This window comes from Lissotriton vulgaris, chromosome 11 (assembly GCF_964263255.1).
Source record: "Lissotriton vulgaris chromosome 11, aLisVul1.2, whole genome shotgun sequence".
NCBI classification, from domain to species: Eukaryota; Metazoa; Chordata; class Amphibia; order Caudata; family Salamandridae; genus Lissotriton; species Lissotriton vulgaris.
Genome location: NC_141699.1, coordinates 925,448,245 through 925,592,423, shown reverse-complemented (window position 1 = coordinate 925,592,423; position 144,179 = coordinate 925,448,245).

Sequence of the window (144,179 nt, the reverse complement as noted above, 5' to 3'; positions counted from 1 at the left end):
AAAAGCGGCAATCTCAAAATTGTAACCTAAAATCTGACTTTACCAATAAAGAGGATTTTAATTGCAGTTCCTCAAACACCAACAACAAAACTGTACCTGTTCCCAATTACAAGTTGGCACTTAATACATGTGGTAAAGCAACCCAATGTTATCTTCTGGGAGAAGCAGGCCTCACAGTAGTGAAAAACGAATTTAGGAGTTTTTCACTAGCAGAACAAACAAACCTTAAAATTACATGTCCAACCATTTAAGTACAATGCACCCTGCGCTACTGGCTACCTTGGGGCTACCTTAGGGGTGACATATAATGAAAGTGGAGTTTAAGACTTGGCAAAGGACTCATATTGCCAAATCAAATGGACAGTTTAAAGATGCATACAGGCTGCAATGGCAAGCCTGGGACAGGTTTTAAGAAGCTACGTAAGTGGGTGGCACAATACATGCTACAGGACCACTAGCAGCATTTAATTTACAATTCCAGGGTATATGGGATACCACTTTATTATGGACTTATAAGTAAATTTAATATGCCAATCAGGTGTAAGCCAATGTTATCATGTTTTAGGGAGTGAGCACAAGCATTTTAACACTCGTTAGCAGCGCTAAAGTGCACAGAATCCCAAGTCCAACAATAACGTATTTAGCACAAATAAGAGTTTGGGGGTGACCCTACAGAGAGGACAGGGTCCAAAACTGTCCTATTGGCTTGCAAATACAGTAATAAAGGATCAAAAACAAAACAAAGGACCTGGTAGTTTAAACCTTTAAGGGTCGTCAATCCTCTGATTTCCTAAGTCAAACATTTTTCAACCATTAACTTGAATGTCTGTATTTATGAAACACCTTTACTGATTCAGAAAAGTGTATTTGACTCTGTAAATTGGTGTAGAAATGTATTATGAATTGCTATTTGTAAGGGGCATACTGTGGGAGTCCCTTTCAAATTGCAATTCAAACCAAGATATATCAATGGATTGCACTGTAATTATGATTGCAAACTATTGATCCATTACTGACTCCCAAATTGGGGTGGTAACTGATTTAAGAAAGGGGAGGGTCTGATTTGGACCCCTTCTCAATCAATCAATCAATCAAAGCATTTATATAGCGCACTACTCACCCAGAGGGTCTCAAGGCGCTGGGGGAGGGGGGTCCGCTACTGCTCGAACAGCCAGGTCTTGAGTAGCTTCCTGAAGGCGAGGTGGTCCTGGGTCAGGCGGAGGTGGGTCGGGAGGGAGTTCCATGTCTTGGCGGCGAGGTAGGAGAAGGACCGTCCCCCTGTGGTGGCTCTTCGGATGCGGGGGACGGCGGCGAGGGCGTGGCCGGTCGATCGAAGCTGGCGTTTGGGAGCGTAGAAGTTGAGGCGGCTGTTGAGGTATCCTGGGCCTTGGTTGTGTAGGGCTTTGTGTGCGTGGTTGAGGAGTCGGAAGGTGATTCTCTTGTTGACCGGGAGCCAGTGCAGGTCTCTCAGGTGTCCAGAGATGTGGCTGCGATGGGGGATGTCCAGGATGAGTCGTGCTGAGGCGTTCTGGATCCGCTGGAGTCTCTTCTGGAGTTTGGCGGTGGTTCCGGCATAGAGGGAGTTGCCGTAGTCGAGACGGCTGGTGACGAGGGCCTGGGTGACCGTCTTCCTGGTCTCGGTGGGGATCCACCGGAAGATCGTACGTAGCATGCGCAGGATGTTGAAGCACGACGAGGAGACGGCGTTGACTTGTCTGGTCATGGAGAGGGAGGAGTCCAGGATGAAGCCCAGGTTGCGTGCGTGGTCTGTTGGTTTGGGTGCGCTGCCTAGGGCGTGGGGCCACCAGGAGTCGTCCCAGGCGGAGGGTGGGGATCCCAGGATGAGGACTTCCGTCTTGTCCGAGTTCAGTTTCAGGCGGCTGTTCTTCATCCATTCGGCTACCTCTTTCATCCCTTCGTGAAGGTTGGCTCTGGCGGTGGCGGGGTCGTTGGTGAGGGAGAGAATCAGCTGGGTGTCATCGGCGTAGGAGATGATGTTGAGGTTGTGCTGGCGTGCGATGTCTGCGAGGGGGCTCATGTAGACGTTGAAGAGGGTTGGACTGAGCGAGGAGCCTTGAGGAATGCCGCAGAAGACTTCGGTGGCTTCAGATCTGAACGGGGGGAGGCGGACTCTCTGTGTCCTTCCGGCGAGGAAGGAGATGATCCACTCCAGTGCCTTCTCCTGGATTCCGACGTTGCTGAGTTGCTGCACTAGTGTACGGTGGCAGACAGTGTCGAAGGCCGCGGAGAGGTCTAGGAGGATGAGGGCTGCTGTTTCTCCATTGTCAAGCAGTGCTCGGATGTCATCGGTGGCTGCGATCAGGGCTGTCTCGGTGCTGTGGTTGGCCCGGAAGCCAGACTGCGAGAGGTCGAGGGATTCGTTCGTCTCGAGGAAGGCGGCCAGCTGCTTGTTGACGGTCTTCTCGATGACTTTTGCAGGAAACGGGAGCAGCGAGATGGGGCGGTAGTTCTTGAGGTCGGTGGGGTCGGCTGATGGCTTCTTTAGTAGAGCGCTGAGTTTGGCGTGCTTCCAGCTCTCCGGGAAGGTAGCGGTGTCGAAGGAGGTGTTGATGATGTCCCGCAGGTGGGGTGCGATGACAGCGTCGGCCTTGTTGAAGACGTGGTGAGGGCAGGGGTCGGTAGGAGATCCGGAGTGGATGGAGTTCATCGTGCGGACGGTGTCTTCGGTGCCGATCGGGGTCCAGGCGCGGAGGGTGGTGTGGGGGGCGGTAGTTCGATCGTGGCGTGCGTCGGTTGAGTGCTGAAGCTGTTGTGTATGTCTGCGATCTTGTTGTGGAAGTAGGAGGCGAGGGAGTTGCAGAGGTCTTGTGAAGGGGTGATGTCGTTGTTTCCGGGGCTGGGGTTGGAGAGCTCTTTAACGATGTTGAAGAGTTCCTTGCTGTTGTGTGCGTTGTTGTCCAGTCGTTCATTGAATGCGGTTTTCTTGGTGGCGTGGATGAGTTGGTGGTGTTTTCAGGTGGCGAGCTTGAGGGCAGTCATGTTGTCCGGTGTTGGGTCTCTGCGCCATGTTCTCTCGAGGGCTCGGCAGTTCTTCTTGGAGCTCTTGAGTTCGTCGGTGAACCATGGGGCTTTCATGCTACCGGGTCTGCTAGGTGGGGTCTTCAGAGGGGCGAAGTCGTCTGCGCAGTTGCTGATCCACTTCGTGAGGTTGGTGGCCGCCTGGCTTGGGTTCGTTGCGCTGGTGGGAGGGTTCATGCTCAGTGAGGTCGCGAGCTGGTCGGCTGTGATCTTGTTCCAGCTTCTGCGTGCAACCTGTTGCTGGTGGTGGTGGATCGTGGTCCTTCTGAAGCTGAAGTGGACGCAGCTGTGGTCCGTCCAGTGGAGTCCGGTGGCGTGGCTGAAGGCGAAGCCAAATTTCCTCAATGGGTTTTTTGAAGAACTGGGAGGGAGAACCCTCTGATCTTAGCCTTCCTAGAGTTCATAGATGTCCTCTCTGAAAGAATATATGGAAGTTATTCAGTCCCCGCTAGGCAAAACCCTGTGTATCAAATATTGTATTGGGATCATGTCCCTTCATTCTGTCACTGCCAAATGGCAGCAACCCTCCACTGACCTTTTCTTGACTTGCCCATTCTGCCTGAGGTAAAAGCATGCATTGACCATGTTGTATTGTTCTGCCCATATTACCATGCCCACAGGAGGAAATGGATATTGCTGCTGTCCTGCAACATGGAGACTAGATACTTTAGGACAGCTGCCAAGGTTCTTAAATCAAACACAGCACCTTCAATTGTATTTGCTGTTTCCCGTTCCTGTCATATATGTGGAGATGTTGGCAGAAAAGCATAGTGTCCTGAATGTTGTTTTGGCATTGCGCGGATGTGCCATTTGGCCAGGTCTGGTGGACTACAATGCAGCTAATGTTTTTAGGTGGAGTCTGGGCAGTGCATGAGCTGCTCGGCGAGCCATGCTTGTATTAAGCTAGGGATTTGAAACCCGACGACTCTCCGCCCATATTTTTCATTGGCTTGTGTTGTTGTCCTTTGTAAATGCTGGCTTCTGATTTCCTCATCGCCTTGTTAGACCCTCCTTAGTACCGCCTTGTCTTCATTTGAAACTTCCCATAGCGTCTTTTGCGACGCCGTATGTTTTAATTGGTCTGTAAGCACCATTTTCCTCAAAAGGTTCGCCCAACTGCAGGCAAAACTTGATTTCCTTACATTCAGCACGCCATACACACGTTCTCTTTCCAAGCAGCCGGACACTGGCGGCCGCTACTTTGCAATGCCATAGGTCTCGCATTTACAAGAGTCTGAGCTATTGGCATTTTAAATGGCAATAGCCTAAACTCTCGCAAATCCGAGACCTATGGCATTGCAAATATTTTTTTTATTGTCAAAGCCCCATGCCACACTTTTAAGTACATGAAGGCTGTGCCCCTTTCTTTAGAGGAACCACGTTTAAGGAAAGGTGCCTGGCAGCTATTAGAGTGAAACTGCATCATGGGGGCTTTTACAAAAAAAGCATTCGTTTGACGAACAATTTTTTTGTAAATTCCTCCATGCTGCGGTTTCACTTCAATAACGGCCGCACACCTTTTGTTTGACACAGCTTTTTTCAAGAAAGGGGTGCAGCCTTCATGCACGTGAAAGTGCTGCATGGGGGCTTTAACAACAACAAAAATATTTTTAATGCCCTATGTCTCGCATTTGTGAGAGTTTAAGCTGTTGGACCTAAATACTTGTTACTCTTGTAATCAAGCTTATGTATTATGAATGTCTTGTTCATTTCTCAATTTAGACCTGGACTTTTAGCAGTGTGTGTATATTTTGTGTGTTTTAAGAAACGATTTTTTAAAGTTTAGAATGCTTTATTGAAGTTATATGGAGAAACAAATGTAAAACATACAACAATATTCAAACAATACAATTCATATCTCATTACTTTATTCACTGTGCTTAAGAAACTATTTTAATCATGGCCAATGTTTCCATGTCACCAGTTATGCTGCTACTTATGGATCACATTTTTATATGATTATTTTCTTGACCATTTTAATGCCTTACTGTATTGACATGTCCATCCCTATGTGCTTTCATGGCATAATTAATTGCCAAATAATGATAAAAATAATATCACTAGAACTGGTATCAATACATTTTGAATACAGCTCAGTTGTCTGGCCCAGCTGTCTGGCCAGACCTAAAATCGTTCCTTGCCTGCGTAAACAAAATGAGACATAAAGGGTTTTACAAATAACATTGGTAGACTTGAAGTACAGTGACTGCAATTAGTAAATGTTATGCTCAGCAATAAAATAAACCCTTTCTCCACCCAAATTGGATTGAGGATATTTAGTATGATGCTGTCCTGTGAAGTATGCACCTGGCTACATTTTAATGGACACAGTTCTACCTAATGTTGCCTAAATTCTTAGCTTGTTATGAGGATATCTACTTGTAGAAAATGCAGTGTGTTTCTCATAACCTGGGTGTAAAATGGAACCTGACTGTGTGTATAATGAACATCTCCATTGGGGAGACTCACAAGGCGTGACTTTGCTTGATTATGAGCTTAGGAACACAACAGGGACTTGTAATCAAATGTGGTGAGGGTTTCACGAAAAAGAAGAGGCGAGTCAGACATGAACAGGGATCAGAACTGTTTAGTACCAAGGCTATAGATAGAATGCTGCTTCATTCAGGAATGAGTGAATAAGCGCAACCTTCTTTTGAATGTCACCTCTAGTAAGGACAATGAAGATGTGGATATGCAAAAAAAAAATAGGTCCAGTGCATGCTTCACTTGATTGAGATGTGAATGACGCAGCTGTGATTGGCTCACAAGAATAGTAAGCATTAGCAAAGTTAACAGATGAGCCTAGGATTTTTTTATGTATTTTATTTTTTAATAAGACACTAGGGGACTTATTTAGAAGCCCCTTGCACCTCTGGTGCGTCACTTTTACCCATATTAACAGTGACGCACCAGCAGGGCAATGGGCTTGTAAACAAGACCCCAACATTTTAAAAGTAAAAAAAAATAAACGTTTCGCCATTTAAAGATAGTGTGCATATGTTTACAAAAAATCCTTACACCCACGCCCCACAGGAGCACTAGGCAGACAACCTCTGCTATGCACATAGTTTGACTGTGCTCAGTCAGTATTGCTGCCACGGCTGGCTGTTAGCCTGGCCACATGCACAAGCCCTCCTTTCAGGCAAACCTTGCTATGCAAGAGCTTCTTCCGTGTTTAGCCATGGTTAGCCACAGGCCCTGCTAGTTCAAAGGAGGGTGCACGAAAAAACTATTTGAGGCGAGGCAAGCCAAGGGAAACAAACTATAAAAGAAACAGAAGTTGCCTGCTCCACTAGTTTCCTGCGGTATACCTCCTGAATTTAAAATTAAACACCCCAAGTTCCACTCAAACTAAAAATTGTATATCAACATCACATATGAATTCAATCAAACCCTATTCAATCAAACACACACAAACAACAGACCATAATCATGCACTTAATCATAGTTTGATTCATTGCCTACTTAATTGTTTACAATATAGTTCGTTTATATGTCCCAATATAAGGTTTTGATTTTGTTATGAGTCCCTACGGATTGGGGGCAAAGCAAAATAAAGTTTGATTATAAAATATTACATCATAAACATAGTTTGCTACATGTTCTATAGTCATCTTTCTTGGTTCAAAATTCATTAACCGCAGCGCTGGCGCGTGTATCGGTGAACACCATCACATTCTTCAGGGCGCAAAAGGAGCCAACCAAAATAGAAAAACTGGGCGATACCTTGGAAGGGAGAAACGGATGGGCAATCCTCAAAAGACAAACATTCTACATAACCAGAAGGGTTAAATTTATAAAAAAAAATAATTGTACAACTACAGGACATATATGGACGTCATCACCAAAGTGCCGGTGCCACATACCTACCTCCAAATCTCAAGAGAGAGATGGCAGGAAAACCCAGGGTAGTTGACAGGTGACATGTCAGGCAGAGCACACACAGGCAAATTCATTGTTATTTAAAGTGAATCATGCAACAGATCGTAAAAAGGTTATTGCCCCAGAGCATATCATTCATTAAAAAAAGGATTTTTGCGTTTCGTCGCCATAGAAATTTTATTAACCCAACCTCAGTGTCATGGAAGAATAAATGGAGGCACGCGACAGTTGCCTCTGGTGTGGCAATGCTTTCTGATGAGAGAGTGAGCGAGAAGAATACATGAATAAACTGAAATATAAAGGGGAGTAGCCGACTCACAATACTAAGTTCAGTGACAATCCGAGTCGCTTACCAGAGAGGGCCCAAAGGAATAAAACTGATAGCTCGGTTTCTGATACAGAATGGGAGAAAATCGTCCTGCGTGCGCCAGAGAAAGTGAAACCAGTACTAACTTAAAAAGTTGTTTAATCCGGGGGGTGCAGTCCTCTAAGTAATGATGAGCGCTATAGAGAAAGAAACCACAGAAGGCTAATATATTTGGGTACTCATTAAAGTCGAACACTAATCTAAAAGGTTAAAAACACTTAGGAGGGAACGTACACCCACAGAAAACAAGGAAGGTAGGTAATAAACATAATAGCCCACCCGGTGGTAAGAGCTAAGAGAAGACGTGCATAAATACACAAAATAAGGAGGGTAATAAACCTACTGCCACACAGCGATATTGCCTCTCCAGGCCAGGAAGTCAAGTGGTACCAAATACATGTGTATAGGCCTTTAGTGCGCGGCTGCTAGTGCGCATACCATTACTTCGCAAGCGTTACTCCCCTTGCAATGTTACAGCGCGTATCATTAGTACGCAAGTTGTTACATCGCAATCGTTGTTACAAAGCATGCTTTGTAATGGTATGCACTATCCACATCGTTGTTTGGAAGCCGCTTTCGTTAACAAAAACGACGTACACATCTGACATCGCTGGAAGCCGTAGAAGAGAGGAACCATGCAGGAGAAAGAGGTAAGTGTCTTTTTTTGGGTTGTGCAGGGGTAGTCTTTTATGTTGCACGGTTGTGTTTGAGTAGTGTAGAGTAGTGTATTTGAATTTAGGGTAGTGTCGGGGGTCATGAAGGTTAGTGTTGGGGAGTAGTGATGTGGTGTTTTCGTAGTGTAGGGTAGTGTTTTAGGGATTAGGGAAGTGCCGGAGGTCATGCAGGGTAGTGTTTCAGTGTCGGGACCGGACTGGGGGTAGGGGCAGGGTCGTGCTGGGGGTAGTGTTTTAGGCTTTAGGATAGTGTTGTGGTGTTAGTGTAGTGTAGGGTGGTGTTTTAGGGTTTAGGGTAGTGTTGGGTGTCGTGCAGGGTAGTGTTTGAGTGTACGGACAGGAGACAGGACTGGGGGTTGGGGGAGGTTTGTACAGGGTGTAGTGTTTTAGGGTATAGGGTAGTGTTGTGGTGTGTGTGTAGTGTAGGGTAGTGTTTTAGGGTTTAGGGTAGTGTTGGGGTGTTGTGCAGGGTAGTGCTGTAGTGTAGGGAGCAGACTGGGGGAAGGGTGAGGGTCGAGCAGGGGGTAGTGTTTTAGGGTTTAGGGTAGTGGTGTGGTGTTTGTATAGTGTAGGGTAGTGTTTTATGGTTTAGGGTAGTGTCGGGGGGTTGTGAAGTGTAGTGTTAGAGTGTAGGGTACAGGAAGGGGGAAGGTCATGTAGGGGGTAGGGTATTAGGGTTTAGGGAATAAGATAATCATAAAATATTCAAAAAGGGTACAAAAAGCCCAAAGTGTATAAAACTTACTACATATGTCTAGGTCGAATTTAAGGTACAATCCTGCCAAATAGACCCATAGGGAAGACAAGTGTCATAAGGCACATGGAATATAGGAGAAAACTGAAAATTCTGAAAATAATGAACATAATAGTCCAAACTTTTGACAACCGCTTGTTTTTTGTGTTTTGTGTGTGTTTGATTGAATGGGAAATAATTGAATTCATATGTGCTGTTGATACACAATTTTTGGTATGAGCGGAACTTGGGGTGGCCAATTTTCTGTCCATGTTATGTGATGTACCTCATGTTTTCGATTAATATGAACAGTTTATATTGAAATATATAAAGATACATGAGTTACATGATATAAGGAAAAAAAATAATCTTTATACAACAAAAAGGTATGTTTGTAATAAATAGTTTCTATGAATGCTTTTCGTTTGAGAATATTTCATTGTGTTAAATTAGGAGGTATGAAACAAGTGGTTGGCAAATTCTGTTTCTTTTATAATATGGCCGAAGAACCTGGGGGCATATTACCAAGCAATAGCGATAATTATCGCTATTGCTTGGCTAGAGACAAAAATTTACCGCTGAGCTGCGGCGATTTTTATCGCAAATGCGATAAAAATCGGCCGCAATTCATGAATATCGCTGGAAAGTCCGCGATATTCATGCATTACCGAGCTAATGCTCTTAGCCATGTTATCCACCTCCCATTGGATAACATGGCTAAGAACTGCTCAGGGCAGGTGTTAGCTTTTGGAGATATTCGTGCTTAGCGCGAATATCTCCAAAAGTTTGTAATAGGAGATAGCGATGTTAGCGACTGTTTCCAGTCGCTAACATCTTGGCACGCCCACTTTGCATGTCATTAGTGATAAATATCACTGACATGCAAAGTGAGGCCCAAGATGGTCGCTATCTCCTACTAGCTGTCGCTAACTGGTGTTAGCGACAGCTAGGTAATAGGGAGATCATTTTATCTCCGCTTTCTTGGCTTTTAAAGCAAAAAAAGCGGAGATAAACCCCCTTGATAATATGCCCCTCGGTCTCTTTCCCACCATTTAACTTTGCTCCCTGTCTGATCTGAATGAATCCTCACATTCCTTCAAAGGGTTAAGTTAGTTAACTGTGCTCCAAATTCCATGCAGATTCATCAAACAGTACTAATGGCATGAGTGACTTAGACTTTTATTGCACCCACATTCATCTTTGCTCCCCATGATCAATCTGCTGAAAACATGAGATACCAACAGCAAACTAAATATGCTAAATGCCTGCCAAATTTCATGCATACTCTTCAAATGGTGCTACATTTATTAGCAAATGAACATACTTTCAACAACCCTTTAAAGTGTCCGATCTTGATAAATCTTTATGAAACACCTCAGAGGAAGTTAAAAACATGTTCTACAAATTTCTTGCAAATACATCGAACCATATCAAAGTTATTAGCAAATCAAACATATGTTGATCCCCATATTTAACTGTCTAGGATCTGCACAAAACCTGAAATAACTACAGTGTGTTTAACTTGCTAACTGCCTGTCCCATTACATGCAGATTCATCAAACAGTACAAAAGCTATTAGCAAATTAATATTGCGTTGCCTCCTTTTAACTTTTCACCACCTTTAGGAATTGAAATAGAACATGACACCACGATGCAAAACCATGTATATAACCTTCTGTCAAGTGTGAACCATGCTTTCGTTCTCTCGCAGAGTTTTAAGCCAGGGATTAGCACAGTACCATTCATGCTGGTCCCTCTCGTTTTTTGCATAATTTATGCAGCAGACTAAGCCGGAAAGGGCATTGTTTTGACTCATACTGGTTGCTCCCTTGAGTCTGGACAAATGTATATGTCTCTGATGAGCTCTAATAAGAGTGAATCATATGTATCAAGGGTTCCTTATATTAACCCCTTTGATGCGTGTGACAAGGTCAGCTCGTCATGAGCGTTACCTGCGCTGTGCGTGTGACGAGTTGACCTTGTCACGTAACGCAGGATTTTTAAATAAAATTTCAGGTTGACGTGGAGGATATTTCACCAGCCCACAACTGTAATATTGTGCCAAAAATGGTAAAAGGCTTTTTGTCATTTTTTAGCTCTGCGTGGACGACACTTGCTATACCAATACTTACATATTTTGATGTTAAACTGCCAAAAGGATTTGCCACTTTCTAGCTCAATGCGGATGGCATCATGCTAAGGCTATGTTTAAAAGTCTGCTAAAAAAATACACATTTTAGGTGAGCAAAATTTAGAGCGTTGGTATTGTTGTAGATTGCCCAATATAAAAGAGGTGCTCTCCACTTAAAACATGGGAACTATCCAGATTCCTCTTCTATTTTTTTGTGTAATTTATGCACAACATTACGTCTGAAAAGTAATTGTTTTTGCTTCCTTGTGTGTGGACCAAGCAATGACTCTCTGACAAACTCTAATAAGAGTAAAACACATGTATCAGGGACTTCTTTTATTATTTCCAGGTTGGCTTGGATGGTACTTTACAAATCCAAAGCTGTAATACTGTGCCTGGAATGGTAAAAGTGTTTTTTAATTTTTCATCAAGGGCACATTTGCATTTTCTAATTCTGTGGTTAAAGATAATACTGTATAAATGGCAAAAGGCATTGTCACTTTCTAACTCTGGTGGATGGCTCTATGCAAATCCTATGCTTAAAAAGTAATTTTTGCATGCGCAAACACACACACATGCATGCATGCATGCACACAAAGACACACACACACGAGCACACACACACACATATTACACTGAAAGTTGCAAGAATAACAGACACTAGGCAGTTTAGAAAGAACACAGCAGGAATTAGAATCCTACATGCCCAGAAGAATCACCCTAAGAACTGAAAGGACTGCATTCCTTATGCCGAAATGTCAAGGGCAAAAATAAGTTGCAGTATGGGATATAGAAGGAAAAAGGAAATTATCAATGAAAAATTATTTCAGAGAGGGTGTTTGATTTGGGTGTCTCCAGTTGGCAGAGGTAGGTACCTTTGACCAAATAGGGATCCTTGGGTCCAGTCAGGGTACGGGAGTACACTCCTAAAATAACCCCTGCTCACCCCCTTGGTAGCTTCACATGAGCAGACAGGCTTATATCAGAGGCAGGGTGTAAAACATTTGTGAACACACACAGTAACCCAGTGACTACACTACAGATGGACACTACACAAGTTGTAGTATAAAAATAAGAATGTTTATATAGACTTAACACAAGACCACAAACGACAAGAATCTACAATACTGTACTTTAAAAATAGTAGAAATAGCTTAGTTCTCTTTAGATGTAAAATGCGACACTTTGAGTTCAACATACCTTTAGATGCATAACGCTATACAACAAAAGTGTTGCAGGGAAGGTGATGTGCTGGTTCCTTACACGCAAGAATGGTGATGCATCGGGACCCTACTGCTGCATAGGGGATGTGTTGGTTCTTTTCCACGTGGGGAGGTGATGCCTCAGTGTCTTACTGCGCTTCCATAGCGATGCAACCAGCAGTGCCTTAATGCGATGAAGATCCAGTGCAATGAAACAAAATGACATCTTCTTCTTGATGCAACACGATGAGTGCACATCCGACAGCAGTGTGGCGACTCAATGAATCTTCTGATCTGTGACAGGCCCTGCGACATGCTTCTCTGGTGATGCGAGGCACTTCGGGTGATGCGATGGCGACAGCCGCAGCGGCTGCATGCTTCTCCAGTGATGTGACGGTGTCTGCAGCGATGGCGTTTGCTGCGACGGCGACACTCTTCTACGGTTATGCAACGACAACGGGTGCAGTGGCAACAGGCTTCTTCGTCTTCCAGCTCCCAGCGACAAGCAGTATCTCAGAAGGCCCAGCTCAACAGTAGGCACTTCAATTCCCAGCAAGGGAAGGCAGGGGAGCTCGATGATGTAGTCTGTTGTCCCTTAGACTTCAGCAGGTGGCAATCTCTATCTCAAGCCCTTGGAGATCCTTTACAAGTTGATTTGAAAGTAGCACAAAGTCCTTTCTCCTTTCTTTGGCAGTCAGGCAACTACTGCAGGCCAATCCCCCAAACAGTACTCAGCTTAGGGATAGTCTACTCCTCTGTTTCTCTGGTTTCTCTCCTCAGCAAAGGTTCTTCTTGTTTCCCAAAAGTGATCTAAAGTTCTTGGTTCTGGGTCCCAATATTTATACTAGCAAATCCTTTGTCCTCTGAAGGCAGAGGGTCCTATACCCAGTCCAAACCAGTTCTGCGCAGTCCTGGAGCAATTTGTTGACAAGACTCCTTCTTTCCTTTGAGAGTGTGGGCCAGTGACATCAGACACACACCAGGAGGTGGAGCCAGCATTGTGGAAGGCAGGCACAACCCTATTCAGGTCCCAGGTGCAACTCCTCCCACCCATCTACATGCAGGTAGCACTATTCAGCTCTGTGCTGACTCACCCTGTCTCCTGGAATCCCCCTAGCCCCTGTCATTCAAACTCCAGACAAGAAATACACAACCTAGCATAGGCAGGCTTGGACAGTTAGGAAAATACCTACTTTCTAAAAGAGGTATTTTCAAACACAGAATGTTAAAACCAACTCAACTAAAAGATGTATTTTATCATTCTGAGTTCAGGCATAATAAACTCGAATTTCCACTCAGTTCCCTGAGTCAGTTAGGTTTATAAGATGTTATAATAAAACTCCCCATTCTGGCCTATAGGGAACAGAGAGCCTTGCAATAGTGAAAAACGAAAATGGCTGTAATTCACTATTAGGAAATGCCACACACATCAGGGCATGTCCTACCTTTTACCTACAATGCACCCTGCCCATGGGCCTACCATAGGGGTGACCAATATGCAGAAAAGAGAAGGTTTAGGGACTGGCAAGTGGGTGCACTTGCCCAGTCAACATGGCAGTACCAGACTGCACACAGGCTCTGTGATGGCATACCTGAGACACACTTTACAGGCTGCTTCTGTGGGTGGCAGAACCAGTGCTGCAAGCCCACCTGCAGCATTTGATTTACAAGCCCTGGGCACAAACAGTGCCCTGTACTAGGGTCTGACAAGTAAACTAAACAAGCCAATCATGGAGTCACTAATCCATACATCAATTTACAATAGAGAGAGCATATGCACTTTAGCACTGATCAGTAGTGGTAAAGTGCACAGAGTCATACAACAGCCAACAACGGGTCAGAAAAAAATACAGGAGGAAGGGAAACGGTTCAGGGATGACCCTGCAAAAAGGGCCAAATTCAACAGAGGGAATTCCAGAAAAACATTAAATATAACAGCCAAAAATGCAGAAATAACATTCGGAATGAGCTATATTTTACTAGAACTAGAACTATGATTCATGACTGTAGGCTATAAGGTCTCTGAGAAGGTCTTAAATACACTTGTCCACAAACATGGCTGCAATAAATGTAATAAATGCAATGCAAGCCAATCAAGCAGAAATTAACAATATTTCAGGAAGGACAATGAACAAACTGTGGATTATTAGGAAACATCTAGGTTGGGATTCTGCTAATTGTGTTTACATTCCGACGTGTACATGCCCCTTCATCTACATTGTGAATATGTTTTCCCTGGTGAGAAAGAGAATAATGGAACATTTGAGAGTTATTAAAAGAGTAAATATTTCTTATTCAGTTGCTAGATACATTGAGGAGACTCAGTGAGGCAAAATTACAGAATCACATTTTATTTTGTAATTGAATGGATTGGAACATTAACAAGAGGAGGGTATCCAAAAAATGATGTGGTAAATAGACTCTAAGTACATTTTAAGCACCAACATGAGATACACTTTAGCACTGATCAGTAGTGGTAAGGTGCCCAGAGTCATACAACAGCCAACAACAGGTCAGAAAAAATACCGGAGGAAGGCAAAAAAGTTCAGGGATGACCGTGCAAAAAAGGCCAAGTTCAACAGGAGGGTTTCCAAAAAATGATGTGGTAAATAGACTCTAAGTAGTCAGTCAGTCAGTCAATTAGCTTTATTTCGATAAAAAAATATCTTAAAAGCATTACAAGAGAAAACAGTAAAACACCATAATTTTTAAAAACATTGGCTAAGAATTTGGATAAAAAGCTTTCCAATAAATTAGATAAAAATGGTCGTAATACATGACCGCAATTAAACAATGATTTTTAGCCTCTTAAGTTTGATTGACCATGCCTAACCCAAATATTTAGCCATACCACAGACAAACAGCGGACGGGTATCAGACATTAGTATCCGTAAAGCGTCTTTGTAGTGTCTGGTAGCCAGCCCTCTACATAATAGTTTTAACCACATAGATCTTGGAGCTTTTTAGGCCGGGCATTCAAATAAAAAGTGGGCAATGGACTCCACTCTGGATGTACAAAATATTCAAAAAGGAGTGGTTTGCCCCGGAATTTTCCAACGGGCCGACAGTTCTCTTAAGGGAAGAAGACCCACCCTAAACCTGAAGTACAGGGCTCTATCAAAGGGCTTTGAAATCAAGTCCAGGTAGGGTTCATATAAAGGTACCTCCTTAGTTTGAGGAACTCCATAGTGGTACTGCATTCCTTGGGATTGGAATTTGATTTGTTGACTACCCACTGTCAGTATATAGTCTTGAGGGCAGCTTTCACGAGGGCACATCTGGAAGACCAAGCGTCTGCAAGACCCAAATCGCCAAGCAGAGTTTTGACATTGCTAAGCCACCTTATTTTGGACCAGCCCGGCATACCCAGTATTTCTGACAGTCTTTCTGCATAACTAGCAAGTTCAGGCAAACTCCATAGGCGAGCCCATAATAGTAGCGGTCGGAGATGGGCCTGGTTAAATCAATAAAGGCGAGATAGAGACTGCCCCTGCCTAGCACTACCACCTTCCAGTATATGAGCATTAGTGTAAAGACCTGCTCAATGGTGCCCGTGCCTGTCCTAAACCCTGCTTGGAACTCCGAGAGGATGTTATTTTCAACCTCCCACTGGAGCACTCTCCCTAGAATCACCTTCCCAGCAACCTTCTGAGTAGAATCTATAAGGCGTATAGGCCGGTAATTTGCTGGGTCCTCCCGACAGCCCTTTGTAAAAATCGGGACGACCTCAGCCCCCTTCCAGGAATCCGGGATCGCCATGCCATCAAGATTAAAGTTGAGCAAAGATGAAATGAGCATTCCCCATTCCTTGAGATTCAGGCGAAGCAAGTCCCCCGGTATCACATCAGGGCCAGCTGCCTTATTTGGCACTGAGGATTTGATCACATCTTCCACCTCCCTAGCTGTAAAGTGAATGGCCGCACTCTCACCAGAGTTGCCCAAAAATGGTAATGGAAGCAACCCTAGCCCATCATTTGTATTGGTAGAATAGAGGAGGGAGAAGTGATCAAACCATGTTTGCCCAGTGATGTTACACGTAATGAGGCTGCTGTCAGGCCTATCCCTAGTCCTAATCAGATTCCAGAAGCCTCAGGGGCCCCTCCCTGCTCTGGCCACCTACACTAAGTACATTTTAAGCACCAACATGAGATACACTTTGGATTTAAATTTGGGAGCGAAACTAGGCAACCTTATGGGCTGAAGCTGCAACAATATATGAGAAACATTAACAAGACAAAGTAAGATGTGCTTTGCTTGAAATGATAAAGTCAAATATGAACATTTATACGATGTATTCAACTCAAAGCACTTAGAGTTCACAGATGTCATACACAGCTGAGAACAATCACATAGCTGTTAGCTGACAGTGTGTATGGCCACGAGCTGAATTGTCAACTGTCTATTATTAGTACATGTGAAAATCCATCATAATCCATGCTCCAATTATGATGAAAGCATAGATTCAATGGATGAAACAAATAATTTGGATAACTACTCATATACCCACTGGTGTGAAACAGAGTAGAGCATGAGTTGATACGTAGACCGCATCAATACAGATAGTAGTTACCCACTTGAGTTAGACATCACTTTGAATGAAATGGAATATGGGCTCCGTTTGCTTCCCAAGCTTTTGCTTTGTATATTGGTTAACTTCTTCACTCAAAAGTCAAAAGAAGAAATTGAGTAATAAACATTAAAATGTTTAGCTAACCTAATCTAATGAAGCAAAGGAAACAACCACCCAATAGAAGATCAACTACACGAAAGGGGGATCCCCATATTGGAAGAGTGCCTGTGGGGAAAACAAACAACTTTATCTAAAAAGCTACTAAACGATCTAACAAACCTGGGCCTCATTTCGATAAATGGCCGATCTCCGGCGGATCGACCCCAAGCTGAAACCTTCCACAATTTCAACTCAAGCACACCTTTCTATCTTACTCACTTTTCCCATTAGTACAAGATTTTAAAATTGGCACATCTGACTGTAGCGATCATCTCCCGCAAGAACTGACACTGATGGCACAGGGGACAGCACTAACAACTCCAACTGATATGCAAAATTTAAGGCTCACGGCAAAGTGCAAAAGAATCCAATGCAAAATAAGCGATCCAGAAAAACTCGCGAAAGATGCTAAGATCTGCTGGGAAAGTGCTAAGCCATGCAATGACAACAATATAACCGCCTGGGAAACCTTTCTGAAAACTTTTGGTCTAGCTAACTCAAAGAGCAATTTCTCACAAGAAATCTATGCACCAATGAGGCAAAAAGATCAACATGTCAGGCTGACGAGTAATCTAAAAACTCAGCCTCAGACACCCCAAACCTCCAAATTAATGCAAATAAAAACAGCAATTAATAGAACACTCCGCGGTCTGCGGAAAAACGGGAGTGACGAAAACCTACTGACCAAATTGCGGTCATTAAAAGCCAACAAGAATAAGATCTTGTGGCGAAAAAAACAGAACTCCACAGACAAAATATGGGTGAAATTGCTTTACGATGCAAGAAGCAACAACAGCGCGTGATTCTGGAGCACCGTTAACAAAATTGAGAATCCTGAAGCCCCTGGAATAAACTCCCACATCACGGAGGAGACCTGGGTAAAACATCTAACCAATCACTTTAACAATGAAACGGAGAATATAATACAAAACCCAGAGATCTGGGAGAAGAAAACGAAGGGCCAAAAGCAACCAGCCGAGGAGACCAACTTCCCAGGCTCAACAACACAGATTAAGGGGAGAATCGCGAAAGGCCAGAAAGAGGGAGCCTCGGGGCCAAACGGAATTCCCCCCACCCTCTACAAACAAGATCCAATTACTGGGCCGAGAAAATGCTCCCAATTTTCATGAAAATCTGGGTGGCCGAACAAATCCCCAGCTCTTGGATGGGATCAATTATCGCCCTGATCCATAAAAAAGGCAACAGGAGCGAAGCAAAAAATGATAGTCTCATAGCCCTTATTGACATAGATGTCAAATATTTTTTGGGGCTCTTACTAGAAGAACTAACTGCTTGGGCATCAAAGAAAAACTTAATCCCCATTAACCAGACTGGGTTCCAAAAAACACAGGGACTACAACAACATTTTGGCCCTCTCCCTGCTAATAGACTCTACAATTCAACACAAAAAAACAGCTATATGTCTGTTTCATTGACTATTCAGCTGCATTCGACAGCATAGACAGAAGAAAACTTTGGGCTAAGCTCTCAAGCTGGGACCCCGACCCCAAACTGTTGAACCTACTGATCTTATTGCATACAGAAACCTGGATCCAAATAAAATTGGGGGAAGGTAACTGTCTATCAAGAAAAATAACTACCACAAAAGGTCTGAAGCAGGGGTGCGTTCTCACACCGACCTTGTTCAACCTTTTTATGTCCCATCTCTCCAATGATCTCGATAAATGCAATCATCACGCCCCAAAGCTAGGGGGCCTCACTTTGTCAAACCTGTTGTACGCGGATGATTTAATACTAATAGGCCAAACCCCCGTTGGCCTTCAACATCTCATTAACACAATGAGCAATTTCTCTGAAAAGAACGGATTAAGCATACATTTGGAGAAATCAAAGGCAATGATATTAAATCAAAAATCTAAAAAGCCGCACCCACAATAGCTCCTGCGAGGTCAGAAGATGGAAACAGTCAAAGAATATAAATATTTAGGCATAATTTTTGACTCAAAAGGCTCGTTCAAACAACAAAAAATGGCAATTAAGGCCAGAGGGATATCCCTGGCAATTGCTCTAAAGAACATTAAGAACAAAATAGCGGGACCAAATCTAATCCCTCTGTTAACCGTTCTACAAGCAAGACTACTGCATCGATAACCTATGGTAGCGAATGTTTGAGAGGGAGAGACAAACCCACATTAGACAAAGCAGTAGCAAAATCAATGCGAATACTCTTCAGTCTCCCACCGTACACCTCGCCAGCTCAACTAAGGCTAGAGTTCGGCCTACAGAAACACTAAATAGCACGTAAGGGTACTTACGCAAAATGCTGTCACAAAGTAAAGACTTTTGAGACAGGCACCCTGAACACTTACCTATGGAGAGAGCTGGAAAGGAACATGAACAGCCCTGCAATGGTCTATCTTCAAGCAGCAATAAGCACCCTTGCACTAAAAGACCTTTGGGATACAAGCTGCACACACAAATGCTTCAAACGGCTTGTTAACAAAACTGTGAAGTATCAATCCCTGGAAGAAGACGATGCAGCACTAACCAGTAGGACTCATGGGTGGTTCGTGACTCAGAGCTACACCAGGCCCCAACCACAGGCCTATCTAGGTACTGGCTTCTCAAGGGCGGTGAAGGAATCCTTCTTGCAGTTGAGAATGGGGGTAATTCCATCAAAAGATCATCTTCCCCCATGGAAACGCTTGGAATCCAATACAAAGTGCAGACTCTGCGAAGATCCAAAAGAGGACGTTTTGCACCTGTTATGCAGCTGCAAAGCGTGGAGAAGTGTGGCTCACTGGTTAGAGCAGGCAGACCCTGAAGCAGTGGTCAGACCTGGGACCAGGGTTCAATTCCCGACGCGGCAGGTTCTTGACCTCAAAATGTCCACGGACTCGATAATTCTCGCTTCGGTGCCTGACCTAACCATGGGGTTCACACTCTGCAACTCTGGGCATTAAGCTTGCTTAATCTCCACAACGGCCCCCCGCGGCGGGATGCCTGGCTTTCACCTTGGGGATGCCCTGTAGGGGCTATCTCACAGGGAAAAGCCAGGACGGGTTACCAAGGCAAGCGTTTAGAGACCCCTGGGTGATAAGCGCTATATAAATCCAACATACAATACAATACAATACAATAACTCAGCTGTGGAACCAAAGACGTTTGCGAACCCGTCGACAGGCATTGTTGGCATGCTTTAATGGGGAGGACATTCAATTAGCCTGCAGACTCGTTCGCTTCATGAAACTAGCAAATACCGCATTAAACCCAGCCGTTAGCCCATGATCTGGAATAAATATGACCTGCGAAAAACCCTTACATGAAAAAAACCTTCATTTGCGAATGTTTGACAGTGTCCTTTTATTTCCCGCTACAGCAAGCAAAGAAATCACACACAGACAGTGCCTTACAGGAATCCTTGTGCTTTTAATTCCTCTTTATTTAAAGATAGCACAAGATTCTTTTTGCACATATTTATTTACAAATTTATCAACATCGCTAAATCTTGAAATGCTTTTATATGAATGTGACTGTAATGAAATGTATTCCTTTTATCCTTTGCTATTTTATGTGCTTTGCAAAAGTGCTCAAGACAAGCAACTTTTATACCAAATGCAAAGATTTTTATTAATCATGCAATAAAGAATTACTTACTTACTAATCTAATGAAGGGAAAACTAATTGTGAAACATAGCTTGCATGAGAATGGCTGTCTAATGATATGGTGGTTAGACTTTCATTATTGTCCAATAAGGTTGAAATAAGAAACTATATTAATTTTTTCAAAAGTAAAAAATAGCCATGCTCTGCCAGTAATTAAATGTGTATTTATGATATATAATTAGATTGTTTACACTCATGATCTATGATGAATGCACAAGTTTGTCTTATGTGTCTATTTTATGCTAAATATTTCTTTCTTATATTTATTTATTTTTTATTTTTAGCACAGCAACCTATCCCAAAAAAACATACACATATTATCTGAGACACATAAAAACTTCCCAACACAATATCAAATGAAATGACATAAAGAAACAAAACAGCAAGAAGGAAATGACGTCTACAGCAAGCACATTACATTATTAATGCATCATTACTCTTCCTTATTCATACCTTTTCAGAAGAGAAAGAAAAAACAAAGGAAAACCCCAAGCTATCTGCTGAAACAGTTATTACTGTTGGTTTTCCTTCCATCTATAAATGGGCCCACAAATGCGTTTGCCAAGCAATCTCCTTTTTTCCCCTTTCTCTCATAGATCACCTTTTCAAGATTGAATATAGACAGCAACCTGGCAAAACATTGTGGAAACATTGGAGCTGCTTAATCCAGCCAGGCTGTAGCAATACAGATGCGCATACTGACATAGCTACAAGGAGGAAACATTTAAATGAATCTTGCCTGTCTTCGTTATTTATCCCCAGCAGAATTATAGTTGGAGTAAGACAGACTTTAATTTCTAATGTTCTATCCAAAAATAATTCAATTGCATTCCTCAAAGTTTGCAATTGAGGACATGATGCAAACATATGTATTATCTCAGTGTCCATACTGTCACACCGAGGACATCTAGTTCCAATCTGCCCCCCCCCCCCCCATTCTACAATCCTTGCTGGAGTATAATACAGGAGAAGATTGTTTTATACTGCTGAGCTTGAAGCCCTGCAGAAAGGAGAACGGTTTGGCCTAATTCTAAAGGAGCTTTAAAGCTTCCATGATCCACGCCAAACTTATCTACCCATTTCTTCCCGTATTTTTGCAAGATCATCATATATAAAGAAAGCTCAGCGTATATCCTCCGAATAGTACAATCTTCCCCTTCTCTAATAACATCCAAAATTGTGTTTTTACTAAATCCGCATGGCCCCCCTTTTTCCCACCTATAAAACTGCAAATTTGAAGATACTTAAAGATGTTTCTTTTAATAATACCATAGCTATTCTATATATCTATAAACTGCAGAATTCCATGGGACCCCATAAAGCCCCCAGTATCTGGATCCCACACCTTTCCCATTCCACCATTATAGAATCTGAGAAGATTTCCCCAGGAAGAGTGGGGTTCCTAAAAAGTTGAGTATAGCCATTTAGTCTACCAAAACCGTTTTTTAAGAAAGGATGTCCAGATCATGTATGCTGCAATCAGGGTCTTAAACCTAGTTTATTTTAACCCCTTCCATGCTGGTGACGAACCCCAGCCGTCATGCACTACGGTGCTCGTGTGCTGATGACGGCTGGGGTTCGTCATGGCCCGCCCGTGTTCGGCCGGCGGCCGCACACGGGAAAAAAACCGGCCGCATCGAAGGGGTTAAATAACTTGGCTCAATAAATTTCAGTTCTCATATCTTGTCCCACCAAAATTGAATACATTTCGATTGATCCAGACTTAACCCAGGGATTAGTCACATTTCCCCCAATTATCCCCCTCATATACTGAAAGGCTGCCGTCCAGTAATACATTTTAAAATCAGAAACAGCCCATCCTCTCCTTTCCCTTCACAAAGACATAAATCGTAGTGCTCTCCTAGTTTTCCCCTGTGACCAAATAAACATATTAGGAGAATGTGTGATATGCCAATCACGAAGGACGTGCTGATTCAACATGAAACTTAAGTTTCTTCACTTGTTTCAATGTGATTTGATGATCTTGCTTAAATGAAAACACTTTTTACGTATCTTGAATTCATTATATGTTTTATTTCATTTTCATGGTGGTGTATTGGAACTTCATTTAAAAAATGTATAATTTCAAAGCATTACGTCATGCCCAATGCATTTCGGGTTGCGGGAGTAACCCTTCCTCAGGGTCCTGTGAACAATGGAAAACATACAGGACCTTAGCTGTCAGCTAAATGAATCATGGACAGTTTGTCAAAACATAAACATTCAGATAAATAGGATACCCTATTACTTATATATATTCAGATGTATCATATATTTCAAAACTAGTATCATCATTGATAGTGATTCATCCATATTGACAATTCACAAGCAAAAAGTAGCGATTCAATGCAAAATGCGTACTACATGAGCGGTATATACATAAAGTTCATCATTTACAAAACAAGAATAGATTGCCTACTGTGTTGCAGTATAATCGTGTCAAAACTCGTAGCAAACCACGAGTGGAGAAACGTTAAAGTAAATGAAAGTGTAAACTTACAGAGTGACGAACGCTTGGAATTCTCGGCGTCTCAAACACGGAACCGGGTCTGTGTCGAGTAGAACCTATCAGCGGGGATAATGTTGCTGAGTGAGCGAGTCACATTATTCGTGGAAGACGATACTGAAAAACTAAATAACCGTGGTGCTCCATACAAAGTGGTCATTAATGTGTGTGAACGATGGAGGCTCAAAAATGAATAAAGAGAATACGTAAATTAAAATAAAATAAAAGCGTAAATGAAAGCGGTCATCAGGACCTGCCGAATAGCAAGACTTTAGCTGATAGGTCGAAGGGCTCTGTCACGTGATGCGGAAATAAAAAAGAAAACAAAATACGATGTGTGGTACGAAGGCTTAAGGCGAAAAATGTGAAAGATATGTAAAGAAGGAGAAATCAATGACAATATAAAACACATGTAGACAAGACTGAAAAATGCGAAAATGCATTGGTAATATAAGTATTAAGGATTAAGAAATATGAAGTACCATCATAGTACATAGGATATCATTGCTTTCATTAAACATCAGAATAAATTACATTGTAGTAATTCAATCATATGTAAAACAGTAATATACTGAGCTGTATAATGAGTTTTGGTGGTGAGGGGAATGGAAAGGATCTCAAAAATACCAAGTTGTGATTACATATTACAAAAAGCATGAAAATTCGATTCTGTCATTTATCCCTGACGATTGTAGGGAATTAAGTTTTTTTATTCAGAAAAATTCAGCTTGTAAGCGCTGTTTGACAGGGTCCATGTCACAACGCTGTGGTAATATCTCCAGTATGGTGAATCTCAGTTGAGCAATTTGGTGGTTCTTTTCAAGCCAGTGGGTGGCCACGGCTGATTTCATATTCTTCATACGGATATTGCTTTTGTGCTCTGATATTCTTACTTTTATCTTTCTCTCTGTTTGGCCTACATATATTTTGCCGCAGGGGCATTTGATTGCATAAATTACATTTTTGGAGTCACAAGTACCATTATACTGTCGATTTATATGATGGCCTTTTGTCGGGTGCATGAATGTATTTCCTGTTATGACATTGCTGCAATGTACGCAGTTCAAGCATTTAGACATTCCTTTATATTGCGTTTTTTCTTCTGTTCTTTTGGTAGTTAAAATCTCCTTTAAGTTTCTTGATCTTTTAAAAGCGAATGTCAGTCGCTCACTGTACAAGTTTTGGGGATCTGGTTCTTCTTTTATGAGCCTCCAATGGTGGCTGATGATTTTCTTAATTTTATTTGCGGCTGTTGAATATTTCAGTACACATAGAGTTTTCTGATCTTCGATTTGTGTAGTCGATGTTAATAAGCTCTCCATCCATTTCTTCATATACTGTACATATCCTGGATCTTTCAGCAATCCTCTCTCAAAGGTCCAAACCCGCTCTGGTCTTCCCACCTTACTATATCAACCGCTAACACTAAAGGATTATGATCTGAAATGATGGGGGGGAAACTTCTCAATCCGACACCAGGATATAATGAGTTAGATACAAAAAAGTAATCTGGTCTGACAACCAACTTGTGCGGAGCAGAAAAGTATGTACTTCATCAGGTTTTCTTCCGACACATATATCGATCCCCAGTCTCCACCCAGAGTCCATCCAACCCATTTATGTTAAAATCTCCACACATAATAACTGATGCAGGCCAGGAGGCTAACTCCAAATCTAGAAATTCAAAGATATCAGGGTCATCATCGGTCAAGCCAGTATACTGAGCGGTAGTAAACATCTCACCCAGTATCATACACCCCACCAGAGCCCATCAACCCCATTTATCTTCTAGCTTCGAGCAGATAGTAAACATCTCACCCAGTACCATACACTCCACCAGAGCCAATCTACCCCATTTATCTTCTAGCTTCCTCTTAATTATTATATCACCCTGTTGGGAAAGTATGGCAACCCCTCTAGTCTTGGACCCCTTCTAGTATTTGCAATAAGATGGAAGCCTAGATGTTCCATTAGGCTACCTCTTGTGCCCTCTATATGGATCTCTTGTAGGCACAGGAGATCCAAGCGCATTGTTCTCAAGATTGCTGCGAGCCGTTGTGTTTTAGCCTGTTCATTTAAGCCGCAAACATTAACTGTGCCGATCCATAAACTCATTAATGAACATCAATAATCATTCCAGCCCAGTTGTCCTTTAAGGTTATTTTTGAATTTTCTATCTTTATTCTTAGGCTTTCCCTTTCCTCACCATGCTCCATTGCTCACCATGTGTCTCACACTGTTTCTCAGATGTCGTGCTGTGCTGTGCCGGGCCCCTTCCCTTCCTGCCACCCCGAAAACCCCCCTAACCCTCAGAACCCCCGAGCTACCCCCTCCCCCCTCATGGGCAAATAGGTCACACATGACCTATGTGAGGTAGCCAAAGCCATAGCTTGAGTCGTAACCCCCATCTTACCCACCTGAAACACAACCATGCTCTACATGTTTGGTAAAACTATTCATCCAACCGTCACCCAGTTATACATACATTTAAATCACTAATGCATATATAAATGCTAGAAAATCATGAAACTTATAGTCGCTTTATGCATATCATAATGTACACAAGAACAGAGCTGTCAGACCCCTCCGTATTTCTCCTTCTTATCCTGCAGCTCAGTCAGAAATGCTTGGGCCTTGATCTCTGAGAAAAATATTTGGACTCGGCCATTGAGGATGACTTTAAGCCGGGCCTCACAATCAATCCCCTGAAAGAGGGTTATCAACTGTCTGAGCCTCCACCTCCTTTCGACAGTGGCATGACAAAATCTCGGTGGGCGAAGAATGTGTTACCCTCGAATGTTTGTCTAGTATCTTGGGCCATGGTCAGCGGACTCGATAATTCTCGCATCGGTGCCTACTCCAACCATGGGTCCCACTCAGCAACTCTGGGCAATAGCTTGCTTAATCTCTACTAACGGCCCCATCAGCGCTGGGGAGGCTTGTCTTCACCTTGAGATGCCCAGGAGGGACCATCTCACAGGGAAAGCAGGATGGGTTTGAGGTTCCGTGACGGTTCCGTGACAATTTGAACCCGTGTTTTCAAGTTTGTCGGAAAAACATAATATTGGTATCAGTGAACCGCAAATGATCCATTTAGCATATCCTGGTGTTTTCGCCATGTTGCGAGCAAGAGCACTCCTGTTATGGACATATTTCTGATCTACCCACGGCATCCATCTTAGATCATAGCCGCCATTTTGTGTTTCTTGCCCTCACATACGCAATAGCCTCTGATCACTTCATTTCGATTAAGGACACGTAGCCTTAGCCGGAGATTCACCTCTATCATGACACGTGCACCTTAAACCAGATCACGCTGTAGCTGCATGACTCGACAAAGACTGCCTCCTCTGCCCGAGGCCAGTCCTGCCAAACTGGTCTTCGCGTCCATTGTCCTGATCATGATTAGGCGGCCGAAGCCGGTAGCCTTACCCATTTACAACCCACAAACATCTCTTATCCCGCTTTCCTATCTTCCACACCTGGCTCCGTTCCTTTCTTTCTGAATCTTTATTAGGGGGAGGTAACGAACTTTACGATGAGGCGGTCCGGGTCCTGAATGCAATATTGACAGGGAATTGTGACGAACTAGTGGGAACCCCTCTTCGTAGATGTTTTGTATCAGATTGTATCAACGGTTCCTGCGTACACCAAATATTTATTGTTTATGACACAAAGGTTTTGGGAATGTACCAACATGTGAAGAATTCGCCTGAAGGCTAAAAAATAGTATATAAGGAGCAACCCTCTTTGTACAAATCGAACAGGCTCCTGGTTACTGCCCATGCGTAGTTTCTATGACTTCTGTGTCCCTGCAGTAATAAACCTTTGGTCTTTGACGCCACCATCGAGAAGCCCGTGTTTCTGTTCATTTGTGCACCAAGGCAGGTGGGAACTCCGGGGTCTTTGGGTGTTGTTCCCTGACACCTCTGGACGGAACCAAAAAGTCCAGAACTCCAATTGGCGCCCAACGTAGGGCGACGTCATTCGGTACCGGTCCAAAAGCCTGAAGAGTTCGAGAAGCTTCGTGTGAAGATTCCTGAGGGAGGCGCCCCACTTCATCGATCCCGGCATATCGCAAAAGTGGCCCGAAGTTCTCTTCCACGAGGGTTTCCCGTTCAGGACGGCTGCAGTGGGCCGTTGCCTTGACCGTCGCCCTGTCTTGGACCCGAGGTGCAGTCCTTAGTACGGCGAAACGTGACGGGTTTCTCCTTGGTGACGTCTTCAGTGACTCAGTTAAGTATTTAGTGATAGCTAGCTGGTTACTTTGTGAGGATTGTTAAAATCCTTGATTGGTTCTAGGTTTGATTTGGTTCTTGGCAGGATTATCACTGGTTGTTCTAGTTACGATAATCTATTTGGTTTAGTTTGGGTATCGATACATCAGTTCGTTTTGGTAGGCCTAAGTTCTTGGTTCTAGTGCACATATTTGTTCCGTGTTTTGTTTGTTTTGTGTTCCGGACTGAAAATGGTAAGTCGGAAAATGTTGTCTTGTTTTGGTTGCAACCGTGACTCACGATTGGAGGACTCTTGTCTGGTTCCTCCGATTGGAACTCCCCTATATGATTTATATTGTAAATTTGGTGTGGGTCCTATATCTTATAATGAGGTATGGGTCCGTTACACTGCGAAAGATGGTGTCCTTAGTTGGCCACTGCATGGTAGTTTTGAACCCGAGATTCTCGACAACTTAGAAGCGAAATTATTTAGGAAGAAAGCCCGGCCGGCAATGTTTGATTCTTTCCGTTATTGGCGAAAAGAATCCAAACAGAGAGAAATGAAAAGGTTGAAGAAAGAACAGAAAGAACAAGAAGAGTTAACTCTAGAGCAAGCGGCTAAACAGTTGCAGGCTAACGAGTGCGAGAAGGCCATAGATGTAGCCATTAGAGAACATAATCTAGCGATTGACAAGTGCTATCCTGCCTTGCCATCGAAAATGGCTAAGATGCTGGAGGATTCCGAAAACGATCCTCTGTTATCTTATCTGTTACGGTCACCTCCACCGTATGCACAAGGTGCTGCGGTTCCGCTTGTTCCGAATGTTCAATTGCCGGTTGCTGGACAACCTGGTGTTCTTGCTCCTGTCCCTCAGAATCAAGTTCCCGTACCTCCTGTGATGAATGTGAATGTTCCTACAGCTCCTCCTCTTCCTGCACTGCCAGCCTCTATACCTACATCTGTACCTACTGTTCCACAAACTATTTTTCTTGATACTCCTACTGTTCCGTTATCTATTCCTACCTCTACTGCATTCTCTACGTCTGCGAGTGTGCTAACTCCACTTTCTGTTCGTCGAAGAATCACTGATTCTGTTACTAATCTGCTGTCTCCTTTATATAAAACTTTAATTAAGACTCCTACTCCTGGTTCAGTTCAGAGACGTAGTCAGCTTCCAAGTACTGAGGAACGGGGAATTTTAGATTCCACGGCTCTCAGATGGATTTCGAAGAGTAGAAGATATAGTACGAGAGATGTGCTAGACACATTTATGCAGTGGGGGGAACCAACACAACGGTACGTCTTTGATGAGATGTGCTCGTTGTTACGTGAAGAAATAGAAGAAGATGATGTAGAATCAGATTTGGAAGATTTAATTAAAGTTCAAAAAGAGTTCGCTGCTGGAATGATAGTGGGTGATAATATAAAGGAAGCAATGGAACTTATTTTAAGTTTTAGGAATGATCCATCTCTTCGTTCACCGAGAGATTTAGAAAAAGGTAAAATGAAGCTAAGTCGCCAATATCCTATGAGGGAGGTTCCTCCAATCTGGCGCGAAGCAATACAACGTGATGATAATGCGGGTATTGCAGCTGCTCGGGCACAGTTCCAACGAGTGTGGATACACATTCCATGGAAGCGAGCTGAAGTGCTAGCGGTGAAACAGGCCTTGCCAGATCCACGTAAGAATCCTGCTGGATATTACAAGGAATTAACACAGACAGTTGAGGCTTGTATAATGAACTTAGCCGACATCGATATGTTGTTTGGTAACGTAGTTCCGCAACCAGTGTGGGCCAAAATTCGTAGAGAGGATCATCAAGCTGCCTTAGGTGGTGATTGGGCAGCTATCACTGCAGCAGATGGTCAGCAAATAGGTGGTGCAAAACCCGAACCTCTAATTGCTAATTTACCAGGTAGAATAATTGATCTAATGAAGACTCTGATGCCAGCATTGCGTGTAAATTGGGACAAGCTGTCAGCATGCAGGCAGAAGAAAGACGAAAGTGTCTCCGACTTCTTCACGAGGTTTGAAGAGACTTTTGTAGATCATAGTGGTCAGGACATGAGTACAGAAGGAGGACAAAGACTGTTTATCGATAAATTTGTGCATAATTTGTTACCTGAATTATGCAATAAATTAAAGGATTCAGAAAGTGCGTGGGCTGTATCCACGACTGCGCAAATACTTGCGACTGCACAGTACTACGAAAATAGGGATAAAGAGGAAAAGGAAAAATCAGAGAAGAAAACGAAAGATTTAAAAACTAAAGTTCTTTTGCAGCAGGCGTATCCGCCTCGCACGAGTCAGACTAATACGCAGCAAGGTTCATACCAAAGGACAGATTATGGTTCATCAAGACCTCAATATCAGTGGAATCAGTGTGCGTACTGTAAGAAAGAGGGTCACTATAAAAATGAATGTCCGATCTTAGCGCAAAATAATGCAGCAGCAGCTCAGAGAGGTCGTGGTGGTTTTGTGCAGAATTCTAGAGGTAGAGGACGAGGTGCTATGCCTCCACAAACGAATGATCGTCCCTCCAATCACTTTGATCAACGAAATGGACAATCTACTCAGCAAAATAGATCTCAACAATATCTTGTTGAGGACTATTGTGAAGTAGATGAGGGTTTTCAGCAAAATGGGTACTAGGACAGCCATGGACAGAGAGAGGGAGTAGTATCAGTTCCAGTGGATCAGAGTGGGCCTTATGTCGCAGTAGCAACATCAGGTGTAGTCGAACCGTTTCTGTTGGATACTGGTGCCGCAAAAAGTTCTATCATTCATGCGAAACTCCCTGGCGCACCTTTGTCCGGCTCAACAAATGTTTCCGTAGGTTTTTCAGGCGCCCCTGTTTACAACCCGATATCTAGTCCTTTGTCTATTTCTGTTGGACCGTGCCAATTGAAAGCACCTCTGATTTTGACGACAGGTTGTAATGAAAATCTGCTTGGCTTAGATTTGTTAAAACGACTATATGCGACATTGTACTGTTCTCCGGAAGGAGTACAACTCACGTTAGGTAAAAACATCACCTCTCCGATGTACTTGTCAATGGACGCACTCCCGCCAGAGCTACGCTCACTCCCTGATTCTCTTTGGGCGACTGGTCCTAATGATGTAGGTCTCCTAGAAATTCCACCATATGTGGTAACTTTGAAAACAAATGTAAAATTTCCAAGAATTCCCCAATATAAAATATCTAGTGAAGGAGAGCGTGCACTTCTATTGATTGTGCAAGATTTGATTAAGAAAGGTGTGGTCGAAGAAACTAGAGGAAATGTCTGTAACAGTCCTGTATTGCCGATTCTGAAACGAACTGATCCTACAAAACCTCCAGTTTATAGGTTTGTCATAGACCTTAGAGAAGTTAATAAGATTGTAGTCCCGCACTTTCCTGTAGTGCCAGACATTACTGCCTTGTTAACATTGATTCCTGCTACAGCCACATGGTTCTCAGTTATTGACTTAAAGAATGCCTTTTTCAGCATTCCGATAGCAGAAGAGAGTAGAGATATTTTCGGCTTCTGTCTAGGAGGTCGAAGTTTCAGATTTAAACGCGCACCACAAGGCTATTGTGAGAGCCCATCCATTTATAGTCAAGCATTAAAAAGCCAGTTAGATTCTTTTGTCCTTCCTCCAGGTTCTGCCCTAGTACAGTACGTAGACGATCTTTTAGTGGCTGCCGATGACAAGGAAACTTGCAAAGCAGCTACAATTTCCTTATTGCATCATTTGTCTAATTTGAATCACAAGGTGTCTCCTTCCAAAATGCAATACTGCTGCCAAGAAGTGACCTACCTAGGTCATCTCTTGTCAAAGGAGGGAAGGAAGTTGACCCCAGAAAGAATAAAAGCAATTACACAGATGAGTGTTCCATGCACACAGAGAGAAGTACGTGCCTTTCTAGGTATTACCTCTTACTGTAGGCAGTGGATCCCAAATTTTTCTCTTTTAGCAAAACCATTGGTAGCCTTGACTGGGAAAAATGTTCCGAGTCCGGTGCCATGGTCTGATGAATGTCAAGAGAGTTTTACTGAATTACGAAAAGCATTGTGTTCAGCTCCTGTATTGGGTACACCTGATTACAGTAAGCCATTCACGCTCTACGTTCACGAGAGAGAAGGTTGCGCGTTGAGTGTTCTGACACAGAAGTTTGGTGATAAACAACGCCCTTGTGCGTATTTTTCATCAACATTAGATCCGGTAGCCAGAGCGTTGCCTAGTTGTTTGAGAGCGACAGCGGCAGCTGCGGCTTCCATTCGACAATCTGCTGGTTTGGTGATGAACAATATGCTAGTGGTCATGGTTCCTCATGCAGTGGATACACTCATGAACCGAACGAAGACACAACACCTTACTAGTGCGAGACTATCTGGTTACGAGCTGACATTACTAGCGAGTCATATTCAGATCAAAAGATGTAATGTATTGAATCCAGCAACGCTGTTGCCGACTGATCAAGAGTCGAGTGATTCCGAGCCACATGACTGCTGTGTTAAAACGGAGGAAGAGACAAAAGGACGCATTGATTTGAAAGATACTCCGTTATCCGATCCGGATGGTACGCTGTATGTGGACGGGTCATGTTTTAAATTGGAGAATGGTGATGTGACTGCTGCTTACGCGGTAACGACTTTGAAGACGATTGTGGAGACTGCAAGAGTGAGTCAGAATTCTGCCCAAGCTGCAGAATTAATAGCTCTAACGAGAGCATGTGTTTTAGCTGAGGGAAAGAGAGTGAATGTGTTCACAGATAGTCAGTACGCATTTGGCGTGGCCCATAGTTTTGGCCGGTTGTGGAGAGAAAGAGGTTTCATTACGTCCCATGGGACTAAGATCCAACATGGTCAGCTAGTTAATGACTTGTTGGAATCTCTAACCTTGCCGACTGAAGTTGCGATTGTGAAGTGCAGTGCTCATAAAGCAATCACGGATGATGTTGGTCGTGGGAATGCTTTTGCTGATGAAATTGCTAAACAGACAGCTAGAGACACGATGAGCAGAATGTATGTTGCTACGTCTGCAAGATGGATTGCTGAGTCTGGAATGTGTGAAGATACTATGGAAAGTGTGAAAGAGATTCAGAAAGAAGCAACTGAGGAAGAGAAACGTGTATGGAGAGAAAGTACGGGCAAGTTGGACTCGAATGGATGTTGGATTGATTTGACAGAACAGCAGCGTTGGATGTTGCCCGATGCGTATGTGCTTGCAGTAGTGACGATGGCGCATGGAGTAGCGCATATAAGTTCTAAAGGGATATGTAAGATGTTGGCTCCGGTATGGAAGAATGAGGGAATCAGTAAGTGTGCAGAGAGAGTGGTGAAAAATTGTATGGTGTGCTTGATGCATAATCCTGGCAAGGGAACTCCAACTCCAGCTGGTCATTTCGCTCCTCCTTCCTGCCCCTTTGAAGTGATTCAGTTAGACTTCATTCACATGGAGCGCTGCAATAATTTGAAGTATGTCCTGGTGGTAGTTTGTGCTTTTTCCAGGTGGATAGAAGCATACCCACTAAAGGACAACACTGCCCTATCAACTGCCAAAATTCTTCTCAAAGAATTTTTCCCTAGATATGGAATGCCACGGATTGTATGGTCAGACAACGGAAGTGAGTTTATAGGGAAAGTTATGCAGAGTGTGTGTGCCGGCCTAGGGCTGAAACAGAAATTTCACAGTGCAAACCATCCCCAGTCTGCTGGTTTAGTGGAGGGTTACAATGGCACCCTCAAGCTGAAAATAGCTAAAATACAAGCATCCACAGGTTTAGCCTGGCCAGACGCACTTCCTTTGGCCTTGTTATCAACGAGAGCAACTGTACATTCTAGAGTGGGGCTTAGCCCTTACGAAATAGTCTTTGGTCGCCCGGCAAATATCTGGGGTGTGCCAAGGCCTAAGGAATTTTGTTCTCTAGAATACCCTATGTTGATAGACTACCTTTACGACTTGACTGCTAAATTGAGTCTTATTCATCAACAGGTTTTCGATGCTTTGCCAAAACCTCCGGAGAGTCCAGGGCATCAGCTGAAACCGGGAGATCTGGTTGTTATCAAGAACTTCGCGAGGACGAAGAACCTTCAGCCGAGATTTGTGGGGCCTTTCCAAATCTTACTGACAACGAGGACAGCAGTTCGTGTAGCTGGCCGTAAGCACTGGATACACGCATCTCATGTTAAGCGTGTTCCTTTGCCGCTCCCTTACGATGACTGGGTGAAGAAGGGAATTGGTGCCTCTGAATCTGAAAGCACACCGAAGTTCATCTCTTTCAGCGATGCCGAATTGATTACTGACACTCCAAAGTCCGACTCTCCTCCTGAAAAGACTCCTCTGAACACTGAACATTTGTCTCCAGCATCAAAAGAAACTTTGCTATCTGCGAACTTAAACACTGCAACAGCTGCTAGTGATACACTATTTTCCGATCAGACAGTACCAGCGAAACAGAGATATAACTTAAGAAGCCGTAAAATGGACAAATAAAGCAGGCAACTGCATATTGTGATTTTGATATATTGAACTTTTGCCTTCAGCCAGGAAGTTTGCTATTGTTTATTGTTTTTAAAATTGCCTTGCCGTCTGGGTAGCCGTAGGGTCGTGGCTGTGTGCCTAGTTTGAATCTGCAGGGGTCTGACACAAGGTCGATCTTTCTGTTGGTTCTGGGAACTCCCAGGGCTGACAGAGGCATTTTCATCTACGTACACATCATCATTGGTCGCAAGCGGATTGTAGAAGATGGAGCTTCCTGCGCTGCAACGAGAAAATGTGATTTATGTTCGCAGAAACAGACTTTATAGAATTCTTCATAGCAAATGCTTTTTGATGCAATGTGCCATTACATTCTTGATTATTTTAGCAACATTGGTGGGTGGAATCGTCTTTAGTATAAATTTGATTTTTGTGCCAGTTACTACAGTACCTCCCCTTGATCCTGCTATTTCTACTGTTTCTTCTATACACTCTTTTCACTCGTTTCCCGAACATGAGCAAGCCCGACGCTCAGAATTCACCAACAACACTTTTGTACAGCTCTTGCACCAACACCAACTGGTAGTTAACACTACAGACTGCTGGGTGTGTGGCTTGATACCCCACACTATGGATAAAGGTATTCCCTATCTGGTTTTGCCTTACAGCTATAATGGATCATTTCAGGCCTTCCAAACCATCTTTGCTTATGCCCTTGAAACCTATCCTCCACGTCCACCGCGTTCCACTAAATATAACTCTGCCAACAAAGCCTTAGTCCAGGGAATTATTGACATGGTCAAGGACGTCAATAATACTCCATCTTACCCTAGAGACGAATTGCGAGTATATTTAAGTTGGAATACTTCAGAATATCGCCTTAGTTTAGGAGAAAGCAAGCGTAAAAGCTCAACTCCAATCTGGGTCGTACCTCACCGAGGTCAGGTCTGTTTGCAAGGGAATGGGAGGAATCCGAGAGCTCAGCTAGGGAGGAGTGAGTGCGTAGAGACTTATGTGTTTCCGGCTAACTCTTCCCCTGCCTTTCTCACCGCTAGGGGTACCTACTTCATTTGTCGAGACAGAGCTTATACATGGTTGCCTGCCGACTTTTCAGGATCATGTTATATTGCTCGATTGTTGCCTCTGACATACACTGCTTCATCTGATTACCACAGAACCAGAGTAGCGAGAGGTGTCTTTAGCAAAGAAGATACCGCTGGTCAGGAAGCTGGAGACTTCTTCAAAGGCTTCCTTCCGTTCTGGGGGCCTATGGCCAATAGTAGAAACATACGTCAGCTAACACGGGTAGTTGAATCTACTATTACCGAAACTGCTGGTGCCCTTAGCAACTTGACAGCTGAGCTTCAGGCGGATAGACTCATGACGTTGCAGAACCGTATGGTTCTAGACGTTATACTTGCAGATCGAGGTGGGGTATGCAGAATGATCCAATCGAGCTGCTGTGTCTTTATTCCTAATAATGCTCCAACAGTCTATGAGGCGATCTCTAAGCTACACAAGATTTCCGACTCCGTACATATAGACAAGGGAAACTGGTCCTTCATGGAGTGGGTTTGGACTCTGATCTCAGCGTGGGGATGGAAGGTTCTAATGGTCATTGGTGTCATCTTAGTATTCCTCTTCTCATGCTGCCTGATTATCCAGTGTGGTCCTGCTCTTTGTAGTTTTTGCGCTGCAACTTGTCTCAGAAAACCACCTGCGTTTGGAGAAAAGGCACGAGAAAGGATGATGATACAACAGCATGTCACTGACCTAATGAGCATAGAACTAGATTCTGACATAGACTGAGTAATTGCCTATGTAAGGGCAAAAGGAGGGTCTGAGGTTCCGTGACGGTTCCGTGACAATTTGAACCCGTGTTTTCAAGTTTGTCGGAAAAACATAATATTGGTATCAGTGAACCGCAAATGATCCATTTAGCATATCCTGGTGTTTTCGCCATGTTGCGAGCAAGAGCACTCCTGTTATGGACATATTTCTGATCTACCCACGGCATCCATCTTAGATCATAGCCGCCATTTTGTGTTTCTTGCCCTCACATACGCAATAGCCTCTGATCACTTCATTTCGATTAAGGACACGTAGCCTTAGCCGGAGATTCACCTCTATCATGACACGTGCACCTTAAACCAGATCACGCTGTAGCTGCATGACTCGACAAAGACTGCCTCCTCTGCCCGAGGCCAGTCCTGCCAAACTGGTCTTCGCGTCCATTGTCCTGATCATGATTAGGCGGCCGAAGCCGGTAGCCTTACCCATTTACAACCCACAAACATCTCTTATCCCGCTTTCCTATCTTCCACACCTGGCTCCGTTCCTTTCTTTCTGAATCTTTATTAGGGGGAGGTAACGAACTTTACGATGAGGCGGTCCGGGTCCTGAATGCAATATTGACAGGGAATTGTGACGAACTAGTGGGAACCCCTCTTCGTAGATGTTTTGTATCAGATTGTATCAACGGTTCCTGTGTACACCAAATATTTATTGTTTATGACACAAAGGTTTTGGGAATGTACCAACATGTGAAGAATTCGCCTGAAGGCTAAAAAATAGTATATAAGGAGCAACCCTCTTTGTACAAATCGAACAGGCTCCTGGTTACTGCCCATGCGTAGTTTCTATGACTTCTGTGTCCCTGCAGTAATAAACCTTTGGTCTTTGACGCCACCATCGAGAAGCCCGTGTTTCTGTTCATTTGTGCACCAAGGCAGGTGGGAACTCCGGGGTCTTTGGGTGTTGTTCCCTGACACCTCTGGACGGAACCAAAAAGTCCAGAACTCCAGGTTCCCCAGCGGTATACAGCGCCGGGACGCCCCTTTGCTGGGGCAGCTGTGATCTTTACAAGTATACAACATTTAACATTTAGTATCTGGTCTTGCTGTGTCTATGGTAGCCTGCCTAAGGAGGACATTGCCGATGTACACTAAGATAGCCCTGGGCCTGTCCCTTTGTCCTGAAAAATGCCCTTTCCTTTAAGTCAGTGGGAACCGATGTGCCCGCTGTACCTCGGCATCCCAGTTCCACGAAGCCAAATCGGGGAATGCCCCCTTTAGCAAGGTTACTACAAATGCCATTACGTCTCCTCCTTCAATGTTTTCTGCCAGACCCAAAAGTCTGATGTTATTCCTTCTCTGCCTATTCTCATAATCTTCGAGCTTTCACTGTAAATCCTCTGTTATCTTCTCCTGTGTTTCCTTAAAAGCCTGCCATTTATTAACCTCATCCTCGAGTCTGCCAGTTCTCTCCTCTACATTGGTAACCCTGTCTGCCATGTCCTCGTATAATCCATTGACCATCCGCAGGGAACCCTGGAGTTTTTTGGTTGCTTGCTTTGCCCTACGGCTTTCTAGCCTGGCCTCCCCCTGCACCTGTTTTAGCGTGGTGTATAATAAATCCGTTGAAGGAGACAGGGCCATTTCAGTCGGGCTGGTATGCCCACCATGTTCAGGCATTACACCATCATCCTGATAGAGTTGATTAGTGGCTGAGTAATCCCACGTAAGCTTTCGAGCTGTTGCTGTATCCGTTCTGGATGAGTTCACTCTGGACTTGGATTTTCACCTGCATTGTGAAAGGCAGCCCTTGGAGCAGCTGGTGCTCTTTGCACTGAAGAGGTCTCTGCAGTGTCAGACACATCAGAATAATTACCATCACTGGAGAGCAACAAATCAGTGTCATCATTGAGAGAGTAGAAACAGTCTGCTTCTGGAGACCCAGCTGTTGTTTTAGTGCAGATAGGCTCCTGTCCTCACTCCACTGCCTTCCCTAAAGGTGCTTTTTCTATAAGGGACTCTAGGAGAGTCAGCACCTGATCATCGCTCTTTTCTTTAATTACCCCAGTAATTCCCAAAGTTAGGTATAAATCACTTACTGGCAGTTCATTATTGACAATACATTCTGTCAATTCCTGCTCCCCCTGCAGATTCCATTCGCTCAGCCCATCCGGCCCATCCTCCTTCTCTTTGCTCAGCTACACTTGCCTGTCAGCTGGTTCGGAGTGAGGCTGCAACAATGTATCCTCACCGGGGGATACTTCCCTTCACTGAACTCCACCTGATCACTTGATCCGATTTTTGCTGGGTCCACCATTATCGCTGCCAAGAAAGACTCCGTCAGGGTGGGCTGTCGCAAAATGCTCTCACGAGCCTTGCTCCCTTTGTTGCCAACCTTCTGCTTCCCACCATTGCCGCCATTGCTGCTAGTTTCCTCTGTTTTTTTCTGTGGCACTCGTCGGGACCGCACTGAACCTCTTCCGGCCGTGGCCAAAGATACTGAGGCGGCTGGGTCTTTCTGCGCATCCTTTGCCTCCTTTAGGAGCTTGTTCACTCTTGGAACCATCCTGCTACCAGTGGAGGTACACTGATACAAGAGCTGGACTGCACAGCCGATTTCAAGTATCACCGTCCTCTCGGTTCCCGTCAGGTCTCGACTCCACCGCCATGAACTACGGTCGATAAACTGGTCAACCAGTTTATCCAGCAGGTGAGAAGTTGAACAATGTGGCATTTCACCGCGCCATTTCAGTTCACTTCTGCAATGTGGAAAGGGCTTCAGCTGCGACTGCTTGCTATGGTGTATTGGCAGCCATCTTGCACCCGGTCAGCCACTAGAGCTCCATCGCTCAATATTTGTTTCAATAGGGTGGGAGTCACACATCTGGGCATAGGCTCTATGTGAACTGAAATGCATTTTGAATGATTGAAGAGCTACAAAATTTCATATGATCGCCTGACCCTGGCAGTGGCTCTTACTGTCAGTACATATAAATATATTTATATATATATTACCTACTGGCGGTCTAAAATTAGTAGTTATAGCTAGGACCTAGTTTCCATAGGAAAAGCATTTTTTGTTCTTGACTATAACTTTGACGAAGTTTCACCAATCTTTATGAAATGTTAAAAAACAAGGGTCAAGGTAGGTTCTAGTTGTCATGGAAAGATTGGGGGTGATCGTGCAGCGGGGACTGAGAATTTAGGCAGTGAAATGAGGGTGCATTTGTAATGTTAATTCTCAAAGGAATCTTTAGCTACATGTACAGCCCGAACTGCTGAACGGACTTACACTAAATTTGGCAGGGAGGTAGATGTTGGTTCAAGGAAGTGCCTTTTGCCTATTTTGTGTAAACGTGTTCAGTAACTTTTGAGAAATTTAGGCCACGAATGATAGTGATCTCTCTGGTCACCTTCATAAATATTGGTGAAAATATAAATATATGTATCAGTGAATCATTAACACACATTGTTATAGAGATATTGAGATTCTGAAAGATGTTTTTATAGAGTCATTTATATAGTGAATCATCTACTGTGATGGTTAGAATTAATTATATAGTTATAATTTTTGAATGTGGAGAAGCGTGGCTCAGTGGTTAGAGGCGGCAGACCCAGAAGCTGAGATCGGCTGTGGACCAGGGTTCGATTCCCCGCCTCGGCGGGTCTCGGGCTCAAAATTCCACGGAGTCGACAATTCTCGCTCCGGTGCCTACTCAACTCACGGGGTCACACTCTGCGACTCTGGGCAATAGCTTGCTTAATCTCCACTACGGCCCCTTGCGGCGGGATGCCTGGCTTTCACCTTGTGGATACCCAGCCGGGGTATCTCATAGGGGAATACCCGGACGGGTTCCCTAAGCAAGCGCCTTGAGACCCCTGGGTTAAAGCGCGCTATATAAATCGAAGCACATTTACATGTGGTGGTGGCTATTGAATTCCTGCTTTTGCTTTCTGCTTTCATGATGTAACCATGGGGATCACGATAAGCTATGTCATTGAGATCTCCAGCCACACCATGAAAATGGGAAAATAGGTTTTGGAGATGTTGTTCTGGAAATACAGTAGAAAAGCAGGAGTTTGAAGTGTACAGTAATAAACCCACAGAGCTTATTTACAAGCCTCTTGGGACACTTTTGTGTCATTTTTAACATGGGAAAAGGGACGTACGGGTGGCGCAAGGGGTTTGTAAATCTGCCACCTAGTGTGTAAAATACTGTAATATGTGTGTATATATGTGTCTTCACTTTATGGACAAAGCGCGATCGACGCAATTAACAGTGACTTGGTGACACCCCGAATAACCACAAAAACAGGTCTTAAAGAGTGTTTTTAAGGAAACTTAGTAAACAAATATGAGTTGAAATATGCATTGAAAGACATATGTATATAGTAAAATGTGTAGTGCAATGTTCAGAATGGATATTTTGGGATGTATTGGGGCCATTGAATGTCTGCTTTTCTTTTCTGTTTTTGCAACGTATCCGTGGGGATCGCAACGTCGTCGCTAAGGTCTCCTAAAATTGAAAAACAAGCCTTTGGAAATAAACTTCACATATTTTTGGGTACTAGGGTGAATCTGTTTGTGTGTATATGGCTGCTACACATAAGACTGGATGCAGAGTTTCAGGTTACTTAGAAACACCCTGTTGCCTTCATCTGTAAAATGCATTCCATCATTGCAATAAATTCCATGTATGTCAAACCGCAGATTGTTATAGATACAGCCAATGCGATGGTCTCTGAGGAATGCAGAAAATGTTTTATTAACATATTTCCTGTCTTTATAAACAAAAGCACAGGTGCACCACACAATACCAACAATAAGACAAGTTCAGATCCAAATAATAACATGAACAAGGCTCCTCAATTTTGATTTCTTTATTCCGTTGTGTGGTAGAAAAACAGTACAACTGACATGTTTTGTCCCAATTTGGGACTTCTTCAGGGCTGTTTAAATACAAACATATATACATACATTTAAAATAGTATCCACCACAATACAAAGCATTGTGATAAACATACAGATAAGAATACAAGCAACAAATTTATTTACAGTTATGTACAAATTACTTTGGAATTTCTTTAGGTACTATTCATACCCAATTGATATAGTACATCAGTAAACACATTCAGGAGCTACATACTGTAGATGTCAAGGGCCAAAGGGTCTAATTCTAGTACATTCTATAAGTTCCTACGGATAAGACTGTCAGGGTGTCATTTTAATCTCATGGTCATATTTTTTATGGAAAAGGTATATACACTGGAAAAGATAGGCAATAGATTGAGAAGGGGTTAAAAAGAGAAAAAAGGATTAGGTTCATAGGTAAGCAATAGCCAAAGAGTCTGAAACTGATCTATATCTCCCCAATGAGGAGATGTAGAGGAGAGAACTGAGGCAGGTCACATTCTGAAGTAGTTTAGAGCCACGACAACCAACTCAAGTAAAGTTTAACCTAAAAAAAGGGCGAGGAGTGCAGTACCTGGCTGGTTTCTATAATTTCTATTGAAAACAAGACATTGAACAAATCCAAAGTACAACTTCATCCATTGACATCAAACATATCACAAACACCAGAGAAATCGAACACGATCTCAAGCAAACAAAACTATTCATTAAGCCTTTAACCATATATAATGACGAGCTAGCAAACGAAAACCCAATTGAAATAACAAGTGGGTCAGAACAGGAAGTACACGCACCTATGAATACAGTCAAAACAAAAAGCGACGAAGGTCATCAGGAAACAACAATAATAGAAATATCAAGCGTGTTGGAATCATCCGACTTGGTACCTACAAAAGTGATTGAAAAAACACGTCATCTGACCAATCTAAATGTTGATGTTGGTGTTGACACGGCAGGGGAAAAGACCGGGAAACATTCAAACCTCACAGCAAATACATTTAATGACAAGGTCGATCTGTGCCAGTCAGCACACAAGTATGATTCCAGCCAAAATTTGAATGCTATAACTAAACTACATGGTGCATTAGGGAAAATATTAGAATCATCAATCACAACGTTGAACATGTAGTCCGATAAACTTGAGGTCCAAATTAACCTCATGAGCATAATCACTGAGCATATTTCAGACATAAACAAAAAACTGGATGCCATGGCACACACATTTGCAACCCTACGGGACCAGAATAACCCTTGGGCATAGCTCTCAAATTGCACATGTAGCCCAATACTTGAAAAGCTAAGGGATCTACCAAGCATATTGAAAGACATCTTACACGAATGCAAACAGGTAAATCATGGCACTAACGTCACAACTGATGAAAGAGACCCCATACCCTCCGATCACCACAAAGTCATGTTTGATGAAGACATAGCCAAACAAAATAAACAGCCAACAAAAATTAAAACCTGTGAGCCCACAGAAGATCATACTCCACCAGAGGCCAAACCCCCGGACCATACCACTCACAACCATGGGCCGACGGTAAATGAACAACCCAAGCAGGAGCAGACAAAACTTACCAATAATCAACAAGTTTTAACCAAGCGCCAGAAAAAACGTGCAAGAAAAATCAGAAATCAACAATCAAACAGTAGACCTGCAAATAATCAGGCTTTGGCTAACTACCCAATCTTTAATTTTCCCAAAACTTCAGCGAAAGCTGAATTCCGAGTAGAACAAAGAGAACATCAGCTAACCACAGCAACCAAGAGTCTAAGAAACTCTAAGATCCTCAGCACTAATGAGGAAGATCACGATCGATCCACAACGGAAGCATTTTATATCGAGGTGGCGCCAAGTCCAAATGCATCAACATGTAGTAACGATAACCTCGTGGCCCATTCCACAGAAAAGATCAGTGCAAATTGGAGCTTTGAAAGTACCGATTATGAATTTATACAATCAAGCAGAATACTAGGGAGCCCAAAGGATCAATACAAAAAAACTGGAATAAATCACCACAAATAGCCCGGATTTCTCAGCCAGACTGCAAACAGGCCACAAGGGACAAGGAGCACAGCGCAAGTGCAACGAAGAAGCAGGCACTCCTAAGGGAGACATATATCAAATTTGACAATAATAAACAAAAAGTATCCCTAATCTGCGTACAAAACTGAGCCCTATCTCATTGCTTAATAGAAAGGACACCAAAAATCATAGACAAGTTACAGCAAAAGCAAACAAGAGTCAGAAAGAGCAACTACTAGTTAAGATAATTACTGATCAAGATGGCTTACAACCAATTGGGGTACCAGAAACAAAAAACAGGACAGGTTTCCCCCATGTGACAACCACTGACGAACACGCACCAAACCCTGGTTTGCGCGGTCCCAAAACAGGAAACTTGAAGGCAATTGCAAAAGCACATGAGGTCACTAGGAGGGATGGCAACAAGTGGAACATCCACCAAATGACGGAAATGATAAAGAGAAAAATAAAACAACAAAGCATCGGACACATGACCAGGTATCATCCATCCCAGAGCGAATGAAAGATAACAAATTGAACACAGAAGGAAGGATCATCTTCATTCCAAATTATAAAACGCAAGGCCCAAAAGACAATCTAGAAAAAGAAGGCACCTTAACAACCTGGAGGAATGCAGAAATCGCTAAGGAGATACTTCACAAAATCACCAAATTTGAAGAGTGGGGAATCACCCTCAAAGCAGAGGTAACCAGTGAAATGGTATGGGTACACTATCTAATTGACGCTTTCTCTATAAACCCCAGGACATCCCTGCCACTAACGGTAATCCCAGTGCACAAAACCCCAAACGCAGTGCCTCAGTCGATAACAGTTTTTGATCTGATAAACATCTCGGATAATAAGCAGACCACACGCCACGAATATACGAGGAAGTAGAAATAATACAAATAATAAAGAAAAGCAGGCAAGATAGTGCACCAGGTCCGAATGGCGTCCCCCAGGCAATCTATAAGAAAGACCTCCATTTCTGGGCTAGTGCCCTTAAAAAACTGTTCTTGATGATAAATATTTCCAGTCGGATTCCGGAAAGCTGGAGAGGGGCGATCATCGGCCCGATATATAAAGGCGGTGATCGGAAAAATCCAGCAAACTACCGCCTGATAGCGCTCATCGGCGCAGAAGCTAAGTACGATGCCTCCCTGGTGCTAACTGACATTACTAAATGGTCTGATGATAACAACAAAATTACAGTAAACCAGTCAGGGTTCCGCCGCGGCATAGGTACCATAGCAAATGCAGTAGCTTTAAGCCTGTTAGCTGCAAAATCAACAAGCGTTGTACCTATGTTTCGTGGATTTCAAGGCGACCTTCGACCGTGTTAGCCGACAACTACTTTGGTCTAAACTAAAGGAACAGGGCCTGCTGGATGGAATCTTGAATCCAATAATGGAATTATACAGCAACACCTGGATGCAGGTCAATTTTGCTAACGGCAATCGGCTAACGTGGAAGATTAGTACGTACGAAGGACTAAAGCAAGGTTGCGTCTTGGCCCCATACCTGTTTAATTTATTCATGGCCGATCTAACACCCGGACTAGACAGGATCAACGCACACCCTCCATGGCTAGGACTGCTGCCAGTCATGCACCTCTCCTATGCCGACGACGTTGTTCACCTTAGTCAGACTAAAATAGGACTGCAACGCCTTATTCAAGAGCTAGCCGAATACACCAGACAGAATCTCATGGAAATAAACATAAAAAAAAAAGAGGTCATGACAATAACCCATCGTCGTATAAAACCAACGAATTTCACACTCGATAATATGAATTTGGAATCAGTGGAAAGCTATAAATACCTGGGAATATACCTGGACAGATGGCTCTCCTTTTCCACTCATTTTGAGGCTATTGAGAAGAAAGGAGTAGCCCTATTACACGCATTCAGTAGCTTATCTAAGCAGCTGAACGGCCCATTGTTCACTCCTCTCCTAACAGACATCAAAGCCAAGCTACTCCCAACAATAGCTTATGGCAGTGTGGTACACTGCGGACGAAGCGCTCTGCTTTTGGATAAAATTCAAACTAGAGTGTATATAACGGTATTTGGCTTACCATGTAACGCTTCACCGGCACAGGTTCAGTTGCAATTTGGCCTACAGACTCAAATATTGCACAAAAAATACGAGGCAGTAAAATTTTGGTATAGCATCTGGTTGAACCTTGAGATAGAAATCAACCTTGCAATCTGGGAAGCCATACAAAGGAATCCTAGTTCCCAGTATGCGAAGTATCTAAATTCCTCTTTGGAAATTACAGAATTGGCACCACTATGGCAAAAGAAGCTACCTGCACCCCTATTCAAGCAGGCCATAAAAAAGGCAGCCAACATGCATTCGCTGATTGACATTAAATTAACTCTGAGACCACGCTTACACGCTTGGATGATACTGCAATCTTATAAAAACCCGGCACCTGCAACCTATCTAGGTCTCGCCTTTTCAGCACACCTTAAAAAAAATATTTAAACTTACGTATGGGTAAGCTACCAACAAACGCCGACCAACTCGGCTGGAAGCAACCGGGCCCCAAGAAGTGTGATCTATGTGGCGCTGCTATACAAGACTTTATTCACTTGATTTGCATTTTCCCTGCAGTGGATAGTGAACGCCGGAGCTTACTAAAGGCAAAATATAAAGAAAAAGGAATCCGTACATGTCGCTCAGCGATTCTACAAGTGATGGACTCAGTAGACCCACAATTTATATGCCGAATGAATAAATATGTCATTAATTTCGAAAAAAAAAAAACAAAAATGTTTGTAATGAGTTAATACCACTTTGAATGTTTAGGATTCTCAAAAACTGATTCTCCTATTAGTGTATTAATTTTCTAAACTAATAGTATCACTGTTTTTTACAATTTTAATCAACTTCTGTTTTTAACATTAGTACACTAATGTATTTTTCTAAACATTTTTATAACAAGATTGTATTTCACATTGTTACATTTTTTATTAACTTTACAATAAAAGAATTACCCTGGCATAGTGCAAGGATCAACATGTCTCCTCGGCCCCCAACCAAAGACCACGCAGTCAAGGGGTCCCTTCTGGGACCCGCTTTCCGACATGGTTTCCAAGTCGGACAGGCCGGCATGGAAACCATGCTGAAAGCTGAACATCCTAATCCCAAGGCCGGAAAGGCCCGCCCTTTGGGATTACTAGCCGGCTCCGACTGGCCAAAGGGCTCTTTCAGCCTGCGGGAAGCCAGCTGGAATGACTGGCTGGCTTAGTTTCCGACTGTCAGCATTGTAATGAGGCGGTCAAAAAGGACACCGAGCAGCCAATTACGATGCGGCCCAGAAGACTCTCATCATCAGTCTCAGCCTTTACAGGTCGCATCATAATCGGCCCAATAATGTACTGGTGACACAGTTGTAGAGAGGCACAGAAACAGGTCTTATGGTTTTTTTTGGATTTACAGTATTGAGTCATTGTATGTACTTTTAAACTTTGGTGATGTTTCTTTTAAAATTGAGTACATGAGGGATAAAGTGGACTTTTAGCATGTATAAGTGAGAACTGAGAGATGGTGAAGCTGTGTTGTAGGAGAAGGTGCTATAAAATGAAAAGGTAAGTAATAAATTAAGTTTTACATTTTGGTTTGGTAATGGTATATTGAAGTAAGTACTTGTAGTTATGTAGGTAGGTTGATTTGTACATTTAAAACTGCAACCTAACATAAAAACAATTTTTGTATTATGCGTATGCGAGTAGTAAAGTAGCTGGTACATTGGCTATGCAAAAAATTCAAATATAGTTTTTTTTTGTTTTTTTACATAACAATATCTGCATAATTACAGACAGATTCTATACAAAGGATTGGTGGGAAAAGGAACAGAAGCAAGTATAGTATCTATTTAAAACTGAGACTCAAAAAGGGCAAAATGAAGAAAAAGTGGTGAATAAAAAAGTAGCTATTGGTAAGAGGACAAACTCATTTCTTACAAATAAATGTGGACATTTCCAAAGATCATGAAATAATGAAAATCAAATTTAAACTATTAGAAGAATAACAATGGACAAAATCTATATAGCAAGAACAAGAAAGAATGTAACAAAGATGAAAACACCTTAACCAGGAGACAGAAGCAGTTTAAGGAAATCAGAGCTACGATGTTTCATAGTAGAATAGTTATAAATATACTGAGAAATATTAAGAAGTATAGAGGAGGGAGCCATGCAGTGAAATAGAAAGAACAAGTTGACCGAGTAGTTGATAAGGCTTTTGCTTTGAAGGTTTTTATTTTGATATTAAATAAAATGAAGACTCTTGCTGTTGTACAAGAGGAGAGAGGAAAAAAGATTAGTGAATAGAAGTAGTTTTTGTACAGTTTTAGTGGAGAATGCATACATACTTCTAGTACATAATTTTTCTGTAATGAAGAAAGCTATCCCTGGGATAATGGATTAGTTCATTTTATTGATTACCGAGGGCGATGCTATGAAATTAAGAATGGTATTCCTATAGCAAAAGAGGTGATTTTACCTAAAAACATAGAACAAGTTATTGGAGAACAGGTACAAGTAAGGCGGAGTCAGGAGCCTGTATACAAATGGAATTGTAGTAGTGTTTATAGTATTCAACAGCAATTCATTGAAATATTTAGGTCATTTCTATGTATCTTTCCAAGGAGAAGTTTAAAACAGAAAAGAAGTACTTTACAAGGATTGGATGCTTGCAAAGTTAGGAAGCATACAAATAAATTTGCAGTGACACTCACTAGCTTGTATACCAAATCAAGGAACTATCACTGAGTTATCGGCACTTTATCGCAGCCAAAGTCGTGATAAATTCATCTACCAATTCACAAGCTGGTGCTAAAAGCCCACATCACCAGTTTACCTGCGATAGCAGCCGCAAAAACCTCGCCACAGATGACCCCCGCAACTATCGCTAATTAAATGCAGAGGAGGCATTCCCGTTCATAAAGCGGCAACAATACCACTCCGCAGCATTCGCAATGACGAGCCAGATCGGCGATGAGAACCCAAAACTGGCGATAAGGCGCGTTAGCAGCAGGAAATTAACACCTGCTCTGACCTGGTGTAAAGTCGGATGACAGCCTGCACCAGAAAAGGAAGCTAAGCCCAGACCACACCTGAAGCGCAACAGATGCGATGGAGCCACTGTCCATGCAGCTGGGAGCCCCAACAGGGCCACAACACCCAACGCCACCACCCCCAGGACCCCTCCTGGCCCCCTTTGGGCAAAGACATGTCACATCGACTTCACGTAATCTTATACAAAATAATTTGCCTGATGTCGCACAACCACAACAGGCAACATGCATGTGTCGTCACAAATATTATCATCACACATTCACCTTTGAATTACCAAACCAAACATTTTATTCAACAAAACTCATAACAACAATTTTGAAGACTCATGGCGGGTCTTCTCGGGACAATCTGTAGGTCACTGCCTGCAAGACAAAATTCCAATTAAGAAGGTGTGTCATGCGCACATCAAAGGACAGAGATAGAGAGAAAGAGAGCGAAAGAGAGAGAGAAAGAGAGGGAGAGAGAGAGAGAAAGGAAGAGAGGGAGCGAGAGAAAGAGAGGAGATGGAGAGAGAGAGAGAGAGAAAGAGAGGGAGAGAAAGAGAAAGAGATGGAGAGAGAGAGAGAGAGAGAAAGAGAGGGAGAGAGACAGAGAAAGGGAGGGAGAGAGAGAGAGAGAAATAGAGGAAGAGAGAGAGAAAGAGAGGGAGAGAGAGAGAGAGAAAAAAAGAGAGGGAGAGAGAGAAAAGGAGAGCAAGAGAGAGAGAGAGAGAAAGAGAGGGAGAGAGAGAGAAAGAGAGGGAGAGAGAAATACAGGGAGAAAGAGAGGGAGAGAGAGAAGAGAGAGAGAGAGAAAGAGAGAGAGAGAGAGAGAGGGAGAGATGGAGAGAGACATAGTGAAAAGAAGAGAGGAATAGGGGGAGAAAGTGCTGACAATGCACACCCAGGCCTCACTGTTCAACTACTGGCACCGGTGTGTCTCCAACCACGTGCTGGTATGCACTGCAGTCCACCAGGGTCCCTCATCGGAAACAGATCCCTCATCTGAAACAGAGTACAGATACATGAATGGCAGAGTACATACAATTGCACATGCAATCATCGCCTGTCCAACCTTGCGCACCCAGGGAGCTGCACCCCAGCCCCCACTGCCACCCAGTGGTGCATGCCCACCCCTACGCACCCAAGCAGATGCACCCCAGCCCCTCCAGCCACCCCAGCGGTGCATGCCCGCCCCATCGCACCCAGGCCTTACTGCTCTCCATCCGCCACTGGCGTGTCACAAAGAGGGCCAACCACATGCCGGTGCGAGCCCCAAGCCCGGGGCCTGCGAAGATTGCACCCTCCACATCATGCAGCCTGCTCTCCGGGCCACTAGGTCACACACTTGATTCTGGGTCTTGATTTCGCTATGTCAGAGGACATATCAGTGCACGGGGCATCACCCGAACAGCCCTTTAGCTGCCACCAACTTTGTGATCCGCGAGGCAATGGCATGTGGCGGTAGGCCCGCCTGCCCGCTGGCTCTGGCCTACACTGGAGTTCAGCAGGGCACAGAAATCCTGAGCAGTCCGGACTGCCAGGATGGGGCATCATCATAGGCTGCATACCCTCTCAGCACTTAAGGTGCCCCTACCTCAGTGCAACGAAAGTCACCGTCCCGTGGCGGTGTGCCTGTGCCGGCCGCAATGTATCCGGTGCCACCAAGTCTGTGCCTCGCAAGTCATGGACCCTCTGATTGAGTATCGTGGTGCGGACAACATAATTTCACCTCCGGCCTTGGGGAATGTGATATTTCAGGGTCTGAGGCCCTCAGGCCTACAATAACACCACATGGATAATCTCAGATAGAGAGTGGAAATGGAGTTGAGCTTGTGCGTCCGGCCCTTTTTATTGGCAGGGTCACATGTCCTGTGACACGTGTGCTGGATGGGTGTGGTGCCAAACATATCTGTAAATACTGTCTACATAAATGACCAACTGTACGAATGTAAATATACCTGCTGTCTCAACCATTTCTTACTATACATAAGTATTGTTTTTAATTCACTTTACTATTTTATGTTTCACTAGGTAGCACTATCTTGTATTATATAGCATGCCAATTTTATTGCTGTTTTTGCACATAACTCGATCAAGGCTCATCTTTGCACAGGTACCAGCCTTACCCACTAGGGTGTGATTTCCAATTTGTTAGCGTTCATTATGCGCATACACTTGTGAATAGGCTTGTATTCTGAGTCGCTAGCCTTAAGGACAAGCACTTCATGGAACTATGGACCCGTTCTGCGGCATAGTTTATGCATGCATCAGTAAATGTACATTCAGGTTTGTGGTTTTAAATCCATGGGGGTGGAACAATATCAATTTTAATTTAACTATACAATAAGTTATTTTGATTGTTGACATCTAGTATTTTCCTGTTATATTTATATCTGTTTTTATAATCTTTATATATATATATATATATATATATATATATATTGGCAAAACGCAAAACCCCAAAACTCCCGGGTTTAGAGAAATGAGAGCACTCAAAGCCAATACGGCGTAGGTCAGCCAAGTCTTTTATTCATCAAAGACCTCCTCGGTAGTCAGTTAACAAACGCGTTTCGGCGTTGCCGCCTTCGTCAGTGTAACTGACATTGTTTTCAAATTACATTTAAATCAAGAAACACTGTGATCGTCATTAATCACGTGACTAACTCCATGTGCATTAACATAAACGAAGGTACATAAAGCAATGCATTCATTATTTTCGCGGCAGCCATCTTTCAATATGCAATCCACTATATTACATATATACAAGATGCGAGAAAACCCAAATTAGATAATTCATTTGTCACATCCATTGAAAAATGAAAAGAGAAATTAACTTCAATACTCATTCTCGCTTTTAAACCATAAGTTTATGTATTAAATATTTTATTGAGCATATGCAAAAAACAAATGCACCTCAGGTACTTCTGCAAGGGCCGCCACCGTTCTAGGGAGGCCGGGGTCCGTGACCCCGCGGGTACCCACCATAGGGCCAGCGGGGACAGTATTTCATTAACACAGCAAGCCGCCTACAACCCATTGGGCCGGCCGCGTCTTAAGAGGTGCTATACGGTGCAAGCTGGTCAGTGCAAGTGCATTGTGAAAAAACACGAGGAACAAAGAACTGTAAACAACCCCACCACCCACCCCACCCCAGCCCACCCTTCTCCTTGTCCATGTCCGGTATCCAGCTCTAGGTCGTGAGTCACTCTCAACAGTCAGCGGACGCCACTCGTGTGGGGTCCGTGCGCTTGCGGGTATGTGTTTTGGGATCCGGGAGAGGTGTTTCGGCTAAGCGTAGCAGACGCAGGTAGCGCGGGCAGCTCACCTCCCGAAACTCCCCGGTGAGCAAGGCGAGGAATGGGCGCCAGAGTTCCGCAAAGTCCGCCCCCCTCCCTGACGCTGCCAGCGATAGTTTCTCCATCCCCAGGATCGCCCATAGTCTGTGAAGCCACCCCAGTTGTTGCGGAGCTTGGGTCGCCCTCCAGTGTGCCACAATGTTTTGGACCGCAGCCCCAAGCGCAAGTGCAATCAGGCGCCCGCGCCAGGATTTCAGAGGATACATGAGTGCGTTTGGGAGGCCTAGCAGGATGTACGCTGGGAAGCGCGGCAGTTGTGTGTCTAGGTGCGCATCTATAAGATCCAGGATAGGGTCCCAGTAGGGGCGCAGCGCCTTACAGCTCCACAGCAGGTGTTCCAGCGTCCCCAGTTCCCCACATCCCCTCCAGCATCTGTCACTGATCCGGGCATCCCAGCGGTGTAGTCTCTCAGGGGTGTGGTACCAGTATGTTGCTACCTTAGTTAAAGTCTCGGTAAGGCCGGTGTGGTGCGCCGAGTGTCTGGCTCTATGATACACCCCCTCCCATTCCTTCCTAGTGAGCTGCCTCCCCAGGTCCCTCTCCCACCGGACTTGGCCTGCATTGTAGGTGTGTGCTTGCGCGAGGAGCAGCTGCTGATAGAGGTCCGATATCAACTTCTTATCCGAGGTGCGCGTCAGCAGCCATCGTTCGTAAGGTGTGAGGGGCCGTTGGGCTCCGGGCTGGATCGAGGGGTGGAGCACCCAGTGGCGCACCTGTAGGTACTGCAAGCGTTCCGATTCGGCCACACCGTAGTCTGCTTTGACCTGCCGGAACGGCAGAATACCCTTGGTGTCGAACATGTGTCCCGCCGCGCGGCAGGGTGTCGTCCGCCACGTCGTGAACGCGCTGGTGTCCAAGCCTGGCGTGAAGTCTGGGTTCGCAAAGATGGGGGTCATGGGCGAGGGGAAGGTGGTCAGCCCCTTGGCCACGGCTACCCTATCCCACACTCGCAGGGCGGTGTTGGTGATTTCAGAGGCGTACAGGTTAGGGGGACGGTGTCGGCGCGGAAGGAAGGGCACGCCTTGGAGCGTGCGGCCGGCCACTGCCTGGTCCAGGAAGAGCCAGTGCTTACCGGACTCCAGCTGGAACCACTCCACAAAGGTGCGTAGCTGTGTTGCCTGGAAGTACAGCGTAAGGTCAGGCACGCCGACGCCCCCGTTCGCGGGGGGTAGGGCGGCGAGAGTATGCTTGAATCTGGGCCGTCGGCCGTTCCAGATGAACCGTGACAATTCCGACTGAGTCTGTTGGAGCCAACCCGCCGGGGGGTTCAGAGGAAGCGTCTGGAACAGGTACAGAATCTGCGGTAGCAGTGTCATTTTGACCGCGGCAATTCTGCCCAACCACGATAGCGTAAGTGGCTTCCAACGCCGGAGTTGCTCCCGGAGTTTGCGGGTGAGGGCCTCATAGTTGGCTCGCGCGGTGTCACGGACAGTAGGAGCTAGGCGAACGCCCAGATAAGGGACGGTAGCGTCCGACCATTGGAATTGGAATTCCGATTTAATCTCGTCCATCACCTCCGGGCTCAGGGAGATGTTCAAGGCCTCAGATTTGGCTTCGTTGATTTTGAAGCCCGAGGCCAGGGCGAAGGTGTGTAGCTCCACAAAGAGAGCGCGCAGGGACCGCATCGGGTCAGTGAGGGACAGCAGGACGTCATCGGCGTATAGGCTGATTGTGTGCGTGTCGGCCCCAAATTTAATACCGGAGATGAGAGCATGTTGCCGCACCCTCTGAGCCATCGGCTCCATGTACAATGCGAACAAGAGCGGTGACAGCGGGCAGCCCTGGCGCGTGCCTCTGCCAATGTCGAACCTCGGGGAGGTGTGACCGTTCACTCGCACCGTGGCGTTGGGCCGGCGGTAGCAGTTGAAGATGCAGTGGCGAAGTTTCTCCCCAAAGCCGAAGTGGCGGAGGACCTGGTCAAGATACGGCCAGTGCACTCTGTCGAAGGCTTTCTCCGCATCGATGGTGAGCAGCATGCAGCCGAGTTTAGTGCGTGATCCGGCCTCGATGAGGTGTAGCACCCGCTTAGTGTTGTCGCTGGTCTGCCGTTGGGGGATAAAGCCCGCTTGGTCGGGGTCTATCAGTTGTTGCATATAGGGGGCGATGCGGCTCGCGAGTATGCCAGTGTAAAGTTTCAGGTCTATGTTCAGTAGCGATATGGGTCTGTAGGAGCCGCAGAGTGCCGGGTCACGACCCGGTTTGGGAATGACAGAGATAGACGCCTCCAGCAGATCCGGATGTATGGCACCAGGCGTGTCAAATGTGTTGAATAGGTCACGCAGGAGGGGGGCAAGTCGCTGGCAAAAGGTCTTGTAGAACGCCGCGGTATAGCCGTCGGGTCCCGGGGATTTCCCGACTTTTAGGCGGGCAATGGCCGAAATGACCTCTTCCAGGCCTATGGGCCGCTCCAGGAAGTCCGCCTGGGCTTGGGTGAGGGCGGGGAGGTCCGCGCCTCGCAGATAGGCTGGGCCGGTGTCAGGGTCCAGGTGATCCGCGTCGTAGAGCGCCGCATAGTAATCCCCAAACGCCGTCGCAATCGCCGCGTTCTCCGTGACCAGGCCGCCACTGGGCAGCCGGAGAGAGTTCACCTGCTGCCTCTGAGTCTGCGCCCGAAGTCTACTCGCCAGCAGTTTCCCGCAACGGTCGCCACCGGTATAGTAAACGTGTTTGAGGCGCATCGCGGCGTATTCCGCCACATCTTGATCCAAGGCCGCCAGCATTTTCCGCTCGGCGCACAGTTGACGCCATGCCCTGGACGCCCCCGTGCGCTGGTGCATCTGTTCTAATTCCGCCACGCGCTGGGAGAGCTCGGCTCGTTTCAGTTCCCTCTCCTTGTTGTTGGCCGTGGCAATGGATATGATTTCCCCGCGCAAGACTGCCTTAAGGGCTGCCCACTGGGTCGCCTTGGAGGTATCGTCGTTTGCGTTGTGCTCCAGAAAGCGGTCGATCGCCAATGTGAGCCTGGTCTGGGTGTCAGGCAGCTGTAAGAGACCGTCCCGCAGTCTCCAGTGCCGTTGAGGTGCCGGCATGGCACCCACCCGAAGCGTCGCCACCACTGGGCAGTGGTCTGAGAGCGAGGCCGGCAGTATCTCCACGCTCTCCACATGTAGCGCTAGCTGCGTAGAGCCCAGGAAATAGTCTAGCCTCGCATACGTCTTATGAGCGGCCGAGTAGTACGTGTAGGCGGTGACCTGGGGGTGCGTGTGCCGCCAGAGGTCGATGAGGCCCAGGTCCGCCAGGTGCGCGTGACCCGCCGCTGTGAGCGCCCCTACTTGCCCCGATCTCTGTCCCGAGCGATCCACCGTGTTATGAAAGACTAGGTTGAGGTCCCCCCCTAGCAGCAAGTGGGTGTGTGTGGTGGCTGTGATCGTCTCCAGGGCTGTGTGCAGGAACTTTTCTTGTCCCTCATTCGGACCATAAACTGAGCCCACAAGCAGGGTGTGACCCGCGAGCTGGAAGCTATAGAGTAGGAGCCGCCCTCTAACTTCGGCTTCTTTTTGGAGGACTTTCCCCTCAAAGGATTTAGCCACTAGGATCGCCACCCCCGCAGACTTCTTCGGGGAAGAGGAAAAGAACTGCCACGGGAACGCGCGGGATTTGAGTCTATGCTGGTCGCTGCGCACAAGGTGTGTTTCCTGGAGGAGGCAGATGTCCGCCTTGGAGCGCTCGAGATAGGATAAGATCGCCTTTCGTTTGTTCGGGCTGTTGAGGCCCCGCACATTAAGCGTAAGCACTATGAGGTGTCGTGACATATCTGGGATCGTACGAGGGAAGCCAAGCCTGCCCGGTGGCCGTGAGTGTGGGCCCACGGGTCGTGGAAGTCGCTGCGCTAGGGGCTGCGGTAGGGCAACCCTCGGTGACCGAACGTTCTGGACAAGGAGATCCCCCCGCCCCTCCCCCTTCCCTCCCCAGGACCCCCCCAACTCAAGCTGTCCCCCCTGGTCCCCGCTCAACCGGAGCAGTCGGAGCAACCCCCCCACCCGGAACCCCCCCTCACGTAGTGCAAACAGTTCCCATCCAACTCCCGGTACCCACCCCCCTACCCCGTCCAACACCCCAACTGGTAAAGAAACATAGTCCAAGATTGTCCCAGGTCCAGACTCATGCCCACTGGACCCGTGGTAAGGTAAGTCCGTAGAGTGGGGGCCGTGGCGGCGTCGCGAGCAGGTCGGCCTGCTCGAAGCACTCCGCCACAGACGAAAAGACAAAGTCACCATCAGGGAAGACCCAGGAGCGCTCTGCACGCGCCCCCGCCGCCGGACTAGGTTAGCCCGGACCCATCATGGCTTGTGGAACCGGTGCGTCGCTCTCCCAGCGTTCAGTTATTGTTCGACGGCGCCAGGCCTTGCGCCACCGTCTCCACCGCGGCCCTCTGGCCCTCTTCTATCTCGGTCGCCGCGGGGCGTTTCGGTCTGCGTCTGCGTCGTTGCTGCTGCCAGCGGCCCGGGCCGGACTCAGCCGGAGCCTTGTCTCCCGGTGACTCATCGTCGACCACCGGTTCCTCCAGGCCCAGCACGCGGCAAGCGTCCCTGAGGGTGCGTGGCTGATGAAGGATATTGCCGAGCCGAAAGACTAAGCGGAAGGGGTGCCCCCAGCTGTAGGAAATGTTGCGCTGCCTCAGTTCCGCTGTCACTGGCCGAAAAATGCGCCGTTTCTCGAGGGTGAGTGCAGCCAGATCCTGGTAGAGCGCCGGTGCATGGTCGCCGAATATGATCCTGTCCATGCGGCGTGCCTTGTTCAGGATCTCCTCCTTCGTCCTGAAGTCCTGCACGCACACCAAGATGTCTGGGGGGTGCGTTGCATCGGCTCTCGGCGGGCCCGTCCGGTGGGCTCTATCCAGTCGCAGGGGGGCATCCGCCTGTCGGCCCAAGATGTGGTTGAAGAGGCCCTGCGTGAACCGAAAGAGGTCCTCCGTGTCCGGGGCCATTTTCACTCCTCGGATCCTGATATTATGCCGCCGGGAGCGGTTCTCCAAATCTTCAGCATGCGTCTGGAGATCCACCTGCTGGTCGTGAATGCGGGCCAACTCCTGCCGTAGGGCCTCTATTTCGGCGTCCCGGGTGTCGCTCTTCGTTTCCAGGTCTGCCACTCTCTCCCCTATGGCGTCGGTGTCGCGGCGGACCTCCTTGATCTCATCCTGGAGCTCCTTCTTTAGGGCGTGGATGTCTTCCCTCAGCCCCGTGAACAGGGACTCCAGAAAGGACCGCGTGACTGGAGCCTCGGGGTCTGCCCCCCCCGGGGGTGGTAGGTCCACCGTCTGCTTGTCCGTGTCTCCTCGGGGGTTTGACCCCCCGGGGCCATTCCGCTTCCCCACGGTGGGGGGGGTGAAGAGATCCTTGATAGTGCGATCTTTCCTGGGCCTTCCGCCGGACATGTCGTCCCCGAGACCCCAGCTGCGTCCGCCGGTGACACCTTCCGCTGGCCGCAGACCTGTCTTCAATCTTGGTGGGCACTGCTCCGGCCCTGGGACGACCAGTGCCGCGTGAGTGGCTCCCCCGCGATCCCCTCAATCTTCCACCACTCCGGGGGAGCAGTGTGACGCGGCCTCTCTACAAGCCCGTGGCCGGGCCAGGGGGGCCGCGGGACGCTCCACAGGGCTATAGCCAGGTATAGGGGCCGCGTGACAGGAGCAGGAGCACCAGCTGTGGAGGGCAGGACGGAGAGCGCTGGACGGGCCGGGTGGGAGGCCACCCAAGATGGCGCCCGCGGCACACCACGATGCACTGTTCTGGGGGCGAAAGCCCAGAGTGGTCGTTGAGGCCTCCTCGCGGCGAGGGGGGTCCGCTCACCTCTGTGGGGGTCGTGGCCGGGGGGGGCTTGGCTGCTCGTGTGGGCGTCTTCGGTGCCCGCTCAGGATGAGGGCCCTCGCGCTGTCCCACCACGTGCGTAGCTCTTATGGCGCCTCTCCGCACCCCCCGCACCGACCCTTCACCACCCCCTCCGCTGAAGGCCCAGGTGCGCAGATGCAGCCAGGGACCGGGTAGCACCGCAGGCAGGGATGGGTGACTGCTGTGGACCTTGCCAACCGACCCCGTGTCGGCTGAGTGTGCTTTCCGGTGTCTCGGCCTGCCGACGTGTCCCGCTGCCAGCGGACAGGACCGTGGGGGTGTCTGCCGGTCCCTGCCGACTCCCGGTGAGCCCACGTGGGATGGGGTCCGCCGGGCTGGGGGGTGGGGGCCTCCCTCACCGCTTCTCCTCACCTCCGTGTTACGGGTCGTCCACCCGACCCAGGCCGAGTCCGCCGCCAGGCGCCACCAGTCAGGCTGCAGTAGGTCCGCGTGGCGAGCCCGCAGAAGCCCCCGGCAGATGGTCGCGGGGGCCTCGCGCTTGGTCGCGCGGGCCGGGCTCACCGACGCAGCGGCTGGGCACAGACGTCCGCGACTCGGCCCGCAGGCTCCGCCTCTCGCGGCCTCGCTGTCGTTCCGCGTTCCCCTCAGGCCGTCCGTGCCGCCAGATCACCGGGCCGGGCCCAGCCGGGGTTCTACCGCGGGAATCGCCCACTCAGCTGTCCAGCAGTCCCCCGCAGCAATGCCGGCCTCAGCCCGCCGGGGAAGTGCTCGGGTCCGGGCTGTTGCTGAAAAAAGCGCTATAGATAACGGCCGGCGGCGGGAGCTCCGACAAAGCACGTCTGCTCACGCCGCCATCTTGGCCACGCCCCCCTAAACCATAAGTTTAGATGGTAAATGCGCCGCAAGTACCTACAAATGCGGGTTTCACTTGTAATTTTACGTGAAAGTCGCATACGTTCACATGATTAAACGTTACCACAATTACGTTGCAGTTAGATTATATACAATTTAGCCCTGGATGGGCATTGACATTACTTACATTCTAGCCCTGAATGGGCTAATCAATTCATCGATGACTTAATCTAATCGCCTGGTTCATAACTGCATTATGTATTTATCAAAACAATTAAAATAATATACGGAACATTGATGGTAACTTGTCAGTCTGCTCTGTTTAAAGGAAAACTATATACAAATCTACATTGCTGGTTCTGAGAAAAGAGGAAAGGAAATATGAGAGGGATGTTCAGATGTGAGTCCACATCTCTTCTTCATTATTCATCCCTCCCGGGGTTTTGGTCTGCAGCTGGATAATAAATCTTGATTCTAATGTCCTCAACTTTTTTACCCAATTGCCCCCTCTTTCTGTTCTGACCAACTGATCTAAGATGAAATAGGTCAATAGATTGCTATTGCTGTCATGTTCCTGTTCAAAATGACGGGCTACTGGGTAGTTGGGGTCCTTCGATGTAATGGCCCTCATATGTTCTAGGACCCTGAGTTTGGTTTGTTTCACCGTGCTCCCTACATACCTCTTCCCACAGGGACATGTTAGACAATAGACTGTGTAGTCAGAATTACAGTTCACCAATTTGGTTATTCTGCCTTTCCTCTTTTGACCAGGAATGTAGTACTCCTTGACTTTCTGGGAATTCTTACAGGCCTTGCACTTCATGCAAGGATAGAAGCCGGAAACAGGTGGTTTCATAACCATAACCATAGGTTAGAGACCATATATAGTTAGCTGGACATTTTATTGATATAAAACCAATGAAATTCAATATATAGTTAGTTGCACTAACTATATATTTCACGCATCCGCTATCCAATGCTAATGATGTCACATATTACATCATTCATGACATTTCATTGGTTTTTTAAAAGCTAATATCTATAGCTGTAAAATATATTCTTTATTACGTGACGTATCACATAGCCACGTGAGACGCCACATGACGCGTCGCATAACCGTGACATATCGGCTCTGCAGCGCAAACAAAACCCGTAACGTAAGCGCGCCGGAGCAGGCTTACAGATATATATATTTTTTTTAACCTTAATTAGACAAAATCCACACGTGCACATATCTTGAGGCCTTGCAAAGGCACATCAAACAAACAGTCCCTACAATTTTGCCAAGTTTGGTGGAAATCTATTCCCTTAAATTTTATTTTACTGTTTCTCTTGGTTTTCCCCTTGTTACGCTTACTGGAACGCTACCCGGTACGCGAACCGGACGCTCCAAAAACACAAGATGGCGGACTCCCGTTACGCTGGCGGTTAGCTGCCCGGTTCGCGTACCGGGAAGCGCCTCTACCGCGAAAAATCGCAATTTTTTTTTTTTTTGCCCGGCGGGGAACTTTAATAGCCCCCTCATCAATCCTAGGGGGTCTGAGGGGTCTACCTTACCCCCTTTCCTTCATTTACACCTTTTTTTTCCACCTCTTGTCTCTCGATCCTACCGAGAGACAAGATGGCGGCCGCTCCGGACTGTTTACAATGCTAACAGCCAATCAGCTTCTCCTCAGACTCCCGTTACGCTGCCGGTTAGCTGCCCGGTTAGCTGCCCGGTTCCCGTACCGGGACGCGCCTCTACGGCAAAAAATCGCCCACGGGGCACTCTAATATCCCCCTCATCAATCCTAGGGGGTCAGGAGGGGTCTACCTTGCCCCCTTTCCTTCATTTCCCCCTTCGTTTTTCACCACCTCTTGTCTCTCGATCCTACCGAGAGAGAAGATGGCGGCCGCTCCAGACTGTTTAGAACGTTGACAGACACCGGAGAGCCAATCAGCTTCGCTTCGCGAAGTTCCGTTACGCTTCCGGTACGCGAACCGGGGCGCTAACCGGAGCACTGTCACAGATATATATATTTTTTTAAACGTTAATTTCTCAAAATCCACTGGAGCACATATATTGAGACATAGCAAAGGCACGTCGGGCAAACCATATCTACAATTTTGCCAAGTTTCGTGTAAATCCATTCAGCCGTTCGAACTAAAAGTGAGTCCAACCGCCCTATGGAAAAATGAATGGGAAAAACGTGTTTTGGGACCCCCCTTGTTTCTCGGCCTCCCCTTGACGAAACCTCTTCAAATTGTCAGGGGCTGCTCAGAAACAAAATGTGCCATTTTCCTGAAAATTTCAGCCAATTCCGTCCACAAACGCCAAAGTTATTCGACATAGAATTTTCAGAAATCCTATAGGAAAAAAATCCTAACTATATATACCTACTGGCTATCGCCAGTAGGTAATATATATATATATATATATATATATATATATATATATATATATATATATATATATATATATATATATATATATATATATAAATCACTGAATAATCAAACGTTACAGGGACGTTATAGTTAGGAAAAAGAATTGTTTTAAAACCTTAGATTTTCACTGAGTAATACCAAAGGTTATTAACTAACTAAAACTTATTCTCCCACAATGCACTATTTATGACTTCACATATTACACACTCATTACATGGTCAGTGACATCACTCATGACATCACTCATGACTTCTAAAAAGATATCACTGATCACATCATCTAGTGAGTGTAAGTGTATAGATGTGAGTGTGGCTATGTGAGTCACTGTATGAGTTAGTATGTGGCTGTGTAAGTAGCTGTATGGGAAAGGGTATGACGGACTGCATTGTGTGAGTGAGTGAGTGAGTGAGTGAGTGAGTGAGTGAGTGAGTGAGTTATGTTATGTTATGTTATGTTATGTTATGTTATGTAATGTTATGTTAGGAGATTTCTAAAGTGCGCGATTACCAAAAGTGTCCAGAACCTGTCAGAAAAGGAGGGTGAGTGAAGATTTAATGGTTAAACAGCCAGGTCTTTATCTCCTTCCTGAATGATGTTGATGAAGGAATAGCTCTGAGATGGGGTCGAAGGCTATTCCAGAGTTTGATTGTACTGAGGACTATACCTCTACCTCCCCATTGCATCTTCTTAAATGTAGGAACAACTAATAGATTGGCGCTGGCTGATCTGAGTTCTCTGTTGGGCTTGTGTCTAAAAGCTGAGTTGAGAAAAGTTTGGCCCTGAATTATGCAGTACTTTGTGGGCTAGGCAGAGGGCTTTGAATTTAGCCCGACTGTGCATGGGAGACCAGTGAAGCTTGCAAAGTACCTGCGTGATGGAGTGAAATTTAGGAAGATAAAAAATCAGGCTTGCCGCAGAATTTTGGACTATTTGTAGTTGACTTATTTGTTTTTCTAAGGCGGTTAGATGAAGACTATTGTAATAGTCCAGCCTAGGAAGTAATAGAAGGGTTATTAATGTTTTCCTGTGGCTATCCGGAATGAAAGGAAGAATTTTTCTTATCATTTGTATGATATAGTAAGCTGTGGACGTGACAGCTCATAATTGCGGGCTCATATTAAGGTAGTCATCAAAGATGGTTCCCAAATTCTTCACCTTAGTGATGGGGCGAGGAGGTAGGGGCAAATTATCAGGCCACCAATTGGTGGACCAAGCTGGGGAGGGATTACCAAACACAATGATCTAGGTTTTCCCTGAATTATGCTTCAGGCAATGCCCACTCATCCAACCACTAACTGCCTTGATGCAGTTACAGCATCTTAAGGGGCCTGACGAGTCATTATGAGCAGCTGTAATTGTCAACTGAGTGTCACCTGCATAAGATGTTATCTCCAAGTTAAAGCTTCTTATGAGCGGGGCTACATAACCGCTAAAAAGAGTGGGGCTAACAGACGACCCCTGAGGGACTCCGTATGGCGGTGAGAAAGGTGGGAGGTTAAATTTCCCTAACGCTACTATTTGAGATCTGTCACTGATAAAAGAGGAGAGAAGCTCGAGCATGACCCCCTTAACTCCTATTTCCTTTAGACAGCCTATAAGAGTTGTATGATCAACAGTATCAAAGGCAGCAGATAGGTCCAGGAAAATCATAACTGCCGAACCTCTGCAGTCTACTGCTGTTGTATGGTTTAGGGGCCTCTTTTGCGTGTATGTTTAGTTAGCAAGGCTTATTCGAAATTTAAACAACATTTTTCCCTTTTGCTGCTTTTGCACATGACACTGCTTAGCTGTTTTTGCTGACTTAGCTTGGATGAAGGGCTATACATGGAAAAAGGGTTGTTTTTCGACATCCCTAGACATACATTGTATCCCCATTCTGTACAGTGAGTGCTAAGCCGCCAAGGTTATCATAACATGAGCCTGTTTATTAGCTTGTCCGTGTAACACATTCTAGACACAAAAATTGGCAGCTGCAAGCCGAGTAGGATTCTGGCGCCTTTATCATAGCACACTTGCCAGAATTGCACACACTTGGAAGATTCCAGGCATGCAGAGAGACTAACCGATCCTGATGTAATTTACACTTACTGAGTGGACAGGTAAATGGGGTCCCCCTGAAAAAACTCCAGAGATCTTCTACAGTTTTATAATACATAGTTCCTAGATAGGGAGGGTGTTTTAAATAGGCGTTTTTATCACCTATTTGCACTATCATTGTAACATTATTCCTCCATTTGGATTTTATGGAATTGTAACCATGCTGTTGTATTATTATTATCCATAAGTATTCTGATGTTGATTAAAATACTGCGCTTGAGATCACATCGTTAAAATAAACATTTTAACCTTACAGTGTCTCTATTTTACTCCTATTGTGGACTGGTATGAGTGTATAACAAAAGAGTATTCTCACTTCCCACCATTCCTGAGATGGTTCTAAGTCAGATGTTCTAGGTTGTCTAATCATTGTTTGTTTGCTATAGGACGAAGAGCTAATGTGACATTGATTGCTAGTCTGGTGGGGGATTTTGGGTACTAAGACGAGTTTTGGCACTCCCTAATTCACTGATGTCCTAAGTCTCTGTGCACAGTTCTGTGTTTGCGCAGAATCCCTGTTACATGGCGCCGCCAACGAGTGTGGTCTCATTGTGAGACACTTAAGTAGTGCTTATATCAGTCTACGACCGCCTCACTATCATTTCCGCTTGACGGTAGTGACGGATAAAAAACCTACCTATACTTACATAGGTTGATACAAGCTTGTTAATCCTCAAAGTTTCCTTTTTGAATTACACCCTATTTGTGGTGCTTTATAGTATTGTCTAGTGCTACTCTATTACTGTCTCAATATGGCTGCGGTTGATATCCCGGCACACAGTCATTTAGCTGTGCGTAATTATTTGCAGGAATGCCTCGTTTCTCTTGAGGGACAGGCGGTGGTTTTTGTAGTCTCTACTGAAGTGGCATACCCATTTGAGTTATATTACTCATGGGTCACATTTCCCGCAGTGGATGCTGTTTCTGGTGTTTATCACTCTTATACCCCCAGTGATGCTCCTTCAGTGTACGCTCAATATCGGACAGTAGAAATTCCGATTTCTGTTTGGCAGCATGCCATTTTGTTTAATGGCTCCCTCCCACCTGTTTTTACAGCGATCAGACAAGGACCGTTGTCAATTCCAGGCGCTATTTGGCCTGTGTTGGCTGCTTACACTTTGCATCCTCAGGCGGGTGCTTTTACAGCCCAATAACTCCGACCCCTGTATGCCTCTTCGGTAGCAGTTATAAGGGGTCTGGTTCACTACATTAATCCCCACCTCCCGGGTGGGGCCCCGGCTGGTGTAGCGCATCCAGTTGGCGGAGGCGGTCTCAAGCTTAGTCCTGTCATGGTTAATGCAGTTATGGGCACGCGTCCCCAAGATAAGGAAGAAATGCCTTTTTGGCTTGCCGAGAAATTTGAGCAACTGGAAGCAGTGTTCCCAAATACGAGTCCTGTTGAGAAACACAGGATTCTCACAGTGAGTTGGCAGAAAGACTTAGTGCCTGGCGTAACTGAGTGTACAACTTGGGGGGTGATTTTTGCAGCAGTCTACAGTCGGTGCTTTGGCACCCCGTCAATGACGGAGTGCCAACTGTGCCCACTGTGATCAAACGTGGTCGAGATGAGCACGGACCAGAGGCAGCAGTGGAGTTGGGAATGCGCCTCGTGGGAGCGTTTGATATGGTATGTGATCTTGTCCTTTCTAATGTTTAGGTCGATGCTATACGCTTCCAGGTCTCCAATGCTCTGCGTGAGGTGCCCAACGCCGACAAACCCCATCAGTTTCCGAAAAATATTATGGAGGCTTATAAGACCGTGGGCCGTAATAGTTTAGGTGTTAAGCCTTTCGCGAAGAAAGAAAAGCAGCAGCAAGCTTAGCAAGGGTATTCTGATAAGGATGACCGCCATAAAGTTCAGAAACAAAATTGGAGTAAGAACAAAAAACAGGGGCTGCAGCAGCAGCAGAAACAGGGTTCCCGCCCCTCTTCACCTACACCTGCCCCTGTTGAACATAAATATGATTTGCACGACCGCAGTAATATTAAGTCGCCTGATAGGTTTCAGGTTCCTGAACAACGTTCTCCTCGCTCTTTGCAGGAAACATCGGTTACAACCACCGGTGGAGGAGGCGGCAGCAGAGGTCAAGGTGCCCAAACAGAGACTTGAGCAGCCTCGTAAGGCTGATGGAAAAGGCAAGCAGGATGAGACACCGAATCAAAGACCCCAGTTTCAGAAGAAGAAAGTTGCTGCTTTATCAGCGAGATATGCCACAGATAGTGAGAATGCAGCTTCGGAATCTGACATGGGCTCTGACCCTGGTGGACAGCGCTGCGGAGATTACCATCATTTAGGAGGTGCTGCGTCCACTACTGAAGGTGACAGCAACTGACACCTTCATTGTTGTTGAGACAGCAGACACCAGAGTTGCTTCCCCTGACAGGTTTTATGAAGTAGTACTTGTGATTGAAGGTGACATAGAACGTCCCATAAAAGGGGTCTTTTGGGAAAATCTAACGACTACTTATGACATTTTATTGGCGGAGATCGATTGGCCCACACCGTTTGTTTTAGCCGCTCCGCAAGGGGAGGATGTGATCCTCCCTGCTTTCGCACACACTGTGCCGAAGGAGCAGGCACTGCAGTTTGCAGAAGATTGGGCTAAGGAGCTTGTGCCGGCGTTGTACCGTACTCATTGTGGATGGGACAAATTATGCCCTCGACATGCGATCCCTTTGCGGTCCATGCCTCAGTCACAACCCCATATGGCATGAGGCGAAAGCCTCAGTGGCCGAGATCCTTTAACAATTGGAATATCAAGGTGTAACTGAAATGTCTGTGTCTCCGATGAATAACCCACTTTTTACTGTGACCAAGCCCGATGGCTCGTACCGTTTGGTATTGTATTACCGCCACTTAAACATTGTTGTACGTGCGCGGTGCATAATACTGACACCTCTCCTCTAGTGGATAGTCTTGTGTGTAAAAGGTTGAAAACCACACTTGACATTTCCAATTGCTTCTTTGCCCATAACTTGTATCCCTTTAGTAGTGAGTGGACGAGTTTTACCTGTGGCGGCAAACAACGCCAGTTTCTTCGTTTGCCCATGATCTACAAGAACCGTTCCGGCATTTTTGCTGCCCGTGTTGTCTCTTTGCTTTAGAGGCTCGACGCAGATGCATGTTCGTATGTGGATGAAATTTATCTCACAGTTTACGAGTTTGGCCGCATCTGTGCGGTGTTTACCGCATAATTTGCCATTTTGCGTACTTTGGCTATAAATTCAACTTTGCAAAATCACACATTGCAGAATACACAGTGTTTTTCATGGGCTACGAGCTCAACAATGAAGGTAGCGGCTTGGCTCCTCACTTCTTGGAAAAATGCGCTCTTTTGCATGCTCCCACAGCACTGCAAAAGCTCCAATCCTTACTGGGATTTTTGAATTTTGGCCGTACATACATTCTGGAATATGCCCAGCGTACCAAGCCGCTTTATCCGTTGATACAACCTACTTTCTCCAAATCGTGCTGGCTCCCAGAACATTCAGCCGTCTTGCAATCTTTGCAGGCTGACCTACTTGAATCTAAATTCTTGTCGACTCGTGATAACCACACAAACCTGGTGATAAGAATTGTGCCAGGGGTGGTGGGTTTCACGTACCTCACTTTTAATGAGGGGGACACAGTTCCTATTGCTTACAAGTCACACCTGTACACTTTGGCCGAGTTGCGGTTTTCCACTGTGGAAAAAGTTTTGACAGCAGTGCAAATGGCGATTCTTATGGAATGTGCACTGTCGCAGGGGAAACTCATTGTGGTTGTTACTCCGTATCATGCCTTGGAGGCAGTGACGAAGGCCAGTGTACCAAATTCCAAGGCTTTGCACCCTCGGTGGATACAATGGGCTACCTCCTTGACATCCCCGGATATAACGTTCATTTTCGATTCCTCTTTGGAGACTCAGGAGTTTTTGCAGTATGAGTTTGTTCATCCTGCTCCACTGACTATGCGACCACTGTAGGACTTTCGTTGTATCATTTACACTGATGGAAGTGCTCAAGCGGGCTTCGATTAGCAGCCCATGCGCGGATGACTTCTGTGCATGCTGGCGTGTCAATTCTTTAAACAGAAGAGGGGCCCTGAATCTAGGAAAAAACTACAACAGGGGAACAACCCGCCAGGGCGAGAACATGAGAGAACAACATGAAAGGGGTGTTTCGACCTACCGTATCACAGGCAGGTGAAGGAGTCACCCGGTTCCGTCGACCCAGGACACCACTTTACGTGCACTGCCGGGCCGTTTTTCAGGCCCCCTATTCCCCGGGATTGAAGCTGGGCCTCATCATGACATTTCCGGTGTTCGTCTCACCTCATCCAAATGATGGCTCAATTTTGCTGTCTTGAGGTCATCTTTCACTGTCGGCCCCGGGGTTACTTACTGCTCTGCATTAGTGCTTGCTATTCGTTTTGAGATACTTGGAATTTATTTCATGGTACTGCTTTTATTCCTGGTTCCCTCGCACACTTGGATCCCTTGTGGACCTATTCTAATATGCGCTATTCATGACCGATGAAACCCTGGGATTGTGAACCACATATTTAAAGGGGCTTCGTTATTGTTGGGTATTTAGAATACCCACCCACAGCTTTGCTGCTACTAGGACCGCTTGCCAGGACCGTGTCACAGACATTATCTATTCTGCTTGTCTGTACAATATTTGAAGTGCGCCCTGATGAAGGAAGCCTTTATTGGCACTTGTCCGAAACGCGCGTCAGCGCTTTTCTTGTCCTTGTGTGTAGTGATATGGATGTGAATGTCTGAGTATGAATTTGATTGTATAAAAGGTATGTTTGGATGTATGAGTGGATCTAATTTATTGTCCGGTTTGAAGTGTTTTTGCGTGTCCTAGTTTTTAGACTAATTTTGTATGCTTCTGATTATGTATATTTTTTCCAAATGTTATGTATTGTACAAATGGAATCACTTTATTTATTATCCAAAAAAAATCGTGTTGATTGTCAAAATGAAAATTAAAAACTTTTTTTGAATATATTTACTCTCTTTGTGAATTGGTGGGTATTCTGTTAATTTTTATTAAACTTTGATTTGTTCTATTTGGGAAACACCCCTTTCATGTTGTTCTCTCATGCTGGCGTGTCAGCCACTGTATCTCTCCTTCAACAACGACACTGGTGGCCGGGTTTGTATAAATAGACATGTGAGATTGTCCTTCAATTTTGTATTTCTCAGCATATTAAGCCTTCTTCTGCTGCACACCCACGTCAAACTCAGTTGTACATATCTAATAAACCACTTGCGTGTGTTTATTTTGATCACTGCAGTCCTTTTTCCTCTGATACTGCATATAAGTACATCTTAGTACCAGTTGACTCTTGCACGCGCTTTGTGTGGCTGTGGCCTCAAAGGAGCACTGATGCCAGAACTGTCATAAGAGATTTGCGTGTCTTTGTGGGAATTTTTGCATGTGGCAGCTTCCCTTCGGTCCAGGGTCCAGCGTTCGCCTCTAAGGCGTACAACGGATGCCAGGGGTTAATTGGGGGTCCAGGTCAAATTTTCGTCTCCATACAGGCCTAAGGGCAATAGTGTTGTGGAGCGGATGAACCGTGAATTAAAGCAATCATTGACAGCGAAGGTGTTAGGTGCTGGCAGAGAACGGCTCAACCACTTGCATAGCGTACAATGTGCACTTAATAATCTCCCTAGGAGGTCTCTGGGTGGGTGGACCCCATACAAAATGCTCTTTGGCATCAAAATGTTTGTTCCGGACCTTGACGGTCTAGACATGGTGGCGGGAGCCTCATCCTTTGATGTAGACGAACATTCTAATGTTTTGCAGAATCTACAAAAGACCAGAGACAGTCTTGCAAAGGAACACTTGCCCTCCACGTCTGAAGCTGCGTTGCAGATTCCGGTAGTCGGCTGGCTACCCCAGGTTGGAGAACTAGTCAGAGAGAAGATCAATAACAAATAAGAATTTGGTCCTTCCTATCGAGCTCCACTTGCCGTACTTGGTGCGGGCCTGATGTTGCCATTGAAATGAGTCTCCTTACGAATCCTATATTGAATCTACCTGCTGGTGATCCTCTTAATGACACTGAATATACTTACGCAACTGATTTATCTATGCCTGATTTGGAGACCCGTGAGGCTAACATATCCTGTTTTTCATTTGACACTGTCTCATCCACATCAAAGACCCCTTCAAAAGTTTCAATTTTTGTTACCTTGTTTAAAAAAACATTTTGTGATCCCACCGTGGATTTACATTTGGCTGGTGCTGATTGCATTTTTTTTATTCATGTCCATAGGATTTGTGAATGTGATATATTTTTTTCGTTTTATCAATGGACACTATGTTGACGAAAGAACGTCAATTCGAGTGATTGATGGAACTTTGGCTTCCCAATCCTCTTCGCACATCATGAAGAGGGATCAGACTTATGTTAATATAACTGCTTGGCCCGTTTTAGATGGGATTGTATGGGATTCTGTGAAGTTCCAGATTCATGGTCCCACAGAGGGTATTAATGTTCCAAATGTACTCTGTGTTTCTAAGGGGGATGTTAAAGCAGTTCCAGCTTTATTTACTGATTTGAAATATTATGCTACCTTTGATGCTGAAGATTTATATTTAGAGTCGGCAAATATTGGCGATTTGTACTGTTATCAGCATTTTGGCAATCATTTTCTGCTTAACACTAGTTCATTCAGAAGCATGGTTAATTTCACACAGTGGGAACATTGTCCCGCACCAGTGGAAGGCAGATCCAAAACGTTTTTGAAAAAGTTTTCCTATTTTACTGATTTTGATCAATCTAACCCTAATGCATTTTATTTTAAATTGGCCGGAAAGTCATTTTCCAAGGTTAGACTTACCCACACCAAATTACTTTATTCAAAGTCCTTTATAGACCAGTTGGCTGTTGGGGGCTATGAACTGTGGAGAGATACTATTAATCTTAAATCTGTTTGGGGTTCTAAAAGTTGGCAAGTGCAAGGCACTGAGGCTTTGCATCGTGCTTGTCTCATCCCGAACCATATGTTGTTTCTGAATGACACTATTTCACAAACGACATGCTTTGGATTGGCTACATCTAAATATGTAAATACTCCTTCCTTTCCTGATTTGGATGCCTACCCTTTTTGAAATCATTTTACCAGTACACCCCTAAGTGAACTACAGGCACTGCTTAGTAATTCCTCTGTCAATATTTCCAGCATTAATCCCGAAGGTTGGTTGCTATGGCGAAAAGGTGCAGATTCCTGCCAGCACTGCTTTTTGGGTCTGACTCCTGGCTACACGGCGGTTAGAGTTGATCCCTGTTTTAAAACCACCTATTCTGTTGGCAGGTTGTGCCAGAGCGGGCTCAGACATTCATCCTTAGCGTCTGTCAAGTCACATTTGTCCAAACTCACTAACTCTGTCGATTTAAATGATTTTGTTAAGGGCCCTACGGGTGGCTGATCGAAAAGATGGATATATGCTGCTTACAATGAAGTTTGGAAACTGTCTCAGATTGAAGCTGCTTTTAGGCTTAGAGCTATAGATCAAGCTAATTTAGAAAAAGTGCTAGCTGTGGTAGACAATAGCATTAACACTCTTTCTTTCTGAATTTACACTTTAGATAAAATTGTGTCGTCTGTGGTCGATACTGTACAAGAAGATGTTGCAGTGTTGTATCATGGGCAAAAACTGTCATGCAGTTTGCCTGGACTTTTCAAACACTTAAGAATGATCGCGTTCCATGGGATTACATGAATACAAGCTTGTTATTTCTGCCTTTTAATTTGACTTTGAAACAGCAATTTATGTCAATGAAAGATGCCACGTTTTCCCTGTTGCATATTGAAAAATTAGAACCATTGCCTTTTTCTGTAGCAGAAGCAAATTCGGCTGTTTGGCTTATTTACAGGTTAATAACCTTACCGTTCTCTCTTTTTAAATTCGAGAATTGCATGAAGCACTATTCTATAGGCAGATTTGAGCCCCTGGGTGGAGCATTCCTTCATGAAGTTTGGAACCTCCCGTTCACTTACAGATGTTTATGGGATGGTAAGGAAGTGTTTTTAAATGGTGAAGATTGTGTCTCTACACCCGATCATTCATTGACATGCAGAAATCTTCAATTGCACGGCTCTTGTAAAGTACTTGCACCAAATTTAGCGTTTGTTTTAAAAGGCACCCCCAGTCCAGGCCATTACACCAACATTCACACTGCTTGCTAATGGTAGGTATTTGTTACTAAATAATGGAGAGTGTTGTGGGTTAGCCACCGGTATTGCTTACATTGTTACTGTTTCACAGCGTGTTACTTGTTGCAAGAATGTGCTGTTCCCTCCTCCCCATGGCAGGCTTGATGCTTCCATCTGGCCCTCGATTCCGACCTTGAAAGCAGAGTTCAACAAGATGAGCAAAATAAGAGCTCTATTGTCTCAAACGGAAGTTCCCCTTACATCTGCGCGTGAGACATTCGTCCTTCACGTTGCAAATACTCGTACAGAAGTAAATGCTTTATTAAACACGGACCTGCCCTTGCACTTCTTTGGAGGTTTCCCCTTGCTCCTGGCTTTGGGTGCTGGCATTCTGCTTTTGTTTTGTTTATTGCAAAATGGATGCACTGTATGTGCCCCTAGACGTTCAGTCCCGGCAGCTGCACCTGCGTGACCGTATACTAGAATACTATGGAGCGCTACCTTTGGCGTGTAGCTTATGGTTTATCCTTCCGGTTCTCTTTCTTCACTTGCATGCAGCCTGTTTTTCATTGCCTGGATTGTGAATTCGAATGGGCCCTGGATTTGTGTCTCTGCAACAAGGTGTCTCCTGATCTCGATTTTGATCTACTAATGAGACCCTTAGTTGCTCATGAAATAGACTGTTCCGGTCCCGGGATTATGGCCTCCGCAGCGGCACATGGGGTTTCAGGTAATTGGAACGTTTGGACTGCGGCCAATGACTTTCTGGCCGCAGTTTTCTTGAAGTAAGCCCGAGTTGTCCTTTGATGACGCTAGAGGCTCCGGCAATCAAGGAACTTGTATGTTCTTTCCCTTTGCTTGATTGGATGGCTGAAATGTTCATGGATGAGAACAACTTCTTGTTGGAAGCAGTTGCAACATTTGGTGCTTACACGTTGTCGGACTGAAGTATTGATTTTTTTTACTTCATAGACACGTACTGGACATGTGAATATTTTAAATTTTTATCTTGCTTTTTCCTTACGAGGCTTATGTGTTTGGATTTTCACTACTAAATTTCAAAATTCTGCAAACTTTCTGAACTTGGTTCTGTCCTCCACGAACTTGAATTCTGCGTTCTAGCATGTTTGCCCTGAGTGCTGTGTGTTCCCCGAACATGGGGGGTGTTGTATGGTTTATGGGCCTCTTTTGTGTGTATGTTAAGTTAGCATGGCTTATTCGAAGTTTAAACACCATTTTTCCCTTTTGCTGCTTTTGCACACAACACTGCTTAGCTGTTTTTGCTGACTTAGCTTGGATGAAGGTCTATACATGGGAAAAGGATTGTTTTTCAGCATCTCTACACATACATTGCACATACATTGCATCCCCAGTCTGTACAGTGAGTGCTAAGCCGCCAAGGTTATCATAACGCGAGCCTGTTTATTGGCTTGTCCGTGTAACACATTCTACACACAACAATTTGGCAGCTGCACGCCGAGTAGGATTCTCGCGCCTTTATCATAGCACACTTGCCAGAATTGCACACACTTGAAAGATTCCAGGCATGCAGAGAGACTAACCGATCCTGATATAATTTACACTTACTGAGTGGACAGGTAAATGGGGTCCCCCTGAGAAAACTCCAGAGACCTTCTATAGTTTTATAATACATAGTTCCTAGATAGGGAGGGTGTTTTAAATAGGTTTTTTTATCACCTGTTTGCACTATCATTGTAACATGATTCCTCCTTTTGTATTTTATGGACTTGTAACCATGCTGTCCGTATTATTATTATCCATATGAATGCGGATGTTGATTAAAATACTGCGCTTGAGATAACGTTGTTAAAATAAACATTTTAACCTTACCATGTCTCTATTTTACTCCTGTTGGGGACTGGTATGAGCACATAACAAAAGAGTGTTCTCACTTACCACCATTCCTGAGATGGTTCTAAGTCACATGTTCTACGTTGTCTAATCATTGGTTTCTTTGCTATAGGACGAAGAGCTAATGTAACACTGATTGCTAGTCTGGTAGGGGATTTTGGGTACTAAGGTGAGTTTTGGCACACCCTTATTCATTGATGTCCTAAGTCGCTGTTCACAGTTCTGTGTTTGCGCAGAATCCCTGTTACCCTGCCTTCCTTACTTCCTCCGTTGCCTTGACCAGGGCGGTTTCTGTACTATGCCCTGTTGAAAGCCATACTGAGAGGTATCTAGGAGCTGATTGTCTAAAATTTATTTAGATACCTCCAGTTCATCATCTTCTCACAGATTTTTGCAGGCAGAGGATAACCTGCAATAGGAAGAAAGTTGGCCGTGTCATTACCCTTTAAATTGGACCTTTTTAAAAATGGGAGGACAGAAGCTTGTTTCCAGGCAGAGGGCAGAGGGGAAGGTCCCAGTAGCGAACATGACATTAAAAATCTGAGATAGGTTCCTCGCGATAATGTCAGGAACCAACTTTAAGATCTTTGTGGGGCAAGGGTCATAAGGGGAACCTGATTTACATTACAAAAGTAGGGAACTCACTTGTTCTGGTGAAGTGGCAGAAAAGTGAGTGGGGAAACAGTCACGTAACGTGTTCACAATAAGGGCTCTCGAAGGATGAGGGTCCCTACTGTCAAAGTTCTGGAAAATCACATTGACCTTCTCTTTGAAGGCGGTAGCGAGGGCATCACAAAAGGATTGACTATCAGAGGGATTGGTCTTATTTAGGATGGTCATAAGTCTCTCAACTATTTGGAAAACTTCTTTCAACGAATTGGAGGTCCTATCAATTGCCTGGGCAAAGTAACTACTCTTATCCTTCTTGATGAGATCTTTGTAAGTGGTTAATGCCTTCTTGTATGCCAGCCTCATCTGTCCATCGTACGTTTTCTCCTAGTCCTTTCCTGCCTTCTACAGGCTTGTTTTTCAAGCCTCAAAGCTTCTGAGAACAAAGGACCCGTAGGTTCCTTCCTGAATGAGCACTGATTTCTGGTTGGAACCAGCTCCCTGAAGGTGTCCGACAACCAGTTTGTATACCATGAAGCAGCCGACTCAGCCTCTGCAAGTGGGGGGGGGGGCAGTGCCCAGTAAGGCCTGTTCTAATGTGGCAGGGTATAATTTGCTCCAGTATTTGTAGCTAATGGTGACAGGCATGTTCTGCTGATGTGGCCGATCTCTGAAGCTTTCAGTAGAGAACCTGTTGACCGAATGATCCGACCACATCACAGGAAAGATGCTTATGATTTTTAAGGATGGATCATTGGAGAAGAGGTCATCTAGTGTATGTCCAGCTGAGTGTATAGGCTCCTTGACTAACTGTCCAAGTCCTACAGATTCTGCAATATCAAGGAGATTGGATGTATGTGTATCATCTGGGGCTTCCAGGTAGAAGTTAAAGTCTCCTAGAATGGTGAAATAGTTTAAGAGGAGACTGTTCTCTGCTAAAACTTGAAATGTTTGGTAGAACGTATGTTTATTGCTTCCAGGAAGTCAATAAAGAAGAATACCAAAGAGAAGGACTTGGCTGTCCCTAGAAAGTTTAAACTGACTTCCTCGTGGGCATCAATACTCACATCAATACAGATAGCATAGAATACATTGCGATAGATAAGTGCAAACCCACCACCCTTTTTAGCCTGTCTATCCGGCCTAAAGACAGCGTAGCCCTTAGGGACAGCAATCATGAAATCGGGGCTGCAAGCACCATCTCCCCAGATCTCTGTAATAAACAGACAGTCCAATCCCGATGTTTCAATCAGCTCTCAGTGGTTGTATAGGTGAGCAACTGATCTGTATTGGTGACGGAGTGGGTGTATGAGCAGTTGTAGGCATAAACGAGTTACTGTGTCAGTGACTAAATATGACAGAATTTGTGGATGTGTAAATAGCTGTATCATTAAGTGAGAGATTGTGTTATGGAATGTATGGAGGAGTTAGTAGGTGTGGGAGTGGCTGTATGTGTGTGTGAGGTTTTCTGTTCAGGGACTGTATGAAGGAGTAAGTTGGTGTGCGACAGTATGTATGTATGATTGAGTGTCTGTCTGTGTGACTGTATGGGTGAATGAGTGAATGGGTATCTGATTGTATAGGTGAATAAGTGGTTATGTGTATGGCTGTATGGGTGAGTGAGTCAGTGTGTCAGTAACAGTATCTGTCAGTGAGTGTCTGACTCAGTGAATGAATGGCAAACTTAGTGAGTGTCTCAATTCCTGTGTGGGTGAGTTAGTGCCTGAATGACTAACTATATGGCTGAGTGCATGGCTGTGTAAGTAGGGGTATTGCTAAGTTAATGTTTTTCTTAGACTGTATTTGGAGTACTGACTGGGTGTGTTAGTAACTGCCTGAATGCGTGAGTGGGTGTGTCAATAACTGTACATGTGAGTGAGTGGGTGTGTTAGTAGCCATATAGGTTTGCAAATTAGAATGTCAGTGAGTATATGAGTGAGTGCTCAGGTGTGGGTGTGGTTGTATGGGTTTGTGAATTGGTATATTGGTTTGTGTCTGGGTGAACGTTTGACAATGCGTTTTCAACAATAGTTTGAGGATGTTAGTAGGTGTGTAAGTGCTTGTCACTACTAGTAGTAGTGAATAACTTTATTCGGTTAAATAACCATCAAAGTACACACAACAAATAAAAACAAGCTCAAACAGACAATCAATTCGCGGGAAAATATACTGAGTCCTATATACACCAATACAGCCTCACTACAATTATCAAAAAACATTTCAATCAGTTCATTAAGATATTCATAATATCAATGATGTACATAATTTCAACATTTCCCTCCAGGCAGTTTAAATACAATATAAAAACACAAAAAAAATCCCATAAAAAGTACAACAAATTAAAATATATATTACTTCAAGTATCAACCACTCTGACCATCAGGTTCACTTTATAGTCATTTGTTTGGACCAGCAACAATTTCCCTCCTGTGCATAAGCAATTCTATCTTCACATACCATATGAGGGCTATGCAAATATACAAAAAAAAGTGACCATGCATAGTGCGTAAAATAAGTGTAATTAACTGCAATACATAATGGAAAAAAATCAACCAACAAACTCATTATTCCAAAGCCCTTTCCTCTACCACATTGCTTCTAAAAATTTACTTACCGCAAATGCTGTTTTTTGTGATGTATCACTTTTCAAGATCCTAAAGGCATTTAGGTGACTGACAGTGGCCATGCTACGACAGATGGGAACTAGCCATTACAGCGTATGTAAAAGTACTCCTTACAAAAAAAACTGTAAATGCTTTTCGTCTTCAGGTGCAAGGTCGGAAATAGGGCAAATGTCAGTTTCTTGGTTTGCCTACCATTTGCTTGTAAGGATTCTCAATGGTAAAATGGTAAAATGGTAAAAGTTTCTGGTTGGAGATAGGAAAATTAAAAATTCTTCAAATAGTGGAGAATATTTATGAGCCAAGAATGTAATAATTGCAGGGCCATTGTGGTTATTCATAACACGTTGGTCATTTATATAAGCCTAGTACCTATATTTAAGTTGTTTAACATCAGATTTTAAAATAGAATTGGGCTCAGTCCACAAGTTCTACATACCGAGTTTGAAAAACCATCCAGAAACAGGTTTAACCAAAGGAGTTTCCCTGGCTCCTTGAGGGGTCATTACAACTACCAGAGAGTCTTTAAAGACTATAAGTTCTGGACTATATCATCAATGATTTAATTTGAGAAGTCATCAGTGATATCATCAGTGACTAACATCTGTTATCATCCTTTATGTGTGCTCCTCCTTGTGACACTGACAAACGGGTTTTCTCTACAATGCATTACAATGGAGACCACATTCCAGAGTCCTTAAATGGCTGCCTCAACATGTTGTCTATTGTGTGGCCAGTCAGTCAGTCAATCAAAGAGGTGGGGGGATGTTATGAAGAGTTACCAAATGATGTCAAAGTTATTAGCGAAGCAAAATACACTGTGACCTAACAACAACTACACAGTAGTGACCTCCACTATCCAAAATATATATTACATAATGGCCGTCATCACTGTGTAGGTATATGTACGCAATAGTTTTCATAGGAGCAATATTTCTTGTCTTAATAATTTTTGCATTGTTTGACTAATCTTTTTGAAACTTTCCCCCAAAAAGTGTCCACCTCTTCTCCTGCCAGGACAGTTTCTGCTTGATATGTGAAGTGTTGGTTGAGAAAAAGGGGGTGTGCTAAAATACTTTTTCACATTGCACTTTACTTAGGAAAAAATAGACAATGATACAGGAAAAACAGATTAAAAGAATTATGCCAAATTGGAAAGAAAACAAGCTTTTTGTGACCTGGTGTAATTCTGTTTAGCTGGTTTAGAGATAATACAGTTCAGAATTTATAGATAGCTGTTGTCACTGGACTTTTCCAGGACTGCCGCTAGACTTCTGTGGGATTCCTGTAAGAAAAAGTTTTGAATTGCGCAATCTGACTGGCTACTCATGTTAGTTAGACGTAACTGACATGTATAACTTGCTCAGCTGTGATGCCCTGCTTATGACCTCACATATTACATCACTGATGACATCTGAAATCTATAGCAGTGCAAGTTATACCAATGCCAGTTATGTCTAACTGGCAAATTTTATTGCATTCATTTTTATTAAACAGCAGTGCTTTTTCAGTGCATTTCTAAAGATCTTTTAACGTACGTTAACATTGTAATACTTTGCTTGTGTATCAGTTCACTTTAACTCTTTTTGTCAGTCTTATGTACTTTTTTATCAAAACATGAGGGTGCATGACAATAAATGATGGTTGCAGCAGAAGGGAGTCCACTTTGAGCCCTTATACTGGTAGGAATGGGCACAGGCTTGGGCAGTGATGGGCTGAAGCAGATATCCTCCAGTTTGGTAGAAAAGTCGAGAGGTTCTTAGATTTGTACATAACCTGTAGAAATCAATTATATTAGAGTCCTGATGTTCACCAGCTGTGCATATAATATGTGCTTGTTTAAGGATTCCTGCCCATCTGGTATTGAGTGCTTTGATTTAGAGGACTCATACTATATTCAGTTGATGAAACCAGCATGTCTCATAGGGTGGTATTTGTTTAGAATAGATATAAACAAATCATGTTGAGGTGAATGGCAGGTAGAGGATTGAATGGGATTGCTGTGACCAGATTATTTGGGGGGCTAATATTTGCTATGCAACCTGGGGCATTTCATTCCTCTGTGGGGTACTTTAAGTTTAGGTAAACAGATTATTCCTGGGAGCATATTTAGCACTGTGGTTCTGGTGGTGATAGCTGTGTCAGTCTCCTTAGCATTTGGCAGTTAAACTCTATGGGGCATAATATCAAGCAGGGCGTTAAAAATGATCGCCGTTTTAGAGGTAGAAAACTGCCGCTAAAGCGGCGATAATGGGCTTGATAATATGGCCTTGTGAATTCCAATAGAAACCCATGTTCTGGTGTGAACATGGGCTTCTATTGGAATTCTCCAGGGCATTTTATCAATTCCATTATCACCGCTTTAGCTGCAGTTTTCTGTTGCTAAAACAGTGATAATTTGAACGCCCTGCTTGATAATATGCCCCTATGGGATTTATATTATTAAGCTGCCCAAGAAGCCCTGATAGTGTGCTAGCTTTCATGGCCCCTATCAAAACAATCCGGTTATCATCTTGGGATCAGATCCTGTTTTTCTTCCTGGATTTAAGGTGTTCCCACATATTCTGTATTTTGCCTGACAACAAGTTCCATTGCCGCTTGGACTGAGAAGGAAGATCCTGCCATGGATTTTATTTTGCACGGTTGTGCAATATTCCTTGGAGATAGTCTTGTGCACTGTGTTTTGTTTTGGAGGTATCACCTTAACCTTAGTTGTAGGCACTCTGGTCTTTTCCTTGGGTTGCTTTGTGAATAATGCAGAGTGCCTTGAACATCAGTTGTCTAGCTTTGGGTAGCTAGTTGAAAGCTAGCAATACTGGCTTTGTGCGCTTCTTTGGATGTAGGTAAACTGGTCGTCATGCAACAGTGTTCTGAATGCATTGTAGATTTCTCATTAGCATGTGGGGACACCAAGGTGTAGACTATGTGCCTGATTCACAAAGATACACTTACAGTTTTGTGCAAGTTTACAATCATTTTGCTATTCTTAAACTCTGAGTTAATAGTAACTTTCTGTGTAGGAGACATTGAAAGTGTATCATCCCCACTTTTAATAAAGCTCATATTAAAATATTGACCAATCATATGCAACTAAAAATAATAGAGAAGTCTTTAAAGATATTACGACCAGTAACAAACCGGGTCCGGTGGACTCAGGAGTAAATTATATGAATGTTTTAAGACAGAGTTGGTCCTATAGCTATTAATACTGTATATTACAATGCTGATTGAAGATGCCTGTCATGTCAGTTAAGTTTTAATCAGGGAAATCTTTGTAATTTTTAAATCCCACTGAAAGATCATTTGAAGTGTGAATCATATCATCCAATCTAGATTTTAAATTCAGACTCATAAACATGCATTACTTTTTTGAAAATCATTTTGTAGCAGTTCTTGGAAGCATGGTGGGTGAAGAGCACACTGGGTTTCTCCCATTTCAAACGATATGTGCACAGACACATTTCCTGGTGGGAGCCGCTTGTTTGACCTGTATTTCCTGAGGGATTAGTGGGAAAGAGGGCTTCTCAACCTACTGAATGTGAAAAAAGAATTTGACCTTTTACCTGGGAGGTACCCTAGACACGCTTCAATGAGACTGATATCCCAAATAAGCCCACAATGTTGATAGTTAACATATATTATGATGCTTGTGCTAGTTCGTTGGTCGGTTGAAGTCTGGGGAATGAGATCTATTTTACGTGAGACATGCTTTATGGATGCTCAGTTTCCTCTTCTTTTGCTCACTTTATACGGTCACTTGCAACAAAACTAAGGAAGGTCGATCAAATTGCCCCAATTACAATAGCTGGTTAGAAAAAACCGACTCAAATGGCCACTAGAAATGCGGGATTTCTTTGATCTGCCACCTGCTTGTTTGACCTGTATTTTCTTCCCCTGATTAAACTTGGTCTGTTGTTTGCCATTCAACCGTAAACATTTGCTGAATACACAGAGATTTCTTTTTTAAACGACTTGTTTCATCACATGAATTGCAGAACAATTTTGTAACTCACTATTTCCAATAAAATAGTTAATGGGTTTAAATAAAGTTAGTGGGTCCAAAACTCAGAAAAAGATGGAAGGAGCGGAACATCCGATCAACAGTCTCAAGTCAGTTGCACTGGTAAGAAACTCAGCAGGCTGCAATATCCTCAAGGTCAACCATACCACAAAAATAGACTTCTTCAATTCAAACTGTACCACAGGACATTTCTGCTTTTGTCATTTTCACTGAAGCTGCATTATACTGTGCTCATCATCACCTCATGTCTGGAATACACAAATATCTTCTCTGTTAGACTCCCAATTTAAATGGTGCCTTCGGAGTAGCACCATTAAAGGAGTGCAGCCTAGATATTGTTGGATTGAGGTAATATAAATCAATTTCTATTGCTCCTGTAAATTTATTAGCTCCCAATCTGTCATTTACTGTGCTTTACGTCTGTATACATTGTTCATAGAGTCACCAATGAAGCAGACCCCCAGTTTCTCAGTGTTGTACCACAATAATGAAGTAAAAATCTCAATTTGGACGAAAATTGTGACAATAATATTATACTGCAAAGCATTGTCATGAAACAGTTTGTAATAATCCATCCATACTTACCTTGACAAAATTTGGTAGCTGATATTGTGATCATAATATATCTGCAGGTTGATATTTCAAATGCAATACCCTTACACAACCAATTCTGTCATGAAATATCAGACCTATCATTAGTAATTAAAATACTTCTGATGTGGTGGCAAATTCTAGATTTGGGGGTCTGGGTGCATCCGATTGTAACAGAGGCTAATTTGTACGTTAGTTAAAGTGTCAAACTCTAGATGGCATCCTTTAATGTGTACTTAGGTCCAAGATGTCACTTGTGTGGGAATTTTGAGCAATCCAGTTTACACATTATAACATGCTGTAACATAACATGACATAACATAACCTAATCCAACATGGAATAGCATGAGTCACTTGACCGGGACAAAACATGATGGAAGAGAAGAGAAGAGAAGAGAAGAGAAGAGAAGAGAAGAGAAGAGAAGAGAAGAGAAGAGAAGAGAAGAGAAGAGAAGAGAAGAGAAATGAAGAGAAGATGCCTCAGAGAAAGCTGAAGTAGCTTTATAAATGATGGGTGCAAGAGTAAATGATAAAATAAAATAGCATGCATCAGAGAAAGCGAAAGTAGCTTTGCAAATGATGGGGGCAAGAGTGAACGTGTGGCGCATCCAATGTTTTCCATCAGGCTGGGCCCCAGATAATCATGGTACTTTGCAGGTTTACGTGCTTACCGGGACTCAGAAGACAACATAAAAAAACTGCAGGTTCTGGCTTGGGGACTCTTCGTTCTGGGCAAGTTTCCCCTTGTGCTCCTGGCTGCTGCTTCTTCTCTCTCCAACTCCAAAATGGCAACCACCTACCTTACATATAAATCAACAGAAGAGTGACTAAAAGAAGGAAAACATTAGTCAATTTCTTTCATTACAGATAAAATTTCTACAAACTATAGCCATTCATCCCGAATAATTTAGGATGAATGGCTATAGTTTGTAGAAATTGTATCTGTAATGAAAGAAATTGACTAAGTTTTTCCTTCTTTTAGTCACTCTTCTGTTGATTTATATGTAAAGTTCCTTAAGGGGTATAAGAGTGGCCTTTGAGCCCTTTCTCGCCTGTTGTTTATATACAACCACCTACCTTAGGCTTTGCCTTTCCTTTTCAGGTGACTCCGTAGCTAGTCCACTTCAGGTTTTTCTTCTCTTTTCTTTTCCCTTCTCATCATGGCTGTTCCTCCTTTGGTTTGTTTCTGATTTTCCTAATCCATTATGTATCCTGTCATGCGCTGTCTGATGTCATTTCTTTTTCTTGTTATTTTACTATTTAAAGGTCTCAAAGTGATTGGAGGGTGCATTACTAAAAAGCTGTGCTCCTTCACTTGGTTCCTCACGTCCTCCACTTGCTGATTCTGACACTTCACTCTTTCGACTTCCTCATCTGAATCCTGGCTCCTCATTTTCTCCAACCCCATGAAGACTTTGGAACAAGAAGGTATTTTATGTTTTTTGCTTTTTCCTCCTGAAAAGATGGCAGGTTCTTGAGGGCCATTCCTACCACATATTCTAGTGTGGCATGACATGGCGGCTTCCAGAATCAATTGCACGTAACTCAGACAGTGGAATACCCGGATCTGGAATACAGGTACGAATCCAGCCCTGACCAATGTGCTCCCATGGACCAGATCTAAGATAAATATCTGAATCGTGCATTATTGTCATATTTCAGTGGAGTTCTAAGAGATATTTAATAGAAGATATATTATGCCATTGATATGCTATGATTTCCTTGACATAAAAGAGTGACACTAAGATGTCAGGACTTCTTTAGAGAACAGGGATGCTGTTGAAAGAGCATCTGATTTGTGCCAGCCCCTCTATCATCATTCTCACTGGTGTCCATTCTGTCCAGGGCAAACATGCCAACAATGATCATTGCAGAGCGAAAAAAGCAAGAAATCCCTCTCACAGGCCAGGAGAAAAATAATAGCAAATAGGGGTAATTCATTATATTATTTACAAATAAGCACCTACACATTAATTATCTGTCTTCAGAAATATTGCCAGTGACAGCAAGTCTGCCATGCCAACATAATATGGTGGAACCTTCTGTCAAGTTTTTTTTCTCCTAAAGTGGCATCACCTCTGGCATCACCTCCAAGGATGTGGTATTCATGTAGAGGACAAAATACTATAAAATTAGACAGTCTGACCATGGCTATGGTGAAGGATGCAGGAACTTGGCTGTTCTGATTAAATAAAAATTGAGTCTATTTCTAACTCCATCACTCAGTGCAAAAACCATCAGAAAAAACGTAATTGTCAGAAGATATTAAAGTTGCCATATTATACAATGGTCTGTCAGATGCAGCAAGATGTGATATCTTGTTGATAAGCCGTCTATCGACTATCTTAGCCTTATTCCTCTACTCATTACAAATTAAACAAAAGCAAGGAAGGAGAAAGGGGAAATCATTACACATAATGACTAAAAAAAACGTTCACTGATTCCAGGGGTAACTCACTCTAATTGGAGGAGGATATTAAGCCTTACATTAAGAGGTTCAAATTAAATTTTACCCCTACAGAGGGGAAAGATGTATGAGGAAGAATACACATTATCAATGTGGTTTACAAAGGCATTTAGTTAGGAAATTTCCTTACAAAATAGAGAGCTAAGTGTGGAAATTCATCAGGTTTATCAATAAGAGGAATTCTGACACCCAGCACATTATATCAGGAATGCTCCTTATTGGTTGTATGTTGTTTTTCCCCATACCATCCCTGACTTATACATGGAGATGTTTTTTTCATCATCAAACAACTTTATTTTGGCTCAGAGAACCATAAAAGCATACAAATGTCAAAAAATACAAACGTTTCATACAACACAATAAATACAAAACACAGTTTGCTGCAATGCAATTGATCAAACTGATATAAATTCATATTGCGACCTTTAGCACAAATGGTTTGATAGATCTAATAGAGGGACCTAAATAAAATAACTATAAACTGAAACAAGGTGCAAGAAAAGCAATAACCTCAAGAAAAAGCCCCATAATGGCTCCTGATGGGTCTGTTATGCCGTCCAGCATACCAAAACAGTACCCGTAGGAGGAGTCCCAAACACACTGGCCATCATGGAAGAATAAAGTGAGTAGTGCAATACATCTCATCTCTCAGACAAAAAGAATAAGATTTCAATTTTTTAAATTCATAAAAGATGTTATGATAAAAGTGTTTGAAACAACTTAAAACATAGGCAAAGTACATGAAGCCAATAATAAACAATATATGATGGATTTGGTTGCCTAAATACAATTCTGTTGTTTAGGACATTCATTCAAAAGCAGCATTTATAATTGTTAAATCAACTACACTCACCTACCCCTCATAATCAATACTCTCGGCTGTGACATAGTTGTCCTTGCACAATTGAAGAACTCCTCTGGTTTTCTAGCTTCTTTTGCAAGATGCACTTTGACCTTCATATCCAAATTGCTATAACAGTAGACCCATTCCTGAGATTGTGCAATATATTCCACAGACCTCTGGCCACCATTGGCTCACAAAGCCAATTTGTCCCAAAATGTCACATTATCTTTGATTGACAGAGTAAAGGATAGCTCGTCCCTGAGACAGTCTTCCCAGTTCCTATTGGCATTCCCACTTCTTTCTTATAACTTGCCCTACAAGCCACAAGCTCTGACCTATCTTCTGTCTTAATCAGGGCCGGACTGGCTACCGAGCGTTTTGGCATGCTGCCGAGCTGGGGGCTGATGTCACTGCGGTGGGGACTGATTGCATTGATGGGGTCCTGCTTATGCTTCGAATTAAACAAAGCAAAACGAATTTCGTTCAGCACATGCAAGTCCCCATGAACAAAATCAGCCCCAGCTCGGCAGCATGCCAAAACGCCCGGTAGCCAGTCCGGCCCTGGTCTTAATCACTTGCAATATTAACATTTTGGATGCCCTTCATGCCTTAGAATACCAGGGCGGTTCTTTTTGTGTCATATGTTGGCACTTTATGTCTTGGGTGAACAGTTCTCCTATGTAATTCAAGAAAGGCTCATGGGGTTTTGTCAAAAAGAACCCTATCTCCTCTGGGTCAAGATTGTTAAGTAGCTCTGCATGCTTTATGGCCATAGAAGTCACTGTCTCCACGAGCTCAGGTTGCCTCTCACCCAGCCCCATTTGATGGCCTTTCCGTTATTAGAAAGTTCAACATTTCCTGTTTGGGGATGAACCTGGGCTATCAGGGTGTTTGCAAGAGAGCCCAGCAGAGTCAAGCAGAGGTCAATGTGCTCATTGTCCACCTTTTCAAGAACTGCCATGTCCTGAACATACTGTGTATATGATGTCCGCTATTCTAGTGGGCACCTTGCACCAGTCTAATTGGCCCTTATTGATGGTATGTTATAAAGTCAACCTTATAGAAAGGTATCCTAGTAATAGATGTGGAGAGCAGCCTTCAGGCTAAGACTTGGAGACGAGTTAAGCAAGTTGTTTTACCAATTATAATCTCTTGAATGATCAAACCAAAGCACATCACACATGGTATATATCAAATATATATGTATTTATTCTAAACACAACCCCTCTTCACTCTTTATGAGGTCAGAGATAAAAGTACAATACAAGAAACATAATTAGCATACGATAAGTTGCACAGTATACGTTATGCCCTAGGGGCCTCACAAACCATATGCTAAAATAGTGGTATAAGAACCACGTGAGAGTTAGAAAGCAGGCCTAGGGCCTGTGGAATCACTAGGGCTGCCTAGAACCACCATAGGATAGAATGTAGGAGGCCTACGGGAGATGCGTGCAGTGTGGAAACACAGCCTAGGGTTACCATTGACTTTCTATGGAGAACAAACAAGTTACAAAGTTACAATTTAAGGGCACTTCTAGGTGAACTACGAGGGAACCCTTTTAGACTAGGACACTTCGAGAGTCAAGACCCACGGGAGCAACGGAGTACTCACGTTACCTCACCCAGGGAAGCTGGGTGCATAGATGTCTGTTGGTGTTGGGTTTCCTTGTAGATTCCAATGGAGAGCTGCGAAGAAGTGCTGCAGGCAACCAGAGGAAAAGTGTCTGGGTGAATCCAAGGGTGGATCAGAGATGTGAAGAACCTGAAAGCAGAGGAGACAGAGTCTGAGTCACTAGCCAGTGACCAGGATGGCGACAGGAAGATGCCAGACGATATCGTGTGATTTCAGGTGAGAAGGTGAAGCTTGTCTCTTCAGCAACGAGTACCAGAAGGCATCAATGATGAGCTGGATTTAAGCTGTCCCACAAAGGATCTAGTTGACTGCAGTGTCGGTATCCAGATTGGACCCAACAAACCTTGGCAAACGCAATCCACACAAGATGTCCAGATGGGCTTCGGTACAGACCAGCAAGATCTGAGAAACTCCTCCTTTGGAGGGGAGTTGGAGCAAGCCTGGAGCAACCAGGTAAGCAAAGTAAATCATGGATTGCTCTTCTTGGGGGCTCACTAGCCAACAGATTAGGAACCGCAAAGACGTGTCAGGCAGAAATGCACAAAGCGGGCCCACCGGACACTCATGGAGTGTGGGCCACTGTGCTTTGGTGCAAAAGGTGCTCGGGCTGGGGCTTCAAGCACCCCAATGCACAACTTCGGGATACCTCAGGAAGTGGGTGCAGTTTGCAAAATGCAGGATGTCCGGGAGTTCTGGTCCCATGTCTCTTGTGTCCGCTACAGGTCTCAGCTTTGCTGGGAGCGCAGGTCAGCTCCAGAGATGTCTGGAAGTATGTGTCCTGTATTGCAGATTCTTCGTGATCCAGCGGGAGCCTCAAAAATGCTGACCAGCAAAGATGCAGTTGGTGCCTGTTTGAACAGGGTGGTCACTTCCTGACCACAAGGGAGATTTCTTCTGTCTTCCATTCGATATGAAATGTCAAAGGTCCAAGATATATGTTGCAGAGTTTCGTCCAGGGTAATCTAAAGCCCCAGGGACTGGGGTTCTTTACTTATAGCAAGTTTAGGGTTTAGACTAACTCTAAGGTACCTCCTATGGGTGGACCTGGGGAGGGGGTGCTTACACCCCGTCCCCTTTGTCCAGTTTCATGCCAGAGCTGGGGCTGAGTGCCGCAGCAACTGGTTTGAACTGGGAAATGCATGGAGCACCTTGTGTGCCCCAGGCAGTGTCTGAAAAGCATTCACTGAAAGCAACCCTCCCTGCCCCAATACACTAAAGCCTGTCTGGGGAGGTGCCAGCACCTCCCTGGACAGGAAACCTATTGTCCAGGCCTTCCCTGCTGGAGTTTCATCCAGCAGCAGGAGGACAGACTCGTGTCTGTGGCAGCAGCATCCATTTTGTGATGCTGGGGCCCTGTTTAACTTTAACCAGGTTTAACAGTATTTACATGTCTCCTCCCTCTAGAAGGGTGGAATGCTACCCCTGCCGCCAGGACTGGTGGGGGGATAGTATTCCAAAGTGTATGACACCTTACACAACATGTTTTGATAAAGCCAAACCAAAGTTAGCATTAACCGTGAGGATTATAATGCACTTAAGAGTACATGGTATTGCTATATCATAGAACAGCTATAAGGAGATGGTTCCAAAAGCTGCAGAGGGGCTCATCTCATGCTAGGGCATCCTCTCACACAAAACCAAGCACTCTGCCTCCAGGATTGTCAAGGCCTGCCATAGGAGTGACTTATAGGTTCTATGTTATGTTATGTTATGTTATTAAAAATTTATAAAGCGTGCATACGCCCGAAAGCTTCTTGGCGCTGAAAAGAAATAAAAAACATAACAGGGGTGAGTAGGCAGGAATCTTTATTTCAAGTAAGCCTGTGTGAAGAGGTGGGTCTTGAATGCCTTTCTAAAGGCAAGAAGGTCCTTACTCTGTCTGATGGCTAGTGGCAGAGAGTTCCATAGGGTAGCTGCTAAGAAATGGAAGCTACTGCCACCTTGTCGTTTTTTCTTAAAGCGAGGTACCTCAAGTAGGTCTTTGTGGGCTGATCTCAGGTTACGTGAGGGAATATATCTTCCAATCAGCTGCCTAATGAATAGAGGTCCCTTGCCTTGCAAAGCCTTAAAGATGATGCACCCGGCTTTGAATTCGGCTCTTTGAGCCACGGGTAGCCAGTGCAGGGTCTCTAGGCCTGATTTGATCGATTCCCATTTGGGTACATTGCAGATCAGCCTGGCGGCCTGATTCTGCAAGTACTGCAGTCTTCTAAGTTGTCCTACAGGTAGGCCAAGGTATAGGCTGTTTGAGAAGTCGATGTGGGAGAGGACTAGGGCCATGACCACCTGAATTAAGGCGGAAGGAGTGAGGAAATGGGCGATTTTCCTAATTTTCCTCAACTGGAAAAATCCAGAGGAAACCACGGTTCCAATTTGGGATTTTAGCGAGAGGTCCTCATTGATGGTTATCCCCAGACTTTTTACAGTCAGAGATTTCTAAGGGGGAAGGCCCATATCAGCAGGCCAGAAGTTAGGGCTCCAACTGATTTCGCTCTTGCCGGGCAGGATCAACTCAGTTTTCCCTGGGTTTAATTTAAGGTGATTTGAGGACATCCAACTCTGGATTAAAGTCATAGTGGCTTGGAAGTCCTCCACAGCATTTGGGGAATTAAGAACGAAAACTAGCTGCAAGTCATCTGCATAATTGTATACAGTGACTTTGTGCTTTCTCAGGGCAAAAAGAAGGGGCCGCATGTACAAGTTAAACAATAGGGGAGATAACGAAGAGCCTTGGGGCACCCCACAGAAAGACTTGATTTTGGCAGCAGAAAGGAGCCTAAGCGGACAGACTGGGTACGTTCAGAAATGAACGATTTCAACCAGGCTAGGGCAGAGTCTCTAAGGCCCGCCTGTTCGACACGGTTGACCAGGATAGAATATCTGTCTATATATAAGGTAGATATAGATATACTGTATCTAAGTAAGGGGTGATTACACCACCTTACCCAGTCTGTAAGTACAGACCTGTGGTGTCAGTTTGGAAGGCTAACCAGGGGTGGCACAATACATGCTGCAGCCTCTGAAAGGCCTACAGTCCACCTATGCCCTGGGTACATAGGGTACCATATACAGGGGCTCACAAGGGTGACCCTGTAACCAATTTGGTATGTACCTAAAGTACATGGAGTCCATTTTTTAGAGAAAGCAGAAAGACTGGGGCCCTGAATTGCAGGGTCCCAGTCAAACTAAGTTGAAAACCAGCAAAAAACCAGGCAAAAAGTGGGGGTAACCATATAGTCATATTTCCAACTTCCTACACTTACAACCAACTTTTCAGGCTAATTAGAAAATAATTGATGCATCTGGTATCACCAGCCCTGTTGAAGGAAAGCTTACCTTCATTGTTGGATACAGTTCACCCATTTATGGCTCCTAAATCAAATGTTATGGTGAAGGCAAGTATCTGGCCCGGCCTTGGAGACCACTTAACAGGAGGGAGATCAAGGGGAGGAATTCTCCATTCTTTATCTTGGTCTGCCAATCGATCCGGGTCTAACGAATTGAGTGGTTCTACGGAAGCATTCAGACTACCCACCAACATAAGCTCCCCACCACACCTATGCCTAGTCAGGAAATCCTCAAGAATCTCGGAGATCCAACTGCGTTGGTGTAAAAGGAAGTATACCCATTCCTGGTGACAGGCTCCATACTCCATGTCTCCTGAAAGAGGCAAATGTCATAGTTTCCTATGAACTTCCTTTCCCCCATTCAGCATTCCCCTGCTAGGTGCCTATCCCAGCAACACTCTAGGACAGTATTTGTATTTCCTTGACCTGCTCGGTTGACTAGTTTTTCATAATAGACCCCCTCCACAGAATCTCTTTTGCCTGCCAATAGACAGTGCAAGTCCAGCTCCCCCCTGAAAGTCCCACTAGGGAAAGCTAATAGGCTCCTAGGGTTGTGTCCCGCCCGCTCTATCCCAAAGATATGCATGGAGATGGTTTTATCGGATTTGTTTATTGATGGGAGCCATGCGAATATTGTATGTCTACTTTCTACTAACACAAATGTTAGATCAAGGGAAACATTTAGAGACAGACAATAAAATATTGCATCTATCTCCAAAGGCCAATATTTAATTATTACTTTTGAGTAATGTTCAAGGTTACCCACAGCACCAAACTAATAGGTTGGCAAATAATAACCTTGAAGTTACATGTACAATTTTGACACTGGGGTACTGTTATCCAAACAATCTTGAAGCAAATTTTTTTTATTGTTGCTTACTGTCTTCTAGATCCAAATTATGTAGCAAAAACCTTAAAAGCAAACTTCCACAAATATCGAGTCCATCAGTACTTGTGATGCCAGAAATCAGGAGACCCCTGCATCATGGTAAATGTTTGGTAGATGATAGGTAGCTTTTAAAATCGCCATGCACAATTGAAGTACAATTTGTAGCTCCTAAATATATCTACTAATCATGGAAGAAAATATGGATTGTTTAATGCTCAAGAAGGTATTAGTAAAATTCATTATGGCAGTGGGTTCCCTTTTTATATTCATGGGTGATGTTGCCTTTTGATTCCGTTTTACATGCCTTGCATCGTCGTCTTCGACTTGTGTACCTTACCTGATGAACTGACACCAAAGTGACTGCTGCAGTTGTAGATGTGAATGTAGAATGAACAATTAAGCATTTTTAGTTAAAGTCAATGGGTCACAAATATTGCAATCGAGCTGTATTTAGCAATACTTTTAAATTGGCAGGTCTAGTCAGGGCTCAGATTCACTGCATTGTTTGTACATTGCACATTTTGAAAGCATGGTTTCTCATTTGTCTGTCTGTGCATCTGGAGTTCAATGTGTCCTTCAGTAGTTTGTAATGTATTAGTTTTAGTGTTCCTAATGTTCCTGGAGGAAGGAGTAGAGCTGGACTGTATCTGTACAAGGCCACTTCCTGTGGCTAATGCAGGTTATGTATATACTTTCATATGTGTATTTGTTTTTATCTATAAGACTATTCACTTTGGACCTGATTTACAAAGGTAAACATACACTTTTATGTAAGTTTACGATTGTTTCAATTCACAAAGTAATTAACTAGTAGTATCGTAATGACAGTGAAGTCTCTGCACATAGAAAGATAGGCCAGTCCTATCCTTTAAGTGCTGAGACTCTGAAGTCGTAAAGAAACTACTAGTAAATACCTTTGTGACTTGCAAATAACCATAAACTTGCACAAAAGTGCAAGTTTACCTTTGTGAACTAGGCCCTATGATTTAGGGTAAATGTCATTGTTCATCATTATTGCAGGGTGGTTTTCTTATTCTCCATGTGATTTGTTTTCTATTTTGCTTTTGGGTGTTTTGATGTATCATTTGATTCATAATAGTCTCACAGTGTGATTTTTTATATAAAAATATATACAAAATGCAAGTACTGGGATGTTTGTCAGATTTTTCTCAGACTAGTATTGAGCACATCCCTATGATATTTTGCTCTTTGACTCTAGACTTAAAAAAATAATTGCATTATTTTCCCTTGTGCTATACCTATCTGGTTCTGGATATTAACGGAACTAGGGCTAAGTCTCTAATAACCCTAAGCTAAGTCTCATTTATTTGTATTGTGTGAATATGATGCCACTTCCATTGAATGGACTAATAATTTTTGCCTTCAGTGAGGATTATCTGAATTTAAAAAAGAAATCATGTTTTTGACTTTGAGCCTTGTCTAGTTGAAGTTGGTTTATCTCTATTGTGGGGTCATCATTCTTTAGGACCTACATAGAGCCCCAGTCCTGCAAATAAGTGCCTAAGAAATAATATTTTAGTGTTAATGGACTTTGGGAGAACAAACTAGCACCAACACTATTTTCTTTTATGTAAATGCCCTTTACACCTTACATGTATGGCTTGTGACCACTAAGCGTGCCATTGGGCGTTTTTGAACTATCAGCGCGTTGCTTAGAAATGCAAAGGCCATTCCTTGGGGTGTCATCTTTTTTTTCTCCCCGAACCTTTCTTTGAGATGTCTGCAGGCTGTACATAGTGTCAGTGAACAACAGTGCGCTAAGCAAGCAAAGTTTTCTTGTTTTTGGACTGGAAGGGCGGAAGGCAAGGGCCATAAAACGCTTCTGCACATTGGCCATTTGGACTGAAGGTGACGACATAACCAATTACTTTCTTAACAAGAGATGCATGCATATAGTCCAGTCATACTAATTAGCTTAGTTAGCACCTGCCTGAAATGTTACTCAGTCTCAAATGAGTCTAGTATGTTGAATGCACATACATTGGAAAATCGCACTGTTAATGGCTGTTTGCTTATTATCACCTTGTTAACGGTCCCACATTAAAATAAAAGAAGATAAATGTATATTTTAACAAGTAACAAATTGGTAAGATTTTTTCAGAAAATATTTTGTACATGTACGTGATCCTATATGGGCCCTAGGCCTATCTACCACAGAGTGCTTGTTGGCCTGTGAAAGAGGTAGAGGTGGTGAAGGTGAAACCATCAATGGATGCAATATCCAAATTGCATCAGTAATCTCACCAAGATAGTAATATTGCTTAACGGTGACATCATGGTGACATCTTTTGCAAGAAGCATAATGAGAAAAGAAGTGCTTTACTAAAATTGATACAGATAATGAAAAGACAACTAATGTAAGCGACTTGGCTAATCCGACGTTATGGACATGCACACAAATTCTTGTCACCTACTATAAATAGGAGTGACTAAAGGAGTGAACTAGGAAAGGGGACTGAGGCCCGAACCCTGGTGCCAACCATTTCTTCTCCAGAACATCGTCAATATGAAATTGGCAAGAAGTTAATGGAGGAGGCTGGGTAATAGGGCCTTCTGAGAGTGCCCTTTGGGAACTACAAACTCTCTAAGCAGTATTTCTAAATTAATGTGTGTGCCATGATTCAGCTGTGACCCCCTTTTAAAATGTAAGCTTACTGACAAGGTTTTCCCTTTTTCGACATGCGTTTTCATGGTGGAGCTAGTGGAGACAAGGGTATGTGGTGAGCATCAATGGGAGCCGATCAGCGGCTGGTGCAGTGTGCCTGATGCAGGATTGAGGGTATATTTGCTTCCAGGGTGTTCCGAGAAGCATTAAGGCCATTAGCTTACCCCCACCCAGGCTGCTAGTGCCAACAGTGTTGCAGGTTGCACTTAGCAGGAAGGAACAAACCTGCAGGCCTATATGACTTTGTCAAGCGGCCGGGGATGCGAAAGCAAAATTCAAAGGGAGACGGAAATTTCCCCAACACCTGAAGGAAAAGAGCAGGTAAAAAACACTTTTCCTTGGGTGTGGGGGGGGGAGGGGGCAGGAGCCAGACTCCTGTGAGGGTCGGGGAATTAGTTACTGTCAAATAAATGATAAAGTTATGACGGAAAGCTCTTTTATTGCCCACACATGACAGAAACCATTATCAGTGGTTGTTCCCCATAAGCAGAGTGAGAGTCAGGGGGAAACACAAACAGTAGGAGAACAATCTACCACCAGTACACACCTTAAAACTCCTTTCAAATGGTCCCAAAGTTGATCTGGGGGATTAACTAGTTTTAAATAGTGCGGTGAGAAAAGCGTAACAATTACCCCTTCCATGAGCTCTTTTTTAAAAGTACAATAAAAAAAGAAGAGGATCCCTCCTCCTAACCCCTGAAGCCTTCACAGTTAAGCAGTTCAGGTCTAGACATGCAGAGCAATGGTATTGCCAATGTGGGGGATCCACTATAAGTTAGTAACAGGTATAAAGCATTAGCACAATATTAAACAAACGATTAAACACACATGCAGGAGCCTTACTTAAAGGCCTCAAGAAAATAATCCCAGGGGCATGTAGATAAGCCAGGCATTAAAAAATTGCTAGAAACCCAAATAGAAGAAATCAAGACAAAATCTGCAATATCAGAACAAAATCAGGAGAAAATTCAGGGGACTTGTGAAGCATTTGAACTAAAAATGATACCCTGATGGAAAGAGTACCAGTGGTAGAAGCGTCTTTGGATGAGCTTCACAGGGAGGTGGAGGCAAACCATGAAGAAATAAAAGATTCAGAAATGGATAAGAAGGAAATAGAGATAAAATCAAAGTACTGGTAAACAATGTGAGGTGGAAAATTCTCGGAATTTTGAATGTGCCAAAGGACCTAGAAGGAGAAAATATTTAAACCTTTGTTATTAGTTTAATGAAGAAATGTATCCCCTGGGTTGAGTCTACAGTTTTGGAGGAGGATATACAGAGTACATCGTGAGTCATTTAAAGAAGAAGCAGTTAGGAAAAACCCAAGAAGAATACTGATCAACTTTAAGACTTAAGTGTTAAAAGAAAAAATCTTGAGTGAGGCCCTTAAAGCAGACAGTTTCTCTAAAGGGGAATGGTCCTACCGCATTAAGTCCGACATTTCCAGAACCACACAAGACAGACAATGGGAGCCGGGGATGTACATTCAGTTCAGGAACTCAGATCATTGGAAGCAACAGTTCACATGCATTTCCTTCCCATATTGAAGATCATGTGAAACAACAAAATGCACAATTTAAAGACCCAAAGGAAGTGGGAACTTTCGTTCAACAGATTAAGGCACAACAGAAATATACTCAAAAGAAGCCTAAGGAGAACAAATCTTGAATGAGTACTTATCCTTCTAGATATACCCAATGAAGATGTTGAGGGTTCTCCAGGGGAGGGTGGGAGAGTTATGGGAACACCAAGTTTTTGCACCATATACAGGCACTGGGTGGTGGAACATCTGGTTATAACCTGGGCACATCATTGGTTAGCATGGTTTTTGAAATAAAGTGCTAGAGGGCAGTCCAATACAAGTAAGTATTGAAATCTTTCCCCTAACCAGTTCTAAACTTTGTTTGCATGCACATCTTAGTCCCCAATTCCTCTTTTTATTTTGTTTTGTGTCTTTACTTATCTTAATGAATACCTTGTCTGTGTATATAAAATAAGCAGCTCTTACAGTCTATCAATATAATAACAAATTTAACTAGGTAAAAAGTACAAGGGGAGAGGACGGTATGGATCAAGTAAATGTGGTATGTATAGACATAGCGCATTTAACGTAGTGTTAATTAATTAAATCTCATAATTGTTTTGTTGTTTTAGAATAGTTTTATGTTTAGTGTTTTCATATAGTGTGACATGACTCTGTTTCATGAGAATGGCCCGATGCGCATTACATCCTATGTATGCAAGATGGAAGTTGCTGGAGAACGTCTGAACCATTATCTATAAAAAAAATAACAAGCATTGTGCAACTCGCAACTCTAAAACGCCCACAGAGATGAATGGTGTTGCAATATCAAGATTTTCATTACAAACTGAAACAGTATTGATTCCACAATAAAGTCTACCATTATTTTGTCAAAGTGTATATGGGGAAGCATAGATTTACTATTCTTTCCTTGCCAATATAGTAGTAATCGGTATTGTGAACTTGATATTGTTACAGATCAATATTTTTCACCTTGATATTCTGATGTACAAGAGTCTGGTAGCATTTGGATGGGCTGGAACCAATCACATGTATTTTGTTGCCATATTTTTCACAATGAATATAAAGTCTCACTGAGCAGGGGATGCATCAGCACTGGTTGCGGTGATTTTCAGAGATGCAAGACAGGGCAAAGAGAAGTTTTCTTTTGATCTACATCAGGGTCGGACAGGTCTTTTATTCCACTGGGCATTTCACAGTGGGCCGGATCCCTTGGAGACAGGGTTTGAAATCCCGGGCCGCTCATAATGCCTGGTCAATTTCCCCAACTAACTAAGGTTAACTTCAGCAGGTGCAGTGAGGATTTAAGAAAGGGAGGGTGTGGAAGTTAGAGAGAAATTTATCAGAGATGGAGGAGCGAGAGAGGTTAAGTGTGGAGAGAGAATGGCTGAAAGGAAAGAGTGATAGCGCGAGGAGACCACGGGAGCAGGGCTGGTTTGAGCATTATTCCCAGGGCTGCTTTTAATTCCAGAGTCCCACCATGGGTGCCCCCTTTAAAGTAATTAGTCTTTGACAGTTCAACATTTTCTAATTTAACAATGTTATGAAAATTTCTTAATCACCACGGTTTACTGCTTCTCACTCAATTTAAAAACATTTTGTGTGGAAAATGATAAAAAAAGCGTTCTGCGCAGTTTTGATATGGTTGATGCATCTCTGAAAAGTATGCGCGTCACTATGGGCCATATGTATTAAAAAGTCATTTTGCGATTCTCAAATAGCAATTTTTAGCGAATAGCTATTTAAGAATCGCAAAATGCTATGTATGTAGGATTAGCAATTAATTTTGCGAATCCTACATATTCCTTATTTGCGAATCGCAAATTGCGATTCACAATTAAGGAATACCTCCCTATTCATTCCTATGGGCCTAGAGGCCCATAGGAATGAATGGGGAGATATTCGCAATTTGCAATTCTCAATTAGAGAATCTCAATTTGCGAATGCAAAATCAAGGGTGCCAGGGTGGCAAAAGGACACCCTGTTGCACCCCTGAAATGTACATGTATGCACATGTATATGTGCCACATGGCACTTTGAAAAATGCAAAAAAGTGCATTTTTCAAAGAAATCACATATTTGTAATTTGCGATTCCTTATGGCCAAATTGCACATTTTCTGTGCCTCTTATATTGGATTTAAGGAATTGCAATTTGCGATTCCTTAAATGCAATTGCAAAATAGGGAATTGCTATTTTGCAATTCCTTATTTTGCGAGGCAGTTATGCCCACATGCATCAAACTCCCGTTTTGCGATTCCAAATTCGCGATTTTTACCGAATCGCAAATAAGGAATCGCAAAACGGGATGCATTATTGAAAGTGCATAATATTTGCGATTCGGTAAAAATCGCAATTTTTACCGAATCGCAAATATTATGCGAATTCCAATTTGCGATTTCGCAATTCCCATTAATTCCTATGGGCCAAAAGGCCCATAGGAATCAATGGTAATTGCAAATTCGCAAATTGGAATTCACAAAATGTTGATGCATTCCATGGGTGCAGGGGGGGGTCCAAAGGACCCCCCCCTTCACCCCTGAAATATATTTTAAAATGGATGTTTCACACACACATGTCCTAAGGACATGTGTGTCTGTAACATGACAGTGTTTAAAATGCTAATTTGAGCATTTTAAACATTTTTTGCAAATTATCACGAGGTTCAACCTCGTGGTAATTTGCACTTGCAATCTTTAAATTCACATTTTTTTTAAGAATGATGCATTGCATTTAAGGAATCGCAAAATTGCGATTACTTAAATGCAATCGCATTTTAGAAAATCGCAAAATTAGCGATTTTCAACAAAAACAAATGATGCATCTCAAAAAGCATTTTTGGAATCGCAAACGGCCGATTTTAAGGAATCCCACCGTTTGCGACTCCAAAAATGCTTGATGAATGTGGGCATTACATCCCACCTACCTGAAATGCGATCGCAAAACGAAATTTTGTTTCATACATATGGCCCAATATCATTAAACACAGCTCGATACACATCGGTAGTTTGAAGATATTGCTGCCATATGGTTGTGCCGAAGAAGGGTTGGGATCTAATTTAATGCGCCTTAAGGCCTTTCTAGCTGCATGCTCCTCTACCAGAACATCTTCCTTATTTCTGTGAGCTGTATTGTAACAGTGAAGGTACTTCGACTGTCTTAATTTCAACAACAGTTCTCTCTAGGTAGATGCAACAGCATTCATTGTAAAAATGGACCCAGAGGTAAAGTTGTAAATCTGCTTGTTTGCAACGGGGTTAATTGATTGACACATACATGCAATGAAAATAGAAGATGCGAAGGCTGCTCAGAGAGGGTGGAAGCAGCCTTTCCACCAGCAGCATCTACGCGAACGTTCTCAGCAGACAGGGCTCCAGACACCGCCCTCTGAAACTAATCAAGGAACGCGAAATGGAAAATGTTAACATTAGCAATATTTAGGGGTTTTCGCGGGTGCAGGTTGTACAGTGTTAGTGTAAAAATTAATTAACACGTCTAGGTGTTTTTAACAGCTTCGAGGCAGGTTAACAAATGTAGTGGAAAAATGATTTGTGGAATAACACGAGTTTAGGAAATGGGAACATAATATTTCTTAACAGTATTGCACAATGTTCGATTCTGTGTCACACCTCGCCACTGCAATGCAAGCAGGAAAGAATTATTTACTAGAAGGTGCGTGGAAACGGATATGGGTGAAGAAAGCGAGTTTGGAAAAAAAGCCACAGTAATAAATGGTTCCGTTTATTATTGCTCTAATTCAGAAGTTGTAAGGGGTGATTTAGGGGCCTATTTACATAGGTAAATGTATAGGTGTAGGTTAACTAGTCATAAATTTACAGTCGTAAAATTTCTCTTACACTTTAGAGGTACTGCTTTTGGATTTTCACAAAATTTGAGTGTAAAGTTAGTCAAACGTGAAGACTTACATGTCCCGCCCCTAAAACATGGAAAGAAGTCAGTAAAAACTTCATATACAGCATTCAACTTATAACTAGTAGTGAATTAATGACCACATTTAAAGTTCCACTCATTGCAGAACCTCTGCAATCGGGCAGAGATCTCCCAATCAATAAGTGTAGGGAAATGTTTCAAAATTGATTAAAGTTAATAAAAAGATGTTAAATATATTAATTTTTAGTGCATTTATTTATGTAATTAAAATGTAGAACACATTAAAAGGGCACCTGTACTTTAAGGAATAATTAATTATTAAAATATTTTAATATATTACATAAAAAAATATGTATTTGTATGTTTGAATCAGGTGGTGTCGGTTCAGGTAAGAGCGGTGGGGTGGTGGGATGGAGTGGCAAAAGGGTGGGGCAGGGCAGGGATACAAAGTTGACAGATGACGGATTAGGAAAAATAAAATAAAAAAATAAATAAACCACTTACCTTGTGTGCCAACGGTGAGCGCACGGTAAGTGACTTTATTTATTTGAATTTTCCTAATCCATCGTCTGTCACCTTCCCCCCAATGAGCCCCACCGCCCGACTGCTCTTACCTGAACTGGCCGTGCCTGGTTTGAATAAATACAAAATGACCCATCTAAAATCTACATTTTCATAGAAATGTATTATGTACTAAGAATACTAATAGCCATGTTTAGAATTATTTTAAAATAAATTAAATATTTTTATTGAATATTTAATATTTCTCACTAAGCTTTATTTCGATATACACAAGATATCAAAAAAGCACATACAAAGTTTTTTTAAAAAAAAAGAACCACAATTCATAAATCTTACATTTTGCAAGGTTAGTTACAGTAAAAGCATTCATGTTGCAATAAATAATTTAAGAGGCATATTAAACATTAACAGCTCTGTGGAATTTAAAAATGTGATTAAAAACTAGATCATCTCATAGATTTTGCTCTAATTACCCATACCCAGCTCAGAAACTTGGCAACCCCACAGACTAAGCACATGCTAGTGTCAGTCTTAAGTATTCTTAAAGCTGCGGAGTGATTCCTGGTTCCGAGCAATAGACATGCAGGTTTTAGCCATTTCTGTCTCGGTTTTGCATAGGCTGGGCATGCAAAAAAGACATGAGCGATACTTTCAGTGACGCCTTCACAAGTTGGGCAGTCAGGTGCGGTTTGGTATGGGGGCTTCCACTTGCAGGTGTAATCGTGTAAGGGTAAGTTTCCCAGCCTGAACTGGATAAACAATGATCTATCCCTTGGTTTTTTGATGAAATCCAAGTAAGGCTCCAAACGAGGCTTGAGTTTATGCTGTTTAAACTCTTCGGTCAGCCTTCCTTGGTTTGGGTCCCTTAGATCTTGCTCGTCCACCAAATTACAATAAACTCGCTTAATTTCAGACTTAGATAGGGGATAGGGGAACTCCAAGCTCCCAATTGATTGGCAAACCAGTGTCGTTCAAAAGCTTCTTAATGTTGCGGATCCAACTGACTTTGTGGGAGCCATTAAGATTCATAACCTCCATCAAGCCAGCAAGGTAGAGTTCAGGGGTCCGCCATAGCCTAGCCCAATATAAGAGAGGTCGTATCCTGGCTAGGTCCCGGATGGAGCGGCGACCCAGATCGCTCAGTAATGGTTTGATGGGGGTGCTCATTTGAAGGGATACCAGCTCTCTAAGGAACTTATTCTCGGAAGTGGTGAGGCCGCTAATGCATTCGAAGCCCCACAACTCTGCACCATAGAGGGCGCTGCCCACAGCCTTTGCAGCATATGTATATCCAGGGCAGGGGCGACAGGCTTAGAGGTGGACATACGATGTTCCCGCCCCAAAACACCAGCCACCCTTTTGTGGTTCAGAAGCATTTTATCAATGTGGGGCTGCCACTTCAAGTTTTGGGAGATTCTAATTCCCAGGTAGTCAAATTCTTTTACACGCTCCAATGGTTCTCCATCAAGAAAGAGGGTGGACCTAGAGGAGCTTAGTTTTAGAGGTGTTAATAACAAGGCCCCTAAGTTCACAAAACAAATTAAAGCGATTCAGGAACTTTTGCAGACCCACTGGGGTTTTCGAAACCAACAAGGTGTTGTATGCGAAAAGTAAGGTGGGCACTTTATCGCCTGCCAAGACCGGGGCGTCTGTGTCTATTTCAAGCAAAAAAGAGACCACACCATTCACAAACAAAGAAAAAAGAGTTGGGGCTAACACGCACCCCTGTCTTACCCCTCGCTTCAGAGGAATCCTATCGGTTTTTTGCCCTTGGGAGCCCCATCTAATACGGGCATAGGTACCATCATGCATGCGTGCCAAAGGGTTTAAGATTGGAGGTGGAATCCCCATCTCCTCCAATATAGTCCACAGGTGGTCTTGTGGAACCAGGCGGTCTTCAAGTCAATAAATGCCAAATAAAGACCGCCTTTGCCAATGGTAACTACCTTCCAGTGAAGGAGTAACAACCTAAACGCTTGGTCAATTGTACCTGTACATGCCCTAAAGCCAGCCTGATAAGGGGAAATTATCTTGTGGTCCTCTGCCCACGAGAGGATCCTCTCAAGGAGAACCCTGCCCACCAATTTCTGTCCAGCGTCTATTAGACTAATTGGGCGGTAGTTGGCAGGGTTCTCCCTAGGGCCCTTCTTGTAGATGGGAATCACCTCGGCCGCCTTCCAAGATTTAGGGACCGGTGAGCCTGCCATCAATGCGTTTATTAGGGCAGCGAAATACGTTGCCCAACCATCGGGATAAGCTTTAAAAAGATCACCGGGAACGCCGTCCTGTCCTGGGGCTTTGGCAGATACTATTTTGGCTATTGCAGCAAGAACCTCTTTATTATTAACTCTAGTTGTAGCGAGCTGCCCGGAACCACCAATCAGAGCACCGCTCAAATGCCCAGATACTCCGGGCAGGTCACTCCCACCATAGAGTCTGAGGAAGTGTTCAAACCATTCACTATCTGTGATATGATTTGAAATTTAGTTTTAGCTGCACCCAGATGATTTTCTAACTAGTGACCAAAACAGGTTGCCATCCTTGTTTCGGCTTGCATCTCTAAGATTTTCCCAGTGGGACTCTTCCCAAGCCCTTTTGGCGGCTGTAATTGCCTTTCTGTAAGATAATCTGGCCGAACGTACAGATAAAGGATTAGAGGATTTAATGGCAGAAATTAAGTCGATTTTCCTCCTTCTACAATTACTATCAAACCAGTCCTGCAATGGCTTGGTAGTTGCCAAGCTCTTCTTTACCGGGACCGTAAACAACTTGCCAATCTGATCCATAGTGGCAGTATAGATGTTCTCTACCTCTGCTGACCCAGCCACCTCATCACAAGCCACAGTTAGCCTTGCTGACTGCTCTGCAAGGATTCCATCCAGCTCACGCAGTCTAGACTCATCCAGACAGAACTTAGGCCACTTGAGAAATCTATTACAATTAGATGGAATAAGTTGCTTGGTTAGTAGACCTCCGCTTTTTAAAGGTATGCGCTCCCTTCTGTACCATGGGTCTAGTAATGTAAGGGGCAACGGGTTATGGTCACTCTCCACCGATGGTATAATGACCATATCCACTACAGACTTCCAAGTCCTCCTATCTATCATTATGTAGACAATCCTACTCTCACACAACACTCTATTATAGGTATTAGCACCCTGAGCATCGGAGGTAGTACGGCCGTTGGCAGCTCTTAAACCAGTTTCAATCATTAAGCCGTTTAATTGAATGATTACAGGAGACCATCTCCGCACAGGCTTGAAGGTTAGGGACGGGACGCCCCATTGTGCATCGTCCTCATATACTCCTAAAATGTCCTCTACTGCCAATGGTTCGAATGAACACTTTAAGTCCCCAGCAACCAGAACCAAGGAATCAGGAGCACACAGCCTTAGCAAGTCAGTTAAAATGTCAATTGTGGGCGATCTGGCCCCCCCTGGGTGCCTCTTATATATACATTGAAGAATTCCCAAGCAGGGGCACCATTTATACCCTCAATGGAGAGTCTCATAATGTCCGGACAGGAAGAGGTGTGGTGTGTAATCCTAAGGTTAAGATCAACCCTTACCCACATTATGAGTCCACCAGAGGGATGACCATGTCCAACCGAAGTAGCGGGTACACAAAAGCAAGAAAAACCCTGCATATGCAGCGGTTCCAAACTCCATGTCTCCTGGAACATGCAAATGTCAAACCCATTAATAAAGTCAATCCAATCTGGTAACAGGAGCTTGTTTCGCAAACCTGCCACATTCCATGACACAATTTTAAGATTGCTAACATTATCCCTAACATGGGCCAAGACACTTGCAGTTTCACCCAAAGTCGGGTTAGCGTTGGAGTTTATAATACCCGCAGGGTCCAGGGATATGCCAGTGGATTTTATACCCACTGACTGTTGCAATGCAGGTAGCTCTAAGAGGTGGTCACCCTGGGGAGGAGAAGAAGTAATTATTTCACTTGCGGTAACATCTGGTCAATTGACTGCATCCAAACAGTCATAACGATTGTAGTGAAAGAAGCTATCAATATTTACGGGGGGCATAGACCATTCTCCTTGTGCTACGCCCCTCCTGCGCCCAGGAACCATAGTCCATCCGTCAGATTGGGAAGAAAAGTAGCCGGGGGGATAGAAGTAGGTTAGTGGGAGGGAATGGAAAGTCGTGCCTGTGCTAGGGTATCTCCAGTTGCAGATGAAATCGACAATTCTAGGGTTATTGAAATTAATCAGAATACAGTCTCCCCTTATGTTTTTAGCCAAATGTCCCACCCATGGGGTCCTACGAATCATGAGTATTTTACCCACTAGGTGCAAGGGCAAGGGTCTATTCACATTTAACCAGTGTACGACCCTATTCCATAATTTTGTAGGGCTTTCCCTTTCGTTCTTGCCCAGTTCTGGAGCCCCCGCTAAGACCACCACAAATGGGCAAACCTCCGGGGGTAGGTTTAAGATTTTTTTACCCGCAATAGGTTGATTAATTTGTGCCTCCCCACCAAGCATGTTTTGATCCGCAATTTTTTTGCGTTGACATGAGTTAGTCACATTGGGACGAGTTGTATCTTTGTCAGTAGGGATAGCTATGGGAACAGATATAGGAACAGATATAACCGACTGGGCTGTACCTAAACCTACTAACTCCTTGTTGGTTGCTGGAGTGATAACTTGCTCCTTACGGGTTTTAGGCAATTTAGACAGTTTAGTGGCTGAGGACGAAATAACTCTTAGAGTGGGTTCAACAAGGCCCTTAACATCACGTTCAATCCTTTTTAAGTGGTCCTCAATCTTGCTCAACCTCTCTTCTAGTGGAGCTAACAGGAGCTTAATAGTGTCATAAATAGTATTAGGCTCAACCTCCAAAACCCTCTGTAGCATTTCTTGGCTTGGTGACCCATCTAGAGCCTCTGCTGCCCTGCTAGATGGAATAGTGCCTGTTAAACCAAGAGGTAAATTGGTGACAGCTTGCTCCACGATGGGTGGGTTTGCTTTCCTGCCCTTACGGCCTTTGTTTCTCCTCCCACCTGCATTATTAGGTAATTGGTGGGTCTTTTTAGGCATTGCCCCAGGGTCCTTCCCACACGGTTGCCTAGTATTATATACCTTTACTACGCTGGGTACAGTAGGAAACATTTGAGGCGACAACAGCAATGATTCTGAGGCTGTGGACTGGCTACTAAGGGTAGTCTGTGACAGATTACAAAAGGGGAGCTGTGGGATTGGGTGTTCTAGAATGGGGGAAGCACTTAGGCCACTATTGGCAATCAGGTTATCAGGAGTCCGAGCGTCCGCAATTAATCCCATAGAAGATCTTCTTGCAATAGCTAGTTCATGCGAGACACGTCGCTCCATTATAGAAATCTCCTCATCAACAACACTGTTCATCTTTGTTATGAACTGGTCCATAGCTCCCGTGAATATTACTGCACCTGCCCTCTCCTTAGCTTCCTTGGGTGGCATTGCAAATCTCCCAATTTATTACGGAGGGTTATATTGGGATAGGGAGGCGGTGGCAGTGTCTCCCCGACCCCAGCGACGGCTCATGGAGGGAGTTACGGTGGGGCAGGAGGGTGGGGAGGGGGAGGGGCAGGGTGGAGGTTGCTAAAAACCGGCATATGGATAATTGCAGGTAAGTAAACAATTTAATTAATAAAACGGATTTCGTAGCTCGCACTGCATTGCATTTTGCGATGCAAGGCGCACTACAAAATTCGTTTTATCAATTAAATTGTTTACTTACCTGCAATTATCCATATGCCGGTTTTTAGCAACCTCCACCCTGCCCCTCCCCCTCCCCCCCCTCCTGCCCCACCGTAACTCCCTCCACGAGCCGTCGCTGCCCGACCCGCTGTTGACACGAAGGTAGAGTTCCTAGACTGTTTGTCTGTCCTGACTGCGAGGGCTGCGAGGAGCTAGGAAGGAAAATGAAACTTTTGGCATTTTTAATTATTTGCGACTGAATTTTAAATGGTTTAGGATTGATTTTAATAATCCACAAGTAGAATTATAAATTGCCTTAATTTCCTAAATACTCTCCCCCCCATTTTCTGGGCTCAATATTGTAGCCTGCCCGCCCCGATCCGACTCGGCAATTATTGCCGTAGAGCGGAGGGCGGACAGGCAAGAGCCAGGCATACAAACTTCCACTTCCGCTAGAGTGGGGGTCAGCGCTCTAGTCGTCACCGTCTTCAGGGCTATTTAGACTGGTCTGACTATTGAGTGGCTGCGGTAGGGAGGAGGTGGCAGTGTCTCCCCGACCCGCTGTTGACACGAAGGTAGAGTTCCTAGACTGTTTGTCTGTCCTGACTGCGAGGGCTGAGAGGAGCTAGGAAGGAAAACAAAACTTTTGGCATTTTTAATTATTTGCGACTGAATTTTAAATTGTTTAGGATTGATTTTAATAATCCACAAGTAGAATTATAAATTACCTTAATTTCCTAAATACTCTCCCCCGCATTGTCTGGGCTCGATATTGTAGCCTGCCCGCCCCGGTCCGACTCGGCAATTATTGCCGTAGAGCGGAGGGCGGACAGGTAAGAGCCAGGCATACGAACTTCCACTTCCGCTAGAGTGGAGGTCAGCGCTCTAGTCATCACCGTCTTCAGGGCTATTTAGTCACGCCCCCCCATCAAGCGCGCAGCGGTTGCGCGCAGGGGCCGCCTTCGAGCGCGCCTAAGACGCGCCGAAGAAAAGCCCGTCTGCGCCCGTCCGTGCCAGGACGGGACAAAGGGACATGGCGCTGGCCCCTGGAACATCTGAGACACAGGTTAGCTCTACCATACTGTATTCTAGGGAAAAACTCCTTAGTCTGACTCCGATCCCCACTAAGACTTGCATGCGAGAACCCTGGCCTAACTTTGAGGGTCCTTTCTCCTGTGCTGACTGCCGCTTCCAGGCTATGCACACATGCCCAACAAGGGATGTCCTTACTGACACGGGTATTACAGCCGTGACGGAACATCCTGATCAGACACCCCCCTTGTCAGGAGTAGCCAACGCACCCAATGCTAACTATGTTGTTGGAAAAGGACCTCCAGGATTTAAGTGTTTTCTATTGAACATACATTCTTTACCTAAACACTATCAACAACTATGGGATCTTATTAATACAGACATGCCAGACATCTGTTTTCTCACAGAGACATGGTTAAAACCCCACACCATCCCCGCAATAATGCTAGGGATCCCAGCTGGATATAAGATTCTACACCTAGATCGCTTGATTAAAATTGGAGGAGGTGTGGCTGTTGTTTATAAAGAGAACCTAAAGGTCTCAGTACTTGACCAACGTAGTAATGCTCAGATGGAAATAATGATTTTTAGATTTTCTTTTTCCCCTAAATCACAGAGGAAAGGAGCATTAGTATATCGTCCCCCTGGTTCATGTTCTGATTTCTCTCTAACTCTCATGGAATTATTAGCCCCGTATCTTAGAGCCAATGAGGATTTTACTCTCCTTGGAGATTTTAATATTCATATAGATGTACCAAACAATCCTGATACTATATCTTTACTTTGTGATCTATCTAGTCTGGGACTTAAAACTCAGAATAATGGCCCAACACACTTGGGTGGCCATACATTGGACTTAATTTTAACCAACTGCCCCAAAATAATATGTTGCCCTCCCATTATTATTAATTGGTCAGACCACTATATGTTAACCTTTAAACTACTTGGCCCTCATCCACGGCCCCAAAAATCCCTTCCTGCTATATGGAAATGAAAATGGCATAAAATAACTCCAGAAGTACTACAGAAAATATGGAAAGAACCCACTTTCTCTGAAGAGGATAACATCGAACAAGGCTTAGCCAAGTTCAATAAAGCACTCCTGGAAGCTATTGATTTACTTGCACCTTTGGAATTGCATAAGCAATGTGCTAAAACAAAAACAGAAACATGGTATACAGAAGAACTAAGAGTTGAGAAACAAAAATGTAGGAGTCTGGAGAAAAAATGGAGGAAAACACATACTCCAATCAGCAAAACACTCTATCTGGAGGCTCAATCTAACTATCTTAAAAATATAAAAAAAAGCCCGGAGGCATGAACTTGATTCACAAATAACAGGCAGGAAATTCCACTAGGGAACTTTTTAAAATCCTACAATCCTTTGTTAAGCCCACAGCTTGTGAAAGCCCAGACGATTTTAGTCAAAATTTATGTGATGAGGTCTCTGTGTTCTTCGAGAATAAAATTGATTTAATCTACGAAAAAATCACTAAGGCATTAAATAATAGAGATACTACCAACATCTCTAGCCCTGAGTCAATTCAAAGTGGAATAAGTAGACCTACTCTGACTACGATCCCAGAGATCAGTCTTACTGAAGTATATACTCTACTTAACCTAATCAAATCAGGCTCACCCACAGACTTACTACCTGCTAAAATGATAGCTCCCTTGGGTAGCATATTAGCGCCGAGCCTTAAAACACTGATTAACCTTTCTCTTAAAGAAGGAAAGATTTCTAAAGATTGGAAAAAGGCAGTAGTGTGACCCAATCCGCAAAAACACCGCATTACCATGGTCGGACCTTAACAACTTACGTCCTATATCCCTCCTACCCCACCTCAGTAAGATGAATGAGAGACATGTCAACTCTCATCTCTCTAAATTTATCGAGGCAGCGGGCGGCCTGGACCCCTCTCAATCTGGGTTCAGGCCAAATCACAGCACAGAATCAGCTCTCCTCTCCGTGACCAATACCATCCGGATGGCACAGGATAGGGGAGGCTCTATGATTCTGGTGCTATTAGATTTGTCCACTGCTTTCAACACGGTGTCTCATGACACCCTGATCAGTCGTCTGGAGGGGATAGGAGTGGAGGGAACTGCCCTATCATGGTTGAAAAGTTTCATTTCCACCCGTTCCCAAAATGTTCGCCTGGGCTCCCATTATTCCATCTCTAGGGAGCTCACTAAGGGGGTTCCACAGGGCTCGTGTTTAAGCCCCACATTATTTAATGTGTATGTGGCCCCCCTGGCGAATATTGTAAGGGAACATGGGTTCACACCAATATCTTACGCTGATGACACCCAGCTATTGTTCCCATTCCAAAATATGACCTCTGCAGTAAAAAATTATTTCGCTGCTGGAATGAGAGCAATAGCCGGATGGATGACCTCCAATTGCCTACAATGCAATGTGGGTAAGACGGAGGTCATGCTCTTTGGAAATGCCCCACTCCTTTGGTCACCTGAGTGGTGGCCTCCAGAACTAGGCACAGCTCCATGCCCAAAGGAAAGAGTAAAAAATCTGGGTGTCAAGCTGGACCAATCACTGGTGCTTAAAGACCATGCCATGCAGGTCACAGGAACCTGTATGAGAGTGATTGGCCTACTTAGAAGGGTTTTTCCCTATTTAGCAGATCATCACCGGAAAACACTAGTGCAGACCCTAGTAATTAGCAGACTGGATTACTGCAATGGATTACTTATATCTGCTAATGAGGAACACCTGAGGAGGCTACAGGTAGTTCAAAATACAGCTGCTAGGCTGATTCTCAATGCCCCTGCTAGATCTTCCTATCATCCCTTACTAAACAAGCTACACTGGCTTCCCATTCGCCAGAGAGTACAATTCAAGATATGTTGTACCATCCACAAATGCTTTTTTGGAAATGGCCCAAGATATTTGACTGAAATCTTTAAACCTTACCAACCTGGAAGAACCCTACGATCAGAAAACCAAGCTTTGCTCCAGATCCCTAGGATCAAAAGAGAAATACAGGGAGGCCGAGCCCTTTCATACAGGGGCCCCACTCTCTGGAATTCACTACCCCTCACTCTTAGACTAAATTCCAACCTCTCCGCCTTTAGGAAATGTCTGAAGACGTATTTATTCTCTACTCAGTGACTCTAGCAATGCCATACAGATATCCTGTTCTTGCCTACTTTCGGAACAACAAAGCGCGGAGATATCTCCTCGGAGATTGAATTCCGGTGCTATACAAGAACCGAAAATAAATAAATAAATAAATGTACTCACTTGGATGTGCTGGATACTAGATGGAGGGGGGTGGCCCGACCCGGCCTCTCCGGTCTTGAACGGGCTTAAACGGGCTTGCCCTTGGCCCGGGCTTTGCCCGGGCGCTCCCGCGCGCGACTCGCGGGGGCGAGAGGCGTTCCTGTCTTTTAACGCGCCTCCGGGCACTCTGGTGGCTTCACTCTCGCGCCACGGCCGCCGGGACACCTGGGAAATGGAGTCCCAGGGGCAGCGATGGTGCTGGTGGGGCGCGAGAGCGAGGAGCAGCGAGCCGTTCCCCTCACGGCAGATGATGGCGGCGCGATTATCCAAAGTTGAGCCGTTCCCCTCACGGCAGTCAGGCAAGTCCTTGGCGTCAGGTAGGTAAATTTAGTAAATGCTCCCAATGAGCGCTCGGCGCTCCTGTCTTTTAACGCGCCTCCGGGCGCTCTGGTGGCGACACTCTCGCGCCACATCCGCCGGGACACCTGGGAAATGGAGTCCCAGGGGCGGCGATGGTGCTGGTGGGGCGCGAGAGCGAGGAGCAGCGAGCCGTTCCCCTCACGGCAGATGATGGCGGCGCGATTATCCAAAGTTGAGCCGTTCCCCTCACGGCAGTCAGGCAAGTCCTTGGCGTCAGGTAGGTAAATTTAGTAAATGCTCTCAATGAGCGCTCGGCGCTCCTGTCTTTTAACGCGCCTCCAGGCGCTCTGGTGGCATCACTCTCGCGCCACGGCCGCCGGGGCACCTGGGAAATGGAGTCCCAGGGGCGGCGATGGTGCTGGTGGGGCGCGAGAGCGAGGAGCAGCGAGCCGTTCCCCTCATGGCAGATGATGGCGGCGCGATTATCCAAAGTTGAGCCGTTCCCCTCACGGCAGTCAGGCAAGTCCTTGGCATCAGGTAGGTAAATTTAGTAAATGTAGGATTAGTTTTAAATTAAATAGAAGTAAAAAGAAATATGTGTAAGTTATCACTGAATACTATTTTATTAAATATAATTATTTGAACATTAAATGTAATTTTAATATATATCTGAAAAAATAACTTTTACCATGTAGCAGCAGTTTTCCACTAATGAGGCATAGAACTCTCAATGATTAAGTATGGAAAAGTGTAAAAAATGTTTTAAAAGAAATGGTTTTATCTTAAATATTAATTGATTTGATATATTTATTTCAAATGTTCAAAAAATTAAAATCTGCTACAGCACAGATAACTTTATTTCAAATAAACAATTAATGAAGACAATTATATTAAATTATAAAACCTTCTTTTTTAAAATATTTATTTTAAATACAAAATTTCCATCCATGTGTAAAGTACATTTATTAATGTATTAAACAATATTAGAAGTCAAATATATATAAAGGAGAACAATTTTTGGGATTTCATTAATATTAAAGTTTAGATTTAATTATTTTAATTTTACAATAACTAGACTATTATGTAAATAGATAACATATTTGGAATTAGCTATAATTTCTAAACTGTAACTTAAAATAATTTAATATTTTTAAAAAGGTAAAATATATTACATTATTCCAACATTATTTCCATTTGGGAGTCTATTTGAAGTAGCTACCATCATGATATTTTGTGGGAGTGTGTTGCAGAACCTGTAAGTGGCCATTTGCTCTGCAAATCCTGCTCTGAGCCAGAGTTCATTTGCTACTGCTTTGGGTCCCTTTTGACATTAGTTACTGTGAAGTGCAGTTTGTGAATAGGATGGGGCTTACTCTTTTGTGGATGGGTGCATGTCCCTCCCTATACCTTTCTCTAACCCTCCCTTAATCCCTTCATGCTCCACCCTAACCCCGCGATTTACTAGTAAGTATTTCCTATTTTCCAGCTCCCCTCTGTCCCTCTCAAAATTACTAGGAAATTGGCAAAAACTCCTTCAACCAACCTCTAGCTTTAATACAATCTTCTGTCCTATCAAATACACTCAAGTCAAATATCAGCCAATCATATGTTTTCTATATTGGAAATAGAGTTCAGTCATTCGCTTCTTATCACTCTCCTGGAAGATTAATATCAGCAGTTTCCACATTGGTTCACTGCATGTCAAAATCTTACTCACTGGTTCCTTCATTCCACCAATAAGATGTTGACATTTAGATTGTTGGTCAATTCACTTACCACTGTCATCCGCTGCACTTTCAGCCATCTCCCATAATAATATACACGTACATCAGTCTGCATCTGGTAACAAAGATCTGCTGCCATCTACTCAATCCAACACACAACCTTTTCTCACTGAGCCCCTCACCAGACTGAAACAACATGTTCTATAAACAAGTTGAGTAGAGATTTATTAACAGACAATGAAGTGCACGGCAGGAGGATTAGTTGCGGATCATATTGGAAAAGAGAGAGAGATGTGTGGAAAGGACTGATGAAAGTAAGTAGGATAAAGAAAGGAAGTGTGGGGAAGGGGAAGAAAGGTTGAAAAAGGGATGATGGCCAAAGGAAAAGAAGGGCAGATAGGAAGGGACAGGAGGAAAGGGAGAGAGAGGAACAATACAATGGCAGTCAATTCACCTTGTGTGCAGCCCCGTAGATGACCTGGTCTTTCTCCATTTGATGGTATTACCATGGAATGCCAACAACTATCAGTCCACTTCATTTCATAGTTTCCTGTGCTCTATACTCTTTAGTGCAAGCGCTCATTAAATATGGAGTACCAGAGCTGCTGATAGCTCCTACAAATAGACTCTTTTGAGTTCAACCCTCAAGGACAGTATCAGTGGCACAAACTGATGAGAGCTCCTCACCGGCAAGGCACACTTTAAAGGCTTACACAGGAGGCATCTGCTGTGCCCTTCACCGGGACAAAAACAATAGGAGTGGCAGAGCAAAACAATAGTCCATCTGCTGGAGGAACTCCACAGAATATTTTTAATAACTCAGTGGAATTCCCTCCACGAGCTTCGCCTAGGCCTAATTTACTACTGAAATGTGTTCCTACATGTCTGTAGACTCGGCTTCTGAGTGGAAAATCTATGCTCAGAAAAACATTGGGCAAGCAGTGGTGCAGTTCTCCGTAGGTAGTTTGTGAATAGTATTTTGTAGTGTGTTTATACTACTATTGTAATACTACAAAATGTATTACAAAGTGCAGTTTGGAAATCATCCCTGTAGTGTGTTGCAGACAGGTCACTCTGTTGCAAACTTGGTTGAGGACCCTGTCCACTAAACTGACATTCTACATACTATGTGTAGGGCTGCACAAACCATTATGTTTCCACCGGTGTAAACATTAGATTGACTCCCTGAATATCTGGCCATTAGTCTAAGTACCACAGATCATCCACCCTACTTATGAAAGTCATTCTGATATCCTGTTCTTTCAGTCATGTCCTCCGGGGAAAACCTGGTGATGTCCCTCTTCAGCCAGGAAGGAAGCTCCTAGGGTGTTAGTTATATCTATTTGTTTTTCAAAAGCAAACCCCTGCTTTGGTAGTTTGCTTTGGAAGAACCAACAAGTTTGCTGAATGGCCACATGAAATATGGTGGTCTCTCTGAAAACGTACAGTGCCTATTGGATCCATAGTGGTGGAAGCTTTGTTCAAGGCACAGAGGTCTCTAACAGGCAGGCCGAGATCTCTAAATAAGGTGAGTTTGCACTCTTCAGTGTGGCAGAGGCTATAACCTCCATTGCTACCTTGGCAGGACAGTGAGCAAACTGGCAACTATAAATTACACTGTGGTTCTGTCTAGATGGGTAAGTAGTATTGTAAGAACATTAAGGTGGCACTATTTTGCAAACAATATTTAAATCATTGTGCCAGTAGGTAAATACTCTCATTGTTTTCTTAATTTCTTGGCTAACGCAACCGCTATGCAACTTCTATTTCAAACAAGTCTATGGCCATCTTTATAATTATTAATCCAATTCTCCTGAAACATTTGCCACTTGACTATTAGGGTGATTTTAGGTTCAATGGATCCACAAACTAGAAAGTGTTTCTTCTAGGATCAGAAAAATTGTGGTGTTGTGTGTGAGAATAAGTGAATGTCGGAAGGAAAAGCTGGATGTATGAGTGCATAATTTGATGAGTGATTAAGTGCAGAGTTGAATGAATGAGTGCGTGTTTTTTTTTTCAGGTTTTTTTTGTTTCTTTTTTGTTGTTGTCCTCATTCCACCAAAAGCTGTGCAAATAAGCTTCCTCAACCCATTCCGTCGAGGGCGCCCTGGGGCTGATGATCTTGCAAAAGCCTGGGCCACCCTGCCCTGCCTCTTTATTCCAAGGCATGGTGTAATCATTGGACAGGAGGCCTTAGACCAGCCTCATTTCCCTTCCCCATTCCACCAACGGATCCCACACCATACTATTTACGTTTCGCCCTAGTCCAGATTCTAAGCGCGCAATGCTTAGTGTCGCCCGTAACCAACTTTCATACAGGGGTGGACTAGGGTCCTTCCATAATTTACATATCTCTCTGCGTGCAATTAAAACTAGACTCAGAAATAGCGCTACCTGTGCTCCCCTTAATAAACTAATTAGATCAATATCCAGCCCAAAAAAACTCTAGCGGAATTCAGGCTTAATTGTACCTTAAAGATTCCCTCCAGGGCCTTCTGTACCATGGGCCAGAGGAGTCCCAATATAGGGCAGTCGTAAAAAACATGCAAATCGTCAGCTTCCACTAACCCGCACCTGGAACATGATGGGGGGGGGGGTTCACAAATGTAGCTATTGTTATTGGTGTGTAAAATAGCCTATTGATGGTGAAATAGTGATTTTTCTTCAGGGAAGCCGATCTAACATATTTATATAGGAAATGGAAAGATGTGTCGTAGAGAGCAGCCTCTGAATCTTCCAACCTAGAGGTATTCCAGATATGGTACATAGGGGGGCCTCCGCTTCCTCCTCCTCCAGCATTTTCCTGTACCATAGTCCTACTTCCTTCTTCATCGGACTCGGGATTGAAGTGAAGACTCAACATCCCATGAGTGCGTGTATTGATTGATTAGTGAATTAGAGCATGGTTTGATGGATGAGCACTCATGTTGATGCATTGAAAAGTGAATGCATGGACTTATTAAAAATGTGGATGCAGTATGGGCATGTGGCTTGTCTAAAGAGTACAATGCAAGTAGCTTATATTCCCCAACCCATCAAATATCAAATACTGTTTCAACCTGCCCTCTACAACTTTAGTTACTGGCAATGTTCATTGTCAGCATTATCCTACAAATTAGCACCCCCTTATCTCAAGGCTAGAATTATTATTATTATTATTATTATTATTATTATTATTATTATTATTATTATTATTATTATTATTATTATTATTATTATTATTATGCTGGCACCATCAATCTTCAAATGCTCACATTATGGCTAGAATTCAGACCATTATAACAGAGGTCATCATCATTATACAATAGATGGGCCTGTTCATGTCAGAGATAAAACCACTGCTTGGGAAGAGGAATCAGTCAGACTAAAGCCAACATAGGGACATGGCAACAAACCAGTACCATTTATGACATACACAGAATGGATCTTTGAGATGCGTTAGAGCACTGTGAGGGACACAAAGACCTTGACTGATTGAAGGTGGACCCTTTACTAGAGGCAATTCATTGCCAGAGGTTTGTGCACTCTCCAAGGTGCTAAAGAGAATAAACAACTGGCAAGCATTTCCCTCACATTCCCAAAACATGGCGCATTCCTTCATACGTAACAACCAGTTGACCACAAGAACCTCCAGCGAATCCAATGGTGAGACTACTTTCCCCAGTAAATCCAAGCTTGCAATATGTTCCTACCAGAATATGTTTCCTCCCAATGTGATTGCTGGTGAGTTCCAAACTGGGGGTAGAACAGAAGACAACTCTTGCTGGTGTAACAATAGAGACCAAATGTTGTCTCAAATAACTGATTCTCCAGGCACATTCTAGTATATGGACAGCCTAACTGCATAATACTAACGAAAACATAGAACAGCTCTTGTCATGCAACACAGGTTTTGGAAGTATGCATTTCATAAATGATGATTACAAAACAAGAATGGGTCTACGTGACAGCTGATCAATATATGAATGAGACATATATCACACGGCTGATCAGGGCTGGGCTTTTGCTCACCATGTTCTGTATGCATTATAAAAGTTCTGCAGGACAGGTAAAGCAGTCTATTCTAGACGTAAGAAGTAGTTCAAGAAATTTTGCCTGATTGGATTTTCCAAAGTCAGAGTCGTTGATTTGTACATTTATAAAGCAGGTTGTCATGAATTACCACCGAGCCCAAAGGACATTAGGCCTATTTTAAAAAACATAGAATTTAATTATAGATGGGTAATAGTGAATTATGGGAATGTTTTTCACCGAGGGGTTCTGAGTGATATCAAATAGACAACAAGAGTGAAGCTTGAGTTGTCTATGATGTCACTCAAAGGCCCCAGGTGAAAAACATCCCAATAATTCATTTTTTACCTAGCTATATTTTTATGTTATATTTGGCCTCCTAAAATCATATGCCCCTGCCTTCAACTACCATGCAAGAGCAGATGATAATGGGGTAGCTGAACATAACATGCCCTCTCCTCCCTGATGCAAATATGAAAAATAAATATTTGCAATCCTTAGCCAAAAACCTCTACCGTTCCTGCCTTCCTTCCCCCTCTTGAAGCTGTGCTTTCTGCTTTCATTCAAAGCAGACAAGCAGAGATGAACTGATAGGCTCTCAGAGAGCTCCTGTCAGCCTGACCTGGAATGCCTTTATGACATCACATAAGTTGATAACCAGTTTTGTTATCAATTGTGGTGATGTTATAGCAAGGAGTTATGACTTTCAGAAATTGAAATAAATGATTGAGGATATTTATGAGAGCCATCTATAACAAACAGATAAACCACAGCATGGCACACTCAGAGCTATGATTGGCCAGCTAAGTCTTGGACAAACGGGAAAAATACAAAGGTCCTGATTTAGATCTTGGTGAGACCCCCGTCATCCCTCCATGGAGTTCTGTGAAGCTGAGGGACTCACGCCTATCCTAGTAAGATGTGAGCTGGCTGATCCTCCATCTGAGTTGACAGAGTATTTTCTGTTGCGTAAGTGGCTCACTTCAGTTGACGCGTCGGACTTCTCTTTACCATTACTCTACCACCATCAGGATGGCAGGATTGCCCTAAGCCTTTTTTGATTTCTCATTGTACTAGTAGCAAATTCCTGACTGAAAGATTCCCGTCACAGGACTCGTTCAACATTTTAGTATTCATACGGGTTTTGGATGGATGCTAGCATCAAACACCGGATGGGGTTTGGCTAATTATTTTCACCTGCATACCACACTATAAAGCACACTTCATTTCACATAATCCTTTACCATTCCACATCAGCATAACATTGTTCATGAGCACGTTTTCAATAAAGTCATTTTTTTTTGCTTTCTGTTTCTTGTTCATTTACTCTTTTCTTCTGTTTTTTGTGTGGGATTTTAAATGTCCTTATGTTTATTATTTGATAATGACAGAGAGGAGGAATCCCTATTTTGCTGAGGAAGAATTGTCAGTCAAGGTGGGTGACGTTATTATAGTAGAGCCACAATTGTTTGAAGCCCAAGTACAAAACACAAGTATGGCTCGGAAAAGGCAAATGTGGGACACAATAATGAATCCTGTAGCAAGCAACCTGACCACGAGGAAATTAGGAAGAGGTGGAAGGAACTGGAGAGGGAGAGTGAATTCCCTGGCATACAAGCATCACCTGCAGGCCCAGAAGACTAGTGGTGGTTACCCCTGCCCCTTTTACAACTATATCCCTGGGAGGAGAAGGTCTTGTAGATACTATATCCTGAAGGCTTGACAGGAATCCCTGGTGGGGTGGAGACTGGTAATTTGGATGTTGCTAATGTGTTTTGCACCTATTTTAAACATATAAATATATAAATACATATATGTATATATATATTACCTTCTGGCGGTAGGTATAGTTAGGACCTATTATCCATAGGAAAACCGCAACATTCTATTGGCAATAACTTTGGCATTGATTGATGAATCTTCTTGAAATTCTCCAAACTTTTGGCCAGCTCAGTTCCGCTCCTTCCCTGAAAGTCTGGCGGTGATTGGTCAAGTGGGGGTTGAGAACAAAGGGGTCCCAAAATGTGTTTTCCCCATGCAATTTCCTATAGGACCTTTAGCCACGGCTACAGCCCGAACGGCTCATTGGAATTACACCAAATTTGACAGAGAGGTAGTCCTCAGTTCCGACTTGTGCCGTTTGCTTATTTGGTGTCAATCTGTTAAGTAGTTCCTGAGAAAATTATGGTTAAAGTCATTAATATATCTATGGGCGCAGTGGATCCGCAGATTGTCCGAGGATTGGCATCGTAGCATAAGCACACCGTCCTGATCACGCACTCAATGCTAATTGGCTGTCAAGTGGTTGTAAACATTCAAAACCAGGAACTGTTGGCAGCCATTTTATTCCTCGGTATAAGTGAGGCTGAAGAAGTCTGTGAAATAAGTTTTCAAAACGTGAAAAGGGGGCAGGGTAGACACACCCTGACCCCATAGGCCTGCTCAGGGGTCAGATAAGGAACTCTAGGGCAAAAAATGTAAAAAAATATATATATTTTTTAAATCGTGGGATGCGCGTAGGATCCGCGTATTCGCCGCTGAAAAAATGAAGTATGTATTTTTGAGATATACATCAAGCTTATGCGTTTAGATCTTGGGTGGCTTTAAAAAAAGCCCTTGTGTTTATTGAGAGATTTTAGTACCTACAAGTAAGTACCAATGCAGAGTCTAAAGTTCAAGAGGAAGACTTTGTTTCCCTCATCTGTAAAATGTACACCATCTCTCCTATAGATGCCATGCCTATTGAAACGCAGATTGTTGTGGTAAATGGACCCCAGTCTATATTCTCGGAGAAAAGCAGAAACAGATTTATTCACATGTTTCCCAGTTTTCTCAATCTGTGGACAAAATTGATTGGACCAGTTCTATTTTTGCCTTTGGCATATGTTAGAATAGACAAAGGCAGTTTGAGGGAAAAATGACATAAATTCTCCAAAGGTGTCCTTCATAAGCATTTCCAGACCTACCCCAGTCAAAGTGCCTAGGTCATTGCCACCACAGTGCACAATTATGAGGTCAGGGTGTTGGAGATGCAAAAAGGATTTCACCAATGGCATCAATTGGTGCCGCTTTAACCCTCTCTGTTCAATCTATTTAATGTATACATTTGGTAAACCTAGGTCTTTGTGAATTCCTTTGTTTTCTGCAAACCTTTGGCTCCAGAAAATATAGCTGTGTCCCACAATCCACACTCTAAGCATCTTGAAAGGAGGTCTGGATGCACTCAGATGGTCTCTGTAAATGAAAACTCAGATTTTTCTAAAATGGTGTATAAGATGCAGTGTTGAAAAACAGAAAAGAAATGATTGGATGTTTGATAACATTCTACACTGAAAACTAGGGTGCATGTTTCTGTTTTTTAAAAGCATGATTCTTATTGGTTATCAGAAAGTGATTGTAAAGAACATTATGTAGGATAAGTTGGTATATTGAGAAGTCAAGTACACTTGCTGTTTTCCTTAGCAACATCGTGTGATGAACTTTTGACCTGTATGCTCAGTTAAGTGTTTATGAAGTGTTTCTATAATAACAGGCAGAAGGCAGAATAGGTGTCGGGTTCAAATGTATGTCGTTTGGAAAGGTTTGAAATGTCTAACCAATAAAAATGTGTGTTTAGTTTTGAATTAATGTGGGAAGCAATGTGATTTGATGTGAAGGTGCATATGTATTCAAAATGAGAGAGAAACTGCCATTCTATGGTTCTGGTGAGAGGTGTTGAAAACAGAGATTCTGAATAACATAATCTGCTGTGTGACTGACTTACTTCTTATTCTACAAAACAATTGGAAAAGTGAGTTATTAAAATTGTGAGGGAATGTATGTGGTGCATTTTGATGTTAATCGGAGTAATGTGTTTGTCCTGCTAAAGTGCAGGGAATACTTTTTTTTCTCTATAATTTTATTGTGAGTGTGTGTGCATTTAGAAAGTATTTTGAGATAAGCATTTGTTTGTTTTATGTGTTTGCACACAGATAAATAGTCTGTTCTAATGTTTTGGTAGAACTAGAAACCAGTTATTTTGTTTGTATTTGCAAAATGAGTGAAGTTTCTACATTAAAATGTAGTACTTATTCTAAACTAGGAAATGTGTTTTGGTAAAATAGAAGGGATAGTGTTGTTTGTCTAGAATTACACAGTGAGTCTTCTGTGCATTTAGGAATCACTCTGAGAGAAGAATTTTGATAGTTCATGTGTTTCCCGACATGTAATTGGTTAAAAACGTATTGTGTTCTCACATTTTGGTTGAATTAGAAAATACAAAACACAAAAGAGCAGAACAAGTCTGAAAAAAGTGTGTGTGCCTACAACAGTAGCCGTGTGGTACTGGTGGTGCATGCGTGAGACAAGGGTTGCCAAAACCATTGGTTGGAAGTCGAGGGAGGCTGACACGATTCCCATCAGACCACCCATGCGGTGGAGTTTGCGTCATGTGGGAAAAGTTTGATCATGCCGTCCCACAACCGACCATATAGTGCCGGTGCAGGGATGGATGTAGAAAATATCATCATGGGCATGCATCCTAAAGTGATGGAAAACTAAGAAGAGTGCAGTGCTCAAATAATAATGAAAAAGAAATTAAAATTTAACAATCCGGACCCCTGGAGGCATTGTGACAGAAGTACGGGTGTCAAAGATTAAAAGGCATGCTGGGTAGCATGGCTACCCTCTAGCGCAGTGTGATATGGTCGACATGTTTCTGCTTAAGGGCATCTCGCCCAGCTTTCTTCAGGACCGATGACAAAAAAATTTCGCTACTGCAACTACATACAAAGTGTATAAATGATGAATAATAAACCTGTACTGACAAAGTTACTTCTATATCGAGGGTATGAATACTTAAGTGTCCACTGCAGGGAGAGAAATGAATCTTCTTCCTGTTAACAAACAAAAGACACTGTATCAGACAACACCAAGTTAAACACACACAACTCGGCGCATACACATAGAGACCGTGCAGGCACACATACATGAAGAATATGATTTCTACATGAAACTAAAGCATATATGCTTGATCACACCAAGGCATTTCCTCAGTGTGATACTCACCCAGCTTTGTGTGGGTGACGACCTCACCTCACCCGGCAACCGCTCGGGAGGAAGAGGCCCCGCTCTGTAGTGTAAAAATAGAAGACTCAGTAAGCACTTAACTCTACCGTGTCTTAGCCGAATGACTTTACACTGAAACCCAACAGACGTGTGATAGTGATCCTCCTACCAAGCCTACCTACCTGACAATGCCCAGGGCGCGTAAATCTCGCATATTTAATGACACTCGAGGAATAGTAATAATAATATACCAACTGTTTTTATGAAATGAGACCTGTTAGTGACCATGGCCTCTTAGCAAGCAAAGCGCAAAGGTGCTAGTAAAATATCTCAACCTGTGTCTATAACTGGCTGCCTGGAAAGGGTTCCCATGTGTCCAGTATTAGATTATGAGGGAAACAAAAAGATAGCCTCCCCATCCCAGCACAGAGTCTGTGACAAGTGTAAGACTCTCTCTAAGCTCACAACTCCCAATACCCTTAACAAAAAACTAGATCCTAGTAAAGTAAAAAAGCAAGGTTCTGGGCAGCCGGGCGTCTCACCTCTCCGTCGGTACCTCGATACTGTCAGCGAGCGGAAGTGGAGGCGAGTTAAGGAAAACGCCCTCCCTCCTAAAATAGCCTCGCTGTGTTACGCGCTGACCCTCCGTTATCCATAGGCTACGCAGGGTCGCGTGATAATACCGAAAAGTTCCTCTAATCGGGAGCGCATGCGCGGAGAGATGCAACGCATTACTCTCTCGCGCATGCGCATTCGTCCGCACCCGTCGGACCTCATTGTTGACATCGCGCTCTAAATCACCCGCAGGCTCGCAAGAATCCATAATAATGGTTCTATTCCTGTCTGGGTTGATTTAACGAACCAAGGATTTGTTTTGTTTGGCATAAATTAAACTGGGGGACACAGTCATGTGTCCATAAAGGAGACACTGTTCCTTGAACAAAAACGGCGAAATACACCACTGAGGGTTTCGGCAAATGTATAAGGTATTATATTTGTTGGGAGTGTACATTATACCGCTGTAAAAATGAAATACAATCAGACAGATTTTATCAAGGTCATCTTTCATTCACATGAAATCATGTGATGGATATCTGTAAAGGGACCTATATAAGAGAGTTTCTCAGCAGATGTCTGGGGAAAGGGACCATTAGTGTCTGGAAATAGCTCTAGAGCCATTAATCATGAAACAACTGTCTCATGGTTGTTCAGTATATATTAAGTCCAATGACTAACCACATGAAGGGTTTATTTTAATTTAAACATCGATGGATGGGATGTTATGATCCTGGGGTATGCAGTGGAGGCAGACAGACAGAGGGTCACGCACACAATTAGGTTGGGTGAGCTAGAAGGAGTAAACTATACAGCGTTTACATCCTGATTAAGTAGACCCGCAACTGAAAAGTTGCACTAAATACTATAAACAAGAAGGGTGTGTGGGGGTCAAGGGGAAAGTTTTATGACCTGTCTGCTCACTCCCCAATAACAAGATACAAAACACAAAAGAGCAGAACAAGTCTGAAAAAAGTGTGTGTGGAGTTTGCGTCATGTGGGAAAAGTTTGATCATGCCGTCCCACAACCGACCATATAGTGCCGGTGCAGGGATGGATGTAGAAAATATCATCATGGGCATGCATCCTAAAGTGATGGAAAACTAAGAAGAGTGCAGTCAAAGATTAAAAAACCCTCTAGCGCAGTGTGATATGGTCGACATGTTTCTGCTTAAGGGCATCTCGCCCAGCTTTCTTCAGGACCGATGACTCCCTGCAGTGGACACTTAAGTATTCATACCCTCGATATAGAAGTAACTTTGTCAGTACAGGTTTATTATTCATCATTTATACACTTTGTATGTAGTTGCAGTAGCGAATTTTTTTTGTCATCGGTCCTGAAGAAAGCTGGGCGAGATGCCCTTAAGCAGAAACATGTCGACCATATCACACTGCGCTAGAGGGTAGCCATGCTACCCAGCGTGCCTTTTAATCTTTGACACCCGTACTTCTGTCACAATGCCTCCAGGGGTCCGGATTGTTAAATTTTAATTTATTTTTCATTATTATTTGAGCACTGCACTCTTCTTAGTTTTCCATCACTTTAGGATGCATGCCCATGATGATATTTTCTACATCCATCCCTGCACCGGCACTATATGGTCGGTTGTGGGACGGCATGATCAAACTTTTCCCACATGACGCAAACTCCACCGCATGGGTGGTCTGATGGGAATCGTGTCAGCCTCCCTCAACTTCCAACCAATGGTTTTGGCAACCCTTGTCTCACGCATGCACCACCAGTACCACACGGCTACTGTTGTAGGCACACACACTTTTTTCAGACTTGTTCTGCTCTTTTGTGTTTTGTATCTTGTTATTGGGGAGTGAGCAGACAGGTCATAAAACTTTCCCCTTGACCCCCACACACCCTTCTTGTTTATATGAATTAGAAAATAGTCATTGGTTATGTGTTTCTAAAATGAGTTTAGTATTAATAGTAAAATGCAGTTCTGAAATATATCGAATGCATGTGTGATGTTTTTGCAGACAAATAAGTACAAGTAGTCGTGCAGTGACACTACCCCATTATGATTTCCTACACTACTCAAACACCACTGCAGTACTGTAGACCCTTAATCTACCTCCAGTATGACTACCTACACTACCTATTCACCACTTTACTAGCCTAAACCTTAAATCGACCCCAGCAGAACCTCCTACACTACCCAAACACCAGTTTATTTCCTAGAACATGACCCCCTACACTACAGAAACGCCAGTGCACTACCGTAAAGCCTAAACCGCTATCCCCAGCATGATTTTCCATGGTACATAAACACCACTGCACTATGCTAGAACACTACCCCAGTATGAATCCCTATACTGACTAATCACCATTTCACCGCCCTTGAGTGGATCACTTCCTTTATCTCGAACCGCACTCAAGCGGTTCGCTTAGGGCCTTTCACTGCTTCAAGAACCATCTCCACTTGTGGGGTCCCACAGGGATCCTCACTTTCCCCTTTGCTTTTCAATTTGTATCTGCGCCCCCTTCTTCACCTTCTAAAACAATTCAATGTCACAACCTTTAATTATGCTGACGATTTACAGCTCATTTTCCCTCTGAATACTCCCGACTCAGTCGCCCACTTCCACCAAACTATGCTTATGATACAACGCTGGATGAGCTTAAACCACCTTAAGCTCAACCCGGGTAAAACCGAGTTAATTCTTCCCGGGAACAGCAGTATCAGCTGGGGCCCTCATTATTGGCCTTTGAGCCTTGGTCCTGCCCCAGTCCCTGCTTCTTCAGTGAAGAGTTTGGATGTTACACTTGCATCGGATCTTTCATTAAAAGCTCAAGTTGGAGCAGTTGTTTCTGCTAGTTTTTATCAGATTAGAAAAATAAAAAAGATTGCACAATTTCTGACATACTCAGCCCTTATCCAGGTTACCATTGCACTGGTACTTACCAGGCTGGACTTTTCTAACAGTCTGTACCTGGGCCTTCCATCTGGCCTTTTAAAAAGACTCCAACTAGTGCAGAACCAGGCAGCCAGACTTGTTCTTAAACAACCTAGGCGGTGTTCCATCAGGCCTGGTCTAGAACAATTACACTGGCTGCCTGTATCCCAAAGAATCATGTTTAAGTCCGGTTGTATCATATACAAGAGTCTACAAAACACAGGGCCTCAGTTCATCAATCAGTTGGTCTCCAAATATAAGCCCACTCGCAATCTTAGATCCATCAATAAAGACTTGCTGGTTGTTCCCTCTTACAAGAGAAAGCGTCAGGGCGGCAGCTGTTTCCATTACTTAGCCGCTGTCCTATGGAACTCCCTACCACTTTCCCTTAGGCTCAGCCCAGACTTTCTAACTTTTAGACGTTCTTATAAAACTTGGACGTTCAGACAGGCTTATTTTCAGTAAGTTGTTGCGTTAGGTTCCTACTTCAACAGCGCCATGAAGCCCACGGGCGTACGTGCGCTTTACAAAAAAACCCTAACATAACATAACATAACTACTGTAAAGCTTAAATCTATCACAGCAAGACCCCTTACACTAGCCAAACACCACTATAGTATCATACTACTGTATTTCTAAGAAATATTGTTATTTGTCTAGAATCACACAGTGAGTCTGTGCATTTAGGAATCACTCTGAAAGAAGAATTTTGGTAGTTCATGTGTTTCCCGACATGTAATTGGTTGAAAACGTATTGTGTTCTCACATTTTGGTAGAATTAGAAAATAGTAATTGGTTATGCTTATGTGTTTTCAAAATGATTAATAGTAAAATGACGTTCTGAAACATATGGAATGCCTGCTTGATGTTTTTGCAGACAAATAAGTACATGTAGTCTTGCAGTGACACTACCGCCAGTATGATTTCCTGCACTACCCAAACACCACTGCACTACTGTAAACCCTTAATCTACCTCCAGCACGACTACCTACACTATCTATTCACCAATTTATTGTCCTAAACCTTAAATCTACCCCAGCAGAACCTCCTACACTACCAGAATACCAGTTTATTTCCTAGAACACTACTCTACCACGACCCCCTACACTACACAAACACCACTGCACTACCTTAAAGCCTAAAACACTATCCCTAGCATGATCTCCTCTGGTACATAAACACCACTGCACTATGCTAGAACACTACCCCGGTATGACTCCTAGTCCCTAAACTACCTAATCACCATTTCACTACTCTAAAGCTTACATCTATTACAGCAGGACCTCTTACAGTACCCACCAGCACTATAGTATCCTACTACTGTATTTATAAGAAACATTGTTATTTGTCTAGAGTTACACTGTGAGTCTGTGCATTTAAGAATCACTTTGAGAGAAGCATTTTGGTAGTTCATGTGTTTCCCGACATATAATTTGTTAAAAATGTATTGTGTTCTCACATTTTGGTAGAATTAGACAATAGTCATTGGTTATGTGTTTCCAAAACACCAATGCACTACCCTAGAACACTACCCCAGCACGACCTCCTACACTACCCATTTACCAATGCACTACCCTAAACTCTAAAACACTATAACAGCACAACCTACTACAGAACGCAAACACAATTGCACTACCCTAAACTTAAATCTACATCGGCATGACCCCCTCCACTACCGAAACACTACTGCACTACCCTAAAACACTAACACAGCACAACCCTCTATACTACACAAAAACCAGTGCACTACTCTAAACTCTAAATCTACCCCTAGTATGACCCCCTACACTACATAAACACCACTGTACTTCCCTAAACACTAAAATACTATCCAGCACGACCCCGTACACTACTCAAACACTATTTCACTACTCTAAACATTAAATCTATCCCAGTACGACCTACTACACTATCCAAACACGACTGCACTATCCTTGAATACTACCCCAGCATGACCCCGCACACTAACCAAACACTACTGCACTACCGTACAACACTACTCCAGCACGACTCCATGCACTACACAAACACCACTACACTACCTTAAACTCTAAAACACTAACCCTATTATGACCTCATACACTACATAAACACTACTGTACTTTCCTAGAACAGTACCCCAACACGACCTCCTACACTACTCAAACACCATTGCACTACCCCAGCATGACCCCGTACACTACACAAACACCACTGCACTACCCTAAACCCTAAATCTACCCCCAGTACAACCACCTACACTACCGAATCACCAGTGTAGGACCCTGAACTCTAAAGCACTACCCTACCACGACCCCCTACACTAATGAAACACTGTTACGCTACCCTAAACCTTAAATCTACTCCAGCACGACATCCTACACTACTGAAATACCACTGCACTACCCTACACCAGTACCTCAGCACAATTTCCTACACTAGAGAAACAACACTGCACTACTGTACATTCTAAATCTGTACTGTTGCAAGACCATAGTGACTGTTTATGTACCATGTAGTAATCTATTTACTAAAGTAACAGTGATCCAATTATGAATTCACTCAGTGTCTTTCCTTATAGTATTGTAATCATTTAGTAAATATGCATGTAGTCATACAGTGCTTCAGGTTCTATTGTTATGGAGTGCTTCAAACTGCTATGCATTATGTATGTAGTGCTCTTATCACCTTCACAGTTGTGCTTCAGGCCTAGAGTTTTTTAGTCAGAATTTGTATGAAATGTGTTTGTACAGTAATAAAAAAAATGTTTTAAAGTTATTAATAAATACTTTTTTATGTTTATTTTTTACAGATACTGTTTATCATCGTTGAAATAAAGTTATCATGCCGCAGAAAGAAAGAAGAAGAAAAAGTCAGAAAAAGGATACTTACTTGAAAAAAACTCAACCACAAGTATTGGAAGACCAACATAATGTGGCTAAAAAGAGAAACATTTCTGGTAAGACTACAAAAGACTTCATAAAAAATATTACTAGATTCAGAAAAAAAATGCAAATGTGCAAAGCAGTGAATATGTTCCAAGCACAAAAAAAGTGCAAAGAATAGGAAAGGCAAAAAAGGCAATGTAAAAACAAAGGATAGAACTTATAGTAAAAGAAGAGAAAATCAATATAAAGAAATATGCCAAAAATTATTTTACAACAGAGTTGTCCATAGTTTAGTGAAAGACATAAAGAAATATGGAAAGAGAACACAATTTTATAAAAAGAAGAAGCATATTGAATCCATTGTTGAAAAGGCGTTTGAAGTAAAGAGGAAACTCTTCATTTTAGTATTGAAGAGAATTCGATTACTAGATAAACCAATCCATTTAATGAAGAGGAAAAGAGTACGTAGAAAAGAGTAACTAACAGACGTAATTTTTGTGATATTTCTTTAGGGCAATAGAAACACCGTTCAAGTTCAGAGGCTTTTTTTTTAATGAAGAGAGTTATTTACAGAGCAATGATTAGTTGCATGCAGTTGACACCAGTGGTCGAGCTTAGGAGGTTAAAAATGGTTGTTCAATTGAGAAAGAGCAAATGGTTCCCAGAAATGCAGAAAAAGTGATAGCTGATGAAGTTGTAGGCAGACGTCCTAAAGCGCCGGTGTACACTTTGGATTGCAGTAGTATTTGTAGTGTACGACAAGAATCTATTGATAAATTATGTAATTTCTTACGAGAATCTTGTAAAAAAAGTGTTAAACAAAAGATGAAGGTGTTGCAAGGACCAGACCCTTGGAGAGTGAGAAAACACACTGGTTTGCAAGGTCATTCTCTGGCTTGTCTTTTTAGGAAAGTATGTCAAAGTGTTTTTCACCATTTCAGGATGTTGACAGTACATCATACTCAAATGCGGAAGTTAGTGAGAAGATTGTATTATGCAAAAAATCCAGCACTAAGGTTAAATGAGTTAAACAGTGCTCTTTTACGTGGGCCAGTATGAGATGTGAAAAAGGTTTGTGATGATATTGAGTTTTGTTACTTTGGTCCAGAAGAAGAGAGTGAAGAAACTCAGACATTGATAGAAGAAAATATTGTAGAAAATGTTGAACATAGTTATACAAAAAATGTTGAAAATGAAATTGCAAAGTTTAAGGCGATTTCGGGTGAAAGGCCACATTTTTCTTGTATTTGTTGTCGCCAAACTCACAACAAAAATCAGACTAGGAGTGTTGAACTGTATTTAAAAAGTAAAGAAGAAAATAATGATGAGTTAAAGGAATTTGCTACTTATATGTTGATAGAGAATTGTTTTGATTTGGGTTCTGATCAGCGTATTTGTAAATACTGTTATAAAAAATTAGATGAGAATAGAATGCCTGCTACAGCTGTGCATAATAATTTAGAGTTGGTTGATATTCCTCCAGAACTGACAGATCTCAATAGCTATGAGTCTATTCTCATTCAACGTGTGCACCCGTTTCAGGCTATTGTTTGTATGGAGCCTAAAACAGGTAAATTGCCTCCTTCAGATTTACAAAGAGGATTAAAAGGAATAGGTGTGTATTTACCATTAGATTTGAAGAAAAATATTAAAACTATTGGTGTAGACAGTGTAGAAAGTGAACCACTAGTTATTCTTGTTAATGGTGTGCCAAGTAAGAATAAGAAAATCTGGAAGGAGTTAGTGGATGTTAGGAAAGTGCAAAAGGCAACATTTTATTTGATAAAAAACAAAACATACTATAAGAATGTTTATATAGGAGAAGAAGAAATAGTTTTAGCAGAAGAAAACAAATTGAAAAAGTGGATATGCTAAGATGTAAAGAAATCTATTAACACTACAGTGTGCATCCACTTCATTCAAAAGAAGTGATGGGAAACACTATTGATTTGTTCCAAACGAAAAAAGCAAAAGGAAGTCCCATGAGTGTATGGGAAGAGAGCTTGGAAGCTAGTTGTTTTCCACAGTTGTTCCCAACTGGAAAAGGAGGACGATATGATGAACGTCCTTTGCAGATTCCTGCATTTGAATATTGGACAGCACGATTATATGCAGAAGAGCCAAGATTTCGACAATGTATCCCTTATATATTTCATCTTTTGTTTGAAAGTGACTTGTCTGGACTTTCATATGCAGTCAACCATATTCTAAAATCTGGAATACATCTGCAAAATGTATCTGTAAAAGATTTTATCGATAAAGTGCACCAGAGAGATGATCATCTAGAATCTCAGCTCATTAAATTGATGGCATGTCAGCATAGGACTAATAAATATTGGTACCATTGTCATGGAGAACGGAAATGTATGCTACGGAACTTAGGAACTCCAACATGGTTTCTTACCCTGAGCTGTGCTGAGTATGCTTGGGATGATTTACTAGAATTTCTTCGAGAGGCAAATTCGAATATAAAAAACATTGAATGCAAGACACCTGGAGAATTATTCTCTTTGGATACTGTTAATGTATGCAGGTATTTCAATCATAGATTTGAGGCTATTATGTCTTTTATCTGCAATAAAAAAATCCTCCTCTTGGAAAAGTTGTGGATTTCTTTTGGAGAAAGGAGTATCAAGCAAGAGGTGCCCCTCATATACATTTGCTGTTATGGTTTAAGGACGCTCCCAAATTTGGATCAGATGCGGATGATACTGTTTTGAGTTTTATTGAACAATATGCGACATGTGCAGTACCCAAAAGGACAGAAGAAAGAGCACAAGTGTTACGATTCCAAAGCCACCGATGTGGAAAATACTAACGACGAAAGTACAGATCTAATGACAAGTTCTACACCAAATGTCGTTTTGGATTTCCACATCCTGTAATATCAAAAGGAAGAGCGAACAGTTTTATGTCATCTTTGCAGCATACTATCACAAGAAAATCTCCCAAAAATACCTACAACTTAAGAAGAAATGAAGAGTCAAAATACATAAATGACTACAACCCAGTTATTTTGTCCATGTGGAATGCTAACATGGATATTCAATATGTTGCAGACAATCCCATTGCAGTTGCTCGATATGTAACATCTTATATTACAAAATCAGAAAAGACAGAATTGAAAGAAATGTGGGAAGAGATTTCTGACGAGAAGACTCTGAGTAAGAAATTATCCAGTTTCAGTTTGAAGATGTTATTGCATCGAGAATCCGGAGCATATGAATGCTCAGATTGGTTATCGTCTGCAAGTCTATACTCCAAATCTATAAGAATCATTTATGTGACTCTAGGTCTTGCAGCAATGCGAAATCGAGTACTGAAATCTGTACAGGAAATTGAATATTTAACAGCAAAAGATACGGAAAGTACAGATATTTAAAAAATTAATATGTTGGATACATATTACCCAAACATAAGTCATCTTCTTGAGAACATGTGTCTCTATGAAGTACTGCAAAACTACACTTTAAAACGGAATACTACAGAGAACATCAATGATGGAAAATATAGTGTAATTGGTTCCGAAGGATGTTTGGTGAAACAAACAAAATGAAATTTGATTAATCACAGGAAGCTGAGTTGTGATACTGCTGATAAAAGGGAATTTTACTATTCAGCTCTTTTACAACTATTCAAACCATGGCTTTCAGAACTGGAATTACTTGGAGATTTCCAGAGCTATGAAGATTCCTTTATTGCTTGTAAAGCTAGCACACAATGCAGAGCTTTTGCAAATTATGTGAAAATGTTGAACGATGAAATTGAATAAGAAGCTGCAATTGCAGCTGAGATTTCTAGAGACAGTTCTCAAGAGAGTCAAAGTTCTGCTGCGCTGAGTCAAAATCCACTAGGACAAGCAATTGTTGAAAACGAAGCAGCAATCGCCAGGAATGAGGTGGAAACAGCAATGTATCAAGCTCAAGAAGATGTAACAAACTTAGAAAACTTGGAAGAACAACTAAATGTTGAACAGAAACAAAAATATGAGCAAGTGAGACAACAGATTGACTGTGGATTACTTCATGAAAAGAAAGAGTGCTCATGCACGTCATTTCAACCTATCCGAATGTATGTGAGTGGACAAGCTGGAACGGGAAAACGTTTTTTAATTAAAGTAATTACAAGTTATCTACAGAAAACAACTGAGTCACATTTGTCTTGTGTTGGCACTGCTCCAACTGGGTTGGCAGCACACAATATTAAGGGAATTACTTTACACCGTTTACTATTGCTACCAGTAGAGCATGAAAACAAATTGGAATACCACAAGCTATCTGGAGAAGCTTGTTGTGAAGTTTCAAGAGTCTTGAAGAAAAGGAAACTGGTATCAAACTTAATGCTTGCCTTTGTGCATTTAAGAATGCAGCAAATTCTTAAAACAGGGTATGACGTGTTATTTGGAGGAAAACACGTCATAGCATTTGGAGATCTATTGCAACTGACTCCTGTAAAAGGATAGGCAGTTTTTAAAAAACTTGCACATGAAGACATCAGAAAGTCTTGGGTAGTGTTGGAAACATGAACATTTGGTCATATTTTGAATGTAAAGAACTCATTACAAATATGCGACAGGCAAATGATGTTGATTATGGAACTATTCTCCAAGATATAAGAATTGGACTACTTACAGAACATGGCAAACAAGCTTTACAAACTCGATTACTTTCCAATTTGTTTCCAAATGTAAATATAGTTCCTGAGAAAATATACATGGAAATTGCAGATAAGAAATCTGTAATCTGCTTAATGCCAACACTGCGTGAGTGTTCTATATTCAATGAACAACTTTTGAAATTGGAAAATGAAGAAATAATAAAAATAGAAGCCATCGATAAAATAGAACATGAAGGAATCACTATTATTTTGACTGAAAAATGGAAGTCACAATTGGATTCTTCAGAAAAATCAATATCTAAAACTGCTTGTTGAGAAAAGAATCAATATGCATGTAGGAACTGTCGAATACTTTAAAGGCGTAATTTGGATGTAGAAAAAGGTTTAGTTAATGGGGCAATGGGCAAAGTTGTGGATTTTGTTAATTATCAAAATAAAGATGGTATTGAATTCTTAAAAATTAAATTTGATCAGATTGAAGAAGTGAAACAAATTAGTTGTTGTTCTGTTCGTTTTTTGCTTGTTCAAGATTTGTAAGTCTGTAGAAAACAGTTTCCATTTTCTCTGGCATATACAGTGACTAATCATAAATCTCAGGGTTTAAGTGTTGACAGTGCTTTGGTGAACATTGGAAATTCTGTGTTTAAAGAAGGTATGGCATATGTTGCTTTGTCCAGAGTCAGAACATTATCTGGTTTGTTTTTGATTGATTTTGATGATACTAACATTACTGCAGATGCCAACTATGTCAAAGATTACAATAGGTTAAGAAGAACATATGCTCCTAATTTAGGTTAATATCCTGTATTTGAAAAGCGTGTGGTTGCTAGAAAAAGAAGGTATGAGAATATCTGTACTGAAGGTGTAGAGAAGGGAAAAAAACAAGATAATGTTGTGATTGCAATCAAAAAGAAAAAGGACACTGTTGAAGAGATTGTTGGTTTTCAGTTTGAAAATAGTTCTGGCGTCAACTGATATGCTAATGTAGTGGTCAATGTTGGTTTTTTCCTGTAGGTTTGCAACAGCAAATTATGGAGAACCGTGAAAAAAGATTTTGGTCCTTGTTATATTCTCTTTAAGAAAAATTGAGTACAGATAAAAGTAAAATACAAAGCGTTTTTGATGTTCATAATCTTTTGGATGTATGTTCTGGTTGTACACAATTTACACAAAATTGCCAACAAGATGCTCAGGAGTTTCTAATGTATATGCTTGCAGAATTGGACAATGAAGGTGTAGACACAGAGAATCTGTTTGGCCTTTGTTATAAATGGGAAGATCATTGTGAAAATTGTATGTATATATGTAGCACTAATGTAAACACTGAAAGATTTTTATATTTGACATTACCGGACTGTAAATCAATGTCTTTCAGTAAGTTAGTTAAAGCTGCAAACCAAAACATGGAGTGTAGGCAATGCATATCAGAAATGTTATCAACATTATTTATCCAAAGATATGGAAAATATATAATTTTAATGATGCAACATCGTACAGCTGACGGAAGAAAATCGGACACTTTAGAAAAACTTTTTGTAGCTACACAACTATCAATATCAGGAAGGAATTTTGTAGCAGTAGCAATATTTTTCCACAATGGTCCTTCAAAAACATATGGACATTACACTGCATATCTCAAAAGTGAGAAAGGCTGGAGTCTTTGTAATGATGCCGAGTTGGTTTTCAAACAACGTTTGCCTTTCATATTACCAAATTCCAAAGTTTTAGGAAGATAATTCAGCCTCTGAGGAATTTATTGTTATCATTTCATAGGATTATCATTGGATAATTTACATAAAAATTACTGCAAAAATACAATTTGGCCTCATGGAAATGTATTTCTTCGAATATGGACTTTTTGTTTCACATTGTCTCAGTGTATAATTTTAACTGCCATTATTTATAGTGTTTATAAATGTAAGCTATAACATTTTCTTAGCAGTAATCATTTTATATACGTGTGATTTGTATTATCTAGTATTTTACTATACATGGATTATTGTTTTTTATAAACAGTCTAATTGATTTTTTGCCCGCTGTTATGTGATGAGTACAATTGAAATCACTATTTCTAGTGAAATTCAATATATTCTTAGAACAGCAAAAAAGGCAAAGAACTTACTTTGTAAAATGTTAAAATTATGCTGTGCTGTTAAAAATGAATTATTATGTTATAACAATTTTTTCTTTTTTTTAACAGATCTTATTTTTAAGATATCAAATTTACCACCATTTAGATTATAAAAAATAAGTGAATAAAATGTGTACTGTTTTTTACGTGTATTACTGTTGAGGTAAGTTTTAGTAAGTCTTAAAATGCACAATAAACTGTGTTTCCACACAGTTGAAGAAAAGGAACATGGATGGACTAGATTTCTGTCAGAATATTGCAATTGAAAAAGGTATAAAATAGGGGACAGCTTCAGAACACCTGTCTGCAAGATATATGGTATAGTACAGAATAGACTAATATGGTTCTTTTGTAGGTCTTGATAATTTCAGAATTAAAAGAAATGAAACTGGTAAATTTAAACCACATCAATGTTTTTGCAAATGTCATATTAGGTTGCATCCCTTTCCTTCAGTATTATATAAACATGTCCTATTAGTTCGCTAAAACGTAAGTAGTTGTAAATATATCTTATTCTCTGTTATCAGTACAGAATTTACTCCTATAATAGCAATTAGCCTAGCGATTAACTCTCTTTCTAATTTATAGGGTGAGGAAAAGGCATTTTGTATACCTTTTCTTTTCCATGTAAATATGATCTCATTATACACAGTACTTTGCATTGAAAAGGTGTTCTATAAGTTTTGCTATGAACACTCATAGAACAACACACATGTCCACATTTATCAGAAATCATAAATCTGGACATGTTTGTGAATGCTACACCATCCTTCTATTCGTATAGCAAAGCACAATGAGGAAATTCGTTTCACTTGTCCTCATTTTTTCACTTTCAATATATGCTGCAATGCACAGCATATATTGAAGGAGAAAAATGCCTTTACAAATTGTTTTTGTACAGGAAGGTGTCCCTTCTTGCACAAAAACAGTCTCCACATGACATGGACATCCTTGCACCATGGTGCAAGGGTGGCTTTGTCACCACATGCCTGCATTTTCTGCAGCTGTGCAGAGGGAAACACAGAGTTGCACCATATTTATGTACATATGTACATCTGTACATATGTACATATGCTACATCCTTGTGCTTCGGAAGTACCACAGCACACTGCAGTTAAACAGTTTACAGTGTCATGCTGCAGCACTTCCTTATAATTCTGCATTTATGCATTCACCACACATCAGAAATGTATTTTTACAGTCAATTATGCACTACACATACATTCATCTCAACTTTCACCCACTAGCATACTAGTTTAGATCTTTCTTTAACCAGAAGAGTTAGTTCTGAAAATAACTTTTTCTTTCTTTTCGTTGTTTTTTTTTTTAAATTTCTTTTAACTATTTTGTATTTTTTTTGTTTTTTTAAAACAGGGGCAAACTTGAGACCTGCAAAAAGAAAACTAAATACTGGGAGGAGAGGAGAGGAAACAAGAAATCTAACAATAGTGGTGGTCGACAGCTCGACACAGGGGATCCACCGACTGGTCTCCATATGCTATCAACAGTCCACATTTTACATAGCTCATTCTAAGTTTCCCAAATTGGGGACGAATTTCAGGGTGTATGGTAGAAGTTGATGGTGTTGCTCCACTCGTACTCGGGCCTTCTGATGAAGCAGGAGGAGCCTCTCTCAATCTCCTTAACTCCTCCCTTGCAAAGTTGACGGGATGCTTAGATTGCAAGTGCTTACGCATGCTTGCAGTTCCACAGGAGTACGTTTTGTTAGGGTCTCCCCTTGAAAGCACTTCCTTGCATATGCGGCAAGTAACTTTTGTTGCAAGCCTGGTGGAAAGGAGAAAAATGTCCAGAAAATGCTGTTATATTTATCCTTTGGTGAAGATTCAGGTACACATTCTTGCTCTAATGAGTTCTCTGAATCAGAGGATGATGGTAGATTAGCAGCCATGGTATGTTTAAATGAATCTCTTCCCTAGAAAAGAAAGAACAGTAGAACCATGTCATGAATTATGTAATATGTGACATCATCAGCAGTAGATTGCGGGCGCGCAAGTTATAGTTAGTACAACTAACTATAACGGAGAAATTTCAATGGTTTTACAAGAGTGAAATGTATAGCTAACTATAACACCCCTTAAACCTATGGTTTTTTCAGTGAATTTCTAAGGTTTATTAAATGCTAATTCCTAACTATAACTTGTCTGAAACCTATGTTTTTTTCAGTGAATTTGAAAGGTTTTTTAAATGCTAATTGCTAACTATAACATGTCTTAAACCTATGGTATTTTCAGTTAATATATATAAATTTATATATACACTAGCAGCCCGTCCTGACCTTGTCCGGGAGCTTTCAGGCTTCCCCCTACCCCTGCCTGCCCCCGACATTGCCCAGCAGCCCATGCCCCCGCCTGCCCCGTCCCCCGCCTGCTGCCTGGCCCGACCCTCACCTGGCCTGAGTCAATGGAGGTGTTAGTCGCCGTCCCCTGCCTTCCCCGACCCCCGCCTGCCCCGAAATTGCCTTTTGTAACTCCCTGTCCCCCGCCTGCCCGACACCCGCCTGCTTACCTCAGCCACCGCTCCTGAGTTGACAGCTCCTCGGCGCTCTGCTCCTCACCACCTGTCCGCCGCCGCTCCTCCCTGCGCCATGCCCGAGGCTCCGCTGGTTGCACTGCCGCTGGCCTGTCCGCTGCTCCTCATGTGACCGCTCCTCCCCCGCGCCATGTCCGCCGCTCCTCTGACGCCGCTCTGACACCGCTCCTCGACGTGAGCACGCACGTCGCGGCCGGCGCTACTTTGGGGGAACTACTTTTTTTTAAAATACATTTTTTAAATAAGGTTTATTTTTAAACTTTATATAGCCTATAACCATCTACACACCCTGACGATTTCTACGGTGTATCGGGTGTGTAGATTGGCGCAGTGGTTCCAGAGTTTACCCGCCTCAAAGCCTGAAAGTTTCTCCTTTATTATAGTAGTATAGATATATATATATGTTTTTAATTTGTAGCAATATTGTTGTTTCTCTTCTGTTACTAATTGTTTATTTGTTTTGTCAATATGTATTTTTTTCCTCATGTTTTCTTTTTACCTTGTTTGTTGTTTGAATGTATTTTTTTATATTTAAGATTACAGGTTTCAATCTCCATTAAATTTCATATAATGTTATGTTGCTTGTAAGTATTTTTTCACCTTATAACATATTTAAAACATGTGTTTTATATTGTAAATATCTGTTTATTTTTACCGCATATTTTTACTTGGTATGTTTAACTTACAATTTTGTAAGTATTGTTAATGTTTTATTGAAAGATTACAATTACTATGATACTTTTTTGTTTTTTTTTAAAGAATATTGCAATGCTATTTTGATCACTCTCTTTTCTTTCATATTTCCACATATTTTAAAGTGTTAATGTATTTATCAATCTCTATTTCGTGCTATGTTTTAAAATGTTTTTTGTTTAATTTTGTATGTTGTCATTTTATGGTTATGGTATTGAATTGATGTTATTTGTTTCACCATACTTAGGGGCCGATTAGGATGGCGGACAGATCGCCACCCCCATGCAGGCGGTGGCGATCCGTCCGCCATCCTTGCCCGTCTGCCACCTATTTCCCCCACCATATTACAATGGCGGGGGGACCGTGGCGGAAGGGAAGACCGTCCACCGCTTTTCCGCCGCGGCCACCTTGCGACCGCGGCAGAAAAGGTCTAATAGGGTGGCGTTGTCTATCAGACACTGTCAGCCATATTAGGATGGTCTGAGGGAAATCCCTTTCCGTGGAGGCAATGCCGCCACGAAAAGGCATACGGTCCTTGCTTTGGGGGCCTGTTGTGGGCCCCCAGGGTGAAGGGGTGGTGGTGGGGTGAACATGGGGGGTACCTATGGTACCCCCCTGCATTTCACAGAACAACATGGCAGGCACTGCGCGGTGCCTGTCATGTTGTGCTGTGAAACGCACAACATGCATTTTTGACATTGCGGCAGACGGTGCTCGGCCGCAATGTTAAAAATGTGGGATGCACCCGCCACTGTGCATTCTAATTTGGGGCACGGTACCTCCGCCCTTGTGGCGGACGGTCGCTGCCCCAGACAGGATGGTGGACGGATCCTAATCGACCCCAAAGTTTGTTTGCTAAAGATTCTTAATGTATGTTATTTTGTATGTTGAATATAAGTTTTTGTAAGTAAATGCTCTTTGCAATATATACATGATGACTGATGCTATTTATTCTTCTTAGTTTTTTGATTGTCAAAACTATACCCTGGAGGCCTTGGAATGGTTTATTTCATATTTCTCCTCTATACTCTGTTGAGTTGAATGTTCGGTATATTTTATGTATATTTTCTCATTCTTTTTTTTCCATTTCAGAACATAATTTTACATGCTTTTTGAAAGTAGTTTTGTGTGTAATGTAAACAGTTATTTTTCTAATTTATTCTAATACTACTGAAAGGTATAATAATTATATTACTTTTCTTCTTCCTTTTAGGTTGCTTCACTTTTTTTTTCCTTCAAACTCATTTGATGTATAATCCAGACTTTTAAAATAAAATGTTCTTGTTGTTTATTATAGGTTCCACACTCAGATTATGTTGAAAACCACCTGCCAATGATACTGATGATAGCTCCACTCCAGACCAGAAACAAGCCTTCACTGAGGAATTCACTCATGTAAGTCCGGATGAAGAGGAGCAGGCTTGTCCATCTTGTCTAGTGAAGTGCCAGAAGAAGTAGAGGTCGTCACTCTTTTCTTGAAGAAAATTACAATTTATTTCTAACAAAATCTATTTGATATCTGACTCTTTTCTGTAGGCAGAGTCAAATATAGCAAGCATAGGTCATGTGGCAATACACAGATGGAACAGCCAACACGTGTTTCGCCCTCTTGAGCAGCCAGCAGGCCAAGGGGCTTCTTCAGGGCTGTATATTATACAACTGTATAGCCGAGTATAGTGGATAAAATAAAGTAGCACCAACAAACAAAGCAAAAGATTCCAATAGTTCAAATTTCCATCATTGCACGCAGTGTGTGCATCAAAACAAAACATTGTTAAAATATCACTCATCACTTGTGAAGGTGCAATTTGAGTAGAGAGTATGAGCAAGGATATAAGAAGGTATTGGGGGACAAAATCAAGGAGGAGGGTGGAGGATGGAGGAACAGGAACAAAATCAGTGAAAGTATAGTAATGACACGAAACAAGGATGGAAGAGAGAGTGAGTGGAGAAGAAGTAAAACCACAATATGAAGCGTGCATATGTAAATAGTGACAGCAGAGTACATTGTGATAAGAAAAATAAGTTCCATGAGGATAATGAACAGGGGATAAGAATTGGCAAGACAGAGGAGAGGGAAAGGGAAAGAGTGAGCGAAGAAGGAGGAAGAGCATGATGATGGGCATGCATATGTATGCAGTTGTAAGAGCAGGGTGCAATAATGTAGGAAGAATAAGTTGTATTAGGGTAAAGTATGGTGGGAAAATGGAAAGTGCAAGAAGAGAGAGAAGGGGAGACAGGGAGTGCAAAAATAGTAGGAGGTAGGTAGAAAATGACCCATAGTCATCCCATGTCAAAGAGAAGCGGACATAAAAATGATTCATACATCATTATTCAATTTATATAGGACGTACGGCAGGTTGGTGTCCTCAGGTGAGATATGTGATATAGAAAAATATTGAAAACGTACAATAAGCACCCTTTACACTGAATAGTAGCGTTTGTATATAATTCAGTGATAGTACCACCAGCGTGGGATCAGACTCTCTAGCAGTAAAACATAGCATATTAAGGTTTGGTCTTGTGAAAAGAAGGGACATCGAAGTGTCCTTGAGAAGTCGGAATGGACTGGCCTTGGTGCTGTAAAGCATAAAGGAGGTGATCTAGGTTTTGCATTGTGTAATTAATAAGATTAGTAGTTAAGGTCCAAGGTACGTAAAGATCAAATCAATGGTGTGTCGGGAGTGCCTGCATGGGGCACTAGCTCAACTGGTATCTAAAAGATGGACTGCGCTTACTGTCAGAAAGTAGCACGAGTGGGTCCGGCTTTAAATAGCGGTTCACAAGGGTTCTAAGTCAGGAGGTAGAGGAGAGAATCACAGAAAAAAACTGATTAGAAAAGGAGGCCCAAAGGGTATGGCAGGGAAGAGATACGGGCTCACGGTATGGTGGAATGGCAAAAGTGGGAATCACCGCTTCGTCAGACCTGGTCTGACTTGGTTCTGCTTACTTGTTAGTCAGGTGTCCGGTCACTGACATCTGCTCCGGTCTGTCGGCAAAAGCTAAGAGCATAGTGGAATTGAGTCTTAAGAGGCTGGGTTGGGCGTAAGTGACGTGCAGCACCGTCAGTTGATCTGGTGAAGATCAGCACCATCTTGGAGTGGTGAATTGTACTAGGAAAGGTCCTAGGGGGGCCACAAGAGTAGTCTTGGTGGACAGGTTCAACGCTGGAGTGGAGAAGTAGAACCCGGGGCAAGAGGGATGGCCAAGGAGGGGGAAAAGCGGAGTAGGGAAGGTGCAGCATGCAGATAATAATCACCAGGTTAAGGGGATGTCACGTGGTCCTCGATGGGTCAGTGCCATCTTGGAATGGTGTGTGACGCCAGGGAAGTGCCTACACGATCTTTTTGAACAACTGTATAACGTCCCAGTGGGGGCACATATTGTACCATAGGGCTCTCATTGAACAGATTGCAGGATTACAGAGGGAGTCGAGTGCGGGGTTGGAAATGTCTTAAAGGGGAGCTGCCTATAAAAATCTTGGTGGCAGTGTCACAAGGGCCTGTGGTTAGGGTATGCGTAGGGAATATTCCCACAGTTTACATATCAAAATAAATCTCCAGGTATACGAAATCTCAGGAATACAACAGTAGGCAGGGAGAGTTAATAGATTTCTCAGTGCAATGGCGAGTACAGTAGTTTCTGAAAACTCAGGGACAAGGTGACAACGGTGTAATAAAATGTACAATAAGTCTTTCACGTGTAACTCAGCCACACATGCATTCCTGCATCCTTGTTGAGTCCCAGTTTAACCTTGTTGTATTTGAGCATAAGTTTGCTTTCACGTCTCCTCAGTTTCAGTTCTCTGTCTCCTCCACGTTGGGTTGCATGTATCACTTCTATGCCATAGAAGGTGAAAGATTTTTTGTGAGGGTGTTCACTGTGGAAATGGTCTGTAAGAGGGTAGCCAGTGTTGTATTTGTGGATATTTCTGTAATGTTCTTGAATCCTTGTGCAGAGGGGGCATATTGTGCTGCCTATATATAGACCACATATGGACAGAAAATCCCATAGATCGTGAATTTGCTGTTGCAGTCAATCCATTCCTTGATTTGTATTTTCTGATTATGTAGCATTGATACGGTTTGGGTTTTGTTGATTCCCAGTTTGTAGATGTTGCAGTTATGGCATGAATGGAAGCCAGCTGGTCTGTCCAGGAACATGGATACCTTTTTTCTTTTATCTTTAAATTTTTGTTTGAGGTTCGGTGCCCTCCTAAAACTTATTTTTGGGTAGCTATGAAGATGGTACTTAAGTTTTGGTGTGTGTTGTAGTCGGTGCCAGTGTCGTTTCAGAATTTGTCTGATGTTGTGATTTCCATTGTGATATTCTGTAATGAATCTGATCCTGTTGTCCCCTTCCCATCTTGTATTTGTTTTAGGGTGCAAGACGCTCGCTCTGTCTATTTTGGAGATGGCTGAGAAGGTAATTTGTAGCATGCTTGGGTCATAACCTCATTGCTCTAGATGTGTGATGGCTCCCTTCCTTTAATTTTAAACATTTAGGGCCCGATGTAGGTAAATCTTTTTTACCACTTCATAAATACCGATTCATACCGAATCGGTATTTAAGAAGTGATATAAAAGAGAAGGGCAGATGTAGGTAATTTTATTTTAAATATTACCGAATCGGAAGGAATCGGTATTTACCGATTCGGTAAATACCGAATCGGTAATGCCCATTGATTCCTATGGGCATTGAAGCCCATAGGAATCAATGGGCATTACCGAATTGGTATTTACCGATTCGGTAATTGCCGATTTCTGCAAGGGTGCAGGGGGTGTCACTTTGACACCCTCTAGCACCCCCAATACTGGCTTGTGTGCCATGTGGCACACAGACATGCCCTAAGGGCATGTCTGTCTGTCACATGGCATAGGTGTGCATGCACACATGTGCATGCACACCTGGATTCGGTATTTTAACACCCAATTGGATTGGGTGTTAAAATACCGAATCTGAAAGGCCTGTGGGACTCAGAAGAGTTCCACCTAAATCTGGAAGATACCGAATCGGTAAAAATACCGATTCGGTATTTTTCAGATTCTGTAAATTTACCGATTCGGTAAATATACCGAATAGGTAAATACTGGCCCCCTACATCTCAAAGTGCCAAATACCGGTCGGAAACGGACGATTTTGGCCGTTTCCGACCGGTATTTGCCACCTACATCGGGCCCCTGGTCTTCACTGCAGTTTCTTCTTATGTGCAAAGGTTCTCCTTTGGGGATGTTTTTGATGTTATGTTTTGGGTGGCAGCTGTCTGCTCTCAAGATGGTACTGGCCGCAGTTTCTTTCCTGTAGAGTTTGCTATGAAGTGAGTTGTCTTTCACATAGAATGTCAGATCAAAAAGTTTATTTTTTTGTTGAAGAAGTTGTAGGTGACTTTGATTCCCCATGGGTTGTTATCTAGTTTCAGTAGAAAGTTTTTCCAGAGTGATTGATTGCCCTGCCAGATACAGAAAATGTCATCAATATATCGACACCAGAGAACAATGTGAGGGGTGAATTCAGAGAAACTTTGGCCCCATAACCAGAATTTTTCCACATGGCTTATGAAAATACAAGCATACGGGGCGCAAATTTGGCCCCCATGGCAGTTCTGTGGATTTGTTTATATATCTTCCTGTTAAAGCTGAAGATATTATTTTGCAAGCAGAAATCCAACATCTCGAGTATCATGGTATTTGTTTCCAGAAAGTTTGCAGGTTGTGTCCATAGTGATTGTTGTGTTGCCTTTAGGCCATCATTATGTTCAATGGAGGTGTAGAGGCTCACTATATCAATGCAAACTAGAATAAAGTCGCACTCCCAGGGTTTGTCTCAGACCTTTAGTAAAATGTCTTTACTGTCCTGGATGAAGGATGGGATATCCTTAATAGCGCATTTTACACGAACGCTATTTAGCAATTTTAGACGCCGAATTTTTAAAAATTAGCATTTGCTCGTGAATAGCTTTGTGATAGTAATTGCACTTACCCCGCCCCTACAAATCACTCCCCTTGCACTTTCGTCGGTTACAGACGATTTCAGGGCTGTTTACCGAGCAGAAGGTAAGAATTCACACGGCAGACATCTTGAGTGGGAGGCGGCAGCTGGGTCAGCGCTCTAGCCATCCCTATAAAAGGAAACGGACATCCTCCGCGACAGCGGACGCGTGCAGTGGACGCGCCTCGCCAGCGCCGGAGTCACGCCGGAGTCAGCCCGTCTGCACCCGTCCGTGCTAAGGACGGGCTGAGGACTGCGGCCCTGCCCAACTCACCATAAAATGTTTACAGGTCAGTTAACCCGAGAAAAGCTACTGTCCTTAAACCCCACCACCAAACAATGCCAACATGCCATACCAAAAGACTGATGGTTAGGACCCATTTCATGTATTACGTGCAAACAAACATTACAATCCTATGTAAAATTTACTCCAAAAATTATATATAAAACTATTAAGGGAGGACTAATCAACGCACGCTCCATGTGTAAAAATGCCCTACACATATATGATTTGATTACAGAAAATAATTTGGACAGCCTCATGGTCACTGAAACATGGCTAAAAAACTGGTCCAACCCTGACATTGTATGTGCACTCCCACCTGGATACACGATTCAGAGAATGGATAGACCTATACAAAGAGGAGGAGTGATTGCTATCATTCATCGAGAAACCCTCACATGTAATATTCAGGAATCACCGGAAATAAAAGACGCGGAATGTCTAGTTTTTAATTTAAAAGCCCACGACTCTTTTACTTTCTCAGGGGCACTAATTTATCGCCCACCAGGACAAACCAGCCACTTTTTAGAAAGTCTAGGTGAAGCACTCACTAATATGACACTCAAGGCCGCCAACTTTACCCTAATGGGAGATCTAAATCTTCATCTCGATTGCATTAATGACACAAACGCACTACATTTTTAAAGACATCATGCATGTGTTGGGGCTCACAATTCTTACAGATGAGCCCACACATACAGCGGGCCATGTGCTGGACTTTATCTGCACGAATTTGAAGTCAATAAACGTCTCTACGCCCCTACTCCAAACGTGGACTGACCATAAATTAATTTCCTTTTACCTTAAAACAGAAGAAATGAAAACTTCAAAACCAGCTAAAGTTAGAGATGAGAAGCCAACTCCTTGCTGGACCAAAATCATTGAGCACCCTGAACTACAAAATTGGGTTAGAGAGAATAAACCAGAGTCAGTAGGAAACGCTACTATTGACAATATTAGTTATGATAAATGGATGAGAACCATAGGTGAGAAACTGACGTCAGGAAGAAATAACAAAAAATCCACATCTAAACAGGGGAAAACATCAGCTCCCTGGTTCACAGAAGAACTGAAAGACACACGACGCACAGTTCGTAGACTTGAACGTAAATGGCGTAAACAATACGACGAGGTAGATCAGGTTAACTTTAAAACTGCAAGACAGAATTACCACGCACTTATAAAAAAAACTAAAACAACCTATTTTACCAAAAGAATAGAAACCTCACAGAATTACCAAAAATAAATTTTTCGTATAGTCACCAGTTTCCGAAATCCAAAAATACTATCTCACGAGATACCACCATCACAAAGTTTCTGTAACGATATTGCAGATTACTTTGAACAAAAGATTGTACACATCACCAAACATTTCCCTGTTATTATGGAAAATAAAGTACACAATTCGCAAGAAAGTAACCCTGAGATAACAGTTAGATGGAATACTTTTGACCCGATTGATAAAGCAGACACCCTGAAAATTCTGTCAAAAATCAAATCTGGATCGCCACTTGACCCGTGCCCTCCCTCACTAATCCAGGCCATTAAAGAGGACGTAACCCCCATGATCAACAACATCATCAATGCCTCACTTAAATCCGGAGAAGTCCCCAATGCGTGGAAAACGGCCATTGTAAAGCCACTACAAAAAAAGGCTTTACATGATCCATATGTCCTAACTAACCTACGCCCGATCTCCCAACTCCCTGCACTGTGTAAATGCACTGAAACCCTGCTCAACAGACAGTTAACAACGTTCCTGGAAACAAATAACATCCTACACCCCAACCAGGCTGGTTTCAGAGCTAACCACTCTACCGAATCATCTCTGTTATTTACAACAGAAACCATGAGAACTGCACTAGACCATGGGGGCAAGGCTGTCCTTGTCCTCCTTGACTTATCGGCAGCTTTCGACACGGTGTCCCATACCATCTTATTACATCGCCTAGCTGAGGCAGGTATACAGGGCACCGTGTTGAGCTGGTTCACAAACTTCCTGTTAAACAGAAAACAAATCGTCAGGTTAGGACAATTCTATTCAAAGGAGAAGGAGATTGGCTCAGGGGTACCTCAGGGCTCTAGTCTGAGCCCTACCTTATTTAATTTATACATGGCTCCCCTGATCAATCTAATTGCGTCCTTCAACGTAAATACGGTCGCATACGCCGACGACACCCAACTGGTCCTGACTCTGGACAAAGATACAGCTAAAGCAGAACGAGACCTAAAAGAGTGTCTGACGGCGACTTTTAAGTGGATGCACGAAAACCATCTGAAATGCAACTCTGCAAAGACAGAGATCCTTCCATTTGGACAATATAATCTTTTTTCCCCACTCACCTGTTGGCCACCTGATGCGGAACCTCCTCCCGATACCATCAATGCCACTCGAAACCTGGGCATAAAATTTGATAATCTGCTCTCTTTTAAGCAACAATCCAAAGAAATAGCAGCTGCCTGCTTTAACATCATGAAAGGACTACGCACATTTTTTGACTATCTACCATTGCCCGCCCGCCGAACAGTAGCAGTTGCCTTAATAACATCCAAAATTGACTACTGTAATAGTCTGTATGCAGGAGTTACAAAATCTACCCTACACAAATTACGGACTATTCAAAATGCGGCAGCGAGACTAGTCCTAAGGTTGCCTAGAAGATCATCAGCATCAGCTGCCCTAAACAAGCTGCACTGGCTTCCTATTCAGAAGCGGATCCTATTTAAAATCATTGTGATCACATTCAGATGTTTTCACAAACGGGGCCCAAAATACCTAAATAACAGATTTCACAGGTATCATCCTTCGAGAGAACTCAGATCAGCCACAGCCAATCTGATCACTGTCCCCAAGTTTAAACATGCCACCAAGGGGGGAAGAC